The sequence below is a fragment of the Anabrus simplex genome, chromosome 9, assembly GCF_040414725.1.
Source record: "Anabrus simplex isolate iqAnaSimp1 chromosome 9, ASM4041472v1, whole genome shotgun sequence".
Lineage (NCBI taxonomy): Eukaryota > Metazoa > Arthropoda > Insecta > Orthoptera > Tettigoniidae > Anabrus > Anabrus simplex.
Window position 1 is genome coordinate 90,529,073 of NC_090273.1, and position 144,179 is coordinate 90,673,251.

At 39.6% G+C, this 144,179-nt stretch overlaps 1 pseudogene; it reads right to left on the reverse strand.

The window, feature by feature from the left end:
• Positions 1-15,400: 15,400 nt before the first annotated feature.
• On the reverse strand, positions 15,401-74,565 carry LOC137502162 (uncharacterized; annotated as a pseudogene).
• Between the last annotated feature and the right edge of the window lie 69,614 nt (positions 74,566-144,179).

Sequence of the window (144,179 nt, forward strand, 5' to 3'; positions counted from 1 at the left end):
GGACTATTAGCAAGTACCATATGGCTGATAAAGCAGGCATGAGGGAGTTTTTAAAAAGGATCTATGATCGGTGGAAAACGGTAAATAATAATGTAAACAGACTCTGGGATTAGTTTAAAACAATTGTTGAGGAATGTGAAAACAGTTTTGTACCTCTAAAGGTGGTAAGGAATGGTAATGACCCACCTTATTTTAATAGAAAAATAAAAAGACTAGGAAGGAGGTGGAGATTGGAAAGAAATAGAGTTAGAAATGGTTTGGAAGTAAGGAGAAACTGAAGGAACTTACTAGGAAACTGAATCTAGCAAATAAGTCAGCTAAGGATAACATGATGGTAACCATAATTGTTAGTTATACAAATTTTAGTGAAAATGAAGGGTATGTATATGTACTTTAAGGCATAAACAAGCTCCAAGAAAGACATTCCAGGAATCATTAATGAATAAGGAGAGTGCGTACGCGAGGGTCTTCAAAAGGCAGAAGTATTCAATCAGCAGTATGTAAAGATTGTTGGTTACAAGGATAATGTCCAGATAGAGGAGGTGACTAATGCTAAAGAAGTATTCAAATTTACATATGATAACAATGGCATTTACAATAAGATACAAAAGTTGAAAACTAGAAAAGCGGCTGAAATTGATAAGATTTCTGGGGATTTACTAAAGACAATGGGCTGGGATATAGTACCATATCTGAAGTACTTACTGGATTACTGTCTGCATGAAGGAGCAATACCAAATGAATGGAGAGGTGCTATAGTAGCTCCTGTGTATAAAGGAAAGGGTGATAGACATAAAGCTGAAAATTACAGGCCAGTCAGTTTGACATGCATTGCATGTAAGCTATGGGAAGGCATTCTTTCTGATTATATTCGACATGTTTGTGAATTAATAACTGGTTCGATAGAAGGCAGTTCGGGTATAGGAAAGGTTTATTCCACTGAAGTTCAACTTGTAGGATTCCAGCAAGGTATAACAGATATCTTGGATTCAGGAGGTCAAATGGACTGAATCGCGATTGACTTGTCTAAAGCATTTGATTTGATGAATTTTGGGAAACTACTGGCAAAATTGAGTGCAATTGGACTTGACAAAATAGTGACTGAATGGGTTGCTATATTTCTAGAAAATAGATCTCAGAGAATTAGAGTAGGCGAAGCTTTATCTGACCCTGTAGTAATTAAGAGGGGAATTCCTCAAGGCAGTATTATTGGACATTTATGTTTTCTTATATATACCCTGTATAACAAAAAACGACGCACCAAGAAGGAATTGTCCGCTGGCGTTAAAAATCGGTGGATGTGAGGAACTGACATAGGAAAACAAACGATCAAAAGTGCAGAAGAATCGAGTGATGTATTGCGGAGTTAGGGCGTTGCAAAGTGAGGACGTCAATAAGGTGTTGGTCCACCCCTGACCTGGATGAAAGCTGTCACTCGACGTGGCATAGACTGATAAAGGTCCCGGATGGTGTCTTGCTGAATTTCGTGCCAAATTGTCTCCAACTTTTGGGCTAAATTGGCAACATTCCGAAATGTTCACAATCGCCTTCCCATGACGTCCCAAATGTGCTCTATGGGAGAGAGATCAGGCGACCGAGCTGGTCAAGTAAGGATAGGGCAAGCTTGAAGATAGTTCATAGCAACATGTGCCGCGTGCGGCCGGGCATTGTCCTGTTGGAAAGTAAGGCCTGGATGTCGCTGAAGGAACGGTAACACAACCGGCCGTAGAATGTTATCAACATGCCGCTGTGCTGTCAATGTGCCAGGAATGACTACCAGAGGGGTCCGGCTATCAAAGGAGATGGTACGCCAGACCATCATCCCCCTGTTGTGGGGCTGTGTGATGTGCGATAGTCAAGGCAGGATCCCCACGGTGGCCTGGACGTCTCCAAACACGTCTGCGGTTGTCGTCACGGCACCGTTGGAAACGGGACACGTCACTAAAGACTATACGTCCCCAGTCAGCGCAGTTCCACGTTGCTCGAGCGCTGCACCACTGTAATATGGATTGACGGTGAACAGGTGTGAGTGGTAAGCGGCGTAATGGGCAGCGCGAGCGCAAATTCCTCTCGCCCAGGCGTCTGTTGATGGTCATGGTGGACACATGTGTGCGGGTCACACGCTGGATCGTTGATAACGACGACTCCGGTGCTGTGACAGCTGTTCTGACAATCGCTCTGTCTGCCCGTGCTGTTGTGGCCCTCGGTCGACCACTGCCGTCCTGACGCTGATGCCTGCCCGTGCTGACCCACGCTTGCCAGCATCGTCTGATCGCCGCATCATTTCGACCCAAATGTTCAGCGACAGCTCGATTCGACCAACCAGCTTCTTTTAATCCGTTCGCACGACCTCTTTCAAACTCTGACATCTGCTCGTAATGCGCACGAATCCTTCGCCGTGGCATTCTTACTGCCGACGTTAAGATAACGCAGTCGAATGCAAAAGCTACTTTGAACATACGCTTCAGAATCGCACCTTATATACACCTGACGCATGCGCAGTTCGGATGCGCGGGAGCTCCCGCTATTCATTCATTGGACACGAAACTTTAATCATTTGCATGTTCGGTCCGAATGTCTTTGCATACGTAATTTCCTTACAATCGGACAACGGCTCCCTGGTGCGTCGTTTTTGTTGTTGTTATAGAGTGCATAAATGATATGAGTGAAGAAGTAGAATCAGAGATAAGGCTTTTTGCAGATGATGTTATTAGTATAGAGTAATAAATAAGTTACAAGGTTGTGAGCAACTGCAAAATGACCTTGATAATGTTGTGAGATGGACAGCAGGCAATGGTATGATGATAAATGGGATTGAAACTCAGGTTGTGAGTTTCCCAAATAGGAAAATTCCTCTCAGTTTTAATTACTGCGCTGATGGGGTAACTTTCTTATGGGGATCACTGTAACTATTTAGGTGTTAATGTAAGGAAAATCTTCATCGGGGTAATCACATAAATGGGATTGTAAATAAAGTGTTCAGATCTATGCACATGGTTATGAGGGTGTTTAGGGGTTGTAGTAAACATTTAAAGGAGAGGGCATATAAGCCTCTAGTACGACCCCAACTAGAGTATGGCTCAAGTGTTTCTTTGATAGCCGTATCTACCTGTCTGGCATGAGATATTGTTTATATTGAATGTACAAGTTTTAGTATAATATTTTTAATTTATTTTCCAGTCATTATTATTAAACGCTCAAGAACAGACAGGTGTTTCGAACTTTTAAAATCAGTTGAAATACTGCAGTATCCTAAAATATCTGTATGTTGTATGTTTAGTCCTCAGCCCGAAGGCTGGTTGGATCCTCAACAGTTACGCCATCAGCTGTCATAGATGGCCTAGGCATTACTGATGAGGCGTACTAGGGAAATGAGGAGTGAGGTAGTTTCCCGTTGCTTTCCTCGCTGAGCCAGAAGTTGCTATTACATATCAGTATGCCAAGCCCACTGAAATGCATGCACTAACTGACCCTATGAGCAATATTTTCACACCATTCATAGCAGGGACTGGCTGCAAAAGGAATGGCATTACTAGCATCACTCATACCTCAGTCACTTTCATTTTGTCCAAGCCAATGATAAAGCTGAGACAGATCAATGAAAGTAACAAAATTGCTCTAGCCCATACCAGAAGACATAGTGCACTTTAAACACTAGGTCCTGCCAGCAAAGGCACCTCAAATATTTGGGAGTTATTATTTACCATGCTTTGACGTTCAGAAAACACTGTTCATGTAGAAAATGGCTGCTAGAAATAAAGTTACACGGAAGTTGACTGAAATAACTTGGTGTATACATGCAGACGTAGAGCAGCTGAGTTCGCATGTCCAGTGTGGTATAAATCATTCCATACCGAAACCGTGATTGTGGCAATCAAAGAGACATGCTAATTTCTGGCTGTATTCGTCCCACACCTCTAGAAAAGTTCCACAGTCCTGTCCGTATAGCATCTCTCGGCATCCATGTAGAAATACCTGCCAGGAGAGGAAATGATTTCTCAGGCCCAGCTGTTTTGAACATCAGCCAGCTTGCCAACGGCTTAGATCAAGAAGCTACTGAAACACTAGAGGGTACATCACGGAAAGCAAGAATTCAAGAGTAGCAAGCGAAAAGTCAGCATATGATTGAATCCTGGACACACAGTAGATTTCGAAGTAACTAATCAGACTACGTTCTAGGGCAGGGCCTCTCAAACGCCCAAACTCTCACGCGTGCAGAGCACGGTGCATAGGCTCTGTGCGCTGTGCATCGGTACGCTTCGCCTCAACTCGGCTTGACTCGGATGGTGTAGTGTGCTGAGAGCGACGAAGCGTTTGGTGGTAGACGACGTGTTTATCAGTGAAATAGATAAGCGCACGACAACAACATAATAATGGAGCAACCTGTTTCGAAGAAAGCAAAGACTTCCGAAAGTCCATTTCAATCGAACTGGGAACTTCCGTATTTTTTTTGTTTGTTTGTCGTGACGATAACGCCAAATGCTTAATCTGTGGGACGATAATTACGTGCGTAAGAAAATCGTCTATTGAAAGACACTACAACAGACTACATTCGGAAAATTATTGTGAAATCATAGGTGACGTCAGAGAGAAAGAATTAAGGAAGTTGAAACAGCTTGAAGAAGAGCATTCTATATCCACAAATGAGGTTTGTTCCAGTACTGTAGCATTTTCATTTTGGTTACGGGTTCTGCATTTCTTAAAAATTATGTTTACATTCCTCTCAAACATGTATGTGTATTTCTAATTCACTTTTTTAATTTTTTTAATAACACTGGTAACCTTGTCCCATACAACTGAGCGTCTCCGCTCACCACACGTAAACATTTCGCAGTGGGGGAGAAACAGCAGTGAAGGTGAGGAACGCGGAGACAGGCCGAACGGGGAGACAGGTGTAGGGAGAGAGGAGTGGGGGGTCTGCACTCTGGTCAACCAAGGGAAGTCGTCTTTTGCACCGTGCACAGTGCATGCACCACGCGCATGCACCCTGAGAGGCCCTGTTCTAGGGCTTCAGTTCGTATTCCACTTTGTATGAATGTGGGGAAAAGCAGACCATATGTGGTACATACCAGATGGGACCCTCACCAGGATTACTTGATTCGAAAACTGGAAAAAATCCAAAGAAAAACAGCCAGATTTGTTCTTAGTGATTTTCGACAAAATAGTGACGTTACGAAAGTGTTGCAAAGTTCGGGCTGGGAAGATTTGGTAGAAAGGAGGCGAGCTGTTCAATTAAGTGGTATGTTCTGAGCTGTCAGTGGAGAGATGCGTAGAATGACATTAGTAGACCAATGAGTTTGAGGGGTGTTTCAAAAGAAGTAAATATCACAATATGAAGATAAAGTTGGGATTGAAGAGGACAAACTGGGGCAAATATTCGTTTACAAGAAGAGGAGTAAGGAATTGGAATAATTGTCCAAGGGAAGTGTTCAATAAATTTCCAAATTCTTTGAAAACATTTAAGGAAAGACTAGATAACAACAGGTAGGGAATCTGCCACCTGGGTGACTGTCCTAATTGCAGATCAGTGGTGATTGATTGATTGATTGATTGATTGATTGATTGATTGATTGATTGATTGATTGATTGATTGATTGATTGATTGATTGATTGATTGATTGATTGATTGATTGATTGATTGATTGATTGATTGATACCCAACCACTTGCACAGTGGAAGACGTGTTCAATAATAATAATGCTATTTGCTTTACGTCCAACTAACTAATCTTTTACTGTTTTCTAGACGCCGAGGTGCCGGAATTTAGTCCCTCAGGAGTTCTTTTTACGTGCCAGTAAATCTACCGACACGAGGTTGATGTATTTGGGCACCTTCAAATACCACCGGACTGAACCAGGATCGAACCTGCCAAGTTGGGGTCAGAAGGCCTACGCCTCAACCGTCTGAGCCACTCAGATGTGCTCAAGACAGCACTAAATGTACTTGAAGTGGCCAGCTTTTACTCCACGAATGTGTACTCCCACGATAATGTGATGTAGTCTATATCAAAGTTCTGTATTTTTATGAACACAGAGTGTGTTTGTCTCATCGGTCGCCGGCGGGCGCGCGGGGCATGCCTACCTGCCATTGACCCATCACTCCCTCCCTCCGCGACATAGCAGAAAGCACTGTTAGATTCTCGGCTGCTGAAGGGCGGGATTTCACCCTGCATCTCTAAAGGTCCATGACATGTTCGATGGGAAGGACTGGCTTTGACATAATCTTACCAAACTCTCGGATAAGAGCATTTGAGTGACGCAAGTTTCGGGACTGATTGTGGGGGAAAAAGCTGGCAGACATTAAGTTGGTAAAGGTTTGATGGTGCCGGAGATGACACGCATGGTGGTGTTGAGCTGGACGTCGAATCCCTTTATGTTTTCTCTGATAAACCATACTGGAGAGCTGGACTCGGCTACAGACCAAGGGTGGAACGTTACACTGTCTGCTGGAGTACCACAGTTTACAGTACCTTATGACTTTTACTGTATCTGTGTCTGTCTTCTTTCGATATTGGATGACAGTATTGTATACATTTAATGGCCACTTAAGAAACCGGTATTGACAGAACTCCCCATATTTGATTTAAAGAAATAATAAATTGCAACTGAAAATTATTGAAGAAGAAATTCTAGAGACCATGTACATCAAGACTGGCTGTGGTTACTTTTAAACACAGCAACTTTCTAGTGAAACGTATTGAAGGTAAAATTCTAGATACCATTACATCTGGACTGTAGGCTACGCGGTTGATTAAGGAATAATGACTCGGTAGTGAAGACATTTATGGGCAATATTCAAGAGTTCTCCAAGGTTGTATTAAGACAGAATTATTTCACATTAAAATCAGTGAAGGAACAATCCTTGCAATCGTTTACACCAATATTCTCCATGACTATTTCAAGAGATCAAGTGGATATGTGGTTTTGGTAACGTAGCTATCAGCTTGCATTCGGGATATAGTAGGTTCGAACCCCACTATCGACAGTTTTCTGTGAATTCCTACTCTCACGCCAGGCAAATGCTGGAGCTGTACTTCAATCAAAGGCACGGTCAGTTCATTCCTACTCCGAGCGCTTTCCTGTCCCATCGTCACCTTAAGGCCTTTTTTGTCGGTGCAACGTAAAGCAAGCTGTAAAATTATTTTTAAAATATAATGAATTTGTAATTAACGTAAAACTTCTCTTCGGGAAGATTGTTCCATCTCCATCCGAATACTGGCAGTTCAAACCAGCCAGAAAAAGCAAGTTTTTTGAAAGGTAAAAGGAAGTTCATTCGATATTCATTGCCACACGATGGCGGTATTCCGAAGATCTCTGGTGAAATATTTGATGTTTACCTCTAACGTCAGACAGAGGTTACTGTGGGCCGCCGTAAGCGGACATACGAGTATACCGACGGCAGGTGCATAAACTCGGTGCGCTTTTCAAGGACCTTCGACTACATTGAGTCATCCCTGAATTATATGGCTGCATGGTGGTAGAATTCACTTTAATACCTTTCATTAGAAATACATTACATTTTAAAGTAACCATAGAAATCCAGATGCAACTGGTCTCTAAATATGCCTTAATTGGTTTTCACTACAAATTCCTTCAATATATAACGGTGGATATAGATGTAAATTGTTCCCAGAGTTTTGTCTTCGATAATTTGCGCTAAGGAGTAATTACATCCTAAAATAACCATGGGAAGACCTGATGTACATTGTTCCAGGAATTTCGCCTTCAACAATTTTCGCCATGGCCGGCTCCGCGGTGTAGGGGCAGTGTGACCTGCCTCTTACCTGGAGGGCCCGGTTTCGATTCCCGGCCAGGATATGGATTTTTACCTGGACCTGAGGGCTGATTCAAGATCCAATCAGCTTACGTGATTACTAGTGAGGAGCTATCTGACGGTGAGACAGTGGCCCTGGTCTAGGAAGCCAAGGATAACTGCCGAGAGTATTCGTCCAGCTGACCACACGGCACCTCATAATCTACAAGCCTTCGGCTGAGCAGTGGTCGCCTTGTAGGCCATGGCCCTTCGGGGTTCTTGCGCCATGGGTGGGAATTTTCTCTGCGAAGCAATTTGATCCTAACACAACCTTGGACAAGACAGATGTAAATGATCTCTTGGATGTTGATTATAATTGGTTAATTATTTACGTTTATTTTAATTTATGTATATTTTTATTGTATCAATGCCCTGATACGAAATACAGTATTATTAATAGTATTTGATTTGCTCATTTGCAAAGTCTATTTTGACAGAATGTTGGTAAACGAAGGAAAATTGGTTTCTGCTATAACAGCTAATCTAGATTCGTAGTTTTCTTTTGCACAATAGCTAACAAATAAGCGGTTTAGTTCGTTGAAGCTGTAAAATCTGTGGTCAAAGGTTAACTGAATATTTGTATTTAAAATTTGAATTTTGCCCGTTTTGCAAACGCCTAGGTGGTCTGAGAATCAATCTTTGAAACATATTGAAATTGTTTACTAAAACTAATTAACCTCAAGCAATATTGCCTGTATCATTCCATCCATAAGTTCAAAATCAAGACCTTCAGCGTCGTTTTCCTCATTTGCTGCTGCGTTTGAGAGCAAACTTCCTTGCTGCAGAAACACTTCATTGAAGAAATCCAACGTCTCCAGTTGAGCCCATAATTCCCCAAAGTGCTATTATAGGAGCTTCTTGATGTCCTTTATTGTTGCTGGCTTCAGTCTGAGCCCCTCGGAGTCAGATCAGGAATTACATATTTTTGGAAACGTTTGCCACTTTGGATAATAGTTTTGGGCTTTTCACATTCAAAACTGTAAAATGGCTCTCCCTGCACAAGACTTGTTTGCTGTTGTGGTGATGGTGATCTTCTTAGCTCTTTGAAATTGGAAATGCCAGCTTCCCGGACTCATGCTGATGACGTTGGCGAGCTGCTTCTAATTTCTTACTTCACAATCTTCTGTACACACCGATACTACTTCTGAAAATGTTTTAATTATGTTGATGTAGACCTCTGGGATTTCAGCCACGCTTTCGCCTATGTTCTTAAACTTCCTCTCCATGTTTTCAAAGGCTCTGTCGTGGGGATGAATGAATGGCCGACGATCGGAAACCCCATTTCTATCCTTTGGTTGTGTATTGATTCTCGCATTAGAACCAATGCATGAGCATTCCAACCATAGTCATATATTTTTTCCGATCGCCACATGCTTCCAAAAACAATCGTATATTACTGATACATTCTAAATCCACATGCATTAGTTGGTGATGTACAGCAGACGCGATTTCGTCGAAGCTTTTAGCGAATTTATTCCCTAACCGGACGTAGGACGAGACGTTTACTGGTGTCTGAGTGCTTCTGGACGAGCCCGCGCTTGTAGCTGAGCGTAAGTTCTCCATCAGTTTCTTCCTCATGTTTCACTGCGCTGGCGTGGCGGGATAAACAAATGCAGATCTCCGGTACAGCCAACTTAAACTTTTACAATCACGGAATCCATATTCATATTTTATTTCCTGAAAAGAGGACTTCGACTACATGATAGAAAAATAGCCCGTTTTGTGCCCGCACTCATTTCCTGTGGCCACGTTTTCATGCAAATCGCTGTGCAGTTGACCTATTTTGAACTCTGAGCTAACAGTTACATGTCCCATTTCACAACGAAATGCGTTTTTTAAAACGCAATGTTAAGGGCTTTTAGCCGAATTTTCTGCCTGACAAATAATCCCCTTTACAGCCAATAAGAAACTCTGCCTAGTAGTGCCAACAAATACTTTTTTCTAATTTTTGGCATTTGGACCGCTTTGCAAACGGGAGACTCAATTGTTTTATTGACATGGCTTACCCATTATTATTATTATTATTATTATTATTATTATTATTATTATTATTATTATTATTATTATTATTATTATTATTATTATCTTTCTTCGTTTCGGCCAACTAGGGACCACGTGAGTTCAACTGTCTCCTTTTTCGAGCTTTAACTGCCACCCAATACTCCTGCATTCGTCTCCGGTGTTGTTATTTTCTCTGTTGGGTCCACGCCTTCTCTGCCTTCAACTTCGGGTTTTCATGCAAACCTTTGTGTGTACGTAGTTTTTCCTTAAGCGGAACACGCTCCTGGATATCTCGTCGATCTTCCTCAGCTTCTGTCAAGCAAGCCCCTTTGGTTTTCTTATCTTGAAAGTACGTTAACATGCGTTTCAATATCCTACCTGGGCTCATTCGCATCACGTGGCTACAAAAGGCAATCCTTCTTTTTCGAATCGTGTCACTTATCTTCTCCACGTGCTTGTATAGTTCGTGGTTGTGATGCCTTCTGTACTCGCTGTTTTCTTTGATGGGACCCAGGATTTTTCTCAAAATCTTCCTTTCTTTAGCCTCTAGTTTTTCCATTAGACCTTTCTTTTTAATTGTAAAATTCTCTGCCGCATACAGAGCCTCTGGTCGACTAACAGTGCAGTAATGTCTAATTTTGGCGTTTAAGGATACCTATCTTTTATTGTAGATGACTTTAGTTAGTTGGTAGGCCTTTTCCATTTTGTAAATGCGTGACACGAAGGCTTCTTCCTCTGATAGGTTAGGATCTATCCATTTACCGAGGTATTTAAACTTTCCTGCCTGCTTAATTTTTCCTAGTCCGACCTCCAGATCCCTTGGCGCTGATTTTGTGTTTATCATGAAGTGCGTCTTCTCAAAGGATATTTGAATCCCAGCCTTCAATGCTTGAGTCTCAGTTGGTTAAGTTGTTCTTCTGCCGTATCAATGGAGTCTGAAAAGATAACTACAGTAGATCATCTGCAAAGGCTAGACAGTCGATTCTAAGATTCATATACTTGTAGTTTAAGCCTTACCCCATTTTCTACCCCTGAACTTTTCATTTATTTCCGCCATTATCGGATAACCTCTTCTAAAACGCAGTTGAAGAGAAGAGGTTATAGCCCGTCTCTTTGTCTAACTCCCGTCCTGATTCGAAAGGCATCAGACATCTCTCCTCTGAATTTCACTTTGGAGGTGGTGTTAGTCAGGGTTTGCTGGATAATTGCTTTTGTCTTGTTATCTACGCAAAACTCTTCAAAGACTTGCAATAGGGTGGTTCGATCAATTGAGTCATACGCTTTCCTAAAATCAACAAAGGTCACCACGAATTCCCTGTTCCTGTGTTTCAGGTATGAAAGGATGGACTTCAGATTCATAATCTGCAAGCGCATGATCGTCCCTTTCTGAAACCTCTTTGGTATTCCCCCAGTTGTGGAACGATTTGTTGTTCCGCCCTATTATGTAGAGCTTTTGAGAGGATCTTGTAAGTTATTGACAGAAGAGAGATGCCACGATAGTTGTTCACGTCTGTTATCTCCCCTTTCTTATGTAGAAGATGAATTACGGCAAAGGTCCATCCACTTGAGAGATTTTAACTTTCCCAGATCTCTTGAATAATTGCGACAAGCTTGTCTATTGCCTTATCCCCTGCATGCTTCCACAGTTGAGTAATTATCAAATCCTCACCCGGTGCCTTGTTGTCCTTTAGCTCTTGCATGATCTTCCTGATTTCTGCCTTCGTAGGTCGGGACGAATCTGGGTGGATTTCGGATTTTTTCATAAGCGAATGTGGTCTCTGGAGCTTCACAGTTGAGGAGGCTTTCAAATTAACTTGCTAGAATCTAACAATTATCTTCATCATTATGAGCTAGTTTCCCGTTGGAATCTTTCAACTGTAGACTTGGGGGAGTGTATTTGTTCAGATTGTGCTTGAAGGTTTTATAGAAGTTGCGTGTTTAATTTTTCTGGAAGTCTTGCTCATTTTGCACCAACAGTTTCTTATTATTATTATTATTATTATTAATAATAATAATAATAATAATAATAATAATAATAATAATAATAATAATAATAATAATAATAATAATAATAATCGTACGGCCTCAGCTACCGTGTGCAGACATTTCGATTTAACGCCATCTGGCTGTCTGCTCGTCAATTTCGACGTTCCATTTTTACTCTAGGTCCGCTAGATGGCAGACAGAGTAAACCGGATCTCTCTTGGGCGTCTATGGCTGAGATTTAATTAATTTTGTCGGGTAAATACCAAATGTATCACCAGAGATCTTTTACATGCCGATTTCGTACGACATGGAGTGTCGAATGGACTTTTTTCCACCCTTCAAAAATCCGACTACCTCTGCCGGGTTTAAACCCGCTATCTTGGGATTCGGAGGCCGACACTCTACCACGGATCCACAGAGGCAGCTTATTAAACATACGTTTCACGCCACGGACGGTTTTTGATGCAGATTTTCTCGTGTTTAGGTAGTTGATCCTGTTCACTTCATTTTTGTGGCAATTCCATTTCTTCCATGCAACCTGTCTTAGCTGTACTTCGGCATCGCACTCATTACCCAAACAAGCATGCCTTCTTGATTTCGTGAGTTGGACAGTCTCCTCAGCTGTTCTGACTATAGCCTCCTGTAATTGTTCCCAATTCTCTGGATTTAAAGTTTCCGACTTACAGGTGAATTCTTGGTTGCTCCTTAGCTTGTCTCTGTCAAACTTATCAGTTTTTCGTGGAGTAATCTTCTTGGTATTTCTTGGAATTAGTCTAACTTCCAAAGGTAGTGATCGGAGTCTAAGTTGGCATTTCTCAGAACCTGTACATTCTGGATCTCTCGATGCGCTTTCTTTGCAATGGCGACCATGGTCAATTTGGAATTCACCAAGGTTGGAGATTGGAGAAATCTAGGTCTTCTGTTTTCTGGGCAGGAGGTTGAACCCAGTTGACTTTAGGGCCAGATTGAATGCTCTGCATAACTCCACAAGCCTCTCTCCATTACGATTGGTTCTCCTCTGAGCTGGGTAGTTTCCAATAATCTTCAGATATTTTCGTTTCTTGCTAAGCTGGGCATTAAAATCTCCAAGCATAATGATGGTATTTTTGTGAGGTACCTTTGAGAGAATATCTTCTACCTCCTCCCAGAATGCGTCTATTCCTTGCGGGTCCTTCTTATTCGCCTGATTGATCGGTGCATTGTGTAAACTATATTTGTACACCGAAAAGAAAGAGTAGAGACTCGGCTGTTAGGGGAGGTGAAGTCCACAATCGAACCCAAAATCTTGCTGTTGACAACACATGATGGTATTTACTGCACGTTCACTGATCTTGCCTTTGAAGATTCTATAATCTTGTGACTCGAAGCAATGTTCGTCCGTGAATCTTGTTTCCAGAATTGCAGCGATCAATTGCTGATGTCGGGACAAGGCATCAATGACCTGTTTCAGTTTGACAATCTTCAGAATGGAGTTTGCATTGAAAGTAGCAAGAAAGTCCCGGCGTTTATGTCTGATCTTTCCTGGAGTCTCCGATACCTCCATGCATGTTGGTGCAGGCTCCCCAGAATCCGAAGGCCTGCATGCTTCACTCGAGATGAAGGCTGATTGGTTACCACCTGGGGTAGTAGCTTCTGATGAACTTTCCTCCATGCTTTGGACGGTTGAAAAACTGTTGATTGGGGTCAGTGATATTTAGCACTGACTAAAATACTACCAAGGTTGTGAGCCTTGGAGGGCCACATTATATTTTCTTGCTAAGAGCAGGCATTTCCTCCTACTCTAAATAGGTATGGTTTTCTCGCCAATACTCGAGTGGCTGATTGCAGTGGTTACCCATTGGGCGAAGGGGTCACCACATCACTACGCCTATTATTATAATTTTATTATTATTCCTAATTTGGCAAAGTAGAGAAAATAAATCTGATTGTAGGTATATAGGGTATAGTTTGAAGTATGATTATTAATTTACACTTATATTGTCGTGGCCCATCATATGGAATCAGGAAACTACATACAAATAACGTGAACTTTTTTTAAATAAGGTGTGGTCATAAAGCAATCGCACTGACCTTACAGTATAATAGACTGAGTGATGTTTGGGCTGGATCAACATGAATGAATTTTGCCTGCCAAAGTAACTCTAACCTGCATGCCTTTCAATGTATCGTGTCATTAATGGTTTATGCATAGTTTGTTGACAAGCATGACCATTTTTTATACAAATTCATTATCTTCACCTCGATCATATCAATATGACCTTTCGCTTGCACGGATTATAACACGGGTCGTTTGTTTCGAACAAATCTAGTCCTTTCAAAGGTCGAATGATCCTGTCAATCAAGTACGACTAGAATGGATTTGGTGGTTATTAGGTGAATCGGTAGCAAACCGTGCGTGGACATATTGATCAGAAGAGTCCACAGCGCATATAGCAGGATATTCATCTATTTGATTATTACATCCATAATATCCAGTTCATACAGACAAATTTACTTTATTTAACATAAATAAAAGAAGGTCGCATTGCCTGTATTCATACTGAGGATAGGGTCTTATGTTTTTCTTTAGAAAAACTCCCAATATTGGCTGCAGCTAATATTGTAGAGGTCTGAGCTTTTAAACCTCGTGGAAGCACTATAATACCATGGTATTCTTTCTATTCAAATGCATGTTCCCAACAATCTTTCAACAAATGAGTCTGCGTAGAATATTTCATTATTATTATTATTATTATTATTATCATCATTATTACGGACTTTGCTTGGAGCATAGGGGTGTAAGAAGGTGCGGGCATGAATGGGTGGACAGAGAAAAGATCAGAGTATAATTTAAAAATCTAAAATTTGGAATGTTATATATTTCCTTTTTTCTGAATCGACTTAGATGAACAACACCAAATAGCAATTAGATAGATAAGGGTTAGCTTGTCAGCTCTAGTAACAGTATTAGAAAACCCTAGCACAATCAAGTACAGAATGAACTTGAAGCTCCCAAGTTACAAATTTCAAACTAGCGTCTTTGCTCCACACAATTAACTCTTTACGAGACTACTCTCCAAAACTTGTTACAATCAGGCCTCTCCGAGGCACGATCTAAATTTTTACATTAGATTAAATATAAACAGTACTGGCCGTCTTACTCGCTCGACAGCCTAAGTTACGTTTAAATGCGAAGTTAAATTTTAACAGAGGCTACTAGTGCCCATTCTAGATGGCCTTCGTGATCAAAAGAAAAGGTTAAAGTTATCGGCCGTAAACCAAAATGCTAGTAGGCGAACACTTGCACTCCTGCGAAATACATTTGAAAATTCTTGAAACCCTATGTGGGCTTATGGACCGAAGTTACAGAGGCTAAGCCTATACTACAGGGCTGACTAGATGGAGAGAAAGAATTAAATTCCAAAAAGAAGAGAAAAATCTTAAAATTACGAAATCATAGTCACCGCAATACCAAGTTAAATGGGAATGAAAGAGGGTTCACACTCTTTATTCCTTAAGTTAGATTCAGGTCTTTAGACTTGTTTGAAATTTTACATTGAAAGACTGAGTTTTACATTAAGAAAGAATTTTGAAACCTTCCTCTCAAGTAAGCTTTCTGAAACTATTGCATGATTGAAAGATGTCTGCCATTACCTTCAGCTGGTGGGCCTTCCGTATATGGGCAAGGCTTGCCCCCTGCCCCCCCTACGAACACACTCTGGACTTCTTGACTGGAGCGATAGAAAAGGCAACATGGCCCAAAAGTCCCAGCTTTTATAGCGGAGAGGAAGGTTCCAGAACTCTCTGGGCCGAAGACCTGTACTCATCCACAATTCATACTGGTTAATTTCATAAATATCCAAAATTCCTGATTGGTCGAAATTTTTGAAGAAGAATGAAGGCATAGCATTGCTAGTAATCTATGAACACACAAAAAAATTAGAAATATTTCAGTTCTGTAAACCTCGAAACTACAAATTTCTTTGAACATTTATTGTTCATCTTGCCACCAGAGGGGGCATATAAGTCGACAGTAGAGACATCTGAAGATAAAGTTCGAAACTTATTCTGAAATAAGTTTCTCTGTTCATATAACAGATGGCCTTCTAAAAGGCGCTCACTGTAAATTAACGGAGTTGGTGTACCTCCGGTACAATTATTATTACTATTCTCGATCTAGAAAGGCAAGAATAACGGCCGAGAGGATTCGTCGTGCTAAAAGCACGACACTTCGTAATCTACAGGTCTTCGGAATGAGCAGTGTCGCTTGGTAGGCCACGGCCCTTCGGGACTGTTGCGCCATCGGGTTTGGTTTTATTATTAATCTTATTATTATTATTAAAAATACATAAAAATGGGAGATATCCCTGTGCCAGTGTTTACTTTTTTTAAAGGATAAATAACATAATAACAAAAACAAGAAATACGGTACAAGAAACTATTATGTAAAACGTACCATTACAAGGAATTATATGTAAACGAGGAATTTAATTAGACAAACGTCCTTCTTTTAGAAAAATCCCGCTTTAATATTTCTATACATTTATTTTAAACGATTCATATTCACTTCAGTAATATTTCACATCTATTATCGTAAGAATAAAATTAATAAAATAAGAAATAATATACTCTTCTTCTTCTTTAGCGTTTGTCCCGCCTGGTGGCAGGGTCCGCTGTATGGATTCGTTGTCTCCACTTAATTCGGTCACGGGCCACGTCGGGATGTAGTCTTACAGCTTTCAGGTCGTTGTGCACTGTATCGATCCATCGCTGTCTTGGTCGTCCCTTGGGCCTCTTTCCAGCGACTTCCAATGTATACGCTGACTTTGCCTGGGTATTGTCTTCTGCGCGCAATACATGTCCAAACCAGCGCAGACGGTTTTCCTGCATTTTCTTCTGGATTGGTGCAACGCCAAAGCGTTTCCTAATATTGTCATTTGAAATATGATCCAGTCTAGTAATGCCAGCTGTCCACCTAAGCATCTTTGTCTCCATGACGCTTAGTCGACGTTCTACCTCCTTCGTAGCAGGCCAACACTCGGTGCCGTAGAGAGCGACGGGACGAATAACAGTCCTGTAGATCTTAGATTTCAGATGGTCCTTCATCCGACGGTCGCAGGTGACGCCCGTTGTCATTCGCCACTTCAGCCAGGCTGCGTGTATCCTTGTGTTGACCTCATCAGCAAGTCTGCCATCGGCAGAGAGTGTGGAGCCCAGATATTTAAATTTCTCTACTCGTGGTAGATCTTCACCATCAACGTGGATGGTTCCAACTTCTCGAGGATCTAATGTCATGTACTCTGTCTTCTTTTTGTTGAGGCGGCAGGCCGTATTGCGCTAGTCGGTTGTTCCACTCTTCTGTTTGGCGCTGGAGAACAGACTTATTCTCAGCAGCCAACATGACATCATCAGCATAGAGAAGTGTCCGTGGTATTGGCTTGTGCAGATCGGATGTAACAGTGTCCATCACAAGAATGAACAGCAGTGGTGATAAGGCAGAGCCTTGATGTACTCCTACAGTGATGTGGAAATCATCGGACGGTCCTGCGGCAGCTTGAACATAACTCCTTGGTTCTACGTAGAGCATCTGTACCCACTTAACAAGGTGCTATGTTCTCGTAGCGCTAACCAGATTAGGTCATGTGGCACCCGATCAAAGGCCTTCTCAAGATCCAGAAAAGCGAGATGAAGAGGCTTATGTTTTTCGTGGTGTTTCTCAACTAACAGCCGTGCAGCGTGGATTGCATCCGTTGTGCCACAGTTTTTTCACGAATCCAGCTTGGTTCATTGTAAGTTTAGCTATCTGGCGAATCCTTTTGTCGAGAATACGTTCGAAGATCTTCATCGCGTGGCTCAGAAGTCTGATTGGATGATAATTAGAACAATTGGCAGGACTTCCCTTCTTCTTGAAGATTGGTACGGTAATGCTCCGTCGCCAATCTGATGGTATTTGACCTTCTTTGATGATCTGATTGAAAAGCTGTGTTAGCCATATTGCCGCATCCCACCGTTCAGAGCACCAGAACTCTGCCGGAAGGTCATCGGGGCCAGTGGCTTTTCCTGGTTTCATCTCCTTCAGAACAGCCTGAACTTCCGTGACGTCCATTTCCTTCACTGGGCCTTCAATAGCGGAGGTGGTTGGGATTGGTGGGTGGGGAAATTCTTCGGTTGAAAGTTTCTCAAAATAGCTCCGCCAGCGTTCTCGCGCTTTCTTCCAGTCGACCAGCAGGTCACCTTTTTCGTCATTGTTGCCGTAGAAACGTTGGATGTCTTCCGTTCTGCGGTGCCTCGATTTGAGTAGCCGGTAAATGTGCCGCTCGCCTTCGCGCGTGTCAAGTTTTGCATATTGGTCTGCATATCGGTTTGCTTTTGTTACAACAATGACCTTCTTCGCCTCACTACGGGCTGTTTTGTAGGCATCCCAACGAGATGGTGTTTTATCTGAAAGAAACTCATGGTACAGCTGTTTCTTCTTCCGCACTGCATCTTTAACATCATCATTCCAAAGCCATGTGTCTTTGTCAATCCTACGTCGTCCTGGTTTAGTTGTTCCAAGAATAGAGCGTGTGGCTTCATGAACGGCGTCTTTCAGTTTAGTCCAGCTCTCTTCAACCGTGGTGATTGGTGGCACTGTAATTTTTGTAACAATGTCGGCCTCCTTCTCCTTGTAGCGCCACCATTTGATTCTTTTAGGTCCATTTCTGGGTAAGAATTCAGCTCTTGGCGGCTTCATCCGTAGCTTACAGATGACAGGTCGGTGTTGCATCGCGACGGTTTCGTAAGGAATAACTTTTGTATCTAGAACATCTTTGAAATTCCGTCGTCTCACAAGGATGCAGTTAATCTGAGTTGCTTTGGAACCACTGTAATACGTGATTAGATGAGTATCACGCTTTTTGAACCAGGTCCTTAATGGCAACTTCGGTGGATATGGAGACCATCGGTACGGTGTAGTTGGCAAATGAGGCTCTCTATCTTTCTGGGAGTTAATGCAGAGAGGAACGTAGCGTTTTTTCTCCAGAGGAGCAGCTACAAAAGGCGTCTGTTCTCCAGCTCAGGAGCGGCCTAACTACCTGCTGGCAGCAGCTCTAAAATGCTTGGCGACAGGCTCCGTGACAAGCCGGCCGTAAAAACATACCGTCACATCTTTATGGAAATGTTGTCTCAAGAAATAATATACCATTAATAAAATTTATATTATTATTATTATTATTATTATTATTATTATTATTATTATTATTATTATTATTAAAAACTTAGGAGTGTCATTGAGTATTACAATATTTATATTACTGTTGCAATAATATTATTTTGCTGGTGAAACCTGGAGTTTATAGTGCAAATCGAGTTCATGACGCAAATGCTGAGATGACCACCGGCCATAAGACATATTTACGTAAATATGTTTTGCATTTTGCATTCTGATTAATACATATTCAACCACAATAAAGGCATACGGAACTACGCCGAACGTTGTTGACATAAATATGTCTTATGGCTGGGGAGTCACCTGGAATTAGCGATACAAAATATGTGGACCGATACTACCTAGCAACCCTGCAGATTGTGATATGATGTGCTGATGGAAGGCCATTCCTGAGAGACGCGCAGAAGGCTCTTTATTCACCGAGTGAGTTGGCCGTGTGGTTAGGGACGCACAATTTTGAGCTTGCATTCGGGAGATAGCGGGTACAAACTCTACTGTCGGCAGCCCTGAAGATGCTTTTTCGTGGTTTCCCATTTCACACGAGGCAAATGCTGGAGCTGTATCTTAATTAAGGGCACGGCCCCTACCCATTCCTAGCCCTTTCCTATCCTATCGTCATCAAAAGACTTATCAGTGTCCCTGCGACGAAAAGCAACTTGTAAAAAGGAAGCTCTTTTATTAAAGAGGCCTCATCTCATCATGCTCGAGACAACGGATTAATTAATTCGTGGTAGCTTCATAGGACCTGAGTCACTTTTCCCCATTCATTGCACTGAATCCTACACTTGTCAACTCCGTATTCCTTACACATCTCTCTTTAAAATCGATTCGTTTGATGCAAATACATTAATCGTTATCAATTTGAGTTTCATTTAATTAAACGAAATGTAATGCCGGAAATCGAACCCAGGACCCCTGTGACAAAAGACCCGCACGCTAACCATTTAGCCATGGAGCCGGACTCCATTTATTTAAAGACATATGTTTGATCATTTCATTTTCGCAAAGGGAAATTTGTCACCATTCTTCTTCTATTATCCTATTGTCTAGGATACTTTGGACTGAACTTAGCTTTAAATACTTGTCAACACCACAGGACGTATTTTCACTCTTTACTTCTGTTACCTGGGTATGACATTTGAATATAAATTATTTAGCAGGTGTTTCTAAGTCGCTGACTTTGACATGCACGAAATGTGATGTATTTGCCGATATGGTCCATAAAACAACTGGATTGTGCTCACCAAAACACGGGGCGATGTTTACTACTAGAGTAGAATGTAAGTTTTCCACGAAAATCAGTTCAAGACGCTTTAGCAAAGGCCATTCTTAGAGGACAGACTTGTGCTTGACTCTGGGCAGGCCCGGGGCTTTCAGTGCTGAGAGCAAGCCTGGAAGAAGAAAGAAGCAGCGAGTGATTAGGGAAGAGATGAAGGAGAGTGAGGTGTATGGACGGCGCATTTTATGAGAAGTAGGAATAAAACTCTCCTTTTTTCTGCATTTAGGAAGTCAACTGGCATTTATTTCATTTCACAGACTTTGTTATGTACGGGAAAATTGTTTGGGGAGAATGAAAGTGTAACTCTGCTTCCAACGCAACATCAGACAGAGATGACCTAGTTCTACTCTCATTTATATCTCTTAGAAATTTGATTGAAGCTTGTTCAAATTTCCAGGAAAAGGTGTCATAAAAAAATATTAATTCTACTGACATGTCTTCGATATTTCTAAAACTTTGTCTAATTATTTAAGGGCTTCGAAGTTACTATCAGAGCTACCTGGCATGTCATATTATTTTTTAAGATTGGAATTCTTCAAAATCTCTTATCTGTAGTTGTTTTCCGGACAGCGGAAGTTCCATCTTAAAAGCACGTACACACAGACCAACAATCAACATACTTTTACCTTGAAAATAAACATTTACATCACTGAAATAATTTTTGATGCCAGTTAAAAGAGCAAGGTCAGCAACCCAGTGCGTGAACTTTTACATTACTACTGCTACAGTGAGAGATAGAGCAGTGAAAGTCAGTCCTGGCTCCATATCTTTCACAGGGTTGGAATAGGCTGCTTCAGCACGTGATGATGAGAATGAAGATGCTACAGTATCCGGGCATGGTGATCAGATGCTGCTCAATGATACGTTGCTCTTACAAGTAAGGTTGTATGAGAGTGAGTGACACGTCACTGTGCTCAGACAGCGCACTGCCCAAGGCAGGCATGACAAGGTCAAGAGTTAGCTGCCAGTTCTGCGTGCATGAGAAACAGCTGCTACGAGCGCTGGGATGGGAGGGGTGAACATTACAAGTTCATAACTAAGGTACCCTTTATAACACACACACACACACACACACACACACACACACACACACACACACACACACACACACACACACACACACACACACACACACACACACACACACACACACTAGCGAATGTATCCGTGCTTCGCTACGGTATTCTATATTGTATACGGATAGGCCTATCTAAGTAAATTACTGTACATACAGTGAATAAGATGTTCGTTTAATTCCATTTCTCTGAGCGTTATCTGAGAAACAGCCTAGGGAGGTCCACATACGTTGCTTCTAATGTAAAGAGCGATTTGCGGTGTTGTGACGATAACGGCAGGTTCACTCACCTACTGCCAATCGCAATCGATTTGGGAATATTCATTATAATGACGGGCCCCATTGCCTGCTGCGCGGTCACAATATATTTGGGGAGTTTTCGTTGCAATGACAGGTCCCATTTCCTACTTCCAGACAGATAACAATCGAGTAATTTTTATTATAATGTCAGGCACCTTCCCTACAGCCAGTCAAAATTGAGTTGTGCTGCTATCAATATAATGACACGCTCCTTTTCCTAATACCAGTCAGCTTACTGCCAGTCACACAGAATTGGTGAGTTTCCATTATGATAGCAGCCACTATGCCTAACGTCAAGCACATTTTAGATGGGTAAATTTGTTTACAATGGCGAGCACGCCTGCCTACTACCAAACACAATCGGTTAAATGAGTTTTGAAAAATGCATGTTCCCTAGCCTTCTGCCAGTCAAATCGAGAAGGAAAATATTCATTATAATCGTACACAGGAGTTGGAGAAAGACCCCATTCATACTGCCAGTTTAAGTCAATATGGGGAGTACTGATTACAATAGCAGATGCCCTCCTGCTGAGAGTTATTATCGATTTGTAAAGTATTAATTACAAAGGCACGCAAACCCTTTCTGGATCGCTACAAATCGATTTCAATGAATAAATAGAGATCGACACACGAAAGTATGTGCATTTTTATCTTTATTTGAAGATTAACTGCTCTAAAAGGTACATCATTTCGACAAAAGGATTGTAGGCCTACGATAAGACGCCATATATAACGGTCTAAATGGCCGGTCATAAGATATGTTCTCGTATCTCATCTATTTATGGGTAAGCTTGAGTTAGAAGGTTGAATACGGTTTTCTCACAGTGAATTACTCTTCGGACACATATGTGACAACTGCAAGCATAGAATTTGGTACACATATGGCTACTGCGTGGGCCAAGGTTCACGTAGAAGTTGATGATCCTATCTTTCGGATAAGTGAATCAAACTACCAATTATACGTGTAAAAAGTACAAAAAATACGTAAAATGCAGAAATACAGCCAAATTTAACGTATAAGGGATAGAGATACGACAAAAAGTCATAGGACCAAAGTTGTAGATCACTCCAAATTGAACAGAATATGCCATCCGTTTTGTGATACGACTTACCGTTTAGCCACCAAATACCTCAAAATGAAGGTCTGCTCCGTCTTTAAAGTTACCTCCATATTTCGATAATTTTTTTTGGGGGGGGGGTAAAAATAAACATTTTTAACATCTAGTAATTTTTCCGTCGATTACAGGCTAAAAGCTATAATTTTGCTAAATCTCTATTTTCTAGCTCGCCTGGCAGATTTTGCCGCCATCTTGATATGGGGGAGGGGATTAAAAATTAGGACTTTCCGGAAACTTTTAAAGCCCACGAAACCTATAGATTATAGTTTAGGATAAATATATCCGACTGCGTTGTTATGCTGAGCCCCAAATTTGAGACTCCCAGCGAGGCCCCTCAGAGTATTTTGAAAATTTCTATTTTTCTAGGAATCCTGAAGTCATCAGCTTCTCTGGTACCAGGTTTTAAGTTTCTAGGATGCCTGGAAGTGTCTCATTAATTTACGTCTATTTTAATTGTTATACCTTAATATACATGTACAGTACAGTATACTACGTATATAGATAGTTCCAAACCGACTTCCATTTATTGATATTGGTTATATTTAACCCCGTTCCCTACGGATTCTAGGGGCGTCCTGCCCCCACAGTATATTTTCCAGATAGTAGGTAATATTTGTACGCCTCCTACCCCAAAGCGGACCGAACTTGTACTTTAAAAATATACTGGGCGACATTATTCATCTCAGCAACCCCGAAAAGTATGAATTCGACACTATTTTCGATTATTTTCATATATCACTAACAAATCGCCCCCCCACACCAAAGGGGGCTAAAGTTGGACTTGAAAAATTCCGGAATATCACTGTTCACCTCAGCGACCGCGAAATCTATAGATTCGTCACTATTTTTGATAATTTTTATGTATCACTCCCTCTCGGACCCCCCCACTCCAAAGGGGCTGAAGATGGACTTTAAAAATTCCAGGAATGTTACTGTTCATCTCAGCGACCCCGAAATCAATGTATTCGACGGTATTATCGATTATTTTTATGTATCACTCCCTCCTCGCCCCTCTTCACGAAGGGGGATGACTTGGACTTTCAAAAAATCCGATATGTTACTATTCATGTCAGCGAACCCGAAAACTATGTATTCGACACTATTTTCTATTAATCTATATATGTAAAATAAGAGTTTTATCTGTACATTGCTCAAAATTTGGAAATAATGGTATTCCTTTATCGGTCATGTCAACAGTAACAAGGAATGCACTTTTTACTTTTCCGTAATTTTTGTCTGTCTGTCTGTCTGTCTGTCTGTCTGTCTGTCTGTCTGTCTGTCTGTCTGTCTGTCTGTATGTACACGCATCACGAGAAAACGGCTGAAGAGAATTTCATGAAAATCGGTATTTAAAGTCGGGGGATGAGCCTCTACAATCTAGGCTATAAATAATTTTTTTCAAGCTGAGTGAAATGGTAGTTTAAGGGAAGGCCTAAAATTCAATTATCAAATATTTATATTATTTGTGGTCCTATAGATAAATACTATATAACTAAAGTTATATAGTATTAAATTTTCGATCATTTATGTCTTATACATCTTTACCGTACGGCCTATGGTAACAGAGATATTCATGAATTTCGATTTTTGTTGCTAATATCATCGCCGAGCCACAAGAAAAATGGGTGAACATAATTGAATAAAAATGGGTATATAGAGTCAGGGAAGAAGAAACTATAGTCTAAGCTATAAACAATTTTATTGGCCCTGGATGAAATTGTAGTTTAGGGGTAGGTGCCTAAAATTTAATTTTTAAATACGTATGTTATTGGTCCTATCGAAAAGTACTGCATAACAAAAGTTATAGAGAATATAATTTCCGATCATTTATGTTTTATTCAGTGTTACCGTACCGACTAGGATAAGAGTGATATTTCAGAGTCAGAAGAAAACTAAATGTGAAGGCCTACAATATCGAAAACGCATAACATTGATCAACAATAACATTACATTGGCCATTGTTTGTTGTGATGTTCTTTGCCTCTTATGATGCCCTCAACTCGGAGAGATGGGATTACTGCTGCGTCCCGAGTATAACAGCCTGCCTGAATATTGGCGGGAAATAGCTGGGGAGTTAGAAAACTTTTTTCTTAGCATGCCATTCCTCTGGTTCATACATTGTCTGATACTGCTGGTACGTAACACACTGGTTCATCATAGTATTCCAGCTACTCGATCCCTACTCTGACGCCCTGTTTTGAATGAGCAGTGTGCACGTATGGCAGAGGCTCACTTAGTAATAGTAGTATGACCTGGTCTAGAATGAAAATATTTAGGCCTATTCCAAATTATAGCACCACAATTCACTAAATAATTCAAAATTTAACCCTGAAAAGAACAGTTTCTTAAGAAAAGCATCTTCCTCCTCACTTTTATTAAATACAACATTCATTTTATTCCAAATTAGCAGTGAAGAGGGGTTTTCTCCTCTGGCTTGGAGGAAAAATTTGCCTCCAAGTCACATAGATTTTTCCGTCGCCAGTGTAGTGAAATGCGATTTTCCGACCCATGGGATACTCCTAGGAAACAGATTAGTAAAAGGACGTAGATTTGCCATGGGGCTCTCCACTATACTATTCGCCCCCCCCCCCTCCGCCGAAAAAAACGAATGGTGTTAACAGATCACGGCTGTCTGCGGCTTGGTCATTCCAGCTCTGGAACTTTGGACTGTTAGATCGGCAGCGTAGTACTGTTCGTTAAAAGTTTTTTATTTGATCGAGTATTTCATATGGCTTTTAATCGCGCAATTCCTACTGGCAGTATTGTAATGAACTATGTTCATTTCATTTGGGAAAACCACTAAGACAGTCTTTCTGAGGATGTAAAAAACAGGTGGAGAGTGAATGTCTGCCATTATAATGAAAACTCCCCAATCTGATTGTGACTGATGGTAGGCAGGCGGGCCTACCATTACAATGAAAATTCCCTAACCCGGTCTTCATATGAGTGAAGACGTTTGGTGGCTTCCCCATCGCGTTTCTAGGATAACGTTAAGGGCTACGCAATATAATACAATCTTGCTCACAAGGTGTACACTACCTAACCTAGAATTCTGTATACAATGTAGAATTCCGTAGCGAATCACGGGTATCAGCTAGTTATTTATATAAACCCCTGACACCCAACCCTAAGGGTGCTAGGGATGGCTTACCCCCCACAGTGTACCAAATTTCGTTGATTTTTCTCCAGTGGTTTAGGAAGAGATGTGTCATTTACATACATACATGCATACATACAAACATACAAACATTCATTATATATATATATATATATATATATATATATATATATTGCACCCATAAGCGAATGTGCGTAATTAATGCATAAATTAATTGTTCAATTTTTCGCATATGAGAATACAGCAGTAGGCTGGGAAAAGATTGCAGTCCCACAAAGCAACTGCCAGGCGCCGTTCAGACTGAATGTATATCCACAGAATACGTTTTAAGGCACGGACAGGATGTAGCTAGCCCGAGTGGTACGTCCAATTATGTTTTATGTTGCCGACGGGAAGTGAAAACTTTCTATCCAGTTCCCATGTGAATCCGCACGTCGGAATGCACTTGGCCCAGAAGAGTGTGTGAGACACGAATAATACTCGTCATCCCTTAGCAGAAAATGGAAGAATCCAAACTACCAAGAGCGCGAACGTCTCAGCCAATCACAAAATTGCAAATTTTAATGTCTTGTCATAGCGGGAATCTACAGCTAGTATTTCGCGATTTGGTGACCGAAGTAGCTGCAAAATATTGTGTCCTGACTTCCAAGTAATATTTAAGGATTTATCAGTGCTAGTGTGTGGTTAATCAGTGGTTAAATAAGAAATTTTCAACTTTTCGTGGAAGAGTGGTATCGCCCAGGAAATGAACCGTCATGGCGGGAAGGCGCCATACTCTGACAGAAAATAGAGCCACTGACGCGCGCCGTCGTATGAATTAACCTGTGATCGTTTCTCATAACGCAATGTAACACATAAATCGGACCAGAATGAGGAAGATTTTGAACACATTTTCTAAAATTCTAACCTACGGACACATGATAAATCGGTCCCAAGTGCAGGATTATTACGCCACATCCCTTCTACAGGACTATTTTCGAAGTGGGGGGAGGACTGTTTACAAAAGCAAAGACACCAGGGTCGTGAACCTCAGTCTCGTGATAAACCTCAGTCTCGTGGTAAACTTCAGTCTCGTAGGAAATCTTCAATCTCGTCGGAATTCTCAGTCTTGTGAGAATTCGCAGTCTTCTAAGAATCTTCAGTGTCTTATACAGTAGTTGACATCCGAGTGAGTAATGTATTTATTTGTGAGAGTAATATCTTAGCCGAAATGAACACTTTGACAAACTTTTATTCAACTTTAGATTATGCAGATATAATCAGGCAATTAAATTAACAAATGACAATGATAGTTATATTCTCAACACTTGCCATGAATGAACTTAAGGTGCTAGGACCGAGGCGAACATTGAATCTCGTCGTAACACGTAACTGCATAACATTTTCCCTATTTCACGTGTAGCTTGTATATTTCGTGGAAAAGTCATATATTGGAGAACGATTATTATAAAATTCTCCACATCATTGGGAACATTACATGCAATTTTTCCACATTCTCATAGAACTATTATTGCAAGTGAGATATTTGGGAGCAGAATTAGTCCAGCCAGTTACAGGGAGAAAAACTTTGTTTTCATAATTGGAATGCTGCCGCAGTAAGACCTTGAGTCCAGTGTCATGGTCAGAGAAGGTGAATAACCAATAATCCTTTACATAAACAATCTGAGAGGGGTGAGAGAGAGGCAACAGCAGGCACGTAGCCGAGTCCAGACTTTCGACTTCACGTCAGGTGATCAATGCAGTGTCATTGAATATTCTTCGTAGGAGTGTTAAAATGCGAGTGTTAATATAAATATGGACGTGTGCAACGATATTGTAAAAATGCATCAAGTTTGCGTGTGTGACCTCTTGGATAACATCAGCTTGAAGATGAAATACTAATTCATCATGACGGGGTCCGGAGGATGATCTGACCTGCCTCCAGCACAAATAAGGTAAATGAGCAAAATATAAATATGTAAACAAGTAGGGCTATGAACAGTCGATGATCAAAAATGTAGTTTAGAATTTTAGATAGAACTGTAAATAATTCACGGATCGGATGGTAATTATAAAATTAGGATAATAATAATAATAATAATAATAATAATAATAATAATAATAAAAATAAAAATAATAAATAAGTGTTAGCGTGTGTTACTTGCGCAGTTTTCTTTTAATGTAAGTCATTTGACATGTGAGAATCCTATTTTGCTAAGAAATTTACATACGGTGTAGTGCAGATTTTTAAAGTGATGATAATAATAATAGTTGTGGTAATGAGCGGTATTTTTGTTGACATTTTGATTTTGTGGATGCTGCCATGTTAGTTTAAATGTTTATTTTTGCTATTAGCGCATTAGATTTATTATTTCATGTTCTGTAATCATTATTCAGATGACCGTTTCCGGTAGCTCTCATAATTTGTATTTCGCGACGATGGTTGATACGCGAAGATTTAATTTCTTTATGTAACGTGGTTACACAGTTCGATAGCCGTGTTTTTTGAGAGGCAATCTCGTTATTTCAGTTATTTAATTAGTGACAGGAAGCCATTTATAAGTTAGCTCTGATATTTCATAAGATGTGAAACGGTGGATGATCAAAGTAACGAGCAAAGTAATATTAATATCCCTGATGTTCTGTGGTGAGAAATGGAAAATGCGATATTTGGACCATGTTTTTTTTAATATTGTCGTATAAATGGATGCGTGAACGACACAGTTATTTCGCCCGCCAGATACGAGCGAGGCCGTATTATGAGTTACTACGTCGAGAATATTGATGAATAAATAGAACTGAGAGATGAATTATTTAACCGAGAGTGTTAAATATATGACGATATGTGTTATGGTTGTAGGCGGAAAGCCTGTAGTGCTTCAAATAGTTTCCAGGGAAAATAAATGCTCGGAAAATATGCAATCGAGAGCCCGAGATAAGTTGTGAACAGAGCGACTGATCAATGCGTGTTTCGACAGTCAAGTCTAATCATTGATGACATGTAATGCGAATAATTATTGTCCGTAAAGATCGAATAAGGTCATGTCCAGACTTTTTAGTCTGAGGTTAGAAGGTTGCCATCAAATTCACATAATTTTTGCTACTTGGATCAGGGTAACATTTTATGCTTCTTCATTGCGCATATTTTTTAAATTTTATTTGGCAGCGATTTTTGGGATCTAGATTTTTATTATGATATCATTTCTTTGTATATATTTTGTCACCGAATTATTTTAAATCTGATACGTGAATTGTGTTTGATTTAATGTCTGTAAATAGAATAGAATAGGCGTAGTCAGATTATTTTAATTTCAGTATTTCTTAGGAGCAGTGTTTCTCCATTGACATGTTCATTTATGTAAATAAGATTTCATGTGTTAGGGTAAGATATCATCGATTAGTTCATAGTCAAAAATATAGTAGTGGGATGCTCATATAAAAGTCTTAGAAATCCACTACATTTTAGTTAGGCAAATGAAACGATCTTTAATAAGCAGTTGTATCACAAGTGCCGTAAACGAGTGACATAAATTAGATGGGATCTGCCTCCATCTACAGTTGGTACCACACAAATATGCGTGCACAATGAAAATGCAGACAGCGGCAAACTAGGTAAAGTTAATGATGTAAAGGGATCGCTTTCATTTCAGATGTAAACCTGAGGCACTTGGCCTAATTAATTTAAGTAATTTTAAGCGTCCAGACTATCACAGCCAAGTAAATAAGGTTTAACAAATTAAATGAGTGGTGGTAGCACTCAGGTGTTCAGTTCAGTAAAAATTTCCTTGTTTTCAGCCACAAGCAGTTTAAACATGTGGCAAAGATTATATAACAGAAAAAGTACAGTGTTCATGGTTGTTTTCTTTTCTCTCTTTTCGTTATTATTACACATGGTCAGTGTATTTTGTTATTATTTTAGAGTGGGGTGCTTCCCAAATGAATTTAAACATGAGTTAAATATTTGACAGACACCTTAACGTCAATGTCAATTGGATGGATTAATAAATCAATTAATTACTGAATTTATTGTGAGATGACATTTTCAAGGTATTATAAATCATTCATTCAAACGAGACTATATTCCTGACCAGTGTTTAAATGTGGTCACGTCATCGTCATGGAGACAGTGGTTCGATGTAATTCAGAACACTAAAATTTAATCGAAATTCAGTCGAGATTTTATTAAGGCAGATAATTAATTTATTGTAATGCAGATCTTTCAATTGTTTTAAATTTTAAGTTTCATTTCACATTATTTCATTTTACACCAGTTTACTTTCATTTACATTTTGCAAATTTTGTTAAATAAACCATTTTATTTATTTCAATTTTAATTCAGTCTTTGGGTACCGTTATTTAATAGTTTAGTTTACCCCATCTTTCATTTCCTCACCCCCCCCCCCGATCGATGTGTGGCCCATCAACCCGAGGGATCGAAGGACGCACCACCTCTGAGGAAGAAGAGTCTACATGTGGCGGTAGGTATTTTTTAAATGTCATTATTTTCAGGAGCAGCCGGCTCATATATCAAGAAAGAAGACCACCGCATTTGGGTGCCTTTAAAAGGGCACTATATATATATATATATATATATATATATAAGGCGTTGAAGTGTAAACGGTCTGACACCATGTTTAGCCTGTTTGAGTCCCGCTGGTCGAAAAAAATTCACCATCAGAATGTTGACGGGTAGGGTAGGGGAGATGGTGGTATACAATTTCTAATCACTAGATTGTGTGCCAAAGGCCTGGATTAAAGTCCAAACCTCTCCGCAGTGCTCATATGGAGTGACGGCTTATGACGCTGTTGATGGTGATTCGTCAGTCGGATGGAGACGTCAAGCCTTGAACAGACCCGTTGGTGCTCTTAGCACTTCGGTTGCAGTAGGCTATGTGCCGGCACCGGGTTTTCACCCTATCCCTTCCTGCTATCATATATCACGTCATTCATTTCAGCTCATTAAGTCCTCTGATGAGTTTAACGTAAGAAAGGGCATCCGGTCATAAAAAACCCGCTACGATAGATTCATGTCACCTCGTACCCGTCCCGTAGAGAAACGGGACAAGGGGTGAACAATCGAATCATAATTAAGTATGTTCGACATGGCGTTTGCATACTGCGTGCGAAACAAGATGATCAGTAATCGCCGTGTACCAGGAAAATAAATAATTACGTTAAAGGTTGCCGTAAAAAAATATGTACAAAATAAAAGGCATTTTAATGGGTTCACATGCTCAATCTCTCATGATAAATTACGAAGCAGAATATTGCAGAATGATCTTTCGCTACTCCTCCGTGGCTCAAACGGCATCGTGTCAGCCTCTCACCGGTGGATACCGTGGTTCAAATCCCGGTCACTCCATTGAGATTTGTGCTGTACAAAGCGGAGGCGGTACAGGTTTTTCTCCGGGTACTCCGGTTTTCCCTGTCATCTTTCTTTCCAGCAACACTCTCCATTATCATTTCGTAGCATTTATCAGTCATTAATAAATCACCTTGGGAATGGCGACCCCATTGTAATAAAAACCTATATATATATATATATATATATGGTACATTCAATAGATCTCTAACCCGGTCAAAGACTGGAAAACACGTTGTAGGTTTCCATTTTCACTCTTTCGCTTCTATGTTGCTTCTGTAGCAAAACAGCAAGTTTTTATACAGTAAACTTAAACAGAAGAAAATAGGCAACGATAAAAATAGCATATCTTTAAATAACCACATTGATGCAAAGGTACACCAACAAATTACTGTGTCGGTCCTTATGCCACAGCCTATGTAGCCGTGTTTTTGAACCATTACTTGTAGACCAAAACAGGTAACTCGAGCCTGTCATCGATAGCCGCGCAAAGCGCAGAGTCAGTAACGTGGGGAGTGAGGGGAAGCGACTTCCGCCCTTGTGAACAGGTATTTCTAGCAAGAGCACTGCGCTTACGGCGGGCAAGGTTTGACACACGTGGCCCAAGGTAATTGATCAGGACAACTTGGCCGGCCACACGCTGCACACGCTGACAAAGAAGTTGCTTATCATTGAACATGCATCTCTTTGTCAATTTTCGGGTGAGTTTTTGTTTGGAGGAAATACAAAATTCTAAGGATATATTTTGACATGAATGTGTCTTATGGCTTGGTGTCATCCGAAAATTCGTGTAACGTGACAAAATGGGTGACGGAAGTGGCGTCACATTAGTCGTTATCGTATGCCTTGGTCACCACAAATGCTGTGGCTGTGGTTTTGTATAAACAGAGTGTGTATAAATAGAAAATATACCGTCAGTAATATCACATTATCTGTTACCGTAGGCCTTGGTCGCCAAGGAGGCTGCAGCTACAAGTTCCTTTGACGTAGAGTTGCACTTCTCCTTGATATAACGTTGTCAGGTGTAGACGCATCACTAAGGTACCTTGATGAAAAAAAGGAACCTATCCCTGTGAAATGATGCAAATAAATAGTTCGTTATCAATATTTGAGTTTCATTGAAAGACATATTCATTTGCTTTCCGCAAAGGGAAACTTTTTTTTTTTGATTTTAGGTCACAGCGGTACGCCCTCTTACAATTTCCGTAATTTATTTTAGGCAACGTGATGCTAGTAAAAAGAAATAAAAATGTCGAAGCTGTACAAAGGGACGTCTTTACCTTCCGATTTTCCAAGGGTCTTCGTGATTTGTACGGTGATGGCATAACCATGCTTTACTTATACTCGTCGATACCCAGTTCAATTTGGAATACTTGACCTGGGTATACAGACTGATCAATACAATAGTGACCGACTCGTTGGCTGAATGATCAGCGTACTGGCCTTCGGTTCAGAGAGTTCTGGGTTCGATTCACGGCCCGATCGGGGATTTTAACCGTCATTGGTTAATTCCAATGGCTCAGGGTTGACTGTTTGTGCTGTCCCCAACATCCCTGCAACTCACACACCAAACATAACACTATCCTCCACCACAATAACACACAGTTACCTACAGATTGCAGATGCCGCCCACCCTCATGGGAGGGTCTGCCGTACAAGGGCTGCATCCAGCCAGAAATAGCCACAAGAAATTATAATTGCAATGGTCAAGGTAATCTGCGTGTCCTACTTATCAGATATTTCCTGGGTAGTTCTCCATATTAATACCAGTTAATTATATTACGAATTACCCTATGTTAAAGCGAGACTTGACGAAAATATTGCGATTTTTGACCAAAAAATTGAATTCTCAATTCTAATCCAAAAAATATCCCCAGTTGTTCCTATTTCCAATCCCGTTGTCAGTTTTTGCCCTAACACCATTTTTAAATCTCTAAATTCCGGATTTAAAAGGTAGCGGTTCGGCGTATATAGGGCAGGCCCATGCCCCTTTCTTTCACGATGTGAGACAAAATTATCTTCAAAGTTCTTTCGGACTACATTTCAATAATACTATTGACATATATTTACCTTGTAGTTGGCCTACGCTGTGCGTAAGAAAAAGAAGACATCTGAGAAAGAAATTTACAGTCCAGGGCAGTTTTAAAGCAAGTATGTTTCTTAAAACATTCAATTGCTTTTCATTCACATTGAAACTTTTACAGCTCTTTGCCGTGCATAAAACGCTCCTAGCGACAGCGTTCTTTTCGGATTCATCTGAAATTTTCAGAGAATATCTGAATATGAACGGGAATTAAAATTAGTTTCGCATTTTATTATCAGTTGAATATTACCTTCATTTCTTTACTCCAGAAATAGCACGAAACTAGAGTTTTGTCTGTGGAATGAATAATGACAAATTGGAGAAAATTGTATCTCTAATACTTTACATCTAACTGAAAAATCTGGAATTGTTCTTAAATATTTGTGTATTTTTTACAAATTTGCCAAATTATAGCCCAAAAAATTAAAACTCTGCCGCAAGGAGAATTTTCCATGCAATATATAAAAACTATTTCTCAATAACTTTGCTACCAATTAACTATAATCAACTCCAAATTTTGTGTGGGGCTATATCTTATTAATATGTGCTTGCGTTTTAAATTTGGTTTTAATAATCGGTGAATTGCCGTTCAAAATTGCATCATGAATCTCCTTAAAAACGAGAGTAATTAAACAAGAAGTCCTGAAACGTACAAGTAGAGATCGAGAACGGCTTGTTACAGATACAAGAAGAAAGATGGAATACCTTGAAGATATCTTGTGGAATACCAAATACTACCATCAACAGTTGATTGAAGAAAAATAGAAGATCAAAAAGAAGTAGAAAGGAAATGCAGAATATAGTAGCTACGCAATTTAATACAAAGCACAATGCTACTTACTTTCAATACTCTGCTACACGTAGCAACCAATTGAATAGGAATGCAACGTAAGAAGAATAATAAGAAGAATGCGTTAAGGCAAAAGGACAGACAGAAAGGTAAAGGTACTTCTATAAAATGAAGCGTATATTTTTATGCAGATCAAATCGGAGATTTATTGTCGAATGGAGATTCAGAACAGCCCTAGCAGAATGGAAATGGGTCAGCATAAAATATATCTAGCGAGTAAATCTTTTTTTACGCCGTCGGCGCCTAATACAATATATCTCCTCTTCTACTTGAGCTTATTATGGCTTGGCGGGTGCGCGTGTATTTCATCTAGTACCAGAAATTACGGAGCTACGCACTTCCTGCAGGCCTGGCATCGCGCTAATGCAGTTCCCATGTTAAACAGGGCGCCTCCTGAGTTGAACGGCCTCCGGCGTCACGCGGAGTCGCGAGATGCGCTCTGTGACAAGTGGCAATTAACGACGCTACCTTTACTACAGGTCAAAAGACAGAATGAGTGCGTGTTTATCACCTCGAGCAGCACGTCTTAACCTGTGTCAAGTCAGGCTCTGCAATAACGTGTAATAAATGTTCTACATCCCCTAAAAGATCTTCCTGTTCATCACGAGTATAACACAGGACATCCTGTATGTGAGCCCTGGATATGTCCGCTGTGGATTAGTGGTAGAGTGTTGGGTGTAGATTCCAAGTTCACGAGTTAAAATCGGCAAATAAATTTGGAGTTATGAATCACGGTAAAAGATCTGTTTTGCTGTCGATATCATACGATATCATCAATTAAACTATCTTTGGTGATGCCTTTCTTCCACAAGCCACATTTATATTGATATATACCTATCGAATTCCATTTCTTGCACTCGGGAGATAGTGGGTTCTAATTCCACCACCGGGAGCCATGAAGATGGATTTCCGTGGTTTCCTATTTTCACACTAGACAAATGCTGGGGCTATACCTTAATTAAGGGCACGATCGCTACTTTCCCCTCCCATTCCCATCCTTATGTAGCCGAAAACCTTCCATGTGTTAGTACGTTAAACAGTAGCAATGAAAAAATATTCCGTTTCGTTCGCCAAGTTATTTCCAAGGAGTCCCTCACCTGTCAAATGGAAGAAGGGACTCCATTACTGTCATAGGTCCGAGGCTTGCTTAAAACGTTCTGAGCGTGTGCGGTAACAATTCTGTGAAGCACATAGTTCAGTGAGGATCTCTCGGCTAACGGGTTAGGGACCACCGGTGGACTGTATTGTCCTAGCCGCCTGACACAAGGAGGACTATGACTCAGAACATATCCGAAATGCCCACTCCCATTTCATAGAAACTCTTATCCCGACCCTCAGGACCACGTATGCCTACTATTTTCTCCAGGCCACCTTTTGAGCAGGATAAAGCGGAAAAGGGGGTATAGGCCAGGGGAATACACGGGTGAGAGGGTGTTGTCACACGGAAGGAGAGGGGCAAAGGGGTGCGCGTTTCATGCCTCCTGTCAGCACGAGTTACGGCAACAGTGCATCCAATGCGGAGCTGCCTTACTTATTCAGTAGATAACTTGACCACATGGGTGTAGTCCGTTTAAAACAGCAGTGCCGGTATGGGACTCCAATAATACGAGCGCGTTAATACATTAATTTTTTCGAATGTGCGCACGTTACAACTGGTGAATTGTGCTGTCTTGCAGTGTTGGAGTATAACTTTCAGTTGCGCGCCGGTTCATTTGGCAACCAAGGCGAGTGTGCCGAGGCAATTACGTTTCTTCCGCTTTAGTCTGTTCAAAAGGTGGCGCGGAGTATAGGCCACGAAGCCGTTGCTTACGGTTCACGAATTAGGAACAGTAACCCACACCATATTGGGAAGTAGCAAGAATGATGGCTGCTACAAACAGGAGGAAACAATGGCAGAAGGGTACTCAGAATGAGGAGATAAAGGCTAAGTTAAGAATGAACTCGACTGATGAAAATGTACGCAAAACCTGCTTGGGTGGTGGGGTCATGTGAGGCGAATGGAGGAGGATAGGTTAGTTAGGTGAATAAAGGACTCGGTCATGGACGGTAAGAGAAGTAGAGGGAGGCCAAGACGGCAAAGGTTATACTCGGTTTTTAATGATATAAAGATAAGAGGTATAGAACTAAACGAAGCCCTAGAGCTAGTTACAAATAGAGAATTGTGGACGCGTTTAGTAAATTCACGGAAGCTTGCAGACTGAACGCTCAAAGTCATAACAATCTATAATGAGGATGTTGGTGATGTTTAGATATATTTCTGATAAAAATAAACACACCTCAGAAAAAATACGCCTTAAAATGATTTATAGTGAACTAAATGGAGTCAAAACGAAATTAATACGCACGATTATTATTATTATTATTATTATTATTATTATTATTATTATTATTATTATTATTATTATTATTATTATTATTATACTAAGTGGCTCAGATTGTAGGACGTTGACTCCCTGCACCCAACTTGGTGGGTTCAAACCCGTCTCAGTCCAGTGGTATTCGAAGGTGCTAAAATACATCAGTCTCATGTCGACAATTTTACAGGTACATAAAAGATGTCCTTCGGGTCATGATTCCGGCACGTCAGCGTCTGCAATAAAAACAAAATTAGCTAGCAAGGCTTTAAACCAATCTCTTCTTTCCCCCCCCCCCCTCAATCTATTGGAGTCAGCAATGGATGTGAATTTGATCCGGTTTTACGCTCAGATGCCCTTCCTGACACCAGTCCTATGGTGAAGGGATGTGTGCGCTTTTGCGTGTGTCTCTGGTGGCTGGCAGCGTGATGTGTGTAGACGAAGAGAAGTCGGTGTCCCTGAGCCAGAGGAATGAACAGTGAGCAGCCTGGCTCGGAATCGAACTCGGGACCTTCTGAACCGAAGGCCAGTGTATTGATCATTCAATCAAGGACTCGGACTAAACATAATTTGTAAGTTTGTTAACTTAAAATGAAATATTCATCATTTAAAGGAAAATAATCGGCAATAAGCGGCAAAGATCGCAAAATTAATATTTAAAAATGAATGAACAATAACCTTTGATTTGGAACATCCTGTACTACTTGCTATCATGTCAGACTCACTGACTGGGCTCGTCTTAGCGCTTCATTACGCCGAGATATCGATTGATGTTTCTCTCTCACTCAGTCTTTCTAGACTCTTCCCATTGATCAGTTAATTCCCGTCTTGGGAGGAGAAAGCGCCCTGACACGACACTGTTGAAAGACTCACCCTATACAAAGTATGATAAACTACCTGTCCCTCGGTCTTCATTACTCTGGTAAGGCCATTGAGGACTCATATCAAGAAGCACGGTCTATGGAGTCCAACTCATAAAAGACGGACATGACCAAAAGTTATTCAGGTATCCTTCGCCTAACATTAATTAACATGCTATGTGCGTGTGTTTATTCGGACACCACCTCATTATATTGTATCTTCCTACTAATGGCAATAAATTATAATTCGTATAAGTTACAGTCAGTAAAATAGAAGTACGGTCTTCTTTTTCTTCTTCTTCTTCTTTTCCTGCCGCTTTTTCCCACACCTGTGGGGTCGCGGGTGCGAACTGCGTCGCACATGTGGATTTGGCCCTGTTTTTACGGCCGGATGCCCTTCCTGACGCCAACCCTCTATGGAGGGATGTAAGCACTATTGCGTGTTTCTGTGGTGGTTGGTAGTGTAGTGTGTTGTCTGAATATGATGAGGAGAGTGTTGGGACGGACATATACACCCAGTCCGCGAGCCAGAAGAATTAATCATAAGCGATTAAAATCCCCGACCCGGCCGGGAATCGAACCCGGGACCCTCTGAACCGAAGGCCAGTACGCTGACCATTCAGCCAACGAGTCGGACAGTAAAATAGAAGTACGGTAGAGGATTATTATTATTATTTTTAACAATTACATTCCAATTGGGAATTATCCCAGGGTCAATGATCACATACAGCAGTGTAATAATCAATCAATCAATCAATCAATCAATCAATCAATCAATCAATCAATCAATCAATCAATCAATCAATCAATCAATCAATCAATCAATCAATCAATCAATCAATCAATCAATCAATCAATTCAATCAATCAATCAATCAATCAATCAATCAGTCAATCAATCAATCAATCATACTGATCTGCATTTAGGGCAGTCGCCCAGGTGGCAGATTCCCTATTTGTTGTTTTCCTAGCCTTTTCTTAAATGATTGCAAAGAAATTGGAAAATTATTGAACATTTCCCTTGGTAAGTTATTCCAATCCCTAACTCCCCTTCCTATAAACGAATATTTGCCCCAATTTGTCCTCTTGAATTCCAACTTTATCTTAAAATTGTGATCTTTCCTACTTTTAAAGACACCACTCACCTCCCACTCCATCTCTCCTCTGACAGTTCGGAACATACCATTTAATCGAGCAGCTCGTCTCCTTTCTCCCAAATCTTCCCAGCCCAAACTTTGCAACATTTTTGTAACGCTACTCTTTTGTCGGAAATCACCCAGAACAAATCGAGCTGCTTTTCTTGGGATTTTTTCCAGTTTTTGAATCAAGTAATTCTGGTAAGGGTCCCATACACTGGAACCATACTCTAGTTGGGGTCTTACCAGCGACTTATATTCCGTCTCCTTTACATCCTTACTACAACCCCTAAATACCCTCGAAACCATGTGCAGAGATCTGTACCCTTTATTAACAATCATATTTATGTGATTACCCCAATGAAGGTCTTTTCTTATATTGACACCTGGGTACTTACAATGATCCCCAAAAGAAACTTTCACCCCATCAACGCAGTAATTAAAACTGAGAGGACTTTTCCTGTTTGTGAAACTCACAACATGACTTTTAACCCCGTTTATCATCATACCATTGCCCACCGCCCATCTCACGACACTATCGAGGTCACCCTGCAGCCGCTCACAATCTTGTAACTTATTTATTACTCTGTACAGAATAACATCATCTGCAAACAGCCTTATCTCTGATTCCACTTTTTTACACATATCATTGATATATATATAAGAAAACATTAATACAGTAAAGTCATAATTACCCAACAACAACTACAGCAACAACAAAAACAACAGCAAGAGTACAAGAAGCAATTCCATGGAAGGAAAATATTACAAGAAATACTACTAGTTTAATATTTTAAATCGAGCATCAACATATACAAATTCACACGTATCTTAAGTACTTCAAAATTTTACACTATCGAGCGGTACAGTTACTATTATCTTAGCATTGTAAATACAGCACGTTCATACGGAAATTCACACATACCTTAAATAATTCATATGCCTTAATACTACAATTTACAATGGGTTGAGCGTTTCATTAAAACAAGAAACCATCACAGAAATTTACATATAATTTACAGAATGCTGGAGTCTATTCTTGAAGCAGGGGCTATTCCCAAACTATGGAGGTGACCCATATAAGAATAATGTAAGAGGTTACAGAAAGCAAGAAAACCAGTTACCAAAACGCAGTCACCTCAAACCAATATAAAGAGGAGCTCGAGATGGTAAATCGCTCTCTATCCGCGAATTACCGTTGCAGATTTTATGAAGTATTTACATAAGCCGACAGAAAATTTAAAAAATAGGTTACATATTAAAGTTTCGGACCTTTCCCGCTCGTTAAACTGCTGAGCTAGCAAGAAAGGAGATGTTAAACGGCCATTACCTTACTGAAGAGCAGCTGGCGGATGAAAGAGGCACCACCCTCCTCCTGCTACACGTCCACACACTTAGTTAGATGTTGAACAAGTGGCCGAGAGACGAGAAGATCAACAGTTTGTAAACCCTCGGGGAAAGTTCGAGACCTTTCAAGAATAATTAAGCCACACCCTCTCTCTTTTATTGGTAGACGAAAGGTTACACACAAAATCGAAGAAGAAGCCCGTGATTGGTTAGAAATTAATTACATGAATTCTGGATTGGCTAAATTCAAAACTGGCGGAAAGAAAGATAAATATTTCCAACCCACCAATGAATGTGCGAAATTTAGTAAAGAACAAACTTGTGAATACAAAATTTCTACAAATAAAGTTCCTTCACTTCGCACCAGGGTGCATGATCATAGTTTTTTTTTTTTTTTTTTTTTTTTTTGTAGAGACATCTATGAGAGAGTGTCCACACTTCTTGAGGAAAAGAAAAGAAAACAAGTTGAAATTCACACAGTACTGACAACTTCATAATCACAAAATTAAGATAGTGACATCTTGTGAGCAAACGTTTAAGGAGGTCTAGTTTTAAGTTCAGAGTTTCTCCTGTAGGGGAGTTTTATTAGCGCAAGATTTAAACGTGCGGCGTAGAGGTGTACCTCCCGGTACAACAACAACAATAATAATAATAATAATAATAATAATAATAATAATAATAATAATAATAATAATAATAATAATAATAATAATACATTCAAACAGGTGTGAGACAATTCTGTTCATTGTCGTCCTAGACAAGGTTATGGAAGAATGGGATAAATAATTCATGAAATGTGAGTTTTGGAAACAAATCCGACTGGGGTTTCCCAAAGATAATCTCTGTATACCATACCTCGCTTTATCAAATGATCTGGCAATACTAACAAAGGATGACGAGACTGCCGTTAAGCAACACGAGATAAAGGAAGTGCAGAAAAGTTGGGACTACAGATATCGTTCGAGAAAACTAAATTCTCATGTTCAAAGACAGATATCAAGAGCTTGAGAACAAAATAGGGTACAATTGACAGGGTCTCTTACTGTAAATACCTCGGAGAGTTTGTCGAACCTGCAGGACTTGAAAAGATCTCACAACAAACTCGTCTCCAAAAAATGAAAAAAAAACAACAACAACATTAGGGTTAGTCCAGAACATCTACAACAGAATTGGTCTCTCCACAAAGACGCACACACGAAATGCTCTCAGTTGTGTACGCTATGTTATTTACAAGTCATTTGCACAAATACTATACACACAAACTAATGAGCTACCATCATAAAAAACAAAACACGGAACACGAATATACTATGAAGTATCAGAAGAAGACTGCAACCGATGCATGTCAACTACCAACCCTGCAAAACAAATTCACATACTTGACTTCAAACACTCGGCTGATACGGCTTCCACACAAGTCTCATTAGAACAACTCTACTCCCAAGACTACCTCTTTATATACGTTGCCTGGCCAGGCTTCTATATGAACATGACATAACATGTTTTTCTCGTAAATTCGAGAGCCTCCAATAGCCTATCTATAAATACCAATATTATAAAGAGGAAAAATTTGTTTGTAACGAATAGACTCAAAAACTACTGAACCGATTTCAAAAATTTCTTCACCTATAGAAAGCTACATTTCCAGTGAGTAACATGGTCTGTATTTTATTTTCAAAACAATTCGAGGTGGGAGGCACGTGGGGGTGAGATATAAAAATAATAGGCTAATGTAGGCAAAATATCGAATTTGTCGTATAAGGACGAGGCAAAGCTCAATTTAATCCCCTTGACGCAAGGAACAAAACTCGGTAAGCCCTACGGGCCCAAGAAACATGTTTTAAGGTCATAAAGCCAACCGTAACGGAGATATTGGCACCACACTACCCTGCTCTAGGAATCGGATAAAAGAAATGAACTGCCGTAACCATGGCAACGTCAGCTCCAGGATTCTAGAGCAGCGAGATTATGCATTTACGTTTGGGCATAGCTGCCAACCAAAATTGGTGCACATAAGACTTACTATGTGGAAAAAATGTACTGTTGTATAAGGCACTCATAGGTCTCCTTTGGGCGGGGATGGAAAGGGGGTGAAGTATGAGTATAAAAATCTTACTATATATAGAAATGGAAGAGTGTGTGTGTAAATGACACATCTCCTCCTAAACCACTGGATCAATTTCAACCAAACTTGGTACACGTACTACTTACTATCGGGAGACGAGCACTGTGGGGATAAGCCATCCCTAGTGTCCTTAAGGGAGGGGGGTCAGGGGGGTTAGTTATAAAAATAATCGAGAATAGTGTCGAATTCATAGTTTTCGGGGTCGCTGAGTTGAAAAGTAATACTCCAGAATTTTTTAAAGTCCAAGTTCAGTCCCCTTTTAGGTGGGGAGCGAATGGGGGGGGGGGTGAGATATAGAAATAATTAAAAAACAGTTTCGAATCCATAGATTTCAGGGTCTTTGAGATGAATAGTAATACTCTGGATTTTGTACAGGTCGAAGTGGAGGGCGAAGGGGGTGAGATATAAAAATAATCGAAAAACTATATATAAAATATTATCTTCTCCTTACTGCATAAAAATGGATGCATGTGTGGGTGTGTGTGGGTGTTAATGACACATCTCCTCCTAAAGCACTGGAGCAATTTCACCAAACTTAGTACACTTATCAATTAATATCAGGAGACAAACCGTGTGGGGGTAAGACATCTCTAGCACTCTTATGGGCAGGGGGCGAATGGTGGTATAAAAATAATCTAGAATAGATCGAATCCATGTTTTTCGTGGTCGCTGAAATAAATAGTGACACTCCGAATTTTTTATTCATGTCATCCCCCTTTGGGGTGAGTGTGAAGGGGGAGGGATATATAAAAATAATCGAGAACAGTGTCGAATCTACAGTTTTCAGGGTCACTGAGATGAATGGTGACAATCCAGACTTTTAATCTCTTAGGGGTGGGGGGCGAGAGAGGGACAGTTTCATTGACAGTTGATATCGTATCTATAGTGTGATGGCTAAATACATATAGTTATCACTTATTAATTTTTGACAGGATCAAATACTTCCCAGTTGATTCGAGCTTCCATAAGGACAAAGTTTTACTTGAAAATTAAATAATCTAAAACTTGAAATCAAACACATCTAAATAATTTTAAAACTACATTATAGATCGTAACATATCAATTTGCAAGTCAAAAAGGAATTCTATAAAAATTCACTTCACACATAACTAACTGGTAATGCAAATCTTAAAGAGAAATATTCAGAAACTATCTGGGCAACGCTGGGTACTACGGCTAGTATTATATACACACAGCAGATGTTTCATGAAATAACCTCACAAATAATACGACCGTGGCTTATACAAAGTAAAGTTCGTACACAACTACGTAAATAATAATAATAATAATAATAATAATAATAATAATAATAATAATAATAATAATCAGTACTGGTTTTCTATAAATATGTGGTATTCTTTGTGAGGTCTGTGATTCGTGTTAAGAATAGGGCCTACTAATAACGGCAGTTGAAGTGACCCGTATTTTCATGCTTGTAAGAGTAGGCTCAATGGAAGCGTAGTTCAAAACTTATTAATTTCGTAATTTAGTAACACCACACTGCACGATTTCTCCAGGAGTAATTAAATGTATTGAATGTGGCAATAAGCAAATACAATCTTTACTATATTAATACCATCTATTGCAAACGAGGAGACACCCAATTCTGATCATCATCTCCTTTCAAGCACCTACCCCACCTACCGTGAGAACACCACCACCGCCCCCTCGGTACAGATTGTCTGACGATGTTTCGTTGCAAGAGCTTAATGCTGAAGACATCCCAGTGAGAAAGGTTTTCTGCGTTCCTAACACTTCCGGGCTGAACTTCACAGTCAGAATTCTCTTGCCCGATTTTATATTGATCCAGTAGGCCGACCTTCATGGCCACGTTTCCCTTACCCGATTTTATATTGATCCAGTAGGCCGACCTGCATTGTAAGATTTCTCTTGCCCGATTTTATATATTGATGCAGTAGGCCTACCTTCATGGCCAGAATTCTCTTACCCGATTTTGGAATGATCCAGTAGGCAGAAATTCATGGCCAGAATTCTCTTACCCAATCTTCGAATGATCCAGTAGGCAGACCTTCATGGCCAGAATTCTCTTACTCGATGAAGTAAAACTTTGTCCTTATGGAAGCTCGAATCAACTGGGAAGTATTTGATCCTGTCAAAAATTAATAAGTGATAACTATATGTATTTAGCCATCACACTATAGATACGATATCAACTGTCAATGAAACTGTCCCTCTCTCGCCCCCCACCCCTAAGAGATAAAAAATCTGGATTGTCACCATTCTTCTCAGTAACCCTGAAAACTGTAGATTCGACACTGTTCTCGATTATTTTTATATATCCCTCCCCCTTCACACTCACCCCAAAGGGGGATGAACATGAATAAAAAATTCGGAGTGTCACTATTTATTTCAGCGACCACGAAAACCATGGATTCGATCTATTCTAGATTATTTTTATACCACCATTCGCCCCCTTCCCATAAGAGTGCTAGAGATGTCTTACCCCCACACGGTTTGTCTCCTGATATTAATTGATAAGTGTACTAAGTTTGGTGAAATGCTCCAGTGCTTTAGGAGGAGATGTGTCATTAACACCCACACACACCCACACATGCATCCATTTTTATGCAGTAAAATCTGCCTGGTGGATCATTCGAAAATCGGCCAGAATTCTCTTACCCAATTTTATATTGATGCAGTAGGCCGACCTGGATGGCCAGAATTCCCGTGCCCGATTTTATATTGATCCAGTAGGCCGACCTTTATGGCAAGAATTCCCGTGCCCGATTTTATATTGATCCAGTAGGCCGACCTTCATGGTAAGATTTCCTTTGCCCGATTTTATTATGATGCAGTAGGCAGACCTTCATGGTAAGAATTCTCTTGCCCGATTTTATATTGATGCAGTAGAACGACCTTCAATGTCAGAATTACCTTGCCCGATTTTATATTGATGCAGTAGGCCGACCTTCATGGTCAGAATTCTCTTGCCCGATGTTATATTGATGCAGTAGACCGACTTGCATGGTCAGAATTCTCTTGCCCGATTTTATATTGATGCAGTAGGCCGACCTTCATGGTCAGAATTCTCTTGCCCGATTTTATATTGATGCAGTAGGCCGACCTTCATGGTCAGAATTCTCTTGCCCGATTTTATATTGATGCAGTAGACCGACTTTCATGGTCAGAATTCTCTTGCCCGATTTTATATTGATGCAGTAGGCCGAGGTCTTCCTTTACGTACTAGGGAATTGTTGATTCTGGTTTTGAGTCGAATTTTTTACAAGTGCGCTTTATCCAAAGAGAGTCGTCTATCCGTCGTAAGTGTCCGAAGAAGCGAGCCCGCGTTTGCGCATTGTGTCCCTGATCTTCTCTATTTTAGTGTATATTTCTTCTGTGTATTTCATATAGATCCCGTTTCTGTAGTTTGGGCCAAGCACGTTGTGGAGAATCTTTCTCTCTTTTTGTTCTAACTTAGCGAGCGCACGTTTCTGAGAGAAGATAAGACATTCTGACGCATAGAGAGATACCGGCTTGACAACAGTGTTATAATGGTGAATTTTGGTATTTATAGAAAAGTACGTTTTGTTATATATGTTCCGGGTAGTCTGGGAAGCTACCTCCATTTTCTATGCTCTGGTCACTAAGGTGTATCTAGTTCGTTTGAATGGATCCACTCACCAAGGTATTTAAACTTATGCGCACGGTTTATTTTTCCATATATGGTTGTTCAGTTGGGTCGTCTTGTCTTTGATGTTTGACATTACGTCCGTCTTTTCAAAGTAATTCCGTAAGCCTGTTTGCTCTGCTACCTCTTCTAGCACATTATTATTATTATTATTATTATTATTATTATTATTATTATTATTATTATTATTATTATTATTATTATTATTATTATTATTATTATTATTATTATTATTATTATTATTATTGTTATTTGGTTTTACTTCCAACCAGATACCTCTACGGTTTTCAGAGAAGCCGAAGTGGCGAAATTTTGTCCCGTAGAAATTGCATTAGGTGCCACTCAATCCGCCAACACGGGGCTGTCGTATGTAAGCACTTTCAAATTCCATCGGACTGAACTTGCACCAAACCTGGCAAATTACTCTAAAGGAGAATGAGAAAATGTATTAATCAAGGCTAATGGCTGACGCACGAAGAGGATTTTGGCCTTCGCAGGAATACACCTCTAATAAAAGTTGGTTTAATCTGCAGGTTACAGGGATCTCAAAACTATGTAGGCCTGTAACTGCCACACAGCTGAAGGAGGTGATTAAATTTCATAAGCTGTACTCTTTTACACCTTCGTGTTTCCAAAACCTTAGGTAAAAAGGTGAAATGGAGTATGGCTTTTTAGTGCCGGGAGTGTCCGAGGACAAGTTCGGCTCGCCAGGTGCAGGACTTTTGAATTGACTCCCGTAGGTGACCTGCACGTCGTGATGAGGATGAAATGACGATGAAGACGACACATACACCCAGCCCCCATGCCAGCGAAATTAACCATTTATGGTTAAAATTCCCCACTCTACCGGGAATCGAACCCGGAACCCCTGTGACCGAAGGCCAGCATGCTAACCATTTAGCCATGGACCCGAACCCAGCACTCAAAGAGTCAACTTCTTTACTGCCATTATTAGACAGGTAGAAAAATAACGGAATTATAGGGAGCTTTGTGCATTGTATTATTATTATTATTATTATTATTATTATTATTATTATTATTATTATGACCGCCTGGTTGTCATTCTTAAAGTGACAGGTCTGTATGGCCTGACGTCGTGGTTAACTGGTTCGAGTCCCATTGCCGGAAAATTATTTCACCGCCAGAATGTTGTCCGATACGGTAGGATAGATGGTATACATTTTCTAATCACTAGATTGCGTGTCAAAGGTCTGGATTCAGTTCCAAACTTCTCCGCAGTGTTCATATGGAGTGAGGGCTTATGACGCTGTTGATGGTGATTCATCTGTCGGATGGAGACGTAAAGCCCTCAGCAGAGTAGGCTATGTGCCAACACAGAGTTTTCCCTCTCCCTATCTCATCATTATCATCATTGTAAGCAACATCATCCCACATCCAGACGCGCAGGTGGCCCATGGGTGTCAGCTAGAAGATCTTAACCAGGCCTCTCCGAAGGCTACACGACTATCAATCAATCAATCAATCAATCAATCAATCAATCAATCAATCAATCAATCAATCAATCAATCAATCAATCAATCAATCAATCAATCAATCAATCAATCAATCAATCAATCAATCAATCAATCTTTCTTCGGCGTCGGATATCTATGAACCACATAAAATAACTTCGTCTTGTTTTTGCCCTTTTCGATTTTCGGTCACTCATATATATATTATTATTATTATTTCAATGAGTTCCTTTCTTCCGTCCAGAGAGTTGCATGCTTTCTGTTGTCTTTTTCCTGAGACCAACCGAACCGATTATCATCTTTTTCAAATCCTAATCAGTGGGTAAATTTAAATTTTACCGAGCTCGATAGCTGTAGTCGCTTAAGTGCGGCCAGTATCCAGTATTCGGGAGATAGTGGGTTCGAACCCCACTGTCGGCAGCCCTGAAGATGGTTTTCCGTAGTTTCCCATTTTCACACCTGGCAAATGTAGGTGCTGTACCTCAATCAAGGCCACGGCCGCTTCCTTCCCACTCCTAGCCCTTTCCTCTCCCGTCGTCGCCATAAAAACCTACCTGTGTCGGTGCGACGTAAAGCCAATAGCAAAAAAAGTAAATTTTAATCTATCATTTAATTTCGTTTCAAAGCAAACCATCAGAGGCTGATGGCCTAGAGGTTAGGCTCCTATAAACAACATTAATACTAATAACCTTTATCATCATCTGATCCTGTTGCGAAATAATGTAAACCTGTCTAGAATTTCTGCTTCGTAATCCTGCTTCTTCTTCTGCCTCGTTTTTATTGTTATTTTATACAATTTTCAAGCAGATAATTCATTAATGAAAAATCAAACCATTTCTGAAATATGGTTCTGTTCATCTTTCCCTGGGATTGCCCACGTATTTATATATACTTATTTATTTGACATTAGCAGTATCGTAGTCAGGGATCGTGGCCCTGACTTACACTTAACAACGTTAAATTATAAGATACTACATGAATAAAAGAGATTTACTCTTGTATTATAAAATCAAGGGTAACTTAACTAAACAACACATATGGAGTGCATATAAAGAAGAATAAAAGAAAAGTTCAACAAATAAAAACAGAATAAGAAGAAATCCGGAGCGTAACAGTAAAAAGGAATGAGAAAAAGTCATAATGAAAAATGTACATGCAAGGCAATGCATAAACAAAACAGAATATATAATAATGTAACGGAAATACAAGTATGTCCATAAACGGGTATGTAAGTGAGTTAAAATCTATATGTAAGTAATAACCTAATATTAATTAAAAGAACAACTGTTCTTCAGCTGTTCAGTAAATTGCCAATGGTTTTTTTATTAATGCTGTTTGGTCGGGGCGTCGACCTATGTAGATCTTTGGCCCTACTGGCACCATATGTGAATAAACTGCGTGTATTATGTAACGGCGGAAATGTAATGTGTTGAATGTGAGGAAAGGAATGTTGAGAAAGACACAAACACCCAGTCCCAAGGCCAGGGGAATTAATCATTAAATTAATAACCCCTGATCCGGCCGGGAATGAAACTCGCGGCCGCCGGATGACAGGCTCCCTACACCGCGGGACCGGGCAATTGCCAATGTTACTAGCCTACCTACCACAATCACACAACCTGTCATACCTCACCAATCATACGAAACACTCAACGGTATTCAGGTCATGCAGTTTTATATTCTGATATTGACTTAGGGTTCTTGACAGCAGGTGGAAGTGAATTCCAAAGACGTGATCCATCCACAACGAAGGATCCATTATACACTGAAGAGTGGTTGACGGCAATAGCAAGGGATGTACCAGGTTTGTTGTTCCAATTATGGAATGAGTATAACAAGTGGAATTTTGAAGAAAGGTACAGTATTTGGGTAGATTTTTCTTTAGATTTCAATAAATTAAACTTCCATCGCCGTTAGGGTTTCAGCTAGGGGTTATGTGAGCATCATAACTCAAATTAAAAGCAAATCGAAGACCAGAGTTCAATGCTCGTTGAAGTTTCGTAGTTTGTTCACGGGTCGCATCAATGAGGACAATGTCGCAATAGTCAAGTATTGGTAGTATCATACAGTAGTTTGGCGAGGTTTTAGCTTTAAGTCCTGTGGTAAAATGTTCTTATGTCGTTTAGCGTCGCGTACATCTTTCTACATGTATTTCTTACGTGTGTGGACCAGTCAAGAAGTTCTTCACTTCCTTACTGAACGGGATTATGGTTGAATTTGGTGTTACCGGAGGAACGGTATAATTTTTCTACATGGCGTTGAATAATTTATGAGAACTGATTATAAGTTTGAGTCTTTTTCAGGTTAAGGAGGATAGTTTTTTTCACTGGCGTACACACTGAGTTGTTGAAGGTAGGAGTTAATATATCTTATTCCGTGGGATATATCTTTTATATTAACGTGGCTAAATTTTGAGGTCATCGGAGAAAAGGTGATATCAATTATATTTTATTTTTGAGGACATATCATTAATATAGAGGAAAAATAGGAGCGATTAAGTATAGTTTTAGTGTACTTTATTTAAGATGATCACTTTACTTATGATACAGAGGCCACCATTAAACCGTCGACACCATTAATGAAATAATTTATATTTTTTATTTATCGCGCTTTGCCCCAGAGTTTTAACCTATCTACTGAAGACGTAACAGTTATTTACGTTAGAAGGGCCAAATGTGAGGTTTTACCACAGAGCACAGAATAACATAGAGATGGCAATGTGTCATTTGAGTTGAAGTCAGTGGACACAAGCGGCCGCCATCTTGTTTGTACCAAAACATTGGAGACCAGTTAGTGTAAGTAAATGAACAGTGCGCCACGTGTGAAGTAAATAAAGGAAGTTGTGTTATGATTTTAAAATGCCGACTTGTGTAGCGTATGGATGTGCAAACAGAGCTTCAAAGAAAATACCAGGGATAACTTTTCACAGGTAAGCAATATGTTTTTGCGAATATGCAGTGCCGAATTGTTTTCCCCTTGCACATGCAGTATAGGTTAAGAAGCGTCTTTATCATTTATAGTTTTCCTAAAGATAATGAAGGACGGAAGAAATGGATAAGAGCTATACGAAGGGAAAATTGGTCCCCCACACCTTTCAGCACCATATGTTCAGCTCACATTACTGAACGTGATTTTGATCGTACTTCATTGTGTGTCGTAAGGCTGAAAGGCATAAGTCCATAATGATAATGTATGTATGTATACATTACAAAATAATCCTTGAGATGAATTAATTAATTTCATCAAGTGTACTAATGTAAAAATATTTCTCTATTTTTTGATATGATTTACTTAGCTCAACAATTCTATAATAATTAGGCCTATTTACCTCATACTTATTGGTCTTCCAGGATATCTTTATTATTGACCTGTATTATTTTATTTATAAGCCTACAGACTGTGTATATTTTATTGTGTATGAAATTTTGAGTGGATTTGTACTGTATATGGTATCTATATAAATATTCATGGTCCATAACCTGTCTTATTCTTTCTCTAAAATAGGTCTTTATGAAAATGTTCCATTATTTTTAGCTGCACCTTGAAAATCGGCAATTCGTTTGAGCTAAATACAATCTAATATAATAACAGGCTATTTGAGCTCATATTTCCGACTTTTAAACTACCGGTACTGCGATTAAAACAGTGTTCTGGACTGCCCCGTGCTTATCATTACGACTAAGGTACTTTTCTACTGCGTTAGATACGTTAACGAATGAAATAATGTTACAGAAATATTTTAAAATGGCAGACTCGGATAGGAATTAAATAGCATTGCTGGTAATGCCAACATGGCGATGCGCGCAAAACTCGGCTTCAGCGAGCCAATGCATTGCGGTAGGCATTGCCATCTCTATGTTATTCTGTGCTCGTTGGGTTTTACTTGCGAACTGAAGTATTTCGAAACGCATACGTGCAACACTTTCACCCATTTATTGTACCATATGTTATTTATAACTTGCCCATACTGAATTTCTTTACAGCAAAACAACGCGTAAGCAAACTTCCCTAAACGGAAACCTGAATTAACCGAAACGGTGGCATAAATAAATAAATAAATAAATAAATAAATAAATAAATAAATAAATAAATAAATAAATAAATAAATAAATAAATAAATAAATAAATAAATAAATAAATAAATAAATAAATAAATAAATAAATAAATAAATAAATACTAAAAGTAACAAATAATAATTCGTGGGACTGGTCCTCACGAGCAAGCTGGGAACGTTGCTTGAAGCAAGCGATATAATTCGCTTACCCGTATCCCGTCCGGCTCCATGGCTAAATGGTTAGCGTGCTGGCTTTTGGTCACAGGGGTCCGGGTTCTATTCCCGGCAGGACGGGAATCTGAACCATAATTGGTTAATTCCCCTGGCATGGGGATTGGATGTATGTGCCGTCTTCATAATTACTTCATCCTCATCACGACGCGCAGGTCGCCTACGCGAGTAAAATCAAAAGACCTGCCCCAGGCCTCTCCGGAGATCCCACGCCATTAGTACCCCTAACCAGACTTTCTAATACCCCGTATACGTTAAATGTTCCCCTATACCGCTCATTCCACTCATTAAAATAGAATACCCCCAGTTCCGGATCATCTGAAACAAACTGGGGAGGGAGTAATAATTTATTGTCATTCAAAATGTGTTCTGATACATACATTCTACACCTCATTACTATTTATCTATTACTACATTAAATATTATAATAAAACTTAAAAAAGATATTTTTATCCAATTTCTAAATTATAGTTTTTTCTTTAAAGTTTATTTATTTTGTCCTAGACGTTAGGAGAGTTCTATGGTCTAGGACAAACATGTATCTTACCCTCCATAAGTTCTATTAGTGCTTAATTTTTGGTCATCAGTCTTTACAGAGTTATCGTGCAGTTACAACATTAATTTTGAATGAACTGAATGGTGAAAGAATCAATGAATGAATGAATATATGAATTGGTGAGCATTCCACTCATTATTTGCCGTCACAGCATGTGTTAACAGCGATGCAAGCGTTACAAGCGATGCGAGAAGAAAGTTCAAAATAAAATTTCCGATTTCATCAAAGAGTGTGTCTAAAAACTCTACTTCATAAAGTCTATTTTGGATGTAAACAATATTGCATGTACATAAGAGTAGAATATTTCTTCCTTTCATTCTAGATGTAGACCCAATGGTTTATCTGAAAATATGTCTTATCCGAAATTACTCTGCCCCGTTTAGTTCGGTTAAGTATGCTTTTAGTGTACTTTTCTAAGAAGACATTACTTATGATTCAGAGGCCATCAATCAAGCAGTCGACACCATTTATGAATAATATTTATTATTTTTATTTAGCCAGGGCAGGGAGCGTGGAGTAGTGAAAGGTCAACGGAATGAATATCCAGTTGGACTCACACCAATTATATTTCAGTGTCATTTCATAGAATCTGACGATGTTCTTTGAAGAACGAAACATGTCGATATATTGTAATTAAGTTGTTTCTTTTTTAGGTATAGTATTGTTGCCTTTATATTTTTTCAGGTGGTTTATAAATGTATTACTCAAAATTACTTTAGGCAGACTGAAAAACCGAACCGTTAAAAATTAACTCATTACTTTAGGCAGACTGAAAAACCGAACCGTTAAAAATTAACTCAGTCGAAACTGAAAGGAGATATTACAATGAATCTCTAACATTCAAGGTTCAGTCGATAAATGTATTGAGTTTTCCACATGATGCAGTGTAGCCAACTGCTAAGTATTTAAAGTTATGTAACTGTTTTAGATGCTTCAAAAGGTTTATTATGTTCGTAGAAATTGAGTACAATAAGTAACTAGAGTACCCGAAATATTGCACTTTCCACATTATTTTGAAGTACGTAAACAAATATAATTCAACAAAGTAATTAATATGAGGTATAATATAGCGCAACACGCACATCTATTTATGTGTGGTTTGTGGCCAAACATAACTTGGCCTGCAGAACTAATCAAAAAGAACCCTCTTGCTACAGAAAGGGGAGTCGTATCTTGTTAAGACGAATGGTTTCACTTCCCCATTTCTCCCCCACTGGTGTGGGTGTAGTTTCAACAGAGTCTCCCTGTACCTGCTGACGTACTCCCTTGACTAAGACGTGGTTCCCGTCCCGCCCTAGAGCTCTTCATTAGTCCCTTCTCTCCTGTGCTCAGCTAACAACGACTTGTTTTGGAGGTGATGGACTACCTGCCAACAGGATATAAGCTAAACTTAACCCCCCTTTACCGCTAAAAACAAAGTGCTCCATGTACAATACACCAGATATAAACTGTTCTTTCGTAGTTGACAGTAAAACAGAAAAAGTATGGACTAAATTTTATTTCATAGGTGAAGGGTAACATGATTTTAAGAAAGTTCTTCATATATCTGCACCTAGGGCAGTAATTGATCCCTTAATGGTACGTCATGAAGAATTTCTATTTACTAAATTTTATATTTCGGCCCCGGGATGTAGGGATAGCGTGCCGGCCTCTTACCCGGAGGCCCCGAGTTCGACTCCCCGCCAGGTCAGGGATTTTTACATAGATCTGAGGGCTGGTTCGAGGTACACTCAGCCTACGTGATTACAATTGAGGAGCTATCTGACAATGAGATAGCGGCCAAGAATAACGGCCGAGATGATTCGTCGTGCTGACCACGTGACACCTCATAATCTGCAGGCTTTCGGGCTAAGCAGCGGTCGCTTGGTAGGCCACGGCCCTTCGGAGCTGTTGTGCCATGGCGGGGTGGGGGATTTTATATGACGAAATTGAAACATCGAAGACAGTTGGATGATATGAAAAGCTAATGCAGAAGTGTAAAAGAAATAATATTGAAAATCCCGTCCTCTCAATTTCAGTGACCCTCGTACTACATCAAGGTCAACCGCAGAATTTAAGAATCCAGTAGCAAAATCTGCCTCACACAACATTTCTCATTTATACAGGTTGTGCAGTGAGTACAGCAGAGCTCTTCGTAAAATCCAGAGCCTAGATTTCAGGGCTCCACTCCACTAGTTTATAATCAGTTGCAGAAATGCCATAATCCCTCCATATCTAAACAGAGCTTTTGCCCATCCCTAATATTGAAAATTAATGTGTATGTTGTAGATAATTAATGATAATATTGGGTTAACAGATAGTAAGTTGGCTGGTTAGTTAGAACGTTAGTTAATTTTTAAGGTGTGTAACATATATACCCGATCTAGAAAGCCATGAATAACGGCCGAGAGAATTCGTCGTGCTGACCACACGACACCTCGTAATATGCAGGCCTACGGGCTGAGCAGCGGTCGCTTGGTAGGTCAAGGCCTTTCAAGGCTGTAGTACCATGGGGTTAGTTAGTAACAAATATAACGTATTATAATTTGGTGTCATTCTCTTGAATTAAAGTAACTTTAGTTACTTTTGTAATATATTTTTAAAAAAACATATTATGTACGCAATATATAAATATTGACAAATATTGTATTAGGTTCGACAGACATATTACCAATAAGCACCGTAAGTACGTTGTAACTGGGGGCTATAATAATAAATCCTGTTGTGTATGAAGGTTAAATAAATAAATAAATAAATAAATAAATAAATAAATAAATAAATAAATAAATAAATAAATAAATACGATATAAGCCACGGCAGCTTTTCTTTCCTCACATTTTCATGGTGTTACCATACAATGGTCATATAACCCTGAAAGCATGACAGGCATGTTACATGGACAAAACAAGGTATAGCGGCGCGTTCGATAGATACCACGCACAGGGCGATGGGACCATAACAGTGAGTAAGGCTCCGTGCAGAATGGATTTGGCTAGGCAAGAACAGCGTGCGTACACCAAACTGGCCTTTTGCCGGGGTCACAATGCCAAATAATATCACAGAGATCTTGTGAAAGCCGAAACAACGTCATCATTTTCCATGACAACGCCACACAGCATGCAGCAGAGACTTTACGAAGGCAACTTCAGCGTTGGAGGTGGGAAGTACTGAAACACCCGCCATACTTACCGGACTTGTCTCCTTGCTATTTTGACCTCATCACCAAAGTGAAATTACTATTTCGTAGGAGACGGTTTGATACACGAAATGGCATTGCCAATGCTGTGACACATGAGAGTGAAAAATTCATACGTGGTGAGCCGACTGGTGTCCGACGTCTTTCGAATCGTAGGCAACGTGTTGTGGACAATCTAGGGAACTACCTTGAGGGTTTACTGTAAACGTTACTGTACTCTCTGAGAATAAAAATTATGTAACACAAGGATTCTATGGCTGACAGTTTCATGGCTTACACCTGGTAAACCCGCTCGGCATTATTCATATATCTCATAGGACCTTACGTTCCCCACTCTCATCTGAATACACTGCCTTACAAAAATTTTGAGGCGTCCCAGAGAAATGGTCGGATGTCAATGTAACTTCGTACACGTACACACCATCGGTGGGTATGTAAATGATTAGAGTTACAATTCTCTGTGACGGGTAGAACGGCCACCAGAGTGCATTAGTGTTGTTCGTGTTTAATGTTGTTACCAGGTCTGGTGCGGTATACAGTATAAGGGGGGCATGAATAGAGTCATATGTTAAGTGATCATTGTGAAGGACACGGATATGCCGCGTACCATGTGAGACAGCATTATCAGCGCCTGACGGAGTTTGAAAGGGGCCTCATTTTGGCCGGCTGATTGAATAGTGCAAATTCCAGAATTCCTTGACAACAAGGGCAGGCATACTTGTTGTCAAGGTTCCGGTTGACCACGTCTGACCACCACAAGGGAGGATCGACGTATTATGCACAAGCAAATCGTAACACCTTCATATCTGCACCTGCCATCCGAGAACAAGTAATAGACTCCCTGCAACGTTCTGTGACATCCCACACCATTGGTCAGAGACTAGTAACAGCCGAACTCGGAAATTACCGTCCCATTCATAAGCTGCCCTTAACACCTCAACACACAGCCGCGTTTGGAGTGGTGCCGTGACCGGGAAGCACGTGCTCTGTGAACTCTCTGCGTGATGTTGAGGTACTCCCGTGGCCAGCAAGTTCTCCAGATCTCTCTCCGGTAGAACATGTGTGAGACCAGCTCGGACGTCAACTCCGTCCCAGTGCCAATATCGAAGATATCAAGGAACAGTTACAACAGTTGTGGGCCAGCTTGCATTAGGTGAGGATACAACGGCTTTATAACACCCTTCCCAACCGAATTAGTGCATGCATCCAAGCCAGAAGGGGTGCAACGCCTTATTGATCAGTGGGCTCGTACTGGCAAGTACTTTGTAAATTTTCAATCGATTTTGTAATCATCGAAATAACATCACATACTCTCCCAACATGTGGAGTTTCATTCCTCTTCCCCTTCTGGGTGCTCCAAATGTTTTTGTAATGCAGCGTATTTCTACTTGTCTGCTGGACCCCGCATACGTACAAAAAATATTATCTGCCATGACTTTTACCCTAACCCTCGTATTATAAAAGAAATTCCCCGGTTGGGGCTCTCTGCTTTTGTGCTAGCTAATGTCGAGAACCACCGAACGGATTTTTCATACGGATTTTACTGCTGTATAGAGAATTTATCAAGGAATGTCTATGTGTATGAAGCAGTGAAATGAAATGGCGTATGGGTTTTAGTGCCTGGAGATCCCAGGACGTGTTCGGCTCGCCAGGTGCAGGTCTTTTGATTTGAATCCCGTAGGCGACCTGCGCGTCGTGATGAGGATGAAATGATGAAGACAACACATACACCCATCCCCCGTGACAGGGAAATTAACTAATGATGCTTAAAATTCCCCAGCCTGCCGGGAATCGAACCCGGGTCCCTGTGACCAAAGGCCAGCACGCTAACCATTTAGCCATGAATCCGGACTATGAAGCGTTGATCTGCATTAACAGAGAGTGGAAGAGTGACTAGTGAAGGAAGTCAGAGGAAAAAGCGGCCATCCAAGCGCTTTCTTGGCTTGTGATACTCAACCCGTTAATGACAGATCCCAGCGGTGTGTGGAAGATTTAATAAACGCAAAAAGCTCTAAAAATCGTTCGCGGTACCGGTTTACGTACCGGTAAAACATACCCTCACAAGAGCGTTATATTTCATGTTTTCCAGTAAGAAAAGTATCTTAAAGCCGAGCTCGATAGCTGCAGTCGCTTAAGTGCGGCCAGTATCCAGTAATCGGGAGATAGTGGGTTCGAACCCCACTGTCGGCAGCCCTGAAGATGGTTTTCCGTGGTTTTCCATTTTCACACCAGGCAAATGCCGGGGCTGTACCTATATTAAGGCCACGGCCGCTTTCTTCCACTTCCTAGGCCTCTCCTATCCCATCGTCGCCATAAGACATATCTGTGTCGGTGAGACGTAAAGCAAAATAGCAAAAAAAAAAAAAAGAACTATCTTAAAATTAGTAGCTATATTTTGAAATTTATCACGTAATTGTTAGATCGCCTTAATAACCTTACTTTATTAATATTGAAGTTTCATGACCGCATTGTAGTAGAAACAAAACCTTCAATGGATTAGGTCGTGTTCATTATATATAATACCTGTTGAAGAGATGTTAAGTACAAGACAAAACTGGCCAACCGGACACTATTTTGATGTATACGACCCTGGGGTTCAGATTATTATTCTACCCAACTTAGTACAGAGGTAGCTAATAATGGAAACGTTTATCTTCCAATCCTGAAAGAAATTGCTTACATTTATTTTTGGCTGATGAAATTAACGTAACCAATGTTCGATTTATTATCGCTAATGGTAAATAACTATCATCTGTGTGTCTATTATTTTCTGTTCATTCGGTCATTTTCTTGTTTGTAATGGTTATTCCCTCTAAAACGATTATTATTTGTTGTTTATGCCGGATACAATTTTTCCTTCATCACTTCATCAGTTTCACTTGTATCGTCTATGAAGTTTCAGAGTCACTACTGTACTCAGATTTGTAACTTCCAATGCATGGGGATAAGATTAAATATTCATTTAGAAGAAGGGTGTTTTGAATAAAAATGTTCACAATTATTCATTATGTATTTGACCTTGTTCTAACATTTATTTTTAATACATGTACTACTGACCGAGCAAGTGGCCGTGCGGTTTTGGGTTGCAGCTGTGAGCTTATATTTGGAAGATAGTGGGTTCGAAAACCACTGTCGGCAGCCCTGGTGATGGTTTTCCATGGTTTCCCAATTTAAGACCAGACAAATGCTCGGGCTGTACCTTAATTAACGCCATGGCCACTTCCTCCCTATTCCCAGCCCCTTTCCTATCCCGTCGTCGCTATAAGATCTATCTGTGCCGGTGCAGCGTAAAGCCAAATTGTAGAAAAAAGAAATAAATAGCGAACTGATGACTCATGTTATGATGTGTTGTCTGTTAAGTGTTGAGCAGATATTTTAACAGCGCTATAGTGGCATTTATAATACAGCAGTGACGTGCGTCATTCTTTCTTCGTTTTATTTCAGGTATTCATTGTAACAGTTCTAGATTTTTTACTTCCCTTCGCTGTGAATACGTGCATTTAATTTGATTGAAAAGAGCCCGTAGTTTGGTTTTTATTGAATTATTTCAACGGTAAAAATAGGTTTGTATCGTTCATTGTGCGATTACATCCGCGTATTGTTGATCGTGTATAGGAGAATGTAGGTCAGATCACAGCCCTACAGTTCCTTTGTTCTAATATTATTAGAGTGATTTTCTTCACCTATACTTCTTGCGATATTGTGACGTTGTTTTAAACGTTGCATAAGTATAGAATTTGAAATAATATAGATTAATCTCTTCAGACCAGGGGCATATAGAAGTGAAACAAAATTTGTTTTCCTTTTTTAACACAACTACTTATTTATTTGTTTATTTATTTATTTATTTATAGTGATTCATACAGACACAAACCTAATGATAAAAAACACATGTACACATACTACTACATCAAATTAGAAGAAATTAAAATGATATTAACTCCAATTAACTTTGTGAAAGAAAGAAGTAAGAACAAGTTCAGATATAAAAAAATATAACACTTTTCTTCAGTGGAATAATATCGATAATCGAATACAATATTTCAAATTTTCAGTTGTATGTCCACATAACTGAACCAAGTGTTTAAAATAAAAGGCAACAGTGTAGGGTTATAATTTATAATAAAAAACAATTAATTTTTTTTTTCTTCAGAGTTTGACTATATATAAGAGCATGTAGCTTCAAATATATATAAAGTGTACTCATAGCTGTATTCGTTATTTTTATTGGCATTTACTCTGGTGAATTACTATGTTGCTGGTTCTTAATCTTGCACAGTAGAAAGTAATAAATATAGTTTGTTCCTGTAGATGGATTTGAGGCTGTCAAGTTCAATAGGCTAAAGGGAGAAAGTTAGGGCTACCAATAAGATTGTAAAATAATTTACTGATAAATAGAAAGACTGCAATTATTCGTCTTTGTTTTGCCAAGCCGTTTCATTAAATCGTCATAAGAATTATATTTAGGGTAATTAATAATTATTACGTAGGTAAGGTATCTAAAAAATGTATTTTGCCTCTGCTTTGTTTTCATACACATGTTACCTGAGACGCATATTCTAGCCGACTTCTTACAAATGATTAGTGAAGTCACGTGTGCATCCCTTAATGTATACCAACACCGTGTACGTACCTGAAACGAATTCGTTTATGTGTACTGAGAACGTCAATTTAATGTCAAAATGCACACCAAGAACCTTGATAGGATTCGCTAATGACAACTTGAAGTTAAACATGTTATATTTATATTTATTTATTATATATGCTGTAACAGAGCTGTACTCCAATAACACAAGCATTGCGTAGTTCAAATTATAATAATACAATCTGGAAGAATAACACAAAAATAAAGAATAAATTTAAAGGAATTGCATGCACCGACTAGGATAAGATTTTGCTTTATGTATACAATTATTGACTATTATTTCTTTAAGATACAATATAATGTTATGATATTTTTATTGATGTAAATATCATGATTTGATACTTCTTTATGTTAAAATCTAACTTGTTAATATTGCTCGATATTGAGGTTGCTGGTCAAAGTAACACAGAATTTACATTAAATATAATATTTATTTCTCAGAATGTTCTTTCAGATAGTGTATATATCTGTACCACAATATTTATACTGAATTATGATGTTTAGGGATACATTATTGAAGAAGACATGTGTTGGAAATAACCATGAAAGATGTAGGCGTGACAGAAAAAAAATTCCTCGGAAGGTCACTCACATCCAAAATGCTTATTACAGCCCAACCTCGATATCTCGAACCACGATTACTCGAATTTCCAGTACTTCGCAATAATTTCAATTTATTTCTCTATTGTTCTAAATTCGATTATACGAATTTTTCCTTTTTCTCGAAAGATACGTTTCCTCCATAGAAGCTGAAAAGCTCGATTTTTGTACAACATTAACTTTGCAATATATCATTTAAGGTTTGTGTGTTATTGTTTCTTAACGTACTACAGTATATCTTCCCATTAGACTTCGGAATGTTTACATAACAGCTTATTTGTCCACCCCTTTTTCGTTGAACGTATGCAGTTGGAGGTGTTTGAACTCTCTCCTAGATCGTCCCTAGACCGGGCGTTAAGTGCACCGACTATTCTTCCAACCTTCATACAGAATCAGTCGAGAGTCAAAAATGGAAGAAACAAACGGACGCTTCCCAAGATGTCAACGGAGGTATGTTTCATGTTCCTCTGCTGTATGTATTCTGTCTTCAACGACTTGCTATAATAAGTGTTATAATTTAAGTGGTAAATACTTCGAGTATGTTTTATATGGTTAAATAACACTTATGACGGCATCAAACCGTGGTTACATGCGATTCAATTACGTGCAATACTCAAAGGCGGGAATTCACCATATCTCAAAATTTCGACAACTGGAAATAAAATTCAACTCCCGAAGTGATTCGATATATCAAGGTTCGAATGTATTTGAAGACATCTTGTGTAGATCACCATTTTGATAGTAGGGAATGTTTAATAACATCCTCCATTATGGTCCAACTGCCATGTAAGCTGGCATCTAGGTGTAGAATTGTGACGGGACGACGTCTGCAAAAACGTGCTAAATACAGTCGAACCTTAGTATGCATACAGCAGCTACATAGACTTCTATAGTCAAAAAATGTAAAAAAAAAAAAGTTTTTTCCCTAAATTAAAATCCCATTATGTTTTCTCTCATTGTCGGTATTATACTACTAAAAATTAGTCTTCAATTTTTAAATTAAAACTGCAGAACTGAAGATCCAATCCTCATGATAGTGATACCGTTTTAATTGAAATATGTGAGTTAAGAGAATATTGTGCCGGGAACACCGCTACGACAGAAGTCCGAAGTATGTTTGTTGAACTTCGCGCGAGATGGAAGGTAGGCAGCCCGCCGAACGCAGTGACGTACCCAGCGAGTGACGTGGCCGCCGTAAGCCAGCTCTCCGCTACCATATATGGTAATGATCCAGCTCGTCCTCAAAAGTACATCTTTGAGCTAATTTATCGCTATTTTGACACTGCCATCTTAAAGGCCCTTACAATAGACATCATCTGTTCAGATTTCAAGAAAATCCACCGAGTATTATAGAAGTTATAAGGGTAGATAGTACCCGAGTTCTAGACACTTCCATGCGAACGTGTATAAAAGGAAGACCACCCGACCTACGAATTCAGTGTCTGTCACTCCGCCGTCTCTGTGACACGGGTGACAAGAGAAGTGTTGTGCGTGTCGAACTTCTAGTCGACAGTCTGCGAAATCCAAGTTCGGTATTTTCTCTAAGTGTTGTATCAAGACTTTGTCATATTCTTGAAGTGCCTGAATGGGACTTTACTTTTGAGAGCATCGTATTGGAACTTTGTCATATTGCCATATTGGGACTTTTTTTTTCGTGTGTCGTGATTGGACTTTAATGTTTTGTTAAAGTGTCATATAAGAACTTTGTTTTTTTTCTGAAGCGTCTCATTGGAACTTAGTTATTTTCGCCAATTGTCGCGATAAGACTTTATTATTTTCTTAAGGTGACGTACTGGAACATTGTCATCGGAACTTTATTTTCTTCGAGTGTCGTGTTGGGACTTTAACATTTCGACACGTTGGAACTTTATTTTCTTCGAGTGTCGCGTTGGGACTTTAACATTTCGACACATTGGAACTTTGTTATTTCTACACATTGGAACTTTTTTTTTAAGTGCCACATAAGGACTTACTTATTCGACGACGATTGAATTTTCACGTGTGTTGTGTATCGCATTGAACTTACGTTTCGAACTTATTCGAACTTATATTTTTGGAACATTGAACTTAGGGGACATTCAACATTACGTTTAATTGTGAAATATGCAATGCTTTCCAAGTGCTGCACAGGGACTTATGTTTTGATTCTTAAAGACTGTGACAATTCAGAATACGCATATCGCATTTCCAGAAAGCCTAGAACTTTCCAGTATTTTGAGTGATCCATAATTTATGAAGTCAGACTTTTTCTTTCGAATATTATTTTCTTTAATGGCTATTCACTTCGCTTATTAATGCAACAGGACAGTTTCCGAGTGCTACTTATTCAGTTCAATGCCAATATGTTTTAAACCTTCAGAACTGTGCATTTAGGACTGCAGTAACAGTAATCCTCTAGAACATCCTGACTTACAGTGAGCTTGCCTTATGAGCTTGCATTTCTACCAGTACTTGTTCTTCGAGTGATTATTCTAGAACGTTTTTGCAGTAATCATAATTAAAAGGTCATATCTGTTCAGACAGTGCCCTGAATGTGTGGAGTGCCGTACAGGAAATTCAGGTGTGAATTACGTCTCGAATCGAACCCAGGAACGCGTACCAATCTTCGAGACTTCCAGAACGTCGAGACACTTCCAGAACCTCCAGACGTTCCAGAACTCCTCATCCGAGCAGGTGTGGTCCCTGCCCAGTCGATGTCCAGCACCATCCCAGGACTTGGAGGTACCAACCAGCCACGACATTTCCACGCTGCTGTATGAAGGTGATATGAACTTGCTTTGATGATCAATAAACTCAATTTATCAAAATAATCTCTCAATTTGATAACTATACCTCTCTCTGTACCAGCCCCAATGATAAAGCCACAACCGAGATTAAGATCATGCTCGTTCATTTAATATCAAGCGCCTTAAAGATATGAACACATTTTTACGGGTACAATATATTACCCTCCGTGTGGCTCAGTTTGATAGACAATAGCGGGAAAAGATTTAGTGACAGTGGCGATTTTGAGGTTTGCGATTTGTTTCGGGATTAATATATCTGAAACTAAAATTGTTGTCCGAAGAAAGAGAAATTGACGCCTAATGTTCATATAACAAAATTAGCTCAGTCCGAAAAGTATAACACCGCAAAGGAGGAACTCGAAATTTGAAGACGATTTTTATAAAACTGTTGTGGCACCGTTACAAATCTGTCTCTAATCTTGAGATGATGGTAATCAAGAATCTATCACTACTGATCTGCATTTAGGGCAGTCGTCCAGGTGGCAGATTCCCTATCTGTTGTTTTCCTAGCCTTTCCTTAAATGATCGCAAAGAAATTTCAAAATTATTGAACATTTCCCTTGGTGAGTTATTCCAATCCCTAACTCCCCTTCCTATAAACGAATATTTGCTCCAATTTGTCGTCTTGAATTCCAACTTTTTCTTCATATTGTGATCTTTCCTACTTTTAAAGACACCACTCAAACTTATTCGTCTACTGATGTCCTCCCACGCCATCTCTCCACTGACAACTCGGAACATACCACTTAATCGAGCAGCTCGTCTCCTTTCTCCCAAGTGTTCCGAGCCCAAACTTTGCAACATTTTTGTAACGCTACTCTTTTGTTGGAAATCACCCAGAACAAATCGAGCTGCTTTTCTTTGGATTTTTTCCAGTTCTTGAATCAAGTAATCCTAGTGAGGGCCCCATACACTGGAACCATACTCTAGTTGGGTTCTTACCAGAGACTTATATGCTCTCTCCTTTACATCCCTACTACAACCCCTAAATACCTTCATAACCATGTGCAGAAATCTGTACCCTTTATTAACAATCATATTTATGTGATTCCCCCAATGAAGGTCTTTTCTAATATTGACACCTAGGTACTTACAATGATCCCGAACAGAAACGTTCACCCCATCAACGCAGTAATTAAAACTGAGAGGACTTTTCCTATTTGTGAAACGCACAACCTGACTTTTAACCCCGTTTATCATCATACCATTGCCCACCGTCCATCTCACAACACTATCGAAGTCCCCCTGCAGCCGCTCACAGTATTGTAACTTATTTATTACTCTGTACAAAATAACACCATCTGCAAACAGCCTTATCTCTGATTCCATTTCTTTACACATATCATTGATATATATAAGAAAACATAAAGGTCCAATAATACTGCCTTGAGGAATTCTCCTCTTAATTATTACAGGGCCAGATAAAGCCTCGCCTACTCTAATTCTCTGAGTTCTATTTCCTAGAAATATAGCCACCCATTCAGCAACTCTTTTTTCTAGTCCAATTGCACTCATTTTTGCCAGTAGTCCTCCATGATCTGCCCTATCAAATGCCTTAGATAGGTCAATCGCATTACAGTCCATTTGGCCTCCTGAATCCAGGATATCTACTATATCCTGCTGAAATACTACAAGCTGAACTACAGTGGAATAACCTTTCCTAAACCCAAACTGCCTTCTGTCAAACAAGTTATTAATTTAGGAAACACGTCTAATATAATCAGAAAAAATGCTTTCCCAAAGCTTACATGCAATACATGTCAAACTGACTGGCCTGTAATTTTCTGCGTTATGTCTATCACCCTTTCCTTTATACACATGGGCTACTATAGCAACTCTCCATTCTTTGGTATAGCTCCTTCAGCCAAACAATAATCAAATAAGTATTTCAGATATGATACTATATCCCAACCCATTGCCTTTAGTACATCCTCAGAAATCTTACTAATTTCAGCTGCATTTCTAGTTTTCAACTTTTGTATCCTACTGTTAATGCCATTGTAATCATATATAAATTTTAATACTTCTTTAGTATTACTCACCTCCTCTGTCTGGACATTATCCTTGTAACAATCTTTACATACTGCTGACTGAATACTTATGCCTTTTGAAGATCCTCGCATACACACTCCCCTTGTTCATTAATGATTTCTGTAATTTCCTTCTTTGAACCTGTTTCTTCTTTAAAGTACCTATACATACTCTTCCATTTTTCACTAACATTTGTATGACCACCAATTATGCTTGCCATTATGTTATCCTTCGCTGACTTCTTTGCTAGATTCAATTTCCTAGTAAGTTCCTTCAATTTCTCCTTACTTCCATAACCATTTCTAACTCTATTTCGTTCCAACCTGCACCTCCTTCTTAGTCTATTTACTTCTCTGTTATAATATAGTGGATCTTTACCATTCCCCACACCTATTTTCACATTCCTCAACAAGTACTTTAAACCAATCCCAGAGTCTGTTTACATTTTTTTACGATTTTCCAGCGATCGTAGTTACTTTTTAAAAACTCCCTCATGCCTGTTTTATCAGCCATATGGTACTACCTAATAGTCCTAATTTTAATACCTTCCTTTCTTTCACATTTATTTTTAACTGCGACGAAAACAGCTTTGTGATCACTAATACCATCTATTACTTCGGTTTCTCTATAGAGCTCATCTGGTTTTATCAGCACCGTATCCAAAATATTCCTCCCTCTAGTTGGTTCCATCACTTTCTGAATCAGGTGCCCTTCCCATATTAACTTATTTACCATTTGTTGTTCATGCTTCCTGTCGTTCTCATTACCTTCCCAATTGACATTTGGTAAATTGAGATCACCCGCTACAATCACGTTCCTTTCCTTAATGTTTCCCACATAGCTGATTATCTTATCAAATAATTCTGAATCAGCGTCAGCGCTACGCTTTCCAGGTCTGTACACTCCAAATGCATCAAGTTGCCTATTATCTTTAGAGATGAGCCTTACACCCAGAATTTCATGTTTTTAATCCTTAACTTTTTCGTAGCTTACAAATTCTTCTTTAACCAGAATGAATACTCCCCCTCCTTCCATTCCTATCCTATCTCTACGATAAACACTCCAGTTCCGTCAGAATATTTCTGCATCCATTATATCATTTCTCAACCATGATTCAACTCCTATTACAATATCTAGTGAGTATACATCTATTAAATTACTTAATTCGATTCTTTGTTTACAATGCTTCTACAGTTGAGCACTAACATATTTATATCAACCCTACTTGATTTCCAGTTCTCTTTTCGCTGGAACTGACAAAGTTATGTGGGAGTCGAATTTTGATGATTTAATAATTTGCTTGTTATTCACTTCTCAAAGTAAATTTTGGTCCATGATGTCAGTATTATTGAATAAATTATCCTACGCCTGATATAGTGATACTATTGCAGGTCAGAAGTTACGGTATATGCCGCACAAAACTCTGAAAAATTCGAAGTCGTTTGAAACATATTTCGGAGTATAAAGGCTGTATCAAACCTCGATAACGAAATTTCGGGAAAAAAGAGTATGACAACGTGGATCCAGAAATGCATAACTGCAGAGTTATCCGACCTCTCAGTTGGTTCATAATCTACAGCAGTTTTTACGTGTTCCCAATGGGGGATTAAGCTATTGATCCACCTCTACCTATCCACCGCCCAGGATAATACGCATTAAGGTGCTTGCGGACAAAAAGACTAAAATATGCAGTAGCCATGCTGTCGACGGGATGCTAGTGATATGTCTGATTGTTATGGAAGGTGTTACTAAAGTAACGTCAGACGTGCTGCAATAGCACTGTCTGACCAAGTGAAGGAAGAATGGCGAGCTAGTGGGACTCATCATGCCTTTTACACTTCAGTCTCATGTTGTTATGTACATCGGTCCTTTGTACTTATAATAAGATCATCAATACTCTGGTTGCACGCGTTGTCTACGTGCTATTTATATTTGAAGTACTTTCATATTTTTCTACCACTCACCACCCCAACTACGGTTCCGAAATCATGGCCGTGTTCTACATCAAAAACTCACTGATATCTGAAGGTATCTTAGGGTGTTCAGGATCCGATGTTATCAACAAGGGGTACTCTGTAATGCTGAGAATTTATGGGAATACTTAACCCTGGCAAAGCAAATGGAAGATTTCTATTTTGGTCACGTCTACAGAACTGATAAATATAACGAAATACTTCGTAGAGTGGATGTAGAACTATCAGTTCCTGTAATGATCAAGAGGTGGGTCCCGCAGGGAACTGTTATTGGACCTCTGTTTTTTCTTTTATATATATAATGATTCTTGTGGATGATGTTAAACAGTATGGAATAATGAGTAATTTAAAGACCTCGACAAAAATGTGAGATGGACAGCAGACAATGGTATGATGGTAAACGGGGTGACAAGTCATGTTGTAAGTTTTACCAAGAGTAAAAGTCCTTTCAGTTTTAATTTCTGTGTTGATAGCATGACAGTATTTCACGAGCATCACTGTAAAGACAAAGGTGTTCATTTAAGGAATGTCTTTATTGGGGCAATCACATAAACATGATGGTAAATGAAAGTTATAGAATTCTTCGTCTCGACATGAGGGTATTGTGAGTTTCTTGTAAGGGTATAAAGGAGAGAGCGTTTAAATCACTCGCAGGACCAGAATTAGGGTATGGTTTTAGGGTATTGGACTTTCACCAGAATGAATTGATTCAAGAATTGGAAAAGATTGATAGGAAAGCAGCACGATTTAATCGGTGTGATTTCCGTCAAAGTAGGGAAGAAAAATGTGGCAAACTTTGGGCTGGGAATATCTGGCACTGGGGAGACGAATAGCCCGACTATACGGAATGTTTGGAGCTGTCATTGGAGGGATGGCTTGAAATGATATTAGTAGGCGAGTAAGCTTGAGTAGGAAAGCTCATAAAATGAAGATAAATTTGTAATTCAAGAAGACAAATTGGGGCAAATGCTCGTTTATTATAAGTGGATTTAGGGACGGGAATAATTTATCAAGGGGGATGTTTGATAAATTTTCAAGTTCCATGAAATTATTTAAGAGAAGACGAAGTAAACAACTGATAAGGAATATGTCACTTGGGCGACGGCCCTAGATTCAGAACAGTGATGACTGAGAGTTATCGATCGATCGATTGATTGATCGATCGATCGATCGATCGATCGATTTATAACAGGAAGCAATATAGAAGGGTAACGTGAAGTTACAGTATGTACAAAATATTTTCCTGCATGGGAAATCTCTTACAGTAGTTCGCATACAGGATTTGGCATCTCTGGTATGGGAAGAAAGTAGAATTAATTTCTTCATGATGGTCATTAAACTTATGAGACTGCAACAGGGAAGGAGAAGAAGAAGACGTATCTTGTCAATATACTATTTTTCTCCGCGGCAACTTGCATTTCACGGAGGAAGAATTCAAATTAAGAATCTTCTGATTCCAAGAACATTAGGTTTGTGAGGCAGAACATTTTACATATTTCATGAATCTTCTTTTTATTTAATCAAAAATCTATAACATTTTAGGAGTCATTACACTTCCTTATATTCGACGAGGTTAAAATCAGTTATTTTCCACCTTTTGAAAAGTCATTCCATCATCATCACTATTACATCTCCATCGCTGAAAGTTGGCGCACAAATCTTTTCCTATAGTTCAGCAGTTTGCTATAGAATATAGTTTTTGATATCGGATTCACTTTTTTGCAAGTGAACACTATTTTTATGAACACCGTGTGCTCGTGACTGGGGCCGTGATGAACTACCTGTCGGCCGCCACCTTGACCCGCCCCTCCCCTCTCCCGCCACTTGATTAGAGTCCTGCAGTGATTGATTCCAGAGTTCGCGAGGCAGCCGGTGTAAGGGTACATCATCACCAAGACTGTTACATATGCTGCTCTCTGCACCTTTTAGCCCTTTATGGGCAGTTCCAATACATAAGCAGTCACTATCGTAATCAAGAGAAACTTAGGTTGCTAATTATACAACAAATGAAATCACTTCTAACCGCACAATTGGTTAAAACAAGGAGCGTAGAAATCGGTTTGCAAACAACCTGAACCATACGAAATCATACCATAGTTTATTTGGTAAGGTGATCACTAGATCCCCGAGGTTAGGCAAAATGCCCTTTTTGTCTGGATAGATATATTCAAGTGTCAAATAGAGATAACATATTTAAATACGTTTTGGAAAGGAAAGAAAAGTTTTTATTTTAACTTTTCTTGCTAACTTACATTCCGTTGCCTATTTGAAAGCTTAATATATTTTTGGTGCTTTTCTTGAATTGTTACGATATTCTCTGCTATTATTTACATATTAAAATTAATCAGTCAAATAAAATAAAATTCCAATGTACTGTGTTAACAATACAGAGAAACATTTTATTCTAATTTAATAGATAAAAATATCATTTGCACAAACTATATTTTTTTGTATTACAGAGATCTCTACAGAAAATCTCACTAATCAAGCCGACTGGTCGCGAGGGTTCCCGGGTCCCGTATCTGATATGTAAGATTAAGTATTATAATGTAATGAAGATTTGTACTAAGTAGCTTAGATTAATTTTTTATTATTATTTTAGTGCCCATTTTCGTCATTTTGAAATGGATCATTGAGTCCACCGTCTTCCGAATGCAATCATGCAAATACATGACCCATATTGTATAGTTAACTCTCTCAGTAAAACATAAATAAATAAAGAGAATTTGTCGGTTGTGAAATGTATCCTATCTAAGCAAATTATTCTATTACCTGACATGGTGGCTCTTAACTTTTACTTTTACGACGAGAATATGAAAGAAATATGAGTGAGGGGTAATATGAGAAATTCAATTTTATATTTATTTTGTCTAAAGAAATTACTTCATTGCACCACGCTGTACCATTTGTCTTTGCTTCCTATTCGAACGAAAGAAGAGGAATGAGAAGGTAAAGTTTACGAGAGATGGAGAGGTGAGAAATTGCGGCTTAAAGGGAGGAAAGTGAAGCAACGAGAGAAAAATAAGTTCATTTTAAAATTAGTAATATCTAGGCAAGTTATTCTATTTTCTTACCATGTAACACTTCTTCTTACTTACCTTTCTGAGGAAAGGAGGTAGAAGTGAGTAAGAGGAATAAAGAGGGAGAAGGGTTGGGAAGAATACACTCGTTACTGTGTCTTAAACTCGTCTATTTCATATAAAACACAACTCATTGTGTACTCCACATCATCTTATGCACCAAATAGCAGCTGTAGCGGCGACTCATTTTGAAGAAGAGCGAGGCCGTCTCTCCCTGTAAGTCATATTACCTTATTTACCTCTTCTTAATATCATTCTCCTCCGACATTTCTCTTCATTCAACCCTTCGTCACACAATGTACGCCTCACTCGGGTTTGCTCAACCTTCTCCGTTTTCAAATGAAGTCTACTGCAAGATAGAAAACTCTTAATTACTTAATTAAAACAACGTAATGTAGAAGCATAAAAAGAAATGCCTCGTTACGACCAACACGGTGTGGCCCACGGTGATTAGTTTCCATGACTCTGTTTACCGCGCGTCCTTCCTCTAAATTGCGTCAGTGGGAAATCTACGAATTGATTCAAGTTCACTGAGGCGTTGCGCTCGAGTTTAGTTGAAAAACTTCGCACTAAATAATGTTCATGTGGGGTGCTGGGTACTAATGAGATAGACTGCCAAGTCCTTACTGACAGTTAGAAAGTGACAGAACTATATGAGAGAATTGTGATTCATCATCATCATTTATTATTGTTTTCATCAATATTCTTCTTCTTCTTTTTTCGTTTCGGCCAAGTGGGGAACACGTCAGTTCAACTGACTCCTTTTCCGAGCTTTAACTGTCACCCAGTGCTCTTGCGTTCGTCTCCGGTTTTGTTCTTTTCTGTCTTGAGTTCACGCCTTCCCTGTCTTCAGCTTCGGCTTTTCATGAAAAACTTCGTGCGTATGTAGGTTATCCTTAAGCGGAACACGCTCCTGGATATCTTTATGAGAAATTTCCATTTCTCGTATATCTTTCTCAACTTCTGTGAACCATGCACCTTTGATTTTCTTATCTTCATATCCGTTTAGATATCCTGCCTTGGCTAATTCGTGTCACGTGGCTATAAAAGGCAATCCTTCTTTTTCGAATCGTATCACTTACCTTCTCCACGTGTTTGTATAATTCGTGGTTTTGACGCCTTCTGTCCTCGCCGTTTTCTTTGACGGAACCCAGGATTTTTCTCAAGATCTTCCTTTCTTTAGCCTCTAGTTTTTCCATTAGACCTTTCTTGTTCATTGTAAGAGTCTCTTCCGCATACAGAGTCTCAGGTCGAATAACAGTGCACTAATGTCTAAATGTGGCGTATAAGGATATCGATCTCTTATTGTAGATGTCTTTAGTTAGTTGGTAGGCCATTTCCATTTTGTTAAAGCGTCTCACGAAAGCTTCTTTCTCTGGTAGGTTAGGCTCTATCTATTTGCTGAGGTATTTAAATTTTTCTGACTGCTTAATTTTTCCTAGTCCGACCTCCAGTTCCCTTGGCGCTGATGATGATGATGATGATTATTATTATTATTATTATTATTATTATTATTATTATTATTATTATTATTATTATTATTATTGACCGCCTGTGTGGTGTAGTGGTTAGTGTGATTAGCTTCCATTCCAGAAGGCCTATGTTCAATTCCCGGCTCTGCCAAGAAATTTGAAATGCGGCCCGAAGGCTGGAACGGAATTCACTCAGCCTCGCGAGGTTAACTGAGTACAGGGGTGGGGGTCGATTCCCAAGTCAGCCATCCTCGAAGTTGTTTTCTGTGGTTGCACACTTCTCCCCCAGGCAAGTGCCATGATGGTTCCTAACTTAAGGCCACGGCCGTTTCCTTCCCTCTTTCTTGTCTATCCCTTCCAATCTTCGCATCCCCTCCTCCCCCACAAGGCCCCTGTTCAGCATATCAGCTAGGAACACCTGGACGAGGTACTGATCCTCCTCCCCAGTTGTACTTCCCGACAAAAATTCTCACGCTCCAGAACACTGCCCTTGAGGCGGTACAGGTTGGATTTCTCGCTGAGACTGAGGGAAAAACCAACCCTGGACGGTGAACGGATTATAGAAAGAAATTATTATTGTATTATAATGTAATATAATACAATTATTATTATTATTATTATTATTATTATTATTATTATTATTATTATTATTATTATCATTATCATCATCATCATATTCACCGACAAAGTGGCAGCGTGGTTTGAGTCATGTTGCCATAAACTTGAATTTTTGAGATAGTGGTTTCTAATCCCACTGTCGGCAGCCCTGAATATCGTTTTCCGTGGTTTCCCATTTTCACACCAGGCAAATGCTCGGGATGTACCTTAATTAAGACCAATGTCACTTTCTTCCAACTAGCCCTTTCCTATCCCAACTGTGTTGGTGCGACGTGAAGCAAATTGTAAAAACAGATTGTCCTTTTTCTTCTTCTTCACATTCTTCTTCTTATTAGCCGGGCTTTGGGTGTAGAGCAAGTGTGACTGTCTCCTATTCCAAGGCGCTGGGTTCGTTGTTCGTCCAGTTCAAGTATTTTAATTCTGGACTTAGGAGTAGAAGGGGTTCACTTGATAGTACATATATGTTCTCAAGCTCTTAGTTAAGGGAAGAAAGTGCATAGTGTGAAGATGTCGCTATTGACCTAGTACACATAGATGAACACTGGTTGCTGTGGTTACGGTTGTGTCCGAAAATTGATGACACTCTTTATAGATGGCCCCCGGGCCAAAATCATTTCCATGTTACAAAAAGATAGACACTACATCTATTAACAGCTGATGTAGCCTTGAGTCGACCTGAAACGGATATAAGTACCCGAAGCGCCTCAAGAAGTTCAAAATCAGAAATTGTGTACGGACAACCGTACCGGTACCTTCTAGTACAATTCTATTTTTATGATTACGAAGAACGAGCCACATTTCCGGTGACCTAGCATTTGGTTCCCTACCATTAATTTGTGAAGTCAAATGCACAATCATCTTCAAAATAATCCCCTTGAACGAACACGCACTTGTGCCATGTAGGGAAAGCTTCTGCAAGCACTGCGGGAAGTCATAGTTTGGATCCTTCTGCTAAGCATCTTTTCATGAATATTTTTTTTTTTCTGTATACGAGAGTGTCATTTATGTGTCACTTATTACTAGCTGCGAATACTTGCGATTAATTGACTGTTTCAAAATTCCACACACACTTGTTATTATTTAATTATGCATTCATTATACATCAATATTCACATTCGTGCCTCTCCGTTATCGACACTGACAGTTAAACAAACTATTTGATGCGGAGTATGAAGCATTCACAGAAAGACGACACTCAGGATAGTAAAAGTAAGTATTCCAACTGGTTGCTTTCTGCTATGAAATACTCTGCCTTATAGTGCTATCGAGGAACTGGAATTAAATTTGTCGGTAATAAGGATGGGTAGAATGTAGAATAATACTAAATACATTCCACTATCTTGTCTATTGATAACTGTGAAATTTCAAAGGTAAGATTCATACTTGGTTTTGCTCAAAGTTAGGTTAATATGTTTGTAGCCCAGAGAACCAAAGTTCCTTGGTGAGCAGGCATGTGCAGAGAGAGAGGGAGAGAGAGAGAGAGAGAGAGAAGACGTGTGTTATTGATCGACTGGTTGATTTACCATGCGATTGTAATTGCTTACATAATCTACCATGGTTTATTCTTTTCTCTTGTCTGTATCTGTACCTTCCAGGTAGACGATTCCAAATTTACTGGAGGTTGGCACGTTCTAGTCCAGAGTAAATATTTTTCTTTCTACAACCAGGTCTTCTGCCGCCCTTTTTTCTATCAGATGGACTCAATTGATCCTCTGCAAGTTGCCTTTAGTCTTTCTCTTCCTCAGCTCGATTCCTCGATGTCCAAGGAAGGACTCATAAGGTGTATTTCTTACTGTATGGTTTTTAGTGCCGGGAGTGTCGGAGGACATGTTCGGCTCGCAAGTTCTGTAGCTGTTTTCCCGGTACATTTTATGTCGTGAGCAACATGTACCGATGTGTGAGGGCGTTGTCTGTGAGTGTATGTGGAATTGTACGGATTAGGAATGCGAAGGAAGCGTTTATGGTCTTGAGAAAGCTACCATACCGGAGTTTTATTGAGTTAAATTGGTTCACCACGGAATTCCATTTCGAGAATGACCGATGCGGGATTAGAACCCACGTGTTTCACGAGTGCAGGGCTAGTAAACGTAACTTAACTTACCGCAGCGCGATGAAGCTCTCACTGATGGAGGCAAAGTTTTATATTCCTCGTAGGTGTTCATTTCGGACCTGATCCTTCTATGTGACACTGGTAGACCACCGCAGTTACACATCTCCGTCACATACAGTTGGTGATCATATTTTGCTTTCATGGTCCAATATTTATATGTATAGAGTAGTTATTTATTATTAATTTAGCTTATGGCTAGTACATAACTCTACATAATTCAAAAATATAACAAACAATATAACACTTCAAATAATCAACCGATCTCAAAAACAGTTCACAAACTCAAATCTAAACTGTCGAACCATTGTACAACCCCGTCAGAAATACACACAAACTCCTTTAGCTGACCGAAGTATGACCTCCTTGGACATTCAATGACAATATGACGGATGGTCTGTTTCTTCTCAGGGGTGGAGTGCATACCCCACTTAAGCAACAATGATCTACGTCTTCCATGATTGGTACGGACTCTGTTGAGAAGAACCCAAGTTATTCTAGGGAGTGTAAAACCAGGTGGTGGATGTTAAAGACTAAAGAGGGTTTGCCATTCATCTGGAGCTGTGTTGGTCCATTCCAATTTCTGCCCGTGGTGCCCCTGCTAAGGTAGTTGGAATCAAATTTCCATTAGTGAACTGAACATCAGCACTTGGCGGTCAGACTGTCTCTCGAGATTTCCTGAACAATGGTACACAAACAAACGACAGCTCACAGAAGCTCTTTTCAGAGCCAATCAACCAAATCCTTGGGTCCTGCATTAAGAGTCCTTCAAATTAACATAGAGTAGTGAATGGATTGCAGGATTGTAAGCCACTGCAGGGGGATTTAAGCAATGTAGTGAGATGGACAGCAGACATTGGTGTGAATGGGATGAAAGTCAAGTTGTAAATTCCACGAAGAGGAGTCCTCTCAGTTTTAATTATTGTGTTGATGGGGTCATAGTATCTCATGGGGAACAATGGAAGTACCTAGGAAAGATCTTCACTGGGGTAATCACATTAACGAAGTAGTTGAAAAGGTTACAGATTTCTTCACGTGGTTATGAGCGTATTTAGAGGTTGTAGTAAGGATGTAAAGGAGAGGGCATATAAGTCTCAGGTAAGACCGTAGTTAGAGTATGGCTCCAGTGTTCGGGACCTTCACAAGGACTACTTGATACGAGAACTAGAGGAAAATCATAGGAAAGCATCACGATTTGTTGTGGGTGATTTCCAAGAAAGTAGTAGTCTTACTAAAATGTTGCAAACTTTGGGCTGGGAAGACTTGGGAGTAAGGAGACGAGATGCTCGACTACGTGGTATGTTTCGAGCTGTCAGTGGTGAGTTGGCGTGGAATGACATAAGTAGAAAAATAAGCTTGAGCGGGGCTTTTAAAAGTAGGAATGATGATAAAATGAAGATAAAGTTGGAATTCAAGAGGACAGAAAGGGGGAAAATATTCATTTATAGGACGAGGAGTTAGGGATTGGAATAAGTTATGAAGGGAAATGTTCGATACATTTTCAAATTCGTTGAAAATGTTTAAGAAAACTGTAGGTAAACAATTATAAACAAATGTAAATATGAGGTTGTTAAAAAAATGGATTAGGATGAAATGTGAAAATTATAGAGGTATAAACCTATTATCACATGGGCTAAAAACAATGGAGAAAGGCATAGACAAAAGACTGAGAGATATAATAGAAACACAGTTAGAGGAAGAACAATATGGCTTTAGACCAAATAGATCAACAATAGACTTGATTTTTACATTGCGAACGATAATGGAAAAACATCTGGAAAGGAACAAGGAAATCATCTTCGTATTTTTGGATGTGGAGAAAGCTTATGATACAGTTAAGGGAAATCATGTATCGGAATGCCTACGGAAAGGGAATGTACCAAAATCATTAATTAACAATATAAAAATGTATCATGAGAGTAAAAGCAGTGTACAAGTGGGGAGTGATGATTCTGAAACTTTTTTTACAAAAATGCTCTCAAGCAAGGAAGTGCACTGTCGCCATTATTGTTTATTATATTGATGGATGAAATCATAAAACACGACGTGTAAAACAGAGTATCAGTAGTGATGAAGTGAATGCTTTGGTATTTGCACATGATGTGGTGATTTCGGGAAAGGGAGAAAAGGAAATACAAAGGAGACTGGATATTTGGAATGAAAATCTGGAGTTTGGAATGGTAATTAGTAAAAAGAAAACTGCAGCCATGCACTGTAGGAAAGAGAAAAAGAGAAGCCAAGCGAACATAGACGGAGAACGGTTAGAGAATGCAGAACAGTTTATATATCTTAGCATCATTAAAGGAAGTAATGAAATCAACCCTGAAATTACTGTAATAACAAACTAAGTAAAGTAGAACATTTTATCGTCAAGTCAGAGAGCTTTTATGGCATGACAAAGTACCCAAGAGAGCGAAATTAACATTATATAAACAGTATTTCATACCAATTGTAACATACGGACTAGAAACGCTGGTAACTAATAAGAGAATAGATAGCAAGATCCAACCAGTAGAAATGAAATTTCTAAGGATATCGGTTAAAAATACAAGGAGATATAGAATACAAAATATTAAAATCGGAGAAGAGCCAAATATATGAACCGTTTGTACAGAACATACAGAAAGGAAGACTGAGATGTTTGGGACATGTAAAAAGGACGGAAAAGAAACGGGTAGCAAGAAGGGAATTGGGAAGAAAAGTTAAGGGAAAAAGGTCAGTTGGAAGACCGAGAAGAAGGTGGATGGGTCAGATTTGGAAGGACATTAGAGAATCTGGATTGGATGTGGCGGAAGTAATGGAGCAGGAAAAGTAGAAGGACAGAACGTGTGGAGGAGGCTTGTTAACCACACCCGGGCGACTGGAGAGGGACATTGATGATGATGATGTAAATATGAGGTAAACAATTGATAGGGAATCTGCCACTTGGGCGACCGCCCTAAATGCAGATCATTGATGATTGATGAATTGAGTAATTAATTAATTAATTTATGTATGTTTGTATGGATTGATTGATTTATTTCTTGATTGATTTAGTCATACAGAAAAGCAGGAAGGCTCATAAAATGTATACGCTTTGCCATTCCATTTGATCGGCACCTCCCTGTCTTTCATGACTCTATTTAGTACAAGCAATTCATGCAGTCAATGTTGATTCCATGTTTACCGTCAGCATCCGACGTGGCATCAGTGGTGACAGCGGATCCTAGATACTTGAATTTCTCTATCATCGTTAGTAGTTTGCCGTACTCAAACGCAGTATACAAGTTCGAGGTTCGCAAAATTTCACCACTTATACTCTATCTATGGGAATTCATGAAAATATTAATCCGGAGATCAAGTAGATTTTTAGTGTCAGGGGCCTCAGTGAACCATTGAAACTAATGAGAAGCTGCGCTTGGATTATGATGATGATGATGAGTCAAGTTCAACCTCTTTTTTTTTAATGTTGTATGTTCCGGGCCTCGACCCATGTGGATCTGTTGCCCCTACTGGCACCATATTTTATGAACCTGCGTGTAATTGGAATGGCAATTAAGATCAGAGGTATTAATCATTATAATATAAAAACCCTCACCCGGCCGGGAACCGAACCTGGGGCCGCCGGGTGATAGCTAGACGCGTTGCCCCCTACACCGTGGGGCCAGATATGTTCAACCTCACTTCTCGAAACTCTTTCATCTCCGAAATTGTGAAGAATTCAAAAATTAACTTCGTCAGTCAGTCATTGTCCATAGAACTGGACCCTTCTATTCCTCACCAATTCAACCAACCATTCTGTTCTTTGATATAATTCTTTGTTAGATTTGAGTCTACTCTCACATTCCTTTTTTACTTTAGCGCGTAGAATTTTTCTGACCATTTTTCTTTCTTTCTTCCTGATATCTTCAAGCCCACCTTTCTCAGTTATGTTTTATATTTCTGCTGCAATTATTATTAATAATAATATTATTAATAATATTATACATATGCTAATGAGTCCATTAGGACTTCGTAAAGTATTTCGAGGCGTGTATTTGCCTTCCTTTGTACCCATATTTCTTTCATTATTTTACTGTGGACTTCCTTTCTCTCTTCAGACCAGGTTCCTTCTAATCTTCTTCTTTGGTCTTTCCTCTTGGTCAACTTGCCATTTGTGAATTTTGGATCAGAAGATTACCCTGTTTTTACATCTGCTAGTGTAATTCCTGCCTGTTTCAAATCGGTTTTGATTTCACCAATCCATTTCATTGTATCTGTTTTGGCTTTTCGTAGATTTCGTTGAATTATTCGTTGAATATTTTAAGATTGTCTGGGTGCATTATTTTAATATGGACATGGAATCTTTTCTAATGTCACTCTGACTATTTGTGTACTAATTGATTTCCTTTCTAATACTGAGTCAGTATTGTCCGTCAGCGAGTTTTGGGCCTACAATTTTTATTTTCCTTCTTCTTCTTCTTCTTCTCTTCTTTAACTTTACCAGCTTTAGCAGTTCTGTTCGCCATTTCTTCTCCACTGAACCCCTACCTACCTATCTACTTACCTACCATTCGCTTTTAACCAGCTGGACTTCGCAGTGATTCTCTCGTTTATTGTGGTTCTCTTATAAACATTCCACAAACTTGACAAGATACGCAGCAGAATTTGGCTTTACACTTCCTTGAGCAGAGCTCTCCGTTGTAGAAGAGAGAAAATTAATTAAATCTCAGATAACAGTTTGTTTTAAGTTTTACACAGAAACTCAGCCATGTGTTAGCATTAGTATACATACACAAACAGAATCTCAGGATTATATTTGCTTTACTGAGCTTCAAGTGAACTTAATGAGGTTGACACACAGACAAATAAATAATTGCTCTCGAAGCAAAGAACATGAAATTGGTTAGTACGAAATCCTTGGTACTTTAAATGCGAAGGAAGGACGAAATTTCTTTCCATAGTAATTTTAGAATTGAAAGTCATTCTGTGTCAAGAGGTAAGAGGGGAGATTTCTGACTCTTCGAAGGGAAAGGTTTATAGGTAATAGAATTCCTTCTTTGGCGGAAAGCGAAAGGTTGACAGGAGCAGGTTCTAATTCCTTGAAAGGAAATATTGACGATGATGACAGTAATAGTAATAATAATTGTACCAGAGGTACAACTTTCCCGGCTATTTAAACTGCGTGCCTTCTCTAAGGCCATCTATGCCAACGGACTTGAACTTGTAAACTTCGAAAGATTTTGTTGTCTACTGATAGATGTCTCTGCCATCATTTTAGTGGCTCCCTCTTCTGGACTACAGATTAACTACTGGACAGAGTTTATAAACCTGGTTCTGAGGATTGTTTTGTTCATGTACCGTAATTATCAACACTTCAGCTAGTTCCTCCTCGATTGTAGTCAACCTATCAGATACTTGGAAATATGTTCCCTAGCCAATTAAAACCGAGGGTGTGTAAGGAATCCAGCCTATCAGTAAAGAGTTCTGAAATCTTCCCCTTATCAGATGGTGGTGCCCCGAGATTGAATGTCAGGAAGAGAACTTTGTAGAAAGTAAATTGAGGATAGGAACTAGATAGGAACGACCAAGGCATGCTTGGATATTGCGAAAATTTGTCGATAGCACAAGGGGCAAATATGATTACGCGGAAAGAAACTTTTTGATGAGGCGTAAATACACGTAATTGCCTATGTTTTATATGACTTGAAAAATATGTTCGCGTACTCATTTTAACTGAGATGAAAACTGCGGCAATAAGATTTTTATTCCTTTCTTAATTATCCTCGCTTAGATGGAAGCTTTCACACCTTGATGAGATTCCTTGGTCAATTTCGATCACCTTGTATATTTTCAATATAATTTGCCATTATTTCGGATGAACTACTAAGCTTTGCTACAAATACAAATCGCGACATATGAACTTAACTCCAAATATGTTTTATTGATGTAGTTAACATTATGTTCTTCCAACAACGAAACATGTAATTCTATTCTATTATGTTGTTTCCTTTTCAAGTACAGTGGAACCTCGGATTGCGAGTAACTTGGTCTACGAGTGTTTTGCAAGACGAGCAAATATTTTAAATAAATTGTGACTTGAAAAGCGAGTGAGGTTTCGCAATACGAGCGTCACGTGTACGTACGTTTCCACCTCCTCTATGCCTTTGTTTTCCCCTCCCCCTGCCACTATTTTTCCTGGGAAAGTGTGTGTAATCATTTCCCGCGCTGGACTTCAGTTGGTGTGCCTCGCTCGCATACTCAACACCGTACGAGTGTACATGTTTTGTTTCTGTCATCTGTGATATAACTGTTCTGCAACGATGGGCCCTGTGAACGAAATGAAGGCTAAAAAGGAATTCGGTCGGAAGAAGGAGATGATTACAGTGGATGAATCTGTTCAATGACAACGCAATGTAACATTTTCGTGAAATCCTCAAAAAGAGGCAAAAGCAACAGTCATTGGACAGGTTCCTCCTTAAAGTTGCACGAAAAGAAAACACATCCAATGAGCCAACCGATAGCAGTGATTCCGTTAGTGAAATTCGTGCTACACAGTAACTCTTCTCATGTCATCTCTCGTCTCCCTCACACCAACAATGATTCTATTGTAAGGTAAAGTACAGTTTAATTGTTTTACGTTATATTTTGTTTTAGAAATGTTTTGCGAATAAATGTTTTTGTGTTGTGGACGAATCATCCGAGTTTCAATAGTTTCTTATGGGAAAATTTGTTTTGATATACGAGCGATTTGGATCACGAGCATCTTGCCGGAACGAATTATGCTCGCAATCCAAGGTTCCACTGTATAATACTGTTACCATACGTTTCCATTGTTTAAGTTAGTTTATAAATTTATTGCTCAAAATTAGTTTCATCAGACTGAAGAACCAAACAGTTATAAAGTAACTCAGAGTAAAGTATTTTAACTCATTATCACAGTTTTATGTTACCAGGGGCAAAATGTGACGTGAAATGAAGAAATAAACTTTGGGTCTTCTTCTGTGCGTAATGGGATACAAAATATGTACATTTTCTGTGCTGTGAAGATTAACCAAATGAAATAATCCGTGCGTTGTTATCAGTGCAGTAATTAAGTTAGCTTCACAGAAAGTGAACTACTGCTTGGTAGAGAAAGCGCGTGAACCATTTTTCAATTCAAGCAGCTCCCACGGGATTTCCGTATAGAGCCCAACAACCTCGCTCGCACTTCTGTGAGATCAAGACTACCACACTTACCATTCAGAACACACCCCCGCAGGCAGCAGAATGCAAATTAGAATAACATTGCTAATTCTAACGTTTAAATGTAAGATAGCCTCCTTTTATGCTCGTGATTTTTGTTTGCCAAGGCTCTTAATAGGAAGTTCAATTGCAGGATTTCTTTGTGCTACCTAGGGTGTTTCGTGGGTGGGTGATTAGTTCATTGGCTTAGCTGATGGCCGTCCACCCGCAAGGGTGAAATTCGAAACTCGGCCGATTGTGTGTTGATATTTTAATCTAAAAAATTTCGTGTCGTCACGAAGGGCATCCGTCCTTAAATCTCCAGTATAGGTGGGCTTTAGGGCCCCAGAAATTACCGGAATAAGCTGAAGAAGTATCTGTGTGTCATAACGTTTTGTCAAGTGATATACGTGGAGTCCGCCTCTATGGTGTAGTGGTTAGTGTGATTAGCTGCCACCTCCGGAGGCCCGGGTTCGATTCCCGTCTCTGCCACGAAATTTGAAAAGTGGTACGAGGGCTGGAACGGGGTTCACTCAGCCTCTGGAGGTCAACTGAGTAGAGGTGGGTTCGATTCCCACCTCAACCATCCTGCAAGTGGTTTTCCGTGGTTTCCAACTTCTCCTCCAGGCAAATGCCGAGATGGTACCTGACTTAAGGGCACGGCCACTTCCTTCCCACTTCCTTGTCTATCTCTTCCCATCACCCCCCCCCCACAAGGCCCCTGTTCAGCATAGCAGGTGAGGCCGCCTGGGCGAGGTACTGGTCATCCTCCTCAGTTGTATCCTGACCCAGAGTCTGAAGCTCCGGGTCACTGGCGATAGAGGTGGGATTCCTCGCCGAGTCCGAGAGAAAAAACTAACCTGGAGGGTAAGCAGATTAAGAAGATATATGTCTCACGCATTCTAATGCATAACTGTATAACTTTAAGTATTAAGAATTAAATGTACCTTTATTATAAAAATTCAATTTCCATACAATATAAATTCATGTCTTAAAGGAGAAATATTTTACCCAGCTCTTTTTTAGGTAGTAGTGTTCCGAGATTGAATGTGACATTTCCACGCACTAGAGCTATGCTGTATAAGGAAAGTTGATGACCGGGTATCGTCAGAAATTCGAGCAATTCGTTGGCCAAACTTTTTGATAAAATTGAGGCCATCATTGACCCAGGTACCACTCGATTCAATGGCTAGTGGCAGGAAGAATAATTTGTCCAACAAATCACTGTAATTTCTTCTTTTAGCATTTCCTTATTCGCGGCTGCACCTTCAGCACTCATTGACGAAAGGGAAAGATTGGACCGGGCAAATGTGTCGGCGCAGGTAAAATCCCACAGGAGAGGTGTACCCCTTTTCCATGGCACAAGTGTCATTGCGTCTCGCCTTTTATCGTCTGAACGGCAGAAGGAACTTCCGCTGAAACCAAAGCCCGCAAGTTGACATCATTTATAGCGAAGTGGTGGATGTATCATCGTTTTCCACAGGAAAGGCCATGGAAGCCACGTCGATCAACGTAGGCACCACAAGCTGAGCATCGGTGAGACTCGCAGAGGGCTGCTCCCAAACGTAAAGCCGGAACGATACGGAAACTCTCACTGGAAAGATGAAGATCAAGAGAAGGCGAAGGTAAATTCTTGGAGCCATGCACCAGATTCAGGAGAAGAAGCAGCGAAGAGCTGGGCTTTGTCCTGAAGACTACTAGTTGACTGCCTCAGAAGCGAGTGGAGATGACTGGTAAGAGGTGCATTCCAAGTAGCTTGAATACTTCTTTTGAAAATATCAGGGGGAACTACGACGATTAAGTTTAACCACCGAGATGTGCTCTCTTGTACGGGTCCAGAGTACTGCAATTTAGAGGATCGCGGGTTTGATTCCTAATGGAGTCGAAAGATTTAACCGCGTCTGGTTAATTCGACTGACTCGGTGAGTTCGTTTTTGTCTTAATTCACTTATCTTCATGTACTTCAACCACCATATTTCTCGACGTAGTTTGACATTAGGAAGGGTATCCGGCTGTTAAACTAGGCTAAGTCTACTTGTGAGACACCGTTCACACCCACGATCACACCAGGGTGTGGGAAAAATAGCGGAAGAAGAAGATAATAAGTGTTAATAAAATACAATTTATACGCCATTTACCATCATGTGAAATATATATTTGAGTGACTGAATAAACCAAACCCTATGACGCAACAGCTCCGGAAGGCTTTGGCTTACCAAGTGACCACCGCTCAACCCGAGGGCCTGAATATTGCGAGGTACCGTGTAGTTGGCACGACGAATGCTCTCGGCCGTGTTCTTGGCTTTCTAGACCGGGGCCTCTATGTCACCATCATATACCGGTAGTTCCTCAATTGTAATTACGGATTTTTATGTATTACCAAAGTGGGAAATATATACATAAAACGTAGTAAATACCGGTGAAATATTGAATTATTCATGTAATATTCATAAAATATATAATAGTTTTTTTAGCCAACATAGGACTACTTTAGTCAGGTTTATGGAGGTTTTTCTTCTTTTTATCAGCACAATACTGGTTCATCCTTTCTGAACGTAATTTTCCTTCTGCTTCTGGAATCACTGTTCCTATTCTATGCTTGTTGATTTTCGTCTGTAGTGAAGTGTGTTTATCTTTCAATATATTGAGTGTATTTGTTTTGGATTTTAGATCTTCTATTGTAACTTAATATTTAACTCTCTCATGTCTTCTTTAAGTTATGCGGTCCATCTTGTTTTGCTAGTTGCTTTACGTCGCACCGACACAGATAGGTCTTAAGGTGGCGATGGGACAGGAAAGGCCTAGGAATTGGAAGAAAGCGGTCGTGGCCTTAATTAAGATACAGCCCCAGGTGTGAAAATGGGAAACCACGGAAAACCATCTTCAGTGCTGCCAACAGTGGGATTCGAACCCACTATCTCCCGGATGCAAGTCCACAGCCGCGTGTCCTTGACCGCACGGCCAACTCGCCCGGTAGTGAATCTAATATTATTCCTATTCTTACTCTTCCATAATTCTTTAAATGATTTTTCTGCTGATTCTATTTTCTGGTGACCGTATTAGATGCCCTAACAATGATGTTCGTTTCCTTTTCATTGTGCTAGTCACAAGTTCTATTTCTTTATAAACTGTTTTATTGACTCTGTTTATTTGATAATTTTTATTTTAACAGGTTCTCACTATTCTCCTTTCTAACTTGAGTACTCTCTCTATTGCAACTGCGTTTCTTGTTTTGAATGATGTTTCACATGCGTATGTATTTTTTGGCTGGGTGACTGTTATGTAGTTTCATTTTGGTTGCTATTGAGGGACACTTTTTATTAAATGTATTCTTGGTAACATCCTGTGCTGTAACCAATTTATCTATTATATTTTGCCATGTTGGTTTCCCGTTCAGGTTATGTGTGATTATTTCACCTAAATATTTAAATTTTTCAACAATTTTTATTTCTTGGTCTCCCAACTTAATTTTGTTTGCAAGCGGAAGTTGAGTTAGCATATTTTCCGTTTTTAAAAATTAAATTTTCAAACCAGGGTTCTGAGCTATTTCCTGTAAAGATTTTATTTGCTGTTTTGTTTCCTGAATGTTATGTAAAACTATTAATGTACTAAATTAAAAAAACAAAAATGTTAGTACATTCCTTTTATTATCACTAGGGCTCGGAAGCTGAGGAAAATCCTGTTTTTCTCGAGTGTCCGGAAACGAGGACCAACATAATGTATGTTCATTCAGGGTCACTGCAGGTCAGCAAATAGTGGGTCTTATTTGCCCTTTTTGCCTTTTATTTGCATTTTTTGTTTATCGGTACTTTTTGTCTTTTTGGTCTTATCGCCTTTCTGGTTTTGTAACTTCACTTTCTTTGGACTAGATTTATATATCACCTCTTAAACATCTTTTATCTAGTAAATACATACATGTCAACCATATATGAAAAGAGAGGAAATGGAATGAAAAATGAAACTGGTGTTTGAGAAAACCAGGGGTATCAAATTATGTGCAATATACGTGAAGTATTGAAAGGAGAAAACATTTATGTGGGTATTTTTGAAGAAGAAGACCTTACTTGCTTCAAGTATGAGCCCTTAACATCCGCCGACGTGGAGATAAGTTTATCGATGTTTCGCAACGTGTTGTCTGAAAACCGACAATCCTTTACACCTAAAAACCCGGAGATGATTATTGTTATATTCTGCAAAGACTTCTAGGTTGAGAAAATGTATAATTAAAAATTCTGAAAGTAGTGTTTCAACAAACGCAATATTCCTTTTTTTTTAAATTGTTAATCTTCTTAATCTGTTTAACCTCCAATGTTGGTTTTTCCCTCGGACTCAGCGAGGGATCCCATCTCTACCGCCTCAAGGGCAATGTCCTGGAGCTTGAGACATTGGGTCGGGGATACAACTGGGGAGGATGACCAGTACCCCGCCCAGGCGGCCTTACCTGCTGTGCTGAACAGGGGCCTTGTGGGGGATGGGAAGATCAGAAGGAAGCGGCCGTGGCCTTAAGTTAGGTACCATCCCCCGGAATTTGCCTGGAGTAGAAGTGGGAAACCTCGGAAATCCACTTCGAGGATGGCTGAGGAGGGAATGAACCCACCTCTACTCAGTTGACCTCCCGAGGCTGAGTGGACTCCGTTCCAGCCCTCGTACCACTTTTGTAATTTCGTGACAGAGCCGGGAATCGAACCCGGAACCCTGGGGGGGGGGGAGCTAATCACACTAACCACTACACCACAGAGGCGGACATTATGTTAATCTAAAAATACAGTATATGATGTCTGATGATGATGATGATGATGATGATGATGATGATGATGATGATGATGATGATGATGATGATGCTTGTTGTTTTAAGGGGCCTAACATCGAAGGTCATCGGCCCCTATATATATATATATATATATATATATGATGTCTGTAAGAAAAATTATTTCAGTCATATGTTGTTCCACTGTATGTTTCATACCACTAGAATTTTGGAGTTTTCAACATTATATTCTTTCGTTAAGTATGCAAATTTGGATCGCATATTTACGTCCCTTTTGCCAGGTTTCTTATATTAATACCTAGGCACTTATAGTGATCCCCATGACATACTATCACCGCATCAACACAATAATTAAAACTGAGAGGACTTTTCCCCTTGGTAAAACTTAAAACCTGAATGTTCTTGTCTAGAAATATTTTCCACATTATTGTTAATTGTTCTGATAGGCAGCCATGTGAACTAACGGTGTGACAGACTGTAGCCTGATCTTCAATACCCTGGTGTAACCAATGGTATTTGTTAGGCTATCAGTATTTAAGGTAAGTTAGGACTGAATTTATAAAAAATAGTAATTATTGATAGAATTGAATGAAATTTAGTTTATGGTTTCCTAATGGTGAAAGAAGGCCATATACCAATTTTCAGAAAAATAGCAACTGAACTTTTTGCGAAATTAACACTTACAATTAAAAATTTTTAAAAATCGATAAGCATAAAAAATGCTCCAGCTGAACAATTAATTCAAATATCACATTGAAAACTGGTGTACAGGCACTTCAAAGCATGGAAAGAATTTTAACAGAGAGAAAGTCTGCATATGTAGTCCATGAATGTGAAGAAAAAATGTGTTTTATGTGTTTATGTTTTTCTCAAATTATGCTAAAAAATACCACTTTGAAGGCTACCATCTTTTAAAGTATCAACATTATAAAAAATTCCTTCTGTTAATATGAAGACAATACAGGTGTTAACAACCCATGAAATTCTCATGGAATTTGAAACCAAATTGGTTCGGCTGGAACATTTTAAATACCTGAAAATGTATATATGAAAAAAAAACCCACATTTTCGTAAGTAAAAGCTAGTGGATGGGGACTCAACCGGACATTTTAATGTCACGCTAGTACTTTAAAAATGGCGGAACCCAAAAAATACCATCACCAAATGATCCGCAGAAGTCCGGCGTACAATAATATGTATAAATTGAAAAATGAATAATTTTTACTTTTTTCACCAAAAACTCAGTCCCAGCCTCCCTTAAGAAGAGGGTGTGCCAGTAGACGTTTTATAAAAATTGAACTCGATTTTATGAGATAAATTTCTTATAAATATCTCCTACTTCTCCTTCATCATATTTTCCCGTTCATGCGGGGTCGACGTTTCTGACAAGTCGTTTCCATTTCCCTGAGATCCTCCCGCACGCAATCCATCCATCTTCTTCTGGATCTACCTCTGTTCCTCCTACCTTCCACCTCCATGTCAAGCATTGTCCTTCCCACATAATTGTCATCCCTGCGCTTAATGTGGCTATACCAGAACAATCGTCATTTTTCGAACTTTCCAGATATTTCAGTCATTTTAACGCTACCTCCTATAAAGATGTTCTTGATGTGGTCTTTTCTCGCAATCCCACACATCCATCTCATCATCTTCATTTCAGATCCTTCCAGCCGCTTATATTGTGACTGCACTCCTGGTCAAGTTTCTGCACCATACAGCATTGCAGGTCTCACCTCACATTTATAGGCTTTCCCCTTTGTTCGGATGTTTAGTCTACTATCACAGAAGACACCAGAAACCTTTTCCAATTAGACCAGGCAGCCTGAATTCGGCGGGTAATTTCTAGATCTAGATTGCCATCAGCAGACATAGTATTTGAAACTGTTCCCTGCCTGGAGCTGGTTTCTAACCATCTAAACCAGGGCCTCTCAGGGTGCATGCACCAGTGCATTGCGCGATGCACGGTGCAAAAGACGACTTCGCTTGGTTGACCAGAGTGCAGACCCCCCCACTCCTCGATTTGGAGTAATAGCGCTGTCTCTCTCTTTCCCCACGCCTGTCTCGCTGGCTCCATCTGTCTCCCTCTTCCACACTTGCTCCGTAGCGCTCCAAATCCGAGCCGAGTTGAGCCGAGCTTAGCCGAGTTGCCCCCAGACGATGCGCTGGTCCGAGCCGAGCCGAGTGGGACCGATGCACTGTGCACAGGACGTTTGCGCCTCAGTTTGCACGCGTGAGATTTTGGGCGTTTGAGAGGCCATGATCTAAACAGTTTCATTCCCAGTTCGTCCCAGGCACATGTATTCAGTCTTATTACGGCTGATTTTAAGACTTCTTTCCTCTAAAGCTCTTCTCCAGCATTCTAGTTTATGTTCAAGCTGTTCTCTATTTGTGTTGCATATCATCCGCAAATAACATATATCAAGGAGCTGGTTCTTTCAGATTTTCGGACAGAATATCCATTATCAGACAAAATTATAGGGACTCAGTGCAGATCCTTGATGAAGACCAACTTGGATTATTATGGCCTCCGTCAACCCTACATTGATTCTAATTTGCATCTTTGGTACATGTCCTGAACAAGGTGCACATACTTCACTGGTACTTCCTTGTATCTCATGCATTTCCATACCACCTGACGGGCACCCGATAATAAGCCTTTTTTTAAGTTTAGGAACACAGTGCGTAGTTCTTTCTGATTTTCTCTGTGTTTTCCATAACCTGAGCACCAGTAGTTCCTTCACCTGGCATAAATCCGAACTGTTCTTCCCCTAATGCTGTCTCCTTCCTAAGCCTACCTTAAACAACATTTTCGTAGGTCTTCATAGTGTGCGACAAGAGTTTAATTCCTCGGTAATTTGCACAAATTATATTGAAAGGTCGGTAACACAGACGAAGGTACGGTCCTAAAATGCCAGCCAGGTCTCCTTAATTCTATTAGCACAAACTGAGTGTGGTCCATGTAAATTGCGCGGTGGAGGAAGGGGAGGAGGAGGAGGAGAAAGAGAGAGGTTGAGAGTGGCCATTTTTCTTACAGAGCTCCAGCACGCCAGAGGGGTTGATGAGCTGTTCTGTTTCATATGCCCTTCTCCCCACAACCACTTACGAGACAGCATGAGAGGGAACTTAATGCTATAAATCACGACAATAGGGTGTACGTACTGTCCTTGCAAAATATATTAGCCATGCTACTGGAGGAGAAGGTAATCGTTGGCATGTGCTCACAGCACGAGCAACTTCTTTGATGTGGAGAGTATCAGCAAAGTACGAGGAAAATTCTACATGAAATGTAACAAGAATATTCTCATTATGTAACATTACTCAAAATGCATGTAAACCTATAATTCATAGCTTATCTTTCTTCTATCGAGACTGTATAGGCCTATTAGGCTATCTCATGAAAAATGAATGCTTCCGGATGAACAATTGAGTTTAATTGGCTCAATTTGTGGCTCTTCATGTTTGTGAGATATACAATAGTCTACATTATGCTTAAGTTTCGCACAACGCATTATTATTATTATTATTATTATTATTATTATTATTATTATTATTATTATTATTATTATTCTGACAGGAAACCATGATCGTTAAGTGGTGGTGGTGATTATTGGTTTAAGAGAAAGTACAAGTAGGCAACAATAATATAAGGTGTGATCAAAAAGTTTCCGTTGGAGGGCGTTGCTGCAGCGGACATGGAACTTAGCACGACTCCGATGCGAGTATATAATCACGAACATGTAGGCAAAGGGATTAATGTGGCAGTTGTGTCGTACCGATTTGCGTGCGTTAAATACGACCACTTAAAGTATGGCGACGTTATTACCAAATGCGTCCAAACAGGACCAACGTAGTGTTATTCTATTCTTGGCTACTAAAGGACAAACACCGGTGGATATCCATCGGAAAATAAATACTGTGAATGGGGCAGCATGTATGTCGAAAACCACCGTTGTGGAATGGTGCACAAAATTCCGCGGTTGTTACGTTTCGACGCAAGGCGCCAGTCGATCTGGGAGTCCAGCCACATCCATTACGGACAACAAGCGGGTGGCGTATGAGACAATTTGGGCAGACCTGGGCATAATCTAATCTCTCCACCTGTGATTATCACGCCTTCGGTCCCCTCAAAGAGGCCTTGAAGGGTCTATGCTTCCTGTTGGCCGAGGATGTGCAGCAGATGGTTACGAACTTTTTTACCCAGCAGGGCGCGGTGTTTTACAACACAGGAATCTTCAACCTGGTGCGTCGATGGAACGAGTGCCTCCTTGCTCACGGCAATTTTGCCTGATTGGCATCCCGATTCAGGACTGTGCGGCCATCGAACGGAAACTTTTTGATCGCCCCTCATGACGATGATAATAATAATAATAATAATAATAATAATAATAATAATAATAATAATAATAATAATAATAATAATAATAATAATAATAATAATAATAATAATAACAACAATAATAATAATAATAATAATAATAATAATAATAATAATAATAATAATAATAATAATAATAATAATTGTACCGGGAGGTACACCTCAACTCCGCTCATTTAAAAGAAGTGCCTTAATGAACGCTATCTCTCGTAAAAATCTTGAAACAGCGACGGCATGAAGTTGGGACATTGACCAGAAGATGTCACCATTGAATTATTGAGCAATGAATTATTTTGAAGTTGCCTAAGCTGACTGAATTTATTTTGAACTTTTCTCCATAGATGTCCTTACAAAAACTGTGGTCATGCACACTGGTGCACGGTGGAAGAACTAGTGATTTAAATAAGTTTTGAGTTATAATGTTTTCTCAACTAAATTAACTTTCATTAATTTTGTTAATTTAAGGTTTGCAACACGTCTTTCTCATTCCACCAGCTTTTGAATCTAGCCAATCAGGAATTTTCTGTAATTATTTTTCAGCCAATAATATGCTTCTTGTATATTTTGAATTCGCCAATAAAAATGAGAGGGTGTGTCCGGATTTAGTCCAGAACCCTCTCGAACCGTCCCCTCGGGTATATAAGCTGCGGCTTTTTCGGTCTACCTTGTCTTATTGATCGTCGTCTTACTGAGTGTGTGTGTTAAGACAGGAGGCGGGGAGCCTCGTTCTTCGGCAAGCAGTACATCAGCGCAGGTATGGCCACTAGGTTTATATTTCTGTAGCTACCTCCGCAGACTTACACGAGGGGAAGGTTCGAATTTCTAACTATGTAACCACTTGTTTTCTAAAATGTAAACCTCCTTTCAGCTAATGTAAAAGTCCAAAAAGACTTAAATTGCAAATCGGGGATAGAGAGTGCGTTACCCTCTCGAGTTCCCGTTCAATTTATCTTGAGGTGACTACGAAATGTAACTGTTCTCCTCCCTGTAAAGCATTAAATTGTCCCTTAATTCTAGTCACCTCAGTAGCTTGGGATTAGCCCCAGCATCACCGGGCCGAGAGCCCAATTAGGGCTTTATACTTAATTTTCTAGGAGTGCAAGTGTACGCCTCCATTCATTTTGTGTTCGGGCCAGTAATTTAACCTGTTCTTTCTACTAAGGCCCAGTAACTTGGGTAATAGATACCCCCGTGTAAATATTGTAAATTGTAGGTTGGGCCTAAAGAGGCTGGAAATTGTAAGAGTTTTGTAATGTTGTCTTGAGTAGGCTGTAAGAAATTGGGAGCCAGTCTCCTTTATGGATTCGGAGAGTTTGTAAAATCTTTCTGGTTTTGTGGGATACTATTAGTGCCTTTGGAAGGCCGTAAGATTGTAACGGTTGGAGCAAAGTGCTCTGGAAATTGGTGTTTAATTAAACGCTGCGTAGGCGTCATTGTAACCTTGTGAATTTGGGGCTTAAAGCCTGAAACTGTTAAATTCCCTATTCTTGGGTTTTCCAATTCTTGTATCAAGATTGTTATTGTATCTGACCTTTCTTTTCTTCACCTAGTGAAGAAGCTTGTTAAGTTTGAAATTTGAAAAGTAATATAACCTATTTTAAAGTTTTAAGTTGATCTTTGCTATAGTAGATAGACCCATTCCCACCAGCAACTTCTTTCACCTCTCTGCGATCCACAAAACACGGTAATAATAATAATAATAATAATAATAATAATAATAATAATAATAATAATAATAATAATAATAATAATAATAATAATGGTTGTTACGTCCCACTAACTACTTTTACGGTTTCCGACGACGCCGAGGTTCAGGAAAGTTCTTAATGCTCTGACATCGTGTTTTGTTTGAGTACCATGGATGGAAAAATGTCACGATCAGAATGTTGGCTCGAAGGGTACGAGAGGTGGTGGTATACAATTTCTAACCACCAAATTGTGCACCAAAAGCCTGGATTCAATTCCAAACTTCTCCATTGTTTTCATATGGATTGGAGGCACATGAGGCTACTGATGGTGATTCGTTCGCCGGATAGAGACGTTAAACCTTGAGCAGATCCCTTGGTGTTATTCGACAGGAGTAGCCTATGAACTTATACTGGATTTCTCTCTCTTCCTATCTCATCATCATCATCATGATGATGATGATCATCATCATCACTCCGAGAAGCGCAAATTGCCCATGGGTAGTCAAATAGAAAGACCTGGACCAGACAAGCCGAGCATATCCTTGGACACTCCCGGCACTAAAAATCATACGTTAAAAAAATTTATTATGATTTTTAATAATAATAATCTTTTTCAAGCTCTTAAGTCTTTAGGCTTTTTCAATGTTTTTATTTTTGCGTCCCAATAACTGCTTTGGACGGTTTTCGGAGACGCCGAAGGGCCGGAATTTTGTCCCGCAGAATTTCTTTTACGTGTCAGTAAAATCTACCGAGATGAGGCTGTCGTATTCGAGCACCTTCAAATACCACTGGACTGATCCAGGATCGAACCTGCCAAATTGAGGTCAGAAGGCCAGCTCCTCAACAGTCTGAGACACTCAGCCGAGCATTATTATTATTATGCGAAGTACCGTTATCGGTGGCTGGAGGCCATCTATGTTATCGTCTGGCTGTCGTAACAGGAGACTGAAAGGCATAACCCAGGAACTCCCACGGCCTCTGGTCTTTATAGCTTCGGTTGACGACCAAGCGGCCTCCTAGCTGATTCTGGCATTGTTTACCTGTGACAGGATCTTCACTTTCCTATCCAATCACATTCGCTGTGTGAATCAGTGTGAGAGTGCCGGCCTACGGATCGGAGGATAGTGGGTTCAAACCTGGGAGGGATAGTCGTTTTTTTAAAGGGCGGAATGAACTCCATTCAACACTTCGACGATGTCGGCATGTAAAAGATCTCTGGTGACACATTTGATATTCATGCGAGAAAATTTATTTAAACGCATCCATAGACGATCAAGAGAGATTAGCTTTACACTGCCATCTAACAGACCTAGAGTAAAAGGTAACGTCCAAATTGACGAGCAAGCAGCCATATGGCTCAAATTAAAATGCTTGGGCGCCAATTATTATGATTACCTTCGATATACTCGTGTTTTCTTTCGGCTCTGATAGTATTAGGTTTTGTGATGTCCTTCCTTTTTATGCGCTTCGTAGGACTTTCCTTTCAATTGCCAATGCTCTCTTACTTCGAAGTACTTACTCTTCCAGTTAGTGTTAAGAGAGGATGTTTGACCGGGTGGCCATCGTCTTAAAACAGTAATCACTGCCACCACAAAGCGCGTTACGGCTTGGAAATGATACTGTATACTCTTGACACCCATGATCCGCCTACTCCTCTCTAAGCTTCCCCAGCGTTGGAGAGGTAAAAATGTTTTGCGTGACTGTTTTCAACTTTGAATTTATGAATTCCACATACACTGCTCCGGATTCGAACCACGACATCTTCGTCGGAAGTAAGTGACTATGCCGCTGTGCTATAATGTCCCCCCAATGCTCAAGATGTTATTGTCCCCCATGGGAGAGTGATTTCTCCAAGCAGTGGTAGTGCCACCATTGCCACTGTTTTTGCTCTTTCAAGGAGCAGTGTCTGTCTGTCTGTCTGTCTGTCTGTCTGTCTGTCTGTCTGTCTGTCTGTCTGTCTGTCTGTCTGTCTGTCTGTCTGTCTGTCTGTCTGTCTGTTAGGTCATCAGCCCAGAGGCTGATTGTATCCTCAAATAGCACCAGCAAAGGTTATGCGATTATAAGGAAACAGCAAAAACCAATGGCAGCACCAAAATGAGGCGTACTAGGCAAGATGAGGAGTGAGTTAGTTTGCCATTGCTTTCCCCACCTGGCCAGAAAGTACTATTGCAGTAAGACGGACCCTATGAGCAACACCCTACATAACACTCAAATACTCAGCACCACTCATACCCCAGCAGCTTACATATTGTCACAGCCATGGATGAGACTGGGACTTCGGTGGAAGCTACACTTTACTCTGGCCTGTGCCAAGAGATGGATGCAAAAGTACTGTATCCATCAAGAAATGACAGAAGGCAGCAATACAGTGAGATTATCGACTCCTGTTAATTCTTAAAATAATTTTACATATGCAGGACATGGAACTAATAACCTATGAGTATGAAGTTCAGATTTCAGCAGTCCGGTTAGCCATGTCAGTTCTTGTTAACAGATCGTCTAATCTGCAGGCTTCGACTAGTTCTCTGCAAATCAGAGAGTCTTCCTGATTCTGAAGGTCTTCACAAATACCAAGTTCATCTGTGTTTATTTATTCCCGGAAGAAGCCTCCCCGAATGATCGTGAATGTCTATAAACTTTGATGCACAACATGATAATTTGAACGATCTGGCATACCATGGGCAACATTAGGAGTCATCCTGGTGGGAGATGCTTTCACCACCAGAACTCTATGTTAAGAAATTAAAAGAAAAACAAACATCCAGTACAATTTTTTAAAATATGGAAGCCATGATTATGAGTGTCAATTAAGTAAAATGTACTTTTGTTTCAATACTTCGAGCACTGGATATAAGTTAATTAAAACACTAGTACAAGGAATTCGGAAATATTAAAATATTCAAACTTAACGTCAAGAATGAACAGAAGTTATCCGAGTAATTAATGACGAAATCAGCAGTAGTTTCGTCATTAACTCGAATGAGATCGATTTTAACGTGAGGATTGGCCGATCTCTTTCATTTCCACTATCTTACTAGAATAAATAATGTTTTGTTGATTTGTGAGGTGTACCAGTATGCTAATATTCTGCTGCATAAATAAGATGTGAATTATGTCATTAAGTTGCTATGTATTGTACTAATTTCGATCGCAACCAGGCTAAATAAAGTTAAATAATGATACGTACTGAAGATGAAGAGTTCAAGAATAATAATTTATCAGAGAAGAAGCTCCTAATGATGAGACTCACGATGGTATGGCACATGTTGCGATCAAGAAAATAATATAAATTCTACAACCGAAACAGACAGCAGATTTGATGATTTGAGAACGTTCAGAAATTAATGTGATACGCTGATTTCCTAAAAATGTTAAAGGCATTTATCATGTTTTCTCCTGTGTTTTTCATATAATATCACAGCTTCCATTACCTTAAATCTACAGCATTACATTCCGAAATGCAAGTAAACAAGTTTGAAGTTTTACATGGGGGGTAAATATGTTGATGCCATGGTTATTGCCACGGGAAATACGTTTCCAGGAATGAAGTTAATATTGCAGTATGTATATTCTCAAATATCAATTAACCCATATAACATGAAAACTCACTCTAATTAAACGAGTTTAATGTACACATTCAATACTATTTATTTATGTCAATATTTGTTGATGTGCAGCCGCAGTTATAACAGTCTAAAAAGTAAATTACAGAACAGGTGTATACAGTAAACAAGTCCTATCACTTTTAATTGAAGGATGATATAAATTATTTCGATCGTGATACCCTGGGCACATAAAATATCACAAAATGACTAAATACAGCGCATATGGAGGGAATGTCGTGAACCTGTAAATTCACAGGAGATGCAAACATTGAACTATTTGAAAAGAACGACGAGTAGAACAGTAGCGAAGAGTTTATGGCGATAACTCATTATTCTACGTATTTGAACATAACAACAGTTCAAAATTATTAACGTTGGATATGACGGAATTTTTAAAATGTACATTTAAGGTATCCTCTTGACTTATGGAATGGAAGCAGCACACATTTCTGGACCAGCCTACTTCAGGCAACCGAAATGAATTCTTCAAATTTTTTTTGCAAGTGCCAACGGCCATGTTGAAACACCGGATCCCGTGAGATCTCCGAAGTTAAGCAACATTGGGCGTGGTCAGGAGTTGGATGGGTTGCCACCTGTTGTTGGTGGGGGGTAAGGGAATGGAGGAGCGGAAAGGAACTGGCCACCCTACCGCACGTAAACTCCGGCTCAGGAACGCCTCTGCGGAGGTTCGGACCTGCCTTCGGGCGGAATAACCCTTACCTTACATTTTTGCAAGTGATAAGAAAGGATAAATTAAGGTATTTAAGAAATGTATTTATTTATTTCGTATGGCAAAATAATACACTGTTACGATAGTACAAATTTCAGTAGACCTGGTGACTTGGTCGTGCGGCCAGGGGCACGCAGCTGTGAGCTTGCATCCGGGAGGTAGTGGGTTCGAATCCCACTGTCGCAGCCCTGAAGATGGTTTTCCATGGTTTCTCATTTTCACTTCAGGCTGTACCTTAATTAAGGCCACGGCCGCTTCCTTCCAACTCCTAGGCCTTTCCTGTCCCATCGTCGCCATAAGACCTATCTGTGTCGGTGCGACGTAAAGCCACTAGCAAAAAACTTCTCCTCTTAAAGTTTGTAAAAGCATGGTATTTAGCTACAGAAGTTATATATATACTTCGTGTGGCTGTTTCTACCCTTGTAAGGCAGACCCTCCGATAAAGGTGGACGGAATCTGCCCTGTGTAGGTAACTGCGTGTTATTGCAGTGGAGGATAGTGCTATGTGTGGTGTGTGAATTGCAGGGATGTTGTGAACAACACAAACACCCAGTCCGCGAGCCATTGGAATTAAACAATGAAGGTTAAAATCCTCGACCCGGCCGGGAATCGAACACGGAGCCCTCTGAACCGAAGGCTAGTACGCTGACCATTCAGCCAACGAGTGGGACAGCATATGGTAGCGGCATAGAATTCTGTATTATTCTGCTTCATAATTGTTCATAGGAGAGTTGAGCATGTTGAGCCCCTATTAATTTGGTACTTCATTGCTTATGGCGACCTTTAAAGTAATTATTTATTTTCCTGGCACACGGAGATTACAGAGCATGTTGTTCGGCACATTGTATAAAAACGCCGTGTTTCACACATTTAAGTATATATGAGTATATATACATGTATTGTACAGAATACCGTTCGTTCGTTCGTTCGTTCGTTCGTTCATTCGTTCGTAATCTGCTTACCCTCAAGGGTCGGTTTTCCCTCGGACTCAGCGAGGGATCCCACCTCTACCGCCTCAAGGGCAGTGTCCTGGAGCTTCAGACTCTGGGTCGACGGATACAACTAGGGAGGATGACCAGTACCTCGCCCAGGCGGCCTCACCTGCTATGCTGAACAGGGGCCTTGTAGGGGGATGGGAAGTTTGGAAGGGATAGACAAGGAAGAGGGAAGGAAGCGGCCGTGCCTTAAGTTAGGTACCATCCTGGCATTTTCCTGGAGGAGAAGTAGGAAACCACGAAAAACCACTTCCTGGATGGCTGAGGTGGGAATCGAAACCTCCTCTACTCAGTTGACCTCCCGAGGCTGAGTAGACCCCGTTCCAGCCCTCGTACCCCTTTTCAAATATCGTGGCTGAACCGGGAATCGAACCCGGGTCTCTGGGGATGGCAGCTAATCACACTGACCACTAGACCACAGAGGCGGTCACGGAATACCGTCATTATTAAATTTTAATATACACCCCCTCGACCACTGCGCTTTATGAGAACGTCCTGGACTAGCGCTCGTAACAGCTGTTTTCGGTGCACGCAGAAATGTCAGTCTGCTCAGGACCTTGAAATGCCCGCTCTGAGGTCTCTAGGAATTGGGAAGATAAATGTCAACACTTCCTTCGTGCTCAGCTGACATAAACAATTTGATTTTTGTTGTACTCATTGCGAATGAATGATCCAAATAGTTTATGTTCTGCTCGAATAAGAAATATAGGCCTAGATTGTTCGGGTACCTTATGTTTAATTCGTCTGTACCATACACCCATGTGGTAAGGCGACAAGTTTAAGGATTTACTGTAACAACAGTAGCTAGTCATTGGTAGAATTACAACTCAGGATAGACTGGAAGAGAGTGAAAGAATCAATAACATCGTCTACTTGGGAGGTTGTCTAAATCAACGGAGGAGATGAGAATATAAACATTAAGATCCACATTTACGATAATTACGGGTTTGTTCTATTGTAGTAATCCGACATTTGATATGAAAACCAGAATAGGTAAATGCTACGTCTTCCCAGTGTTTAATATAGAGATGAGTCCGGGACGTTGACGAGATTGTCTGAGACGATGAAGGACGAATACTCCAGTTTCTCATGCATGGGAAGAACAATGCCGATTGTTCTGCTGGTTCACCAATAACTCTGAAATCTCCATGACGATAGCCAACATCCAGGCTGAATGCGTGCCAATTCAGACGTTCCGTTTCACGCTACCAGATGGCAGAAGAAGGGATTTGTTTGCGATGATCTATGGCTGAATTTTAATAAGTTTGCAGGGTGAACACCAGAAATCTTCTAAATGTCGATACCGTACGGCACTGAGTGCCTTAAATTTTTATATGCAATTGTATAATTTTAACGTCGTGATTTGAAACAACTACCTTGAGATCCGGAGGCCGGCACTTTGCTACTGATCCGCAGGTACCGTTTCCTAAAAATATGTCTTGGGTACATTAACTTGTCATGGATAGGGAAAATGATTCACTGCAATTCAAATAACAGAAAGGGCCTGGAGAAATTCAAAACGGAATGTTTTACTCCTGCTCTAGATATTGAACACACGGTTCGTAGTGGCTGTTATTTTCAGAATCAACTTAATTCGCTTGTGTATTTCCTCCTTCAAACCTGATCGTTGTATCGATAACGAAGCTGATGTTCTTCTTTCCGTCGATTGCTATGATGTCAGTGCGCTGATGGGAACTCTCAGATGAAACACTCATGTCACCCAATGTTGTACCGGGTGGGGAAAAATAAAACTGGCCCGGAAAATATTTATAAGACTTCTTAATGACCGGAAGAGCTGTCCATATCAGGAAATGCTGGAAACCGTGATTCCGATGCACCAATCGGTTGTTGTCATATGTCTGTGCCTGAGCATCTCCCGCATGCTTTGCTCCGAGTACGTCGCTGTGTCAGTAGGTGTGCGGAATGACAGTAGCAGACGTGTTCATTGACTGGTTGTACAACCTGTGACAATAAAGTTCGGAGAATAAAGTCATAACGGTCAATCCGGCAACACTGGCCACATTTTATTATTTACTAGCGAATGTACCCGTGCTTCGCTACGGTATTCTACATTGTATTCGAATATCGAAGTAAATAGTGTACATGCAGTAAATAAGATAGTTTTAAAATTGCATGTCTCTTAGCGTTATCCGAGAAAGAGCATGGGGAGGTCCCCGTACGTTTCCAATGTAAAGTGTTTGTTACGGATTTGTGATATAACGGCAGGCTCACTTGCCTACTGGCATTCACAATCAGGTTGGGAAGTTTACATTATAATTGCAGGCCCCATTGCCTACTATGCGGACAGAATCGATTTGGGGAGTTTTCGTTAAAATGGCAGCCCCCCTTTCCTACCTCCAGACAGATTACAGTTTTTATTATAATGGCAGGCAATTACCCTACTATCACTCGAAATTGAGTTGTGCAGTTATCATTATAATGACAGGCCCCTTTTCCTACTGCCAGCCAGCGTACTGCCAGTCACACCAAGTTGGTGAGTTTCCATCAAAATAGCAGGCCAATATGCCTAATGCCAGTAACATTTTAGATGAGTACATTTCTTTATAATGGCGGGCACCCTTGCCTACTGCCAAACACAATCGGGTAGGGGAGTTTTAAACAAAACTGCATGCTCACTTACCTTCTGCAAGTCAAATCGAGAAGGGAACTATTCATTACAATTGTAGGCCTTCCTTACTAATGACAGTTACACAGGAGTTGGAGAAGGAACCCTTTCCTACTGCCAGTCAAAGTCGGTGTGGGGAGTACTGATTACAATAGCAGACCGACCCTTTCTCGATCGCTAAATCGACATCAGTGAATATATATAGATCGACATACGAAAGTATATGCGTGTTTACAATATTGAAGACCTTCATTTACAGATTAACTGCTACTAAACGTACGTCATATCGACAAAGGATTATACCATAAGACACGCCGGATTTAGTGGCCTAAATGGCTGGTCCAATGATATGTCATCTATTCTTGGGTCAGATTTAGAAACGTGGAACAGGGTAAAGGTTTTGTAAGATCATCTCACATTACATTACTTTTCGGATAATAATGTGACAGCTACATACGTAGCATTTGGCTCACATATGGCTACTGAGTGGGCCAATTTTCGTGAAGAGTTTGATGATTCTGTATTTCATATAAGTAATTGAAAGTATGAATAATGCATGTGAAAATTCCAAATTGACTTAACATCGATTAATAGAGAAAAATCAAACGTAAAAGGGATACAGATACGGCATAAAGTCATAAGACCAAGGTTGTAGATCATTCCAAATTGAACGGAGATTGTGCAATCCGTTACGTGATAGGAATTTCCGAAGGTCTGCACCATCATTAAAATTGCCTGCATATTTCGATATTCTTCGGGGATAAAAAATGAAAAATTTAATGATATAGGATTTTTCATTCGTTACAGGCTAAAACGTATAATTTTGTCAAATTTCAATTATCTTCTTATTCTTCTGGCAGATTATGCCACAATGTGGATTTTGGGCGAGGCGGGTAAAAATTAGGACTTTCAGGAAATCAAAAATTATGGAGATTGTTATTATTACCCCTTAAACGGAAAGCTGTACGAAAATTTCGCCAAAATAGTCAGTGTAGAGGTACACAGTCGTTACGATTTGATTTATATAGATAAGGAATCTGCTCCATGTAAAACACCTTTTGGGCTATGTCCGCTGGACTTAACCTGCAAAAGTGACCATTCATGATATCTCCCTTATTAATCCTCCTGACGAAAAAATGCACATGAAAAAAAAGGTTTAGAGGTGGAATTCCATCAGGTTTGGTCGATTTCCAGTCAGGTTGGTCTTGTTCTGTATATATTGTGGAAGAGTAAAATCACCATTTCGCTTCCTTATAAACCGCCAGTCCATTCCGGAACATGAAATGTTATTTACGTTTAAAACCTACCTTTGGACAGGTGGATGATAAATATAAATTTTGTTTCGAATGTCTTCAGTAGTTTTCAAGTTGTAAGGAATACGCTTTACACGCACCCGCTCGTGAGTTAAGTCCGATGGGACTTGTACAGAAAAACGGTCCTTTAATGATATCTCTCTTATTGATCCTCGTATCGAAATGATGCACATGAGAAAAAAAGGTTTAGACATTAATTTCTACCAAGGTAGGTAGACTTCCATAAACTTTTGTTGTGTATATTTTTTGGAAGTGCAAAATCACTGTTTCGGTTTCGTATAAACCCCCAGTTAGTTCAGGGATTTAGAAACAATATTTGCCCTGAAACCTATCAAGGACAGGTGTATTCTAAATACGAATCTTGGTGGAAATGCATCCAGTAGTTTCTAGCATTCACGTACATACGGCGTAATTAAGGAAGAAAATAATACAGTTAAGAATGTTGAAACTAATAGAAAATGGATTATAACTGAGGACAGCCGGATAACGACAAATAAATAAATGCCGTGAGTTATGGATATAATAAAGCGCTAACAGAGGAGAAATTTAGGTTCAGTGATTCTTAGGTAAACAAATATGAAGATGACTAATGGTGTTATTACTTAATCTATTCGAGGGCGGTTATAACCTCCAACGATATTCCGCCAATATCCCGCAGATGAGCCGATTGATGCCTCTCTTGCCATCTACCCAAGGAACAACCACGAATTTAAAAGCATGATGAGGAAAATGGCAATACGTTACTTCCCTACTGGCATGCAGTCAGAGACGTTGCCATGGTAACCTGTAGGTTCGTTGTCGGTCTGTCGGTCACTAAATGCAGAGCATGATACCAGCAGAAAATTGTAAATTTCTCCGTCATGTGAAGAGTAAGGTAAATTATGAACATAACGAAAGTTGTTTATAATGAAGAGACGTTTCACGTACGGTAAACGAAGTTTACAGAAAATCAATAGTATAAGAGAAAATAGAGGAAAACCACTGTGGTTTTCCTATAAATACCCCGTCTATTCAAAGATTTTAAAATTATATGCATATCGGAACCTTTCCTGGGATGAGTATACTCTAAATATGAAGTTTGGCTGAGATCTATCCAGCCGTTTCGACGTGATGGTGGGAAAACCACTCTGGTTTTCCTATAAACCCCCCGTCTATTCAAGGATTTTAAAATGATATGCATATCTAAACCTTCCCCGGGATTAGTATACTCTAAATACAATGTTTGGTTGAGATCCATCCAGCCGTTTCGACGTGATGGTGGAAAAACCATTCTGATTTTCCTATAAACCCCCCCCATATATTCAAATATTTTAAAATGATATGCATATGGAAAACTTCCCCGCGATGAGTATCCTCTAAATATGAAGTTTGGTTGAGATCTATCCAGCCGTTTCGACGTGATGGTGGAAAAACCATTCTGGTTTTCCTATAAACCCCCTGTCTATTCAAGGATTTTAAAATGATATGCATATCAAAACCTTCTCCGGGATGAGTATACCCTAAATATGAAGTTTGGTTGAGATCTATCCAGCCGTTTCGACGTGATGGTGGAACAGACAAACAGACAGACAAACAGAAACAATTTTATTTATATAGATAGATTTTTACACTCGTTCTTCACCCCCTTTCCATCCCCGCCCAAAGGAGTCCTATGAGTCCTTACACAACAGTATATTTTTTTCCCAGATATTAAGTCTTATTTGTACCTATTTTGGTTGACAGCTATGCCCAAACGTACATGCATAATCTCACTGCTCTAGAATCCTGGAGCTGACGTTGCCATGGTTACGGCAGTTCATTTCTTTATCCGATTCCTAGAGCAGGGGTAGTGTGGTGCCAATATCTCCGTAACGGTTGGTTTTAGGGCCTTAAAACATGGTTTTCGGGCCCGTAGGGCTTACCGAGTTTTGTTCTTTGCGTCAAGAGGATTAAATTGAGCTTTGTCTCGTCCTTATACGACAAATTCGATATTTTGCCTATAATAGTATAAGAGAAAATGGAGGAAAACCGTTTTTCCTATAAAACCCCCGTCTTTTCAAAGATTTTAAAATGATATGCATATCGAAACCTTCCCCGGGGTCAGTATACTCTAAATATGAAGTTTGGTTGAGATCTATCCAGCCGTTTCGACGTGATGGTGGAACAGACAAACAGACAGACAAACAGACAAACAGAAACAATTTTATTTATATAGAAGACTAGCAAATGTACCCGTGCTTCGCTACGGTATTCTGCATTGTATACGAATATTGAAGTAAATACTGTACATGCAGTAAATAAGATTGTTTTAAAATAGCATGTCTCTTAGCGTTATCCGAGAAACAATATGCAGAGGTCCCCATACGTTGTTTCCAGTGTAAAGTGCTTGTTACGGATTTGTGATGATAACGACAGGCTCACTTCCCTACTGCGATTCACAATCGAGTTGGGAAGTTTACATTATAATTGCAGGCCCCATTGCCTACTGCGCGGTCACAATCTATTTGGGGAGTTTCCGTTACAATTGCAGGCCCCCTTTCCTACCTCCAGACATATTACAAATTGAAGAGTTTTTATTATAATGGCAGGAAACTTCCCTACAACCAGTCAAAATTGAGTTGTGCAGTTATCATTATAATGATAGGCCCCTTTTCCAACTGCCAGCCAGCTTCCTGCCAGTCACACCAAGTTGATGAGTTTCCATCAAAATAGCAGGCCAGTATGCCTAATGCCAGTCACATTTTAGATGGGTACATCTGTTTATAACTGCGGGAACGCTTGCCTACAGCCAAAGACTGTATGCTGCATGCTCCCTTGCCTTCTGAAAGTCAAATCGAGAAGTGAATTATTCATTACAATGGTAGGCCTGCCTCATTAATGCCAGTTACACAGGAATTGGAGAAGGACTCCATTCCTACTGCCAGTCATAGTCGGTGTGCGGAGTACTGATTACAATAGCAGACACACCCTTTCTCGATCGCTACAAAATCGACATCAGTGAATATATATAGTTCGACATACGAAAGTATGTGCTTGTTTACAATATTGCAGACCTTCATTTACAGATTAACTGCTTCTAAACGGTACATCATATCGAGAAAAGATTGTACCATAAGACGCCGGATTTAGCGGCCTAAATTGCTGGTCATATGATATCTCATCTATTCATGGGTCAGATTGAGTTAGAAACTTGGGTAAAATTTGTGTAAGATTATCTCACATTGCATTGCTTTTCGGATAATTAAGTGACAGCTACATACATAGCATTTGGCTCACATATGGCTACTGGGTGGACCAATTTTCGTGTAGAGTATGATGATTCTATCTTTCCTCTAAGTGATGGAAGGTATGAATTATGTATGTGAAAAGTACTACTTTACTTAAGATCGAGAAATAGAGAAAAGTCAAACGTAAAATGGATATAAATACGACAAAAAGTCGTACGACCAAGGTTGTAGATCACTCCAAATTGAACGGGGATTGTGCCATCCGTTATGTGATGATACTTCCCGAAGGTCTGCACCATCATTAAAATTGCCTCCATATTTCGATATTCTTCGGGATAGAAAGGGAAAAATTTAAAGCTCTTGGAAGTTTTCCGCCCGTTACAGGCTAAGTCGTAAAATTTTGCCAAATTTCAGTTTTCTTTCTCGACTGGCAGATTATGCCGCAATACTGGGTTTTCAGTGAGAAGTGTAAAAAGTAGAACTTTCAAGATACTAAACCAAAAAATATGCAGATGATCATTATTACCCCTTAAGCGTGTAGCTGTTCGAAAATTTCGACAAAATAGTCTATGTACAGGCACACAGTAGTTACGATTTTATTTACATAGATAAATAAGGAACCTGCTCCACGTACAACACCTTTTGGGCTATATCCGCTGGACTTAACCGGAAAAACGGACCGTTTATGATATCTCCCTTATTAATCCTCCTGTCGAAAAAATGCACATGAAAAAAAGTTTTAGAGATGGAATTCCATCATGTTTGGTCGATTTCCAGTCAGGTTGGTCTTGTACTGTATATATTCTGGAAGAGTAAAATCACCATTTCGGTTCCCTATAAACCGCCAGTCCATTCCGGGAACATGAAATGTTATTGACGATTAACACCTACCGTTGGACAGGTGGATGTTAATATAAAGTTTGACTCAAATATCTTCAGTAGTTTTCAAGTTGTAAAACATACGCTTTACACGCACCCGCTCTTGAGTTAAGTCCGGTGGGACTTGTACCGGAAAACGGTCCGTTAATGATATCTCCCTTATTAATCCTCGTATTGAAATGATGCACATGAGGAAAAAGGCCTAGAAATGAATTTCCATTACGGCAGCTAAATTTACATTAAGTTTGGTTGCAAAATGACGGTTTCGGTTTCGTATAATCCCCCAGTCAATTAAGGGATTCAGAAACAATACTTGCCCTAAAACCTACCAAAGGACAGATGGATTCTAAATATCAAGTTTGGTGGAAATATATCCAGTAGTTTCCAAGTTTTAGACAAACAGACAAACAAACAAACAGACAGACACCAAAACAGAATATATGCAGATGGTCATTATTACACCTGAAACGGATAACTGTACGGAAATTTCGCCAAAATTGTCAATGTACAGACATACTCTAGAAGTGTAGACCTTTATTTCGATGGTTACTGCTTTGCAACTGTACGACGTATCTACAAACGGACTTCACCATCAGACGCCCCTTTCAGTGCTCTACATGGTTGGTCCTATGACATCTTCTCGTATCTCCTTTATTTATGGGTTAGATTGAGTTAGAGTCATTGAATGGGGTGAAATCTTGTACAGTTTTTGAATGCTACTTTATATTTTTGATTCTCATGTGACAGCTAGAATCATAAAATTTGGCTATAACATTGCCAATGGTCATGTCAATGTGCGTGCCGAATGTCATGATTCTACCTTTCCTATAAGTGTGCCAAATGATAACATATACGTGTAAAAGTACAAAATCAACTTGTGTTTAATGTATTAGGGATAGAAATACGACGAAAAGTCACAGGACAAAAGTTGTAGATCTCTCCAAAATGAAACGCAATTTGCTTTGTGACTTTTGATACGACTTACTGATTAGCCACCAATTACCCCGAAACGAAGGTCTGCACCGCCGTTAAAATTGCATCCATATTTCGGAATTTTCCTGGGCCAGAAGTTATACATTTGCATAGCTTAGAATATTTCCTCAAAGGAAAGAGTGTACAGCATTCGGGATTAGCACTCGCATACATACGTGGTAATTAAGGAAGAAAGTAATACAGTTTAGTAAGTTGAAATTAATAGAAAATAGATTATAACAGAGGACATACGAATGACGACAAATATATAAATACCAAGTGAATGTATTGGAAAATCAAATGCTCCTCAATAAGTTATGCCGGAGTGAGTTATGGATATAAGAAAGCGGTAATCGGAGAGAAATTTAGGCGCAGGGATTCTTAGGTAATCAGATAAGAAGATGAATATTTGTGTTATTACTTATGCTATTCGAGGACGGTTATAACCTCCAATGATATTCCGCCAATATCCCGCAGAATGGCCGATTGACGACTCTCTTGCTTTCTACCCAAGGAACAACCACGAATTTAAAGGAATGATGAGGAAAATGACAATACGTTACTTCCCTGCTGGCAAGCAGTCAGAGACGTTGCCATGGTAACCCATATATTCGTTATCGCTCTGTCGGTCCCTCAATGCCGAGCATGGTATCGGCAGAAAATAGTAAATTTCTCCGTCATTTGAAGAGTAAGGTAAATTATGAACACAACGAAAGTTGTTTGTGATGAAGAGACCTTTCACATACGGTCCACAGAGTTTGCAGAAAATCAATAGTATAAGAGAAAATGGAGGAAGACCGTTGTGGTTTTCCTATAGACCCCCGTCTTTTCAAAGATTTTAAAATGATATGCATATCGAAACCTTCCCCGGGGTGAGTATACTCTAAATATGAAGTTTGGTTGAGATCTATCCAGCCCTTTCGACGTGATGGTGGAACAAACAAACATTTTTATTCTTTTTATTTTGCTAGTTGCTTTACGTCGCACCGACACAGATAGGTCTTATGGCGACGATGGGACAGGGAAGGGATAGGAGTTGGAAGGAATCGGCCGTGGCCTTAATTAAGGTACAGCCCCAGCATTTGCCTGGTGTGAAAATGGGAAACCACGGAAAACCATTTTCAGAGCTGCCGACAGTGGGGTTCGAACCTACTATCTCCCGAATACTGGATATTGGCCGCACTTAAGCCAAACAAACAAACAAACAAACAAACAAACAAACAAACAAACAAACAAACAAACAGACAAACAGAAACGAACAACTTTATTTATAAGATTATTTTTATACCACTCCCCTCGCCCCCTGCCAAAAGGGTGCTAGGGGTGTCTTACCCTCACGCGGTTTGTCTCCTGATACTAATTGATAAGTGTACCACGTTTGGTGAAATTGCTCCAGTGGTTTAGGAGGAGATGTGTCATATACACACCCACACCCACACACCCACGCACACACATACATCAATTTTTATATATAGTAAGAAGAAGAAGATAATATTTTTATATGTAGTTTTTCGATTAATTTTATATCTCACCCCCTTCGCTCCCCACTTGGATTTGCAAAAAATCCGGAGTAATACTATTCATCTCAGAGACCCTGAAATCTATGGATTCGAAACTGTTTTTAATTATTTCTATATCTCACCCCACCCCCCCACCCTTTGCTCCCAACCTAAAAGGGGGCTGGATTTTAAAAAAATTCTAGAGTATCACTTTTCAACTCAGCGACCCCGAAAACTATGAATTCGACACTATTCTCGATTATTATTGTAACTACCACCCCTCTGACCCTCTCCCTTAAGGGCGCTAGGGATGGCTTACCCCCCACAGTGATCGTCTCCCGATAGTAAGTGATTCGTGTACCAAGTTTGGTTGAAATTGCTCCAGTGGTTTAGTTGGAGATGTGTCATTTACACACACACTTCCATTTCTATATATAGTAAGATTTTTACACTCGTTCTTCACCCCCTTTCCATCCCCGCCCAAAGGAGTCCTCTGAGTGCCTTACACAACAGTATATTTTTTCCCAGATATTAAGTCTTATTTGTACCTATTTTGGTTGACAGCTATGCCCAAACGTACATGCATAATCTCACTGCTCTAGAATCCTGGAGCTGACGTTGCCATGGTTACGGCAGTTCATTTCTTTATCCGATTCCTAGAGCAGGGGTAGTGTGGTGCCAATATCTCCGTAACGGTTGGTTTTAGGGCCTTAAAACATGGTTTTCGGGCCCGTAGGGCTTACCGAGTTTTGTTCTTTGCGTCAAGAGCATTATATTGAGCTTTGTCTCGTCCTTATACGACAAATTCGATATTTTGCCTATAATAGTATAAGAGAAAATGGAGGAAAACCGTTTTTCCTATAAAACCCCCGTCTTTTCAAAGATTTTAAAATGATATGCATATCGAAACCTTCCCCGGGGTCAGTATACTCTAAATATGAAGTTTGGTTGAGATCTATCCAGCCGTTTCGACGTGATGGTGGAACAGACAAACAGACAGACAAACAGACAAACAGAAACAATTTTATTTATATAGATAAGCTTCATGTCCGTATTGATTGGTATCACTATATAGAAATAATATGAATCACCACCTTATCAATACACTATTTTATTTACTACCAAACTGGTAAATAGGGGTCGAAACCGGTATTGACCCTATTTACCAGTTTGGTAGTAAATAAAATAGTGTATTGATAAGGTGGTGATTCATATTATTTCTATATAACACTGGCCACATACAACGCTGCACCTGCGTAGCAGCAGGTTTTGACCACCTGCTCCCAGCGTTGTTCAGTTGAGCATCGTGTGTGTGCCGTGTAAGACCTGTTTGACAAAGTGTGTGTTTAGTGCGTTGGTTCTAAACTGCGTACAGGAACATGAACGACCAATACCAAAAGATCAATGTACAGCTTTGTTTGAAGCTTGGCAAGATACCGAGAGAAACGCATGCGATGCTCGTACGTGTTTATGAAGATCAAGCTCTGTCCTTGAAGTGTGTGTACGAGTGGTTCGCCCGGTTTCTAGGAGGCCGGGCAAGTGTTTCTGACAACCCCCGTAGCGGAAGACCGGCGACCGTCGTCAGTGACGAAAATATGGAGAAGGTGAGGACATTAATCACGAACGATCGGTGATTAACTGTGCGCATGATAGCGGATGAACTGCAGATTAACCGTGAATCCGTGCGACAAAACGTTACCCAGAAGTTAGGGAAGAGGAAATCAGACACATTTAGAGGCTTCACAGGATTTTGTCGAAACGGCGTCTCAGGTACGACCCTGAAACGAAACGGCAAAGCATGGAATGGCTTTCTCCGGGAACCCCTAGTCGGAAAAATGTCAGAGCCGAAATGTCACGCATCAAACTCGATTTGAAAGGAAATAGATTTGACGATATTCCTGACATCCAACGAAACGTGACGAGGCTTTTGAACACCATCCCAAAGGAAGCCTTTTTGCAAAGTTTCCAGGACATTATCGCCGATCTCAGCAGTGCATAGTTATGGGAGGGGACTATTTCGAAGGACAGTAAGGTCACTGTCGTGCATTGTTCATCTATGTTGATAGAACAGGACTATTCACCGAACTTTATTGTCGCAGGTTGCGTGTAATACAAATGGTGTTCACGATGAAATAGCGAGTGTTCATTATAAAGTGTTATGCGAAGCACGAATCGTGGGAAAACTGTGCGGAACTGTTCGCGCAAGAGTTTAAGACTTGAAGTGCTTTGGCCAAACCACCAACAAAGTCTGCAATGCATAATTTAATGGCAAAATGACGTGAAACGTGCTCTGTAGCGAATACAAACTTTAACTATCCGAAAAGATTTCGAACACCAGAAAACATTGCTCGAATGGAGGAAAGCCTGGAACGAAGTCGGACGAAATCTCAACGCCGTTTATCTATGCAAATGAGAATTAAGAGATCGTGGTTTCGAAACATTATCAAAAATGACCTGCTTCTGTATCCTTACAAATTTACTGTTGTGCGTTCATTAAAGCGTATTGAGTTCTGCCGGTGGTTTCCGACTTTTGGATCCTCATTTTTTCATTTCTTCGGATGAGACCTGGTTCAGCCTGTCAGGGCATATGAACTCACAGAACACGGGCCATTATGCATCAGAAAATCCCTAGCAGTACGCCGGAAAGCCGTTGCGTTATCACAACATTGGTGTGTGGTGCGGAATATCTGGTGTCCGCTTCGTAACCCGATTCTTTCACCAGACTCTGTTTAATCCATATGTGGATGAAGGACTGTATATATATTTTCGGCACGACGAAGCAACAACACACACCGCCTTGACAAATTCGTCATGTCTGCACGTGGTGTTCGGTGAGGAGAGGACAATTACAGGGGTAGTGCAATCGAATGGCCACCTCGATCTCCTGATTTTTATCTGTTTGGCAAATTGAAGGGTCAGGTGTACTCCAATAATCCTCGCACGCTAGAAGAGCTACATCAGACAATTAAAAAGTCTGTTGTTGCTGTCCCTCAGGTAGAAATCCTTCGCGTGCCTCATAGTGTGATAAATCGAGCACAGCGATGGATCGAAGTCAACAGTGGCCAGTTCTATTGTGAATATTTTCTGGGCAATTTTTACTTTGCCCACCCTGTAATTATTCTCTAAACAGTCAAAATAAATAAAACACCAGATACCCTCAAGATACATTCTAGAACAATTGATTTATTTCTAAAGACACATTTAGAAATCATCATCCCTAACCGTAATTATTTAGTACTAAATACTGATGTCTTGCTCTACATATTCGCAGCTCAGTCTCGTCGCATATTACAAGCAGCAGTGCTCGACGCTTTGTGGTTATGTAAACTCAGTCAATCGGGAGTTCCGAACACTTTGATAACCCGTAACGGAGTGACCTAATTCAGGATCTTGGCTGTGACAGACGTCAGTTTACTGTAAGACATCTATGGTGGCAGGCATGCCTCAGTGGAACGATGCACGACCGCAGACGGGACTGCACGTCTGCTTGTGGCTTCACTGCTCTCTGTTACGATGGGTCTGTGTGCGTCGTATTTAAATCTAAGTGAGTTGTAAACCTAGAATACGAGGGAAAAGGATATATCACTGAAGTTAAGGGATATACCTTAAAATCCTAATATTTACTTTTGGAGATAAAAATCCATAATTTCCTTATTCATGGATATCCGGTCGATTAGATTAGCCATTTTGACACCAGCCAAATGCTGGGGCTGTACCTTAATTAAGGCTACGGCCGATTCCTTCCAACTCCTAGGCCTTTCCTATCCCATCGTCGCCATAAGACCTATCTGTGTCGGTGCGACGTAAAGCCTATAGCAAAAATAAAAAGATTAGATTAGCACTTTGCCTTTTCCTACCACTACGAGCGCTATTGTGAGTCAATGCAGAGTTTCACTTAAACCTGTATAACTACGTTCGGTGCGGTTATTAAAAAAATAACAAAAACGCCTGATGGTACTGAACTAAGAAATACATTACAGAAAGCATTCTGTAAATAAGTAAATTTGGCTACCATTTGAATAAAAAAGAAAACGTGTAAAGAAACAAGCGATTTTAGCCTTTTTCCGAAACGGAATTTAGGCCGGAAATGATTTCCGAATTTTTTATAGTATGATAGTGCTATCCAAAATTCAAATTTCAAAACATGTTCGGGCCCCTTAGCCCTTCAAATTTCGTAACAATTGAGGAAATATCTTGATTTTACGTTTTTTGTAGTCTGGGGACCCTTAAGTTTTCTGCTAAGAAATGTTTTGAACATTAAAATAATAACAAATAAAAAATGGAATATACTTGTATGTAAAAATTATAACTGCTCAATAACTGAATTATTTAGCGCTGTATCGGGATACGGCAGAGATTATAAAGCAATTTTACACATACTACAGTAGATATGCAGGCCTTATCTCAAAATATATATAACGTCAACAAGAACTTTACATTTCTAATCCCCCTGTGGGTGGGGGCGGTAGAATAACACCCACGGTATCCCCTGCCTGTCGTAAGAAGCGACTAAAAGGGGCCTCATGGGCTCTGAACTTTCGAGCGTGGGTTGGCGACCACGGGGCCCTCAGCTGAGTCCTGGCATTGCTTCCACTAACTTGTGCCAGGCTCCTCACTTTCATCTATCCTATCCGACCTCTCTTGGTCAACTCTTGTTCTTTTCCGACCCCGACGCTATTAGGTTTGCGAGGGCTAGGGAGTCCTTCATTTTCACGCCCTTCGTGGCCCTTGTCTGCCTTTGGCCGATACCTTCATTTTTCGAAGTGTCGGATCCCTTCCATTTTTCCCTCTGATTAGTGTTATATAGAGGATGATTGCCTAGTTGTACTTCCTCTTAAAACAATAATCACCACCACCACCACTTACATTTCTAATTAGCGTTGTCTGGGAGATGACTTGTCACTATAGAGTGGTTATGAAAATGGAGAGCACAGCAGTCAGTCAAATATGATTGCGTTTCGGTAAGCAGGAAATTATAAAGTGACAGAATAAGCCTTTCCCACATATGCTGAACCATTCATAAGCCAATTCATAAGTGATCGATTGCTGTGTTCAGGTCAATCAACTACTACTATTCAGGTTTCTTTCCTGACGAGAGTCAGAAAAACACCACAAACGAGAGAAGTTATGACAAACGAAATCTTTACAACATTTTTTTTATTTATTTACATAATAGAATGACTTGATTGACTGGGGTGAAATTAAATATATTTGTAGTTGCTGATATCCCATGATCCATGCCAATGAAAAATGTATGAGGGAGTGTTTGAATCCTGCGTTTTATAAATTCATGGGCATAATATTGCATTGAGATGTTGTGATACTTCTAAAGATGTATCACCGCGATGCTGATCTCTGAAGCAGCACAGTTTAAACTTATCCATTCAATTCCCTTCTATTTCAGCTATTGTCGATGTCTCGCTTTCGAAGAATGTCACATTCAATACAACCGTTTTCAGAAACACAGAATCTCTGAGAAGCACATCTATAATTCACTCAACCCGGGGAAAAATTAGGTAAGTCATTTTTTATCAGATTTTAAACTTTTTGCAGTAACCTACCAAGGTCAATGCTGTCAGTCCTTTGACTTAACAAGAAAAGTCATTCCGTCATTATACTGAAGAAATATCCAAATTATATCTCCCGATTATACAAAAGAGTCACCCGCGAGAACTACGTAGGCGGATCAAAAAGTTAGTTGCACTAACGCGCCGCAGCAGCGCGCTGTGTGTCGCAAACGTGGGCACAGCGGAGAAAGGGACGGGCACTGCCCACACGTTTATTAGGCAGGTCGCTGTGGTGTCTCGTCTAGTATTGTGTGAATAGCGGCAAAATGCAATGGCGCGTCAACTGGACGTTCACTCCAAATATGAGATGCGTGCGACAATCTGATTCCTATGGGCCATAAAGAAGAATTGCACGGATATTCATCGTGAAATTAGTGCTGTGTATGGGGAGCGGGCCATTTCCCGGCAAGGTATCGTAAAGTGGTGTCAGCCAAACGGGAGAACTGCTGCACCGTTTCAAGTGGGAAGTCTGGCAACATCCACCCTACAGTCCCGACCTAGCACCATGTGACTTTCATCTGTTCGGTAAGCTCAAAACGGAGCTCGGTGGTCGGCGTTTCCAGTCCGATGAGAAGGTGAAGGCCACTGTCTCCGAGTGTTTGCAGAACGCTGGAGGAAATTTCTATGCATCCGGCATCGACAAGTTTGTTGTGTGTACGCAGACATGTTTGGAGTCTCTTGGAAACTATGTGGAAAAGTGACGTTACAGTGTATGTCGTTACAGTAGTGTTGCTGTTGTATAGGTGGTGTAATAAATGGCCATAACTTGGAAGTGCAACTTATTTTCTGATCTACCCTCGTAGATACGTTGAGTTATCTTGTTAATAGTCTGAATATTGTTAATAAAAGTGACTTCAGTCAGTCAGTTTGCTTTTTTTGTAGTGCAGCGTCTGTTTTTATTGTTGACGTGGACATTATTATATTGTACGTGAATTATTTGTAGTAAATTTACACAGGTGCCTCCGTTAAAGAGAACGGTTAAAACTTACCTAGCAGTACACAAATGGGACTTACATCACTTTGGTTTTGACTGGTCCACATCAGAAAATAATGCCCGTTCAATACAGGACAAATCAATTTTATCCAAAATCCAAAGCAGATACTTTATTAATATTTTGAATTAAACAAAATCAAACCGAAACATGTATTTAAAAAGCTGTTTCATAAAACGGAGAATGGTTTTACATCATTTGGTGAATCTGTGATATCGTTTTGAGAACTTTAACTTTTTGAATTATCTTGTTATTCTTAGAGGTGAAGCTTCCACGGTGTGTAGAATTATTTAGTTTATTTTCCGGGTGGAATCGTGTTGTTGTTTTCTGTATATTACGTGCAGTTTGCCGACGTTTCGAATACAATCTTGTAGTGTGATTGCTGCCTGGGAGACTGATCACCTCGGATCGAGTAGGCGTATTTCGGTCATCTTAACAAAGAATACTGCAATGTATTCGAAACGTCGGCAAACTGCACGTAATGTACAGAAAACAACAACACAGTTCAACCCGGAAAATAAACTAAATAATATTTTGTTATTCCTTGGGATGTGTGAATTCATGACAGATTTTTTTTCGAAAGAAGATCTTCCTTCCTTTTGTCATAATCGGAGTTATAATAGTGAAATAGCAATATTCATCTGCTTTCGTTAAGACTTTACTTTCTAACCTGACATTTCTCCCTTAACTGAATTCATTCGCCTGTAATTCTTCATATTTAAATACTTATATTCATAATATACTCCTCTTATACCGTTCAGCAAGTTTATATGTATTTCTATTAAAAATCTTCCTCACAAATTACGTAAGGTTGTTCGAAGTGGAGATATATTTTATTGGATTTCCAGCTGTCAAGTATTAAGTTAAAAACAGGCCGTCTTTATTTGTTCCCTGCTCTGGGCCTATGCTACGTTCACTCAACTGGACACTAACTTACCTCATTAGTCCGTTGCTAATTTGGCAGTCCTAATTACCGCTCCCCATCTCCATCTCCGCTCGTCTCACCCTTAAATTCTAACCCTCTCACCCTCCAACCCAACATCATTCTCTCTTGCTCCCTTTCTCTCTGGCTCAAACACTTTCCATCTCTCACCCTCTTTTCGAATATCAACCTTCTGAATGGGCACCAATGCAATGTCGGAATTGTTATTGTTTACGTTTAGTATTCCATAACTTGTCCTGATGTGACGTCTCATTCCACCGTCTGCATGTTGGCGTTACGAAAATCAGCCCGTTTATTGTCGGCTGCTTCTGGCAAACTCTAAGCGATACATTCGATATTCTGATTCCACTAGATCATTTAAATTTAATAATAATTAATTTTATTGGCTTTACGTCCAACTAACAACTTTTACGATTTTTGGAGACGCCGAGGTGCAGGAATTAAGTCCCGCAGGAGTTCTTTTACGTACCCTACCGGAATTTCAGCATCTTCAAGTACCACCGAACTGAGCCAGCATCGAACGTGCCAAGTTGGGGTGAGGAGGCCAGCACCTCAACCACCTGAGCCAATGAGCTCGGCATTTAAATTTAAGGGTAGTCATGAATGAAATGACGCGATTTTTTTAACCAAAAACTCGAATTTTCCATTATTAACTTAAAAGTCCCCCCATACTTCCTCTTTAATATCCCATTTTCAGTTTTTTCCCTAACGCTATTTTTACAGCTAAAAATGCCGAACTGGAAGGGCAGCAGTTCGGCGTTTATAGAACAGGCCCGTGCCCCTTTCATGCTGTCAGAAAAAAAATACTGTAGGTTCAAAGTTCTTTCGGACTACCATTTCAATAAGTATACCGATTTCTTAACTTTTCATTTTTTTCATGTTGTCTTCTCCATTTCCCAACTTTCTCAAGCGTGAGCGTTGAGCTTCCCAGGTTACTCTTAAGAAAATTGCTGATAATATTTCCTGCAAACGGCCACTTCAAAACATTACACAAGTTCCACAAAGGCTTCGAAGCGGTCAACGCCGGTAAACACACTGAATTATATTTGAATATATTTACCTCGTAGTAGGCCTGCGCTGTGTGGAAGAGGAGAAATAAATCTGAGGGAGTAATTCACAGTCCAGGGCAGTTTTAAGCAAGCATTTTTATCAATTGATTTTATCTACCTTAAAACTCTTTCACCTCTTTGCCATGTATAAAATGCTCCTAGCGACAGAGTTCTTATCGGATTCACTCGAAATTTTCAGAGAATGAATATGTACAGGACTTAAAATGATTTTTGCATTTTGTTATCAGTTAAATATTACCTTCATATTTTTACTCCTGAAGCAGCACGAAACTAGATTTTTGCTTATTCAATGAATAACGAAAAACTGAAAAAAAAAATATCTCGAATAGTTTATATCTGACTGCAAACCCGGATTTTTTCTTAAATATATGAGTATTTTTCACAATTCTAGGTCGACTCTGAGAGAGTTGGCATGCAGCATGTGGTGTGAGGCAAGGCGGTTGATGCTCTTACGGATATATCAATTAAATTCGACGAACAAACTTAAAAGGAGCGACGAAAGGTGAGTGGCTGACTACAAAATTTTGGGCACCATTAAAATATTTAATCTATAATTTCATTAATGTAATATAGTTGAAAACTTACTATAAACACTGTGAGATCAACTTGTACTGTCTTTCACATTGTCACAAACATTCACCCTTCTTTATTTCTTTGTTTTGGTATAGAATTAATCAAGAGAGAGTCATTTACTGTATTTGGGTTAAGCGTGCTCCTTTTGTCAATAGTTAAGTTGCCAGAGGAACTAAAATTTCTTTCACTTGCCTCATTGGAGGGTGGAATAGACAATATCTTCTTCCCTAGCAGAGCAAGTCTTGGATATTCTGTTCTATTATTTCTGCACCATGCAAGGGGTTCGTCATCAGAAAGGTGATCTTTTAATACATAAATTGTTGTAGCAGGAACATCGACAACATTTATTCGTCCATAGTCTGCGCCAACAGTAACTTGTTTTTTTACATGAATCTAGAAACCTCTTTCTGAAACAACTGTAAAGGGACGAAGATCTGGTGCACACATTTTAACGCACTTCTGTATCCCTTTCAGACCGAGTACGCACAATTGTGCGGGTTCGTATTTTAGTTATCCCTGACCGTATTTGATGTTTTTTCGGCGCTACACCGGACTGCAGTGATTGTGCAGGACACGTGGCGTGTATTTCAATTGATTTTAGTATGCGCTTGACCGCCAGGGCGAAGGAAGAAGAGTTTAAAAAGCACAGTTGATCGGCGAGATGGCAGGAAGCAGTAGTGCCGAAAGTACGTATTTATTTACTGCGTTTATATTAATCTAGAAGCTTTACTGAATACCGGAATATATTCAATGAAGTGTGTACATTGGTTAGTGAACGTAAATTTTGAAGCTACACCATCGTACGTGATACAACGAGGTTTTGAATTTTGATACGCACAATCGTGTGGGTCCTGTTTTTCGGATGTTAGTTTTTATTTTGTAAAATAAACTATTAATATGTGTATTGAGGAGCATTTTAGTCAGTTCTTGACGTACAAACAAAAATTCACACCTCCAGTTTTCTTTCAGGTCTGAAAGGGGTATGATGTTTGTTTTTTTTTTTTTTTTTGCTAGTTGTTTTACGTCGCACCGACACAGATAGGTCTTACGGCGACGATGGGACAGGAAAGAGCTAGGAGTGGGAAGGAAGCGGCCGTGGCCATAATTAAGGTACAGCCCCAGCATTTGCCTGGTGTGAAAATGGGAAACCACGGAAAACCATTTTCAGGGCTGCCGACAGTGGGGTTCGAACCTACTATCTCCCGAATACTGGATACTGGCCGCACTTAAGCGACTGCAGCTATCGAGCTCGGTGGTATGATGTTTTGCTTGATATCATGTGATACCGTATTTGATGAATGCACTGTATTAGTACGCACTTTACAGACGTGTACTTCCATATGTGAGATAGTAGAACGTTTATATGGCATATATCCTGCATGTTGACCATTCGCAGTTGTTACTGGTAAGATGTGTTCCCACACTTCGCTCTTCATCCTGTCTTACTTTAGAGACCCATATTCTGTTCTCTCAAGTTTTGCTTTCAGACTGACTTTAAACTCTCCCTTCTATGTTCTTAACGAATGTCTTAGTGACTGGGAATATCACTTGACAATCAGTCGGACCGAATGTTAGTCTGTCGAGCCCCAAGCGGTCAGACAGATCGCACTCACTAGCGGAGCAGGACTTAAATACAAGACTACCTTCGTTCGACCGATCGTTAACGGGGAATGCAGACCGGAATATTTTGTCATTAGACACGGGATATTCGTTGTATTGGAAATCGTTGTATGGACATGTCACTGTATTAAGAGTATTTTTGTATTGGCTTTACACCACATTGACACAGACAGGGCTAGAACTAGGGAGGAAGCGACCTTGCCCTTAAATCAAGGCCTTAATTTACCTGGTGTGAAAATGGGAAAACGCAGAAAACAAACTTGGTTGCCAACAGTGGGGTTCAAACCCACCATATCTCGAATCCAATACAATTTCAAACTCCTACTGACTGTATACCCTATTTCGGTAGCACCTTTCATGCGACACGTATTTCACTTTTGGCCGCGACCAGAACACAGCCTCGTTCGATATTTTCTTCGCGGAAATGGAGAAAAAAATTAGGAACACATTGTTAAGTGCCAGCCCTGTCGTAGACCCTTGCGGTACGTCTTGGAAGAGACTAGTGAGTCAGCCGAACTGGGAGCTCCCAGTCGGGTTGAAGGGCATGGCTGGCATTTCCGCGTCAGTGAGTTTCTTGGAGATGCAACGAGAATATTCGTCTCTTTCCATATCGCAAATTTTCTGGTGCACATCACCCGAGGTGCAAAATGGGAGGCTAGCCGTCGATAGTGGGTTGGTGCTAGACCGGGAGTCAGTGTTGGACTTGCAGGCAGTGTTGGAATACGTGGTGGACTCAGTGTGTGACTCATTGTGCTGGGTTCGGTGGCTGGGCTGAGGGCGACAGAGATGTTGGAAGTAACTGTTATCCCACCGAGGTCTGAACGAGGAGCAAGGGCGCCCATGCCCGGGGGCAAGGGGGAACCCCCCTAGAGCTCAGGGAAAGAAAAAAAAATCTAATGTAGTCAGGTGTTTTTCTTTCTAGAAAATTATTTAAAAGTCGGTATTACGCAGAAGTAGTACGGGATACCGTGCGTGGTATTCTACCGTGGAATACAAGTCGCCATTCATCTTCCAAAATATTAAAAATACTACAACCCCCAGGTCTATCCCCCCCCCCCCCCAACTACAAACTATCCTATGGGCGCCCTTGACGAGAAGCTGTTGTTGTTTGTGTCGGAGTGTCCAGAGTGTGGCTGGGCGGAAGACTGTGTACTTTGTGTATTTCTGTGGAGTGAGGGTCGCTGAGAGTCAGCGAGAGAAGCCGCTGTCGTGAGTGAGTGTAAATGGACCTGTATTAATGTTCGCTGTTGTGAGTATCGTCCAGCTGTTGAATAATGTTGAGCTGTTGCTGTTTAGTTGTTCATTACATGTGACTGTATGAATCACTGGATTGTCTCTGGAGTCGAACCAAAGAATAGTCATCATGTGTTCTGTGGCCAGTAGCACCGTGTTAAAATCCAGCGGTCTACACAAAGCTGCTGTATGAGGTGACTGGACGTGGAGAAGTGAAAGTAAGGCTTATAGCCGTCCTCAGATGATCCCAACCGGTCGACACTCCCTGGTGTGTGTAGAGAAGGGAGACCTGTAAATAAACAGCTATCAATGAGTGTGGTTATTCATGGCTGAATAGAATTGTGCGTGTGTATGTGTGTGTGTGGGTATTTCTTGGGTCATCCCGCAATAAATTAGACAAATAAAACGAACGCTGTTTTACTCGTAACAGTTGAATTTTAAGGATACCGTGGTTCAAATCCGAGTCACTCCATGTGAGATTTGTGCTGGACAAAGCGGAGGCACGACAGGTTTTTCTCCGGTTACTCCTGTTTTCCCTGCTATCTTTCATTCCAGCAACACTCTCCATTATTTCATTTGTCAGTCATTTATCATTGCCCCACAGGAGTGCGACAAGCTTCGGCAGCTGGCACATTTCCTATCCTCGCCGCTAGATGGGGCTTCATTAATTCCATTCCTGACCCGGTCGAATGGCTGGAAATAGGTTGTCGATTTTCATTTAACCGAAAAGCGAGCACAGAGTGATGTGGAAAAATGTGATGACGGGCAGTGAGTTGTGAAGACGATGGTGAGATCTGTGTGTGAAGGAGGCAAGAAAGGAGGGGAGAATAGCCGAGGGATGATGCTTCGCTTACAACACACTACAAGAGGATTAAAAGCAACACTTGAAGAGGTGGGTCGTGCTGAAGGGCTTCTAGGTCGAGTAGCAGCCATCGATCGGTCTGTCCATGCCGGAACATTTTGTCAGGAGGTTAACTTCAAGACGACACTATCAACAAGATACTCAGAATTAAATCCATGAGGGATAACACCAGTTTATTTATCCACATTACAAGACTGCCATGGTATTTGGTAAAACGTGGTGAAACCAGGTTCAAGTGCTTGAAACATGATCTACCTAAAATGTATCACAACCGTGATACAGGGTGCGTAGATTTTACGAGTGGTATTTCCCGAAACCATAGGCTACTGTTATCCTTCATCTGTATGGTTGTCTGATTAATATTTATTTCGGATATCAAGTCGAATTATCGAGGTGTGTCTGATTCATGGATGTATATTTGCAGTTCGATGTTTTGTGGTTACACTTCATTCCCGTAATGGTAGCATACAGAAGACACGGCAAATGTAGGCCAATAAAAACCACTAGCCAGCCGAGAGGATTACTTCTCAGCTGGCCTGCAGATATTTGAGTGATGCGTGGTCAGCGTATAATATCCACATCCATGCGGCTTCGCTTTCACGAGCGGTTTCACTGCCTTTTAGGTCAGACAGTTCATCATTTGGGCTCACGAGGATGAATAATTTAAGTTCGAGCCCTTAATCTAGAGGACTGACGGGGTGTAGAACCTTGGGCATTCAGGTAGGAGTAGAAACGCTACGGCAATGGCGTTGTATGAAAATTTGTCTATTTCGCGTGCAAATTTCAATTAGTACATCAAATTATGTGGTTAAGCACGGTATTAAATATACTTTTGGAATTTGTGAAATAAATATTCAGTTAACCCACACGACCTGGAATCAATTTATCCTGTGAAAAGCATACATTTTGTAAGAAAAGTGCACGGAAAAATATCGGCGAAAATACTACTTGCCCGCGCGGATTCAGTCACTCAGCTATCACCTTGCATTCGGGATATATTGGGTTCGAATCCCATTGTCGGCGGAACTGAAGATGGTTTCCCGTGATTTCCTATTTTCATACCTGGCAGATCCTGGAGCTCTACCTTAATTAAGGTCACGGCCGCTTCCTTCCTGCTCCTAGACCTTTCATATCCCATCGTAAGTATAAAACCTATCTATGTCGTTGCGACGTAAAACAGATTTTTAAAAAAATGTGTGTATTTATAGGACGAAGAGTAAAGGATTGGTATAATTTATTAAGGGTAATGTACGATATATTTTCAAGTTATTTGAAAACATTTAAGTACGAGGACGGTTTGAAAAGTTCTCGGAATCACCGCTAGATATCAGTGCTAGAGGAACGAGGTTTCCGCGCAATAATCACACATCCTTTGTGAGTGAACACGTGGCGCGTCAGTGCTCTAGCTGCAAGAGTATGGTAGTGACGACTCTTCGTTGTTGTTCCCGCGTAGTGATTTTTCTTTCTTAGAATTTCTTTTACGTTGCACCGACACACATATTTTTTGTGGCGACTATAGGGTAGGGAAAGGCTAGGAGCGTGAATGAAATGGACGTGGCCTTAATTAAGGTACAGCCCCAGCATTTTCTTCGTGTGAAAATGGGAAATCACGGAAAACCATCTTGAGAGATGCCGACAGTGGGATTGGAAACCGCCATCTCCCGAATGCAAGCCAACAGCTACATGCCACCATGGTGACAGTCGTAAATGCAGATCATTGATGAACTATCGCAGAAATTTAAAAGTTTCACCCCACATTTTCTGACGAATTACAACGCAGAGAGAGAACTCACCCTCTCCAATAATTTATATCACATCAGGTTGGTAACTAAATAACCATAGTTAACAATATTGTCAGTTGCATAACAAAACGATTGCTATTAATTCTCTAAAAGCCGGTTAATTGCATCAGCGTGTTTATGATTGGTGTATTGCATTATGAATTAATTTAGGGTGGATTAGGTGTTATATAATTCGAGAGGAAATTTTACATTCAATATAACCTGCTCTACGTTAATAATATGCCACGTACGGTCCATTAAATCCGGCCAGATTCAGATACATACTGATATAAATTGTTTAGCTACCTCAGGTATGATGCGTTTATTCAAGAGGATCAGCAACAACAAACGGTTTAATGCTGCATAATGTGCTGGAGATTAGAGGGTCTTCTATTGTAATGTATACTGTTAAAGAAATGGTCAAATAATTAACAAATATAAATACTTTGGTAAAAGTGTTAGACAAATTAGGAATGGGTGGTAAGATGAAGAAACTAATAAAGGAAATATTAACGCACACTGGATCGCAAGTGAAATTCTTAGGAGACCTGCTAGAGCCTTTGAATTAATGTGTTGGTGGTTGTTATTGTTTTAAGAGGAAGGTGGTGATGGTGGTGATTATTGTTTTAAGAGGAAGTACAACTGGGCAAACATCCTCTGTTAACACTAATCAGAAGGGAAAATTCAAGAGGTCCTACAATAATAAAATTGAAAATAAAAGCGAAAGAAATCGAAGGGCTACGAAGGGAGTGAAAATGAGACTCCTTGGACGTCGAAAAACTAATGCCGTCGCAATCGGAAAAGAGCAGAAGTTGACCAATGGGGGCCGGATAGGAGAGATAAAATCAAGGAGTCTGACACAAGTAATTGGAAGCAATGCCATGCTCGTCTAGGGGACCCGTGGTCGCCACCCTATGCTTCCAATTTGAGAGACCCTGGTCCCTTTGAAATTAAGACAATTGTATTATTATTATTATTATTATTATTATTATTATTAGCAGCAGCAATAAATACATAAACAAACAGATTCCCTGGTTTTAATGGTTCGGGAGGGCCTTTGGCCTAGCAAGCAACTGCTGCTCAGCTCGAAGACCTGCAGATTATCAGGTGACGCTTGATCAACGCGACGAATTGATATTCTAGGCTTTCTATATCACAGCGACCATCTCACCGTCAGATAGCTCCTCAATTGTATTCACATAGACTGAATGGAACTCGAAACAGTCCTCAGATTCAGGTAAAATTCCTGACATGTCCGGGAATCAAAACATTGTTGCAGTCCTTCCTATTTACAACCTTATTGAGATTTCTACAGTTACTTTAATTTAGTTTACTTACGGTCATTTTTCCAGGGCTGTGGGTTGTATCACATGGATACAAATAAATTTCTGGAGTGTATTATTCAATATAGAAACGTGTATGCCAAATTTCACGTTTGCCGGAAAATATTTAAATTGAAATTTCATTTTCTATGATCTAAAATTTCACATGATTTTTTAACTGATACTTTGTTTTTATCATTTCTGAGAGTAAATCGTTCAAAACATATATGTAGTACAACTTGTAGTGTCTATAGCCATATTTATTACAATCAAAAAATAACCTCTAAAACTCATTCTGGTTCCATATGTAGAATATTAATTTACAATTCTATATTGTACGCTTCGAGAATTCACTTTATGTTGTACATATAAAGCTGTTAAACTCTCAGTGACAATAATATGATACGAAATTTGAACTTAAAAACACTCCGAAGTTTTTGAAGCACATATTGCTCGATTAGAGTAAGTAAAGGAATTCAAATAGCTGAAAAATATAATTCAAGAAAATTGTTGAAAAAAATCTGCTCTACAGGAAAGATTGCAGAAATTGGAAGTAGCGTTTGGCATCCCTAACAATTTTTACAGCAAGAAATGCTGATCTAAATATTTTAAAATAAGGCACCACATTGCAGTGGTGAAATCTCTAATGTCTTTACGCAAGTGAATGTTTAGTTTTGAACTATAGTTTAGATAAACTGGAAGTATAAGAAAGAAGAATCATGAGAAAAGTCTTAGGACCAATGAAAACAAGAGAACAATGTAAAAGAAGAAATAGTAAGGAAATATACCAGAAAACATAACAGGAGCAATAAGGTAAAGGTAGCTTGTTATTTTTTGGACATATCTCTACAATGGATAATAACAGATTGACAAAACAGATATTCAAGTAGCTTTGGGAGAAAAATCAAAAACAAGCTGAATAAAAGAGGTCAAAAAAGATTTAGAAAGAAATAAAATTAGAGAAGAGGAAAGTAAAGAAAATGACATTATAAATAATACAGTTTTAAGGGAAGAAGCATTCCAAGGAATATTGAAATGGAAAGCTGGTCTAAAGTGGTCTGAGGAGAGAAGAATAGAGCATAGTGCAATAATGAAAGAATACTGCAAAGAACGGAAAAGGAAAACAACAAGGAAGTGTGAAATGAAGTTGACATATGGACCCTAGCAAGCCTCATCGTAAAGAACAAGAACAAGAACAAGAACAAGAACAAGAACAAGAACAAGAACAAGAACAAGAACAAGAACAAGAACAAGAACAAGAACAAGAACAAGAACAAGAACAAGAACAAGAACAAGAACAAGAACAGGAAACAGGAACAAGAACAGGAAACATGAACAAGAACAAGAACAAGAACAAGAACAGGAACAAGAACAGGAGACATGAACAAGACCAAGACCAAGACCAAGACCAAGAACAAGAACAAGAACAAGAACAAGAGCAGGAACTAGAACATGAACATGAACAGGAACAGGAACAGGAACAGGAACAGGAACAGAAACAGGAACAGAAACAGGAACAAGAACAGGAACAAGAACAAGAACAGGAAGAAGAACAGGAAACAGGAACAAGAACAGGAAACATGAACAAGAACAGGAACAAGAACAGGAACAAGAACAGGAGCAAGAACAGGAACAAGAACAAGAACAAGAACAGGAAACATGAATAAGAACAAGAACAAGAACAGGAACAAGAACAAGAACAAGAACAAGAACAAGAACAAGAACAAGAACAGGAACAAGAACAGGAAACATGAATAAGAACAAGAACAAGAACAGGAACAAGAACAGGAGACATGAACAAGACCAAGACCAAGACCAAGACCAAGACCAAGAACAAGAACAAGAACAGGAAACATGAATAAGAACAAGAACAAGAACAGGAACAAGAACAGGAACAAGAACAGGAGACATGAATAAGAACAAGAACAAGAACAGGAACAAGAACAGGAACAAGAACAGGAATAAGAACAAGAACAAGAACAAGAACAAGAACAAGAACAGGAAACATGAATAAGAACAAGAACAAGAACAGGAACAAGAACAAGAACAAGAACAAGAACAAGAACAGGAACAAGAACAGGAAACATGAATAAGAACAAGAACAAGAACAGGAACAAGAACAGGAGACATGAACAAGACCAAGACCAAGACCAAGACCAAGAACGAGAACAAGAACAAGAACAAGAACAAGAACAAGAACAAGAACAAGAACAAGAACAAGAACAAGAACAAGAACAGGAAACATGAATAAGAACAAGAACAAGAACAGGAACAAGAACAGGAGACATGAACAAGAACAAGAACAAGAACAGGAACAAGAACAGGAGACATGAACAAGACCAAGACCAAGACCAAGACCAAGAACAAGAACAAGAACAAGAACAACAGCAGGAACTAGAACATGAACATGAACAGGAACATGAACATGAACAGGAACAGGAACAGGAACAGGAACAGGAACAAGAACAAGAACAAGAACAGGAGACATGAATAAGAACAAGAACAAGAACAGGAAACATGAATAAGAACAAGAACAAGAACAAGAACAAGAACAGGAGACATGAACAAGAACAAGAACAAGAACAGGAACAAGAACAGGAGACATGAACAAGACCAAGACCAAGACCAAGACCAAGAACAAGAACAAGAACAAGAACAAGAACAGGAAACATGAATAAGAACAAGAACAAGAACAGGAACAAGAACAGGAGACATGAATAAGAACAAGAACAAGAACAGGAAACATGAATAAGAACAAGAACAAGAACAGGAACAAGAACAGGAGACATGAACAAGAACAAGAACAAGAACAGGAACAAGAACAGGAGACATGAACAAGACCAAGACCAAGACCAAGACCAAGAACAAGAACAAGAACAAGAACAAGAACAAGAACAAGAACAAGAACAAGAACAGGAAACATGAATAAGAACAAGAACAAGAACAGGAACAAGAACAGGAACAAGAACAGGAGACATGAATAAGAACAAGAACAAGAACAGGAAACATGAATAAGAACAAGAACAAGAACAGGAACAAGAACAGGAGACATGAACAAGAACAAGAACAAGAACAGGAACAAGAACAGGAGACATGAACAAGACCAAGACCAAGACCAAGACCAAGAACAAGAACAAGAACAAGAACAAGAGCAGGAACTAGAACATGAACATGAACAGGAACATGAACATGAACAGGAACAGGAACAGGAACAGGAACAGGAACAGAAACAGGAACAGGAAACAGGAACAAGAACAAGAACAAGAACAAGAACAAGAACAAGAACAAGAACAAGAACAATAACAAGAAGAAGAACAAGAACAAGAACAGGAAACATGAATAAGAACAAGAACAAGAACAAGAACAAGAACAAGAACAAGAACAAGAACAAGAACAGGAAACATGAATAAGAACAAGAACAAGAACAGGAACAAGAACAGGAGACATGAACAAGACCAAGACCAAGACCAAGAACAAGAACAAGAACAAGAACAAGAACAAGAACAAGAACAAGAACAAGAACAAGAACAAGAACAAGAACAAGAACAAGAACAAGAACAAGAACAAGAACAAGAACAAGAACAAGAACAAGAACAGGAAACAAGAACAAGAACAAGAATAAGAACGAGAACACGAACAGGAACAAGAACAAGAACAAGAACAAGAACAAGAACAAGAACAAGAACAGGAACAAGAACAAGAACAGGAACAAGAACAGGAGACATGAACAAGACCAAGACCAAGACCAAGACCAAGAACAAGAACAAGAACAAGAACAAGAACAAGAACAAGAACAAGAACAAGAACAAGAACAAGAACAAGAACAAGAACAGGAACAAGAACAAGAACAGGAACAAGAACAAGAACAAGAACAGGAACAAGAACAAGAACAAGAACAGGAACTAGAACATGAACATGAACAGGAACAGGAACAGGAACAGAAACAGGAACAAGAACAGGAAACAGGAACAAGAACAAGAACAGGAACAAGAACAGGAACAGGAACATGAACAAGAACAAGAACAAGAACAAGAACAAGAACAAGAACAAGAACAAGAACAAGAACAATAACAAGAACAAGAACAAGAACAGGAAACATGAATAAGAACAAGAACAAGTACAGGAACAAGAACAAGAACAAGAACAATAACAAGAACAAGAACAGGAAACATGAATAAGAACAAGAACAAGAACAGGAACAAGAACAGGAGACATGAACAAGACCAAGACCAAGACCAAGACCAAGAACAAGAACAAGAACAAGAACAAGAACAAGAACAAGAACAAGAACAAGAACAAGAACAAGAACAAGAACAAGAACAAGAACAAGAACAGGAACAAGAACAAGAACAGGAAACAAGAACAAGAACAAGAATAAGAACGAGAACACGAACAGGAACAAGAACAAGAACAAGAACAAGAACAAGAACAAGAACAAGAACAAGAACAAGAACAAGAACAAGAACAAGAACAAGAACAGGAAACAAGAACAAGAACAAGAACAAGAACAAGAACAAGAACAAGAACAAGAACAAGAACAAGAACAAGAACAAGAACAAGAACAAGAACAAGAACAGGAACAAGAACAAGAACAGGAAACAAGAACAAGAACAAGAATAAGAACGAGAACACGAACAGGAACAAGAACAGGAAACAAAAACAAAACAAAAACAAAAACAACACGACCTCAGCTTCCGACTTGCAGAATTTCTCACGTGATGACATTCAGGCGGCCTGCTTACCAATTTCGACATTTTATTTGTGCTGTGATCTAGCAATGAAAGCGGACTTCCTCCGAATATATCGTACCTATGAGTTAATTTAATTTTGTCGCGAGACACTAAGCACGCCACCGGAAATCTTTAAGACACATCTTATCTTGGTGTACCAAGATTCTTGAACACTCTTCAAAAATTGACTTTCTCAAATGGGTTCAAACGCAAAATCAATATTCTGGTACATTACCACTAATTGCAAGGAGCTGGTTCATAAAATCAACAACACAGAAATCGCCATAACTTAAATAATCCGATAGTGCGTCTGCATAACGTTGCAATAACTCTTGAATAACCGTATCCGAAGATGATGAAGTAAGATTAACGCGAAGAAGTGGAACGAGCAAGGGAGGGAACTCACAAAATTAAGTCACAGTTGTAAATCTTGAAGCTTTGCTGAAATTAAATAAATTTCACTAGGGTTTAAGGAGAGGAAGGAAATGCTGTGAGCATGCTAAACCACCCACCAGAACATTATCGTAAAGAAGCCAGAGCAGCAGCCGCTGCCTCTTGCCGTAATATCCTTAAAGAGATTCAAGTTCGTATTTTAGCCCTACCATGCAGGGACTGTTTCCTAAACAAGCAGTTTCCGTTCAATGATTATTCAGTTTACAGGAGTTCGTGAAGTATGATCATTATAAAAGTGTCTTTGATATTTAGATACACTGAATTATATAAATACATCTTCAATAATAATAATAATTTCGTGTGGCTGTTTCTAGCCGAGTGCAGCCCTTGTAAGGCAGACCCTCCGCTGAGGGTGGGCATCTGCCATGTGTTATTGTGGTGGAGGATAGTATTATGTGTGGTGTGTGAGTTGCAGGGATGTTGGGGACAGCACAAACACCCAGCCCCCGGGCCATTGGAACTAACCAATGAAGGTTAAAATCGCCGACCCGTCCGGGAATCGAACCCGGGACCCTCTGAACCGAAGGCCAGTACGCTGACCATTTAGCCACCGAGTCGGACATACATCTTCAATATAGACCGTTATGCCTTTCGGCGTTCAGTCTGCAAGCCTCCGTGAATTTTTTAACCGCCGCCACAATCAGCTATTTTAACTACTGTAGTTCTGTGGTCTCATTTAATTCTATACGTCTTATCATTAAGTCATTAGAAACTGAGGCTATCCATTGTCGTCTTGGTCTCCCTCTACTACTTTTGCCCTCCATAACAGCATCCGTTATTCTCCTAGGTAACCTACTCTGCTCCATTCGCCTAACATGACCCCACAATCGAAGCCGGTTTATGCGTACGGCCTCATCCATCGAGTTCATTCCGAACTTAGCCCTTATCTCCTCATTCCGAGTACTCTCCTGCCATTGTTCCCACCTGTTTGTACCAATAATCATTCTCGCTACTTCCATGTCTGTTACTTTTAACTTATGTTTATGAAATCCTGAGTCCACCCACCTTTCGCTCTCGTAAAGCAATGTTGGTTAGAAAACAGACCGTTGTAAAGGTAGTTTCGTCCGGGAGCAGACTTCCCTCTTACAGAATACTATTCAAAATCAACTGTGATCCCACTGCATTAGCTTTTATTCAATCTCATTTACTATATTACCATCCCGGGGGGAACACACATCCTAAATACTTGTATCTACCTGTTCCAGCGTTCTATCCCCAATCTGACATTCAATTTTCTTGGATTTCTTAGCTACTGATATCAGTTTAGTTTTGGATAATTTTCAAACCATACTCATTGCACCTATTTTCAAGTTCCAAGATATTAGACTGCAGGCTTTGGCACAATCTGCCATTAAGGTCAAGTCGTCAGCATACACCGACTTCTTACTGTATTTCTACCTAACCGAATCTCTCTCTGCCACTTTATACCTTTTAGGAAATGATCCATGTAGACTATGAACAACAAACGTGAAAGATTACAGCCCTGTCAAACGCATGTAAATACCTTGAACCAAGAACTCATTCCACCATCAATTATCACTGCAACCCAATTAATTCTTACGAAAAATATTCCTAACTTTCTCAGTCATTTATTGACATTACTGAACTTGATTGTAGCATTATACTGAAGCATTTCTGGATTCACGCACAGAAATTAGCGGACACTACTGGGTAAAGATAGTGTTCTAAAATAAATATGACATCATTTTCTGTAAAAGGTTACTTATTTCAGGAGTCTACATTAATTCTCTGTGAATCAGTGGTAGAATATCAACCTGCGTATACTGGCGGTGGTAACCAGGTTTAAGACGGACAGAAGGAAGTCTATTCACTATTTCATGCCTGTACGATGTCATCTGTACACGAACTGTGATAATGCATTCGTTTCTTGTCAAGGTTAATTTCGAAACAGGACTCAGTAATATTTATTTTACTCTTTCTGTTAACCGGTACAGTGAGACGGAACGTCGAAGTCAACCAGCAGGGAGCCTAAACGACACAAGATATAAAGCCTACACACAGTAGGTAAGATCACAAGATTATTATTATTATTGTTATTGTTATTATTGTTGTTGTTACGGGGATACCCGTGGAGCAGAAAGAGGTTAAATAAGTTGCCGGGGTGAATGGGTCTATCTACAATATCAAAATTAATTTAAAACTTGAATTGAAGATTATATTTCTTTTAGAACTTCAAACTTAACAATTTTTCACTGGGTGAACGTAACAACATATCAGGTACAAAAGCAATCTTGAAGCAAGACTAGGAAAATTCGAAAACAGTGAACTTTACAGATTCAGGGCTTCAGGCCCGTAGTTTTACAGTTCCAGATATACCGGATCCAGTTTAAAAACTTCAATTAAAAATAAGAAATCCTTTAGTCAAGGGCAGAAATCCCCTAATTCAAGAGCACTTGCTCCCAAAATACAATATCTAGCCTTCCAGAGGCACACGTTACTTTTACAACCTTTGGAGAAAGAGCTAACAGGCTCTCAGTTTCTTACGGCCCACTCAAGGCAACAACCAAATTTACAATCTTTGGCCTCTCAAGGCACTACTTACAAATTGAAAATCCCAGTACCCAACTTACAGGGCCTTTGCGAAAAAGAACAGGTTAAGTAAACGGCCCGAAACACAAACTGAATGGAGGAGTACATTGCACTCCCAGACAATGAAAATTAAAACCTACACGGCTCTCGGCCGATGAAATAGGTGGCGCGCATGGAAATAACGGTAATACATTACAGAAAACAGGTTGCTAAATCGCAGACACCTCAAATCAAGATGAAGGGGAACTCGAGAGGGTAACTCACTCTCTATCCCCGATTTACAATTAAAGATATTATGAAGTTTTTACATTAGCCGAAAGAAAAGTTACATTTTATAAAAGGTTACATAGTAAAGTTTCGGACCTTCCCCTCGGAATAATATGCGGCTACAGCAAGAAAGATGGAATTATGTGGCCATTACGTTGCAGATGTTCTGCTGACTGAAGAAAGAGGCGGCCTCGCCTCCTTCCTTAACACACACAGATTGACGATGATCAATTGGCAAGGAAACGTGAAAAGCCGCAGTTTATAAACCTCAGGGAAGGTTCGAGATCATTCAAGACTAATCAGGACACACCCTATTAATTTTTATTGGTTAACACAAAGTGAACAAGAAATGCGGGATTGGTTGAAAATTAATTACAAAAATTAGTGATTGGCTAGATTCAAAACTGGCGGAAAGAAAAGGAAGTATTGCCAACCCAAAAATAAATGAACATAGATCAGTTATGGAAAACCTAGGAATATGAAACTTCTTTAAGTTATAAGTTCTTTCACCTTGCACCAGGGTGCATGTTCATAGTTTCTTGGTAGTGTCATCTGTAGAAAAATGTCCAAACTTCTTGATGTATAGCAAAACAAAAGAAGGAGAAATTCATTCAGTTTAGGAAACTGCACAATAACAACATTACTTCATATTTCAGTGGAGATATCTTCTGATTAAAGTTTCAACTTGTAGTGTTATTAGTTTCACTTTTTGGTCGATAGGGGAGTTCTTAAGGCGCTGATTTTGAATGCGCGGCGTTGAGTTGTACCTCCCGGTACAATTATTATTAATATTGTTATTATTATAATTCATGTAACAGCGAATCAATCATTAAGAATATCTCATTTTTGAAATATATTTAGAATTTGCCTGACAACTTGAAGAAATCTTTGCACGAATGATGTGAATTATTAAATATTACGAGAGACATAATTTTGAGTTGTAGGGACAAAACGGTTCCCTGATTAAGTAGTGTCTGTTGTGTCTTTATGGAATTGTCTTCAAGAGATTAAAGGATCAAGTCTAAATTTTTCTTCAAAATTGATTACATATGACTGATATTGTGAATTATTTGGTTTCGTTTGTGTCTATTATGTTCCAAAACTTTCCTGGATAAATATGGTATTTGAAATGCATTATTCATTTTGCTAGATTCCTTTCAGGATATGGATAGGATTTAGGCTCGAAGGAACGCGCTGTGAGTCGGTATATTTTCTTATTTAATCAGAATGATGTTTCTGATGATTCTGATGTTTCTAGTTTGTAATGGTAGTTTTAAGATAAGATTATGAATATTGCTCTCAGATGTACATTGTTAATATAAGTGTGGTTAAGTGTAAGAGAGGACCATGAGTCCTAACTTCGCCACTACAAATAAAGGCAAATATAATTTAATATAAAATTGAAACTAGATAAAAATTGAAAACCCCCAAAACTTGTATTTTCTTCTGAAGGATTAATACTTCCTTACTAGGAATTTTATCGACTGTATTATTGTTACTCTTTCCTGGTTTGATATCCTAACTGGTTTCTCAGCAAAGTGATCGTGGTTCGAATTCCATCCCCTACATGTACCGGTAGAGCTTTTGATATTATTTATTTTGTTCCAAGACCAGAGGTCCTATAGCTAGGATCACGAAATGTATAGTCGCCTACTCCTGTAAGCTTTGCCAGTTTTGTAATTTTCATTTATGTCAGTACACATGTACAATACTGTTTTCGTTGTGTAAGCTAGTCAATTATTATGAACTGGTGATGTTATGTATGGTTACCAACAGATGGAGTAGTCACCGTAACTTACCTTCTATCGTCCGTTACCTTCAGCACCTGTATTTGGACTGAAGGCAGATTCTTTTCTCCGGTCCTTGTTTTGGTAGCTAAGTAGGGGGTGAGAAGAAATGTTGTAGCAAGTAACTAAGTAACTCTGTTTCGTTAAGAGTGGAGGGGAAGTATGTTGTCAGGAGTTCGAGGGGAATGTTGTGCGCATTCACTCTGTACATTGATTCTTCATCTTATAACGTATTTTTGTGAATTAGGAAGTAAATGTAAGTTAATAACTTTGATGAAATGAATGTAACGAATTTAATTAAAGAGTGCCTTATAAGACGTTACTTTTAATGATAAATAATAACCTACTAAAACGACTCCATTGGCGAAGATGCTGCGTAAATTCAGAGAATTTACTACACATAAGAATAACCTAACCCGCATTAGTGTTATAGTTAAAACTGCTAAAATAATAAATAAATAAATAAATACATAAATAAATAAATAAATAAATAAATAGATAAATAAATAAATAAATAAATAAATAAATAAATAAATAAATAAATAAATAAATAAATAAATAAATAAATAAATAAATAAATAAATAAATAAATAAATATGAAGCGACATCATCAATTTGTCATTCGTCGTATTTAGCCTGCTTTTCATCACTAGATTGTTTGGTATGTTTAATTATGCCATGTTCAGATGTGGTTACATTGAAGAAATCAAATAAATCTTCGTATTTTTTTCACTTTTGTACTGATAAAATTTTAGAAAAGTAATGTAGCTTCACTAGTCTACCTTTCTCAGGTTATTTACTAATTACTAGTTTATAACAAATGTTCTGCATATTCCCTACTCAGTACTGACGATTCCTGACAAAATCGACAAAATGGACATCTTGTTCGGCACACTGAAAGTATTTTCAGCGTCAATTTCACCAAAATCGGAGAGAACACTTTTGGTAGTGTCCCTTGTTAAGATCCTTCTGCAAGAATGCTTAATCAGAATTTGACTTTCATTATGAATGTTTCAAGTTTAAAGTTAAGTTTCTGAATAGATAAATACATATTTTATCTAAAATTTATGGCATTGTTTATCATATTTATTCGGCGTTCCTTAGTTCTAGTAGCATAATTTAAAGAAATATTCTCCCCACAACATATATTTATGGGATACATTCGCTGTCTATATATCATAGTGTATATTATTATATCAATTGGAGACAAACTGATAACTCATTGTAATTATAATCGGTAAAAATGTCTTTGGATTCCGAATAAACCTAGAGAAAATTGGGAAAAAGTAACGTGAACAAAATATGAAATAACTTCTATCATTACTCTGTTTTCTTAAAAAATAACTGAACATTGCGCCATTTTTTCAATGGTGTGGTAAGAAAGACCCTTATATTCTTCCAGTGTCAACTAGAAATCCCTCAAGTTCTCAGTGGTGTCCTCACACTGTGAATGCTCCTTACGCTCGGCTAAATGCAAAATATCCCTGCTGCAGACTCCAACCACCTTTAGAACATTGTGCACAAGTGAACCGGTGACTTTCAGAAACAGGTGCAGCATTGCTGTGCTTCACGTAAGTTGCACAGTTACATTATGCATTTTCATCTGTTGCGTTCGTTGAAAGTTCGGCATTGATGCTCTGAAACTATGAGACCGAAGCAATTAATTGACATATACTGCAGGCTCACAACTACATATCCTCAAATACCTTACGCGGCCTGTAAATAATAATAATAATAATAATAATAATAATAATAATAATAATAATAATAATAATAATAATAATAATAATACCGGGTGAGTTGGCCGTGCGCGTAGAGGCGCGCGGATGTGAACTTGCATCCGGGAGATAGTAGGTTCGAATTCCACTATCGGCAGCCCTGAAGATGGTTTTCCGTGGTTTCCCATTTTCACACCAGGCAAATGCTAGGGCTGTACCTTAATTAAGGCCACGACCGCTTCCTTCCAACTCCTAGGCCTTTCCTATCCCATCGTCGCCATAAAACCTATCTGTGTCGGTGCGACGTAAAGCCCCTAGCAAGATAATAATAATAATAATAATAATAATTTTATTGTACCTGAAGATAATGAACCCGGGGAGATCGGTGCCCAAATTTCTCATTTTATAGGAAAAATGGAAATGATATAAGACCAGAGGGCATAATGGAGAGGACAATCTTAAGGAAGATAGGTGCTGGATTGAAGGATGATCCAAAGCAAGATACTGATAAATCGCGGAATATCTCGGTGGAAGAACGGCTGAAAAGTAGCGTGTGATTGAAAACACTTGGTTAAGTGTAAACATAACGGTGTAAGCCTAAGAAAGGAAGGTAGTTTGCGTAACCGTAGTCCACAATTGGCTCATATTATTATTATTATTATTATTATTATTATTATTATTATTATTGGTGGACTGAGAGGCTCAGACGGTTGAGATGCTGGCCTTCTGACGTCAACTTGGCAGATTCGATCCTGGCTCACTCCTGTGTTATTTGACGGTGCTCAAACACGTCAGCCTCGTGTTGGTAGATTTACTGGCACGTAAAAGAACTCTTGCAGGGCTAAATTTCGGCACCTCGGCTTCTCCGAAAACCGTAAATTGTAGTTAGTTGGTTGTAAAGTAAATAACATTATTATTATTATTATTATTATTATTATTATTATTATTATTATTATTATTATTATTATCAACACAAATTGAAAATATTCTTATATCAGTGGAATGGGATGGCTTCAGGAACAATATCGATCTAATCCAAAAATTAAAGCTTATTTGAAATAATGTTTGCGTTTTGGCGATTGGGAATTTAAGTGTCCGCCGCAGCTAATGCCCCCGCGAATGGCGTCTGAGATGTGGCTTCCGCCAAGCTTAGAGACGCGTATTAACTCTTCAAGTTTGCGTATAATGATAACAGCACCATGAGAGTTACCATTCAGCGTCGGAAGTATAGCACGGCCATTAAAACTATAATTTACATTTCCGCTCGAGTATTACCTACATTTGTGGCCAAGTGCAATGTTAAGCTGAATTGGTGAACCACCTGCTACGCAGACATTCATGTTAATAGATCTTTAAGGATGAAGCACTTACCTGGCTTAACGTGCTCTTCAGAGCACTGGCAGGACGTTGACAGGTGAAATGCTGACTGTCTTAACTTGTCCTCTTACTTGTTTAGCGGCATTCCTTTCTTCGTAATTAACTACGCGAGGCTAATATTATTAAACAGTCGAGGATTTAACGTTGAACAACACTAACTCTAAGAACCATGGGTCCTTTATCATCAGCTACAATAGATTAGAAAATACAACACATATTGGCACTATTTTCTTTAAGAGTGAGTGTTATGTTATCTATTAAATATTGTTGCTGAATGTATAAAACATAAATGTTACCGGGCGAGTTGGCCGTGCAGTTAGGGGCGCGGAGCTGTGAGTTTGCATCCGGGAGATAGTGGGTTCGAATCCCACTGTCGGCAGCCCTGAGGATGGTTTCCCGTGGTTTCCCATTTTCACACCAGGCAAATGCTTGGGCTGTACCTTAATTAAGACCACGGCTCCTTCCTCCCCACTCCCAGACCTTCCCTATCCCATCGTCGCCATAAGACCTATCTGTAAATCAAATTGTAAAAAAATGTCAAGGTGCCAAGTGAAAATGCGATCATAAACACCGATAAGGGAGGAACAGAGGATAATGGGACGAGAGAAGGCAGGCCTAGGGTCACAGACACAGTCACAGCTAGAGTCAAAGGAAGTCAGCAGAATGGAAACAGTGAAGAAATGGCGGCTCGGCTCAGAAGGAAAGGGAATGCTCGGAGGCAACCTGGAAGAGAGTAGCGCAGGGCTGGAACAAAGGGTGGAGCAGAAATTTAAGAAGTAGAAGCCTAAGAGACATGTGGGAAGCAGGGGGAAATGATGAGGGTACTGCTACAAAAAATAAAAACGCTAATAAGGTTAGCAAGAAGTAAGAGAATTGTTACAGAAGGCGGAGTGACAACAAAAAGAGTGAGCGTGGAATCTTTGTGAAATGGGCTAGGGTAATTTTATGTTATTTGTATGCGAACCTGTGTTTGGTATGATGTAGGAATAAGAGGCGGATGGGAGGTACAAGGAAATTTGGTAAAGTAATTTATGTGTTGTTTATTGGATTTAGGAGTGAAGTATGGTCATTTTATTTGAATCTGTGCGAGGTATGAATAGTGAATTGATGGAAATGGTGGTGAAGTTTGAGAAAGGTGAATATTTGGTGTATTGATGATGAAAGCTTGAAGGCAATTTGGTAAGGAAATTTGGTAAAGTAATTAGTGTGTTTTTTATTGGATTTAGGAGTGAAGAGAGGCAATTTTATGTGAGTATGTGTTTGGTATGTGTACCGGGAGGTACACTTCTACGCCGCACTTTTAAATCTTGCGCCAGTAAAACCTCCTCTACAGGAGAAACTCAGAACTTAAAACTGGACCAACTTATAAATTTTCTCCGAAGATGTCACTACCGTAATTTTTTTTTTTTTGGTGAAGTTTCCTGAACTGTGTGAAATTCTACTTGTTTTGTTTTCCATTCAGCAAGAAGTTTGGACAGTCTCTCATAGAGGTCACTACAAAAACTATGATCATGCACCCTGGTGCGAAGTGAAAGAACCTTTCAGAAGAAATTTTGTTTTCATAAGTTTTTCCTTTACTAAATATCGTTCATTCATTTTTGGGTTGGCAATATTTATCCTGTCTTTCCGCCTGTTTTGATTTTAACCAATCAAGAATTTCTGTAATTAATTTTCTACTAATCACAAGTTTCTTCTTCGATTTGATGTGTAACTTTAAGCGACCCAATAAAAGAGAGAGGGTGTGGCTTAATTATTCATGAAAGGTCTCGAACCTTCGCCGAGGGTTTATAAACTGTTGATTTTCTCGTCTCTCGGCCACTCGATCAACATCTAACTAAGTTTGTGGACGTAAAGCAGGAGGCGGGAAGCACCTCTTTCATCAGGCAGCAGGTCTTCAGTAAGGTAATGGCCGTTTAACATCTTTATTTCTTGCTAGCTCAGCAGTTTAACCCGCGGGAAAGGTCCGAAACCTTTACAATGTAACCTAATTTTTTAAATATGTAACTTTCTGCCGGCTTAGGTAAAAACTTAAGTAAAATCTGCAACTGTAATTCGGGGATAGAGAGTGATTTACCCTCTCGAGCTCCCCTTCATATTGGTTTGAGGTGACTACGTTTTGTAACTGGTTTACTTCCTTTCTGTAATGTCTTAAATTTTTCTTATACGAGTCACTTCCATAGTTTGGGAATAGCCCCTGTTTCATCGGCCTGGGTGGGTGGGGAATTTTACCTCCAATCCTCCCTCTGCGTACGCTCCTGGCAAGTTGCAGGAGTGTTCCATTTCTTTGTTTCCGAGCAATAACAAAGCAACGTATTTTTTGACTTATCCCTGTAATAATGGATTGGAACATAAATCCATCCACCGGTACTGCCCGATTTTTCGACACTTTTCCGATATCTTGATTCACATCATCTACCCCGTTGCATAGCTGTGATTCTGTCTTAATTAGAATATTTATTGAACGTGGGGATGATAATGTGATACACTTCATTGTGTTCATTATCATAATGAGAAAATGCTCCCCGAGAAGGAAGGATAGAAGATATCTATCGTGTATATTCGACAACTTCTAATATTCATTACAATTTGTGGATTTCTCCCTGAGAAATATCGGTCGATCTCTAGCTATTCACGAGTAATGAAGTATTTTATGGTGTAATTATTACTTATCTTTCTTTCCTTGCATTTTTTGAGTCATGTGGGGTCCGTTCGAATGTTATGCCACCTCCATTGCCCTCTGTTACTGCCGTTTTCAATATTCATACCGACTGCTTGAATTTCTACTTTGATATTATCTAGCCAGTGCTTCACTGAACTTTTACGGGGTCAATATCCTCTTAGGTGGAATTAGAGGGCCGATTTTTTCACAGAACTGCCGTACCTCCTCCATAGACTTCTTAACTTTCTTAACAACTAGGGCTACGCCAAGTCTTCGCCGAGCACCCTCAGTTCTCACGTGATCAAGATGAGTGTCCATATAAGTATTTCCAATTCTATTATATGAACGGCCTACTTCGGTCTTCTAGTTAATAGGAAGGCATTCTACCCGATGAAGGGCACGGAGGATGCATTGCGACCTTAATAAGGATTGATTTTAAATATTCAGATATATTTTATCGTGGAGGTCACCAGTGACTTGCCATCACTTGGCCAAGATGCAGTAGTCATATTCGGTATCAGATGTTCTGTCACAGTTTGAGGTGACCACTGGCACACAGTATTCAAAATGCTTGGTATTTAATTGTCCTAGGTTATGGTGTCGTTGCTTTGGGATCCACATTCAATGAATTTAGTTCTCTAAATATTGAGGCGCATTCTGTTCTCAACCATGCCTTGTATCCTCAACTAGAGTACAAGGCGGAGTTTGTGCAGACGTATTAGATCATCCGCGTTCAGGGGAGTGTTGACTGTATGTCAGTTGTTGGTGTAGGGTTCACACGAAGGATGAAGAGGAAAAGTGACAGGGCTGACCCCCAGTGGGCGCTGACAGTAATCATAAAGAGCGATGAGATCCCATTCAGACATCAAACCACATTAGTAACTTTGCGGTAGAAGAACTGGACCCTGCTTTCATATACCTATGTGACTTAATGACATCAAAGAGCAAAACACTATTTACGATTTGATTGTCACTTTGTCAACACAAAGCAAGTTAACATGATTCCGCCACAATGAGTCAAATGTTACAGGCTCTTGACCCAGTATTGATAGTCCATATGATTTATTCTACTTAAGATAATTTCGTCTTCAGACTTTTCCGCTATCATTTTAACGATAGGTCCTCACGTTTTACTAGAAGTTGAACCTTGATTGGTTTATAGAACGCAAGCGGATGATGCCTCAGAAGAATGCTTCGTTATTTTAATTTTGAGAACATTTCTTTGCAGAGAAAGTAGGGATCCCCTTACTTCGAGAAACGCAAAATTAAGAAGTTTCCTCAATGGTGCCGAAATTTGAAGGGATAAAGGGCCCGGAATGGTTTCAAATTGTGAGTTTTGGATACCTCCATCAAACTAAAAACTCAAATTTCGAAAATAACTTCTGGCCTAAATTCAGTTTCGGAGAAGTGGCCCAAAATCTCTTGTTTCTTTACTCGTTTCTTAAATTAAAATCCTAGCAAAATAAACTTGTTTACATAATTCTTTCTTATCCAATGCCCTCAGGATTTTTTTATTTTTTTGAAAAATGTGCACGCATAATGTAATTATAAGGGCTTATGTGAAACAATGCATTGACTCAAATTAGCGTTCGTAGTGGTAGAAAAAGGCAAATTGCTAATAAAATCAACTGGATAACGATGATTAAGGAAAGGATTTTAATTTTTAAGAATAAATAAAGAATAAATTCTCATATTTTATTATATTTTATTTACCTAAAAGCCGTAGCTCATATATGTAGTAAGTTTTCAACATTGAGTTGCTTGTCTGAAGAGCTATAACTGTGGATTTTTGCTTCGAAGTCTCGTTCACTACATTCAGTGCTCATTGGTGACTTGAATGACGAGATAAACGGAAACACAGGCATTACTCCAAGAGACTTATATCACTTTGAATTTCTTCATTTTCATTTTGTACTCTTTATCCTAGACTAAGCCCATATGAATCAGTAACACCTCCAGGTCTTTGTAGATTCGATTTTAATTATAATATATTACAAAAATCATAGGCTAATTGGAATATTTTTTAGCAACAGAACAATCTAAACAGCACTTCATGTCGTAGGATTTCAGAATATAAATGATCTTAAGTGACAACGTTAGGTGTTTGTACATCATTCAGTAAAACTTAGCAATGGGGTCATCGTACAGAGGTTTAGTTTCTCTCGAGGCCATTAGAATGCTAGCCAAGGATTTGGCAAGGGTTAACATATCACTGAATGAAGTTCAACCGTACTACTATAATTTTCCTATTATCTTCTTCTCCTTCCACTATTTTTCCTGAGTTTAGCGCCACGTGGGATCAGTATTTGTTAGCTTTCTTTTAATCACTTCTTCACTCAACGAGTGTGTATATTTCCGCTCTTCCGACCATTTCTTTCGCGTGGTCTTACGTGTTCCTCTAATCCTCGACTTCGTGCAGTTTTCCTTATTGCATCTCGGTCCTGTAAATTGACGATCCTAATTTCATCGTTGATATCAATTCAGTCTAGTAATTTTGTTTTTCAGCAATATGGGATTTTGTTTGATAGGGTTTTTTTGCTCACAAGTTGCTTTACCTCACACTGACACAGATAGGTCTTACGACGACGATGGGATAGGAGAGGGCTAAGAGTGGGAAGGAAGCGGCCGTGGCCTTAATTAAGGTACAGCCCCAGCATTTGCCTGATGTGAAAATGGGAAACCACGGAAATCAATCTTCAGAGCTGCTGGCAGTGAGGTTCAGGCCCTCAGCTGCGCGCCCCTAACCGCACGGCTAACTCACTCCGTTTATTTGATAGCCTTACTGGATCCATTCTGTCTAGATGCCCCAGGAATTGCGTTCTTTGTGTGCGCATTCTATCTTTGACTTTCATTGTAGATCTGTCCCGCACAGAATTGCCTGTGATTCCGAATTCCTGGAGTTCTATTTTAGTTTCGGATAGTTAATCGCCTTTGACTCTCAGTGTAAGTGAAAAATTGAGATATCTCTTGGTCAGTCTATCACTGATCATTCTGAAAGAATTTCGATCACTTTTTCTTGAATATATTCGCGACTGTTTTGCAGAATACCCATAAAAACTTGTAATATTTCCTTTTCACAAGAGTTTCTTGTAATATTTCCTTTTCACAAGAGTTTATCTATAGATACTATGCCTAACGCTTTCCTTGGGATTTTCCTCTCCTGATCTTTCCTTTAATTAGAAATCTGTCTTCTGTGATCAAGTTTTCCGATGCGGATAATGCTTCAATTTTATTAGTGTGTTAATTTTAGTTTCGCGTTCCGGAATATACATTTTTTGGTCCACCTTTTCCAGGTGATTCTATAGGCTGATTTTAATTTATAGATTTTCTCTTTATTTATTTCACGATTTAATCTTGAATACTGAATGATTAGCTCTAGGTAATTTAATTTATTTACACGGGAAATTTGGCCAAAATGACTTATGATTGGTTGTCAAAGTATCTAAGTGTCCGTGTACCGTATGTTCTTCGCATGGAATTTGTATTTCAGATTTGACTCTTTCCTCATGGAGGTTTTCAATGCTTCAGTGCTTTCACTGCTTATTCCCCATTGTTGGAAACGTTTGCTGCGAAGAGGATTGCAGATGAATTTTGTTTTTGAAGAGTACTGACAATGGTTATTCATTTTCTTCTTCTTTTTCTTCTTGTTCGTTATGCCCATGCATTGAGCGCGTTGAAATTTGTTCATTGGCTTGCTGACTTTCGCCTTCCCATTCTTATAAAAACTCTTCATGAACTCACTGTTTTGCCTCTTCTGTTCTTCTGACAATTTTGTACCATTTCTTCTGCTCGTTTTTACCAAACATGTGTGTTTATTTACTGGGGTCCTGAAGACTTCTATATTTTTCATAATGTATTCCCTGATTTATTCAGGTCCCCGCTTGTTTTCTCCGGCCAATTTACTTTCATGTTTTGGGAATTTATTACATTGAATAATCATCTCATGAATCTATTATTAACCGTCCTAAAAATGTACCTAGAAATGTCAAATGTCACCTCTGTACAGTCTTGATGAAACTATCCGTGTAACTATAGAGGTCTGCAGGCCGTATTTTGATCCAAATTCCATTTTCTTGTCTGGGACGAAAAATGTTCCTAGTAATTTTTACGTTCTTGTTATTATTATTATTATTATTATTATTGTTATTAGACTGGAGGGTGTATTTATTGTCACTAACGTCTACCACTGAATAAATGTAAGTACATATATGCATGTATGCATATTTTTGTAGAGAGAAAATCCTTTCCTCATAGACAAATTACTGTATTTTATAGGTTGAGAGTAAGTAGTGTTTATCCACTGCTCTTCGTGCTGGTTTGGACCATCTCTCCATCCTCAGCATTTCTCTGTTTATCACTGTGAATGTTTTCTGTCTCTGTTCTCACACATACAACATATAGATGCAAACGCGAGCCG